Raw genomic sequence first — 144,179 nt, forward strand, 5'->3', positions numbered from 1 at the left:
TTTTTATACCAAAATTCATAATTTTTTTTTTCCTACAAATAGAGACTTGGTTCGTTTGATTTGGACACCGAAATCCTTCTGAAACCATTTATATGGTAGAATGGTTTCAGAGAGTTGTAATCTGAAACCATTTTGCTGGTAGAATGGTTTCAGTAAGTTGATTATTGGTTATTTGATGAGATTAAGGTAGTGAAAAATTGGGTTTTTTTTTTCTGTGTCCAAATCAAACGAACCAAGTCTTTATTTGATGAGAGCTCTATTCTTCCAAAAAATTAAAAAATGGGTATTTTTGTCCAACTCAAAAGGTGCACCTTGCTAATTTAGACCCAACTGGGTCTAAATTAGCAGCCCCCTATATATTTGTCTACAAATAGAGACTTGGTTTGTTTGATTTGGACACCGAAAAAAAAAAACGCAATTTTTCACTACTTTAAACTCGATTATTTCGTCGTAAATTAATTTTTTATTTTTTATTTTTTATACCAAAATTCATAATTTTTTTTTCTCTACAAATAGAGACTTGGTTCGTTTGATTTGGACACAGAAAAAAAAAACCCAATTTTTCACTACCTTAATCTCATCAAATAACTAATAATCAACTTACTGAAACCATTCTACCAGCAAAATGGTTTCAGATTACAACTCTCTGAAACCATTCTACCAGATAAATGGTTTCAGAAGCAAACACAATTAATAAATTACTCACTGAAACCATTCTACCAGTAAAATGGTTTCAGAATACAACTATGTGCAACCATTCTACAAGCTAAATGGTTTCAGAAGCAAATAACTAATAATCAACTTACTGAAACCATTCTACCAGCAAAATGGTTTCAGATTACAACTCTCTGAAACCATTGTACCAGATAAATGGTTTCAGAATACAACTATGTGCAATCATTCTACAAGCTAAATGGTTTCAGAAGCAAATAACTAATAATCAACTTACTGAAACCATTCTACCAGCAAAATGGTTTCAGATTACAACTCTCTGAAACCATTCTACCAGATAAATGGTTTCAGAAGCAAACACAATTAATAAATTACTCACTGAAACCATTCTACCAGTAAAATGGTTTCAGAATACAACTATGTGCAACCATTCTACAAGCTAAATGGTTTCAGAAGCAAATAACCAATAATCAACTTACTGAAACCATTCTACCAGCAAAATGGTTTCAGATTACAACTCTCTGAAACCATTCTACCATATAAATGGTTTCAGAAGGATTTCGGTGTCCAAATCAAACGAACCAAGTCTCTATTTGTAGGAAAAAAAAAATTATGAATTTTGGTATAAAAAATAAAAAATAAAAAATTAATTTACGACGAAATAATCGAGTTTAAAGTAGTGAAAAATTGCGTTTTTTTTTCGGTGTCCAAATCAAACGAACCAAGTCTCTATTTGTAGAGAAAAAAAAATTATGAATTTTGGTATAAAAAATAAAAAATAAAAAATTAATTTACGACGAAATAATCGAGTTTAAAGTATAAAATGAAAAAAATCACGCAGACCCATTCATATGCTGACACGTGGCTGCCTTTTTCAAAAGCAAAATTTTCTCTCTCCAGCTTATAATCTAGTGTGGCGCAGACAGGATGATCTGATAGACCAGGATGATCTGGGCTGTCTGATTGATCAGACAGTCTTAATGAGATCACATCTTGGCTGTCTGATGGAAATCAACGGTCTGTAACCATGGTCCTTCCGTACGCGCGCGACACTGGATCCACGTCTATTAATTGTTTAAGAAGGTGGGGCGCGTGTTGTTATTTTTTTTTTTATGTAAAATTACAGAAATGCCCCTGTTGCTCTATTCTTTCAAAAATTAAAAGAATGGGTATTTTGGTCCAATTGAAAAGGTGCACCTTGCTAACTTAGACCTAACTAGGGTCTAAGTTAGAAAACCCCATATATATATATATATATATATATATATATATATATATATATATATATATATATATACTTACCACACTATGATTTAAATATTTATATTTTATTTTACTTTTGACTAAATTTATGTTTTAATTTACTGTTATACATAATTTTAGTTCTAATAAAATTAAAGAATTTTAGTTTTGGTTCATAATATTAAAATTAAAATGAACATAAATTAGTCATTATGGACTAAAAAAATAACCGAACAAAATTTAGGAATGAAAAACATGAGATTTTTTTATAAGGACGAAAAAATTTGCACCCCCTGACTCAGGGTTCTGGATCCGCCACTGATCATGTCAATCTGTCGTACTGGTCAGGTTCGCTACTTAAGTAGTTGATTATTGTTACTGGAACTAAATTTGTTTTAGTTATAGTTGATCCTAAACCAAGTAAAGAACCTAAGGTTGGTGTGAAGCTGTCTAAGGTTGAAGATAAGGGCGATGAGCAATCGAGCAAAAAATCGATGGTCGTGGATCCCACAGTTGATTTTTGCCTACAATTCCTGACGGATAAAAAGTTTACTACACGACAAGAGATGCAACAATAGGTTTGTCCCGAAGCGGAGAAGTTGAGATTTATTGCAGTGGTTGCGAAGTCCGACAATAGGGGTAACAACATAAAAGCTTATGTTGTAATGGGTTGTTAGAAAGGTGGCGATTATAGGGTGTACGCCAACAAGAAACGAGAAGCCACAACAACATTAAAATGTAATTGTCCGTTTATACTTAGAGTTAATTGTTGAGCTCTAATTAGTGGAGTCTTAAGGTGAAGTCACTATCTCAAACCAATAGCCTAAATCATAATTGTTTGTATCACCACCACCATCTCCAAATTGCAAAACAGAGTTTCCTGAAACAAAACAAAATACTTTAATTTAAACATAGTTGCAAGGATTGCATACAACTTTCAATAAAGCATCAGAAATTTGAGACAGAGTTGTAAATTTGGGATTGGTGAGTTGATCAAATATTCTAACTGTGAAGATGAAGCGCATTTAATGACAAATCAAAAATTATTGAAATGCTTAAATGGATCGGTTATTTTTTTGATTTCTAATAAAAGGTAACTTACTATTTATGTTCCTTAATATGTTTTGTTATTTTAAACAAGAATTGTTAAAGAGATATTTGTGTTTTTAAATAACATGTATGTTTTCAACACATATTTCTATTTTTAACACAATGAAAATTAATTAATATTTTTGTTTAAATGTAGAAATATATGTGTTAACTCCAAAAATATTTTATCCAAAAATAGTCACAAATACTTTACCATGTCGTTAAAGTTGACTCCAAAACAGAAAGGGTGTAAGATAAAAAGTAATTAAAAAAAAATTTGGGGACTAAAAAATTGATTTTTAAAATAATCGATTAAAATTTCAAAATTTAAAAATAGAGAGATCAAAATTGGATTTAAGCCTATTATTTTTACTTCGAAGCTGTGACTAATTCAATATATCTCTTAGTTTTTACTCTAAGTTTCTCAAAACATTATGGAGTTGACTTCACTATTTATCGGATGGCAATAAAACTCATACTTGCCCAAACCCTACCCACTTTGACGGGAAAAACCCGAATTGACTGGGTTTGGGTCCGAGTTTAGATTTTTCCCGATTTCAAAAGACGGGTTGGGGTGGGTAATGGGGACATTGATACCCACCCCGAACCCACCCCACTTATATTAAAATTATATTTTACCTCTTTTAAATTAGAAACCCTTAAACAATCTCTTAAAATACTAAAATATAATCAAAATTCACGTGGAAAGAGGCGTAACGGGATACCGATTATGATTAAGGGTCGTCGAATATGTTTGAAAGAACTATCATCATCTCTGTTGGAATATATTATTTCTAGGAGATTCTAGGAGGTTCTAAATCTATCTATCTATTATTTATATATTTGAGAGTTTCTCTCTCATGACCAAATTCTTATGTGGCATTCTATGATTCATCCCTTTCCTATGTGTCATTCTATGAGTTTCTCATTTTCTATGTGGCAACTTATTAGAGTCTTCTCCTATAATTATCATTTAGTCATACTTTTGATTGACATTTGCCTAATTTAAAAAGTCAACAATTTCTCAATTATTATTTATAAATTATTAAATTATTACTAATTACTAATTCGAAATAGTATTAAAGAATAAAATCAGTTAAAAATATCAATATATTTATTGCAATGAATGCAACCAATCAAGGAAGAAAAAAAATTACCTCTCAAGGCCATTTCAAATTAACAAAAAAAAGAGGCAAATTCAAAATAAATAGACAATTTCAAAATATTATTTAATCCTTAATTCAACTTCAATGTTTTTTTTTGTTTCCTCTTCTTTTTCGTACAGAATTACAAACGATCTTTCTTTTTGGTGATAAAATTATCTTTAATATTGATAAAAACTTGATCGCTACTAATTTTGTGTAAAACGATTATAATTTTTTTTTTGTTGAAGAAAACATATGTATTAAGTTAAAAAATATGCTTTTAGAAAGATAAACTCATTCACAAAACATTCATAATTAATTATCATATCATGTACTAATTATCAAATTGCATCATTATAGTATAAAAATATAGTATAAAAAAATAGTTTCCATATATAGAGTCTTTAAATTTGCTCTTTTTCATATTTGTAGTAATTTTTTCAATTTCAATTATTTTAAGGTTTTTTCTATGATTTTTTTTATTGCTTTTTTCTACGATTTCAAAATTTAATAGTAATAAATTTCTTCACAAAATTTCGGATCTGCACAATTATTTTTCTTTACTGTGTTTTGTGCTATAAATATTGCTTCCACATTCAACATTCCTCACACCATTAGTTTTCCTGCACAATTGTATTTTTATGTTTTTTGTTATAAATTTTATGTGTTTCTTATTTTTGTTTTGACTTATTTTTCATTTGACAGTTTGTAGGGTGCATGTTGTTAACAATTACGTTAAGTATCGTTTTCACGAGCAAAAGAGGTAATATGTATATATCTACATATAAAATAATTATATGTTCCGTTTGGTTTGATAGAGTTATAGATAAAAAAATGCTTATTTCGTCTTCAAAAGACTGATCGTGTTATTCTTATATTTTGTTTGTTTATCAATGATAATGTTTACTTATTAAAATAATAATAATTGTTGTTCATATTATTTTTTATTGGTTTAAATCATATTTAAAAATGGTTTTTACTATTATTTATAAATGTTGTACTCTATTTATTTACTCATCATTTTTGTTTTATTTGTCTAATTTTTCAGGTGATATATTTAACAAAGGTACCTATAAAAGAATAGAAATTCATCTGTATCGACATTTGACAAATGTGGAATTGAGAAATTGAAGGCTTAATAAATTTTAATAATAAAAAGAAATAAAATCAGAATTGAATACCTAGCTAATTGTAATGCATCCTATCCTATTTAATTTTATTACCTTATATTATATAATCATATTATAACAATAATTTTGTAGAAACTTAAAGTGGTGAGTGTTCACTTTGATATTTTCCCTTCACATGTGAGATTTTTTATGTTTTCATCATATTTAGTTTCGTTTTGTCTTATATATATGTTGGTGTGTTCTTTTACCTATTCTCAAACTAGAGTTTTTCCTTCAATTCATTGGGAGATTCTTTTTAAAATATTTTTTATTATATTTTTCTTTGTTTCAATATAGTGCAATATATGGAGAGAAAAAAGTGTGTTATCAATTATATATCGAAGTGTTTGTTCTATATTTGTTATCGAAATATAAACACCCACGATTATTAGTTTCAACATATTTTCTTGATTGCTTCAAAAAAAAATTGTGTTGATATTCAATTTTTTTTTCTACAATGATTTGCGACTTATTTTGAATAATTGTTTTTTTTTCTATTATTAGTAAGTTAAGCTTAGAGTCTACACCTTTTCATTTGGACTAAAAACTCAAACAAAAATAAAAAATTACACGGTGATTTGTACCAAACAAAAAATCACTACACGGGGTAGGACATGTAACATTAAGCAATAATACCATGTATTACTTTGTTTTTATTCTCCATACGTCACTTTAAAATAAACAAATAAAAATCAACAAATATATACATTTTTTAAAATTTGCACCATTAACGAATGACATATAATTGTTTCTTTTAATCAACATAAGTGTGAAAATATGCTAAAAAAATTGAATTTATCAAAACAATAAACACATCTTGATTTACATCAATGTATAATAATATATATAAAAAAAAGTATGTTGACCTTCATCTACAAAATAATATAGATAACATGTGAGTTGTGAACGGGGAGTGGAGTATCACTCTCTATAAAAATGAGTATGAAAAAAAAAAAACATGTGAGTTGTAAACAGGGAGTGGAGTATCACTCTCCATTCCACCCGTTTTCTTTAAAATCTCCAAAATTAATATCATTTTTCATATTTAAATAAATTATTACATTAAATATAAAATTAATTTTACATATTAAAAATTCACAAATATTAAAATTTTAATAATCCGTATTTTTTATTGAACGTTAACCCGTGCAATGCACGGGTAAGTTATCTATTAATTATATATTTAAGAGTTTTCTCTCTCATGTTGATTTCTGATGTGGCATCTCCTAAAGCAACTAAATCTTACGTGGCAATCTTTGAGAAACATTTTGCTCACATGGCAATTTTTTGTGAGCCTATTCAAAATAAACAAGAACAATAAAGCTTCTCATGTATACAAGGCAACTATTATCCAGTTTTAATGATTTTTTTTTGGAGCATTTACTAATTTACTAATATGAAAAGACATCAATTTCTCTATGATTTAATCACTTTTAGACACCTTATTTTGAATTTTTTTACTGAACGGAAATTAAACCAAAATAAATAAAGACGATAAAAAATTCTTACTTTTATATTTGTTTTCAAAATATGAGGATCAACATTGCATTAGAGTCAAAAAATTATGATTGGTACACATAAACGAAGTTTATGGACGAAAAAAATTATTATTTGCAGAGATGGAATCTATGCATTCAATGCCTCTTAATCTCAATATCAATCTCTAAATAAAATAAAATAAAATCAATAATAATATACAACATTCTAAAAGAAAATAGAATTCAAATTGTTACCTTATTTAGAATTCATTAATAGCTGCGAAAAAAACCACAATAATTGAAATTATTACCTTATTTATAATTCAAAATTAAAATATTTTATAATACAATTAAAAAATATTGATATTTTATTAAAGAAAAAATTAAATATACAATCAAATTAAATATTATTTTGCAATTTTACAAATAATAATAAAAAGATTTTTTTTTTGACAAATAATAAAAAGATTTTAATATGCAAAAAATATCATTATTTTGCTAAATTAAATATGGCCGTGCATACACTTCTCCATTGTTTTTTTTTAAAATGTATCATTATAAAAATAAAAATTCCCAATAATAATAAAAAGATTTTAATATTGCAAAAAAAAATTAACATTTTTTTAATCAATTATATTAAAAGTGCATAATCATTCAATTAGTTTTTTTTATTTGTACACGTTCAATTAGCTTGCTTTATACGATAATTTACTCATTTCCCTAGCTAATATATACTTTTTTTTTACTAAAATTTCCCTAATATATACTTAAAGCATATTCTGTCAATTTTAAATTATTTCCATGTTAGGTTCATAGGTTCAATGCAATCAATTGCAATTATTTTCTTTTCAAATTAGTAAACGTAAATAGAAAAAATATTAGGGGGCGTTTGTTTCGGAGATTATAAATATATTCCTGGGAATCTTAAGATGGAAATAATAATTCCCATGTTTGTTACAATGGAAATAAAAATTGTTCCTGGGAAATAATTATACCCGGGAAATCATTTTTGTCTATGGTTCCTTGCTTTCTAATCCCCCTAATTGAGGTGGGAAACTTTTATTCCCAAGTAATTTGAGCAGTTAGTGTAAAAATAGTGGGTACCCCCACTAACTTACACATGATATCACCTTTTAAAAAAATATAACTGTCAAAATATATATTAAAAATAAAATATATTAATTATTTTTAAGAATGTAAAATAAAGATTCCTGGTAACTAACAATTCTACCCAAACACCTTTTAAGGAAATTTATTCCTGGGATAGATATTCCTAGGAAACTTATTCCTGGATTTAACTTTTTATACCGTGAAACAAACGCCCCCTAAGGGTTTGGTTTTCTATATATACTTATTATATTATTCATTATTTTTCACCACTATTGTCCACTTTTCAATTATTTTTCTTACCGTGTTTGTTTTTCTTTTGTTTTTCAGGTTAACTTCTGTCACTCTTTCATAGGTATGTATAATCGTTAAGCTTCTGGATCTTTTATATGTACTTCATATATTTCTTTTTCGCTTCATTACATATTCTTTTACTTATCCAAATCGATTATTTTATATGTTTTTGTTAGATTAATATCAACTTTTTTTCAATCTCTATCATTGATTTATGACTTTTTTGTAATGAGTTTTTATTATTTTTTAGGATTGAAGTTTATAATGTTAATATTATACACATATATCAACGACAATCATATAATTTTACCTGATCAAATAACAAGAAAACAAGATAATGGGCTTTTAATTATTTTCATCATCATATATGAGTAATTTATTTTTATTTTTTTGATAAATCATATATGAGTAATTTATGTATATGGAGAAAATGGCGGAATGTGGCCTTTCATTAATCAATATGTATTATGTGTATCATGTAATGAGATTAAATTCTATGAATGAGTAGTGGCAATGAAAAATGAACGAGTTACTACAATTTTAGTGTAAAAAAATTGTCTAAACAAAGAAATCAATCAACTGGTTGACACCTCTTTCTTTTGTCTATAATTACATCTATAAATTGACTTTTATTTTTATTTTTTGTAATTGTGTCAGTTTGTCTTTTGTTTGTCCGGTTTGAAATATTAGAACAAAATTTAAATCGCAGCTTTCTGTAACTTTTTCTGATGTTTTAGCATCAATTTCATTTACTTCATTATTTTTTTTTTGGTACAGTTTTACTTCATTATTCAAATTGTAAAGCTACATAATTGATATTATAATGAATATATCTATATCTATTTATTTAATATAATAGGAGTAGTTAAGTGGATATTCTTTTCTTTTTTTGATAATTTGATAATCGTGAAAATTCTAATATCAATAATCATCACTAATAATTCATAAAATTCTTTTTTGAGAAAATACCATATCGTTGAGAAAATTCTTTTGTTCTATCACTTTAAAATTCTAAAATTTGAATTATTTTTCATATTTAAATAAAATAAATACAAAATAATTTTCACAACTAATTGAAAAAATAAAAATATCAAATTAAACGACTATGTAATATAAAAATAAAAAACATATATTAATACCGGAGACTTATTTTTTTTAGTTTTAACCGGGACTTATATTTACACTCATATTAATACGAGTACATTTTTTTTATATAATTTACACGGGAGAAATATTTATACTCATATCAATATATACAAGTGTTAATTTTTTTTGCTTCAAAAAAGAAAAAAGTGTTATTTTTTTTGTGATTTATATGAGACCTATATATATTCATATTCATATATCAATACAAGACCCAATTTTTTTTTATAATCTCTACGGGGAGGCGAGACAAAATACCATATCGTTACAAATGACTAATGAGGAGTGGGATATCACTCTCCACCGTGTTCTATCCCTTTAAAATTCATAAATTTGTATTATTTTTCATATTTAAATAAAATAAATAAAATAAATATGAAATAATTTTCATAAGTAATTGGAAAAATAAAAATATCAAAAGAAACGTCTATATAATATGAAAATAAAAACCATTTACTAATACGGAGACCTATTTTTTTTTGTAATTTTTACGATGACATATATTTCTTTCAGGACTTATATTTCTATCCATATAATAATACAAGGACCAATTTTTTAAAAATTTGTAGAGACCTATATTTATACTCATATACAGGGTTTTTTTTTTGTAATTTTTACATAATTATATTTCAACGGATGTTTTTACAGAGTTATATTTCAACGGATGTTTTAATACACGGGGAATAGGGCTTTTTTATTTCTTTCTATTGAAAGCTATATTTATACACATATTAATACGTGATACCTATTTTTTTAATATAATTTTATAGTTTTTATTGGAACTTATATTTACACTCATATTCATATAAGTATCTTTTTATTTTTTTTTTGTAAATTACACTCTATTGTTAGGAACGCGGAGCAAGAGATGACTCTCCACCCTCCTCAATCCATTTAAAATCTCTAAATTTGTACCTTCTTTTTTTTTCATACAGAGACGAGATCTATTGTTTTTGTAAGGATGACATATATTTCTATGAAGACCTATATTTCTACCCATATACTAATACGGGGATGAATGTTTTTGAAATTTGTACATGACCTATATTTATACTCATATACATGTTTTTTTTAATAATTTTTACGGAGGTATATTTTTACGTATGTGTTAATATAGGGTTTATTAAAACGGGACAGAGGGCCTATTTTATTTTTCTTTCTATAGGAATCTATATTTATACACATATAATTAATAATTAATACGGGATACCTATGTTTTTGTAATTTTTACTGAGACTTATGTTTACACTCATATTAATACAAGTGTCTTTTTCTTTTTTGTAATTTATACGAGGGCCCGTATTTATACTCATATTAATACACATGCATAATTTTTTGGTGATTTACATGATACTTATATTTATATTTATATATTAATACATGACCATAATTTTTCCCCGTAATTTATACGGCGATGAGAGAGAAAACACGGGAAGCGGGAGTTCACTCTCCACTCTCTTCAATTCCATACTAATATAATTTTATACAACAGAATAATAATTTTCGTAATTTCTACGGGGATGAGAGAGAAAACACAGTAAACGGAAGATCACTCTCCACCCGATTCAATTCCATATTAATATAATTTTTTACAATACAAGAATAATAAATTTTTAATAATTCATATTTTTACTTGAATATTAACCCGTGCAATGCACGGGTAAGTTATACTAGTACTAGTTATTTATATGTTTGAGAGTTCCTCTCTCATGACTATTTTCCTAGGTGGCATGCTCTCAATGCATTTGCTTACGCGTGGCATGCTCTTAGTCTTTCAATGCTTATGTGTCCTTCTCTGATAGCATTTTATTTTACTTTGTTTAAAATTCAAATTCAAATTCAAATTTAAAAAACGTTAAAATGGAAATAAAATTCGTAATAAATTCTGAATTAAAAATGCATAATTTGAAATTCAAATTTAATTTTTAAAAGGAAATGTATTAATTCCGTTTTACAAATCACAATCATACAATTGAATTCAATGATACACAGTCATTATTAAAAAATAAACAATGCAGAAAATATTGATATTTTATTAAAGAAAAAATTAAATATGCGACCAAATTTTTTTTTAAACAAGCTAAAATGATATATATATATATATATATATATATATATATAAAATCAAGAGATCTCCTCAGCACAAGACGTGTCAAGGGAGATTAAAAGAGTTACATGACCAAATTAAATATTATTTTATAATTTTACAAATATTATTTTTTTTACAGTAAATTTCATAGTAATAAGAATAATAATAATTCACAACTGCGATCGGAAGGGGGCTGGAACCACTACTTGATGCCAGAACTGACCCCCGAACCAGATTAAACTGGTGGTGAAAAGCCAAAAAAAAAAAAAATAATAGTAATTTTATATGTGCGAAAAAATACAATTTGGTTGGGTCAATTATAAACATATATAGAAATTTCTTATTCTTATAAATTAATTTCTTATTTTGTTACAACATATTACTTTTTTAATTAATAGAAATAAGTACTCATGTTCCCAAAAAATACTAATAAGGCATATTCCTTTTTCTATTTTTACGGAAGGTATATTCATTTTCTTTTTTACACAAGGTATATTCATTTTGACTACCGTACTATAATAAATCTCATGATTTTTTTTTTTTTTGACGCAATAAATCTCATGATTAAGGCAATATATATAGTTTAAGGATGAAAATATTCATAAAAGTGTGGATCAAGTCTACAAACATCATCATAATTGTAAGTTTTTTTTAAAAAATTTATAAATATAATACGATTTTTTTCAATTTAAATGACTAATAAATATATGATTTTTTTTTTGTTTCAATTACTTCCTTAAATTAAGGAATACTTGATATGATTAATTGCTTCTTTTTTGCTATAAATATTGCTTTTGAGTATCACAATTTTTACATCACTACGAAATACATTATAAAATTCTTCTCAAAATTGCCTTGTTTTTTATTTTCTTCATTGAAATGAAACAATTTTTTTATTCTCATATATTTTTTCACAACTCCAATTCTAAAATCTTATTTATTTTATTTCGATATTTTCTTATGTAGTATGTTGATATATTTTGATCATATATTTCTATCTTTTTTTTTTTTTAAAACAAACAAACTTTTATTGATAGACAAACTAGGTTACATTTACCATGTCTTTTTGGACAAGGTTAAGCATACAAGGAGGGAAATTGGAAGCCCAATACATATTAGGTTGAGAAATGGCCCAACGAGCTAACCCATGAGCTGTGACGTTTGCTTCTCTTCTAACCCAAACCAGAGTAGCCTCGTGAAGATCTATCAAAACCCTAGCACACTGACGAGCGATTTTGCCCCATTCGTTCCTTGGGAAAACGTTCGAATTCACCGCTTTTACCACATTTCTAGCATCCATTTCAATGATTACTCTGTTGATATTCATAGATCTAAGGAGAACCACGGCTTCGAGAAGACCTTTTGCCTCAGCCAACGTTGCGTCGTTCAAGCATACTCCGATCCTGGTTGCCGCTCCAACGGCGCGGCCATCCGCACCTCTTATTACCATACCTATCCCTAAACGGCTATCATCTAAAAGATGAGAATCCTTATTGCAAAAAATAAAAAAATAAAAGATGAGAATCCACATTTAGCTTTAGGTAGGTTCTAGGAGGGGGATTCCAGCGAATGTTGTTACGGTCAACAGTAGGAGGCAAGGCTTGAGATACAACATCGTCCGAGGTGAGATTTTGCTGATATTCAGCAAGGATCTTCAAAGCAGAGTCAATGATTTGCTGAGCAGGTATGCCTTTGTTAGAAAACACCTTTGAATTTCGCGCAAACCAAATATTGTAGGTAATAGAGGAAATGATTTGCATGCTATTGTTGTCTCATTGCTGATGCATGTATTTAAACCATTCAAAATAGGACCAGTTTGGTAGTCTAGAAATTCTGATAGCTAGGGGAGAGCCAAACCAGACCTCTTGAGCTTTTTCACAATAGAGGAAAGCATGGTCTATGGTTTCCATATCTTTGTTGCACATAGGACAAATGGAGTCACAGAGGATGCCTTTTCTAATAAGGTTAGATTTGACAGGGATACCTGTATGAAAAATCCTCCAAAGGAGGTGAAGCTGCTTAGGAGGAACAGATAACTCCCAGAATTTACTCCATATAGGGTCCTCCATGTTGTAGGAACTAGACTGGGCTTGAGAGGTAGAAGAGAGGTCCCCCAACATTATAGCATGATAGCCAGATTTAACTGAGTAGTTCCCATCTTTTGAACCTTGCCAACAGATAATATCTTCTTCCATAGGATAAGAGAGAGGAATTTGAAGGATCTGATCTGCTTCTATAGGGAAAAAAGTTTGAGAGATAAGTTGAGTGTTCCAACAATTTAATTGGGTATTTATAAGGTCAGCCACCTTAGTAAGGTTTGAAACAGTAGGTTTAGGGGTCCATATAGAGAGACCAGACTAAGGATGCAGCCATCTATCCTCCCAAATGTTAATATTCTGCCCATTGCCCACAAGCCAGAAACATCCTTTCTTGAGGGTACTCAGAGAGTGATGAATACTCTGCCAAGAGAAACTGGATCTATTTCCTTGTTTAGCATGAAGGACCTGAGTATTAGGGAAATATTTAGCTTTAAACAGAGAAGCCACTAAAGAATTAGGGTTAGTGATGAATCTCCATCCCTGTTTGGCAAGGAGAGCTTCATTAAAAGCTCTTAGGTCCCTGAAACCCATACCACCCTGATTTTTCTGCTTACAAACCTTCTTCCAATTAATCCAGTGAATCTTTCTATGATCAACATTGGTTCCCCACCAGAAATTGCATATCATGCTCTCCGTTTGATGGCACAAACCTTTAGGGAGGACATAACTACTCATAAGGTAGGCTGGGATAGCTTGAACCACAGCTTTAATCAAAGTACTCCTACCAGCAAAGGAGAGATGCTTTTCTTTCCACCCTTTGAGCTTTTTCCAAATTCTGTCCTGAATGTAGTTAAAAACCTGATTTTTAGACCTGCCTATGTGAGTAGGAAGACCTAGATATTTTGAGAAATGGGGGACAATCTTCATAGGGAGGTTATGTTGGATAGCCATTTTAGTGGACTGATGAACCATCTTGCTAAAAATCATCTCTTCAATATGATGTTATGAGTTGAAGTTAGTCATTTTGTTACATTTTATGTGCAAATGTTATGAGAATGTTTATTGGTGCAGGTGTTCGGAAAGAATGTGACAAGAAAGTTGTTAAGACAAAGATGAGCAAATGAATTTGATTGTGATGAATTAGTGATACATTATTTGTATTTTAAAAAAATTAATATCTACTTTCTAATTGTAATGTATATCAATTTGTTTCACATTTTCTTAATTTATTCATGAAATTGTGTATAATATAGATCAATTTTGTTTCAAATATATGTAAATAAAATAGTGTAGATCTGTTACATTAGATTATTTAGTTTTCATAATTAGTATTTTGATCTACTATAAACTATAGAATGTCACATGAACGGTTGGTGTTGAAGCAAAGTGAAGAATGTCTTAACTCTAGAAAGAAAGAAAAAATGAGCTAAGAAGACTTTTATTTTGGTTCAATCAAACTAGCGCATCAATTTCTTTTTCTATTTTTAATATTTGATTTTAATAACTTTTTCATTATTTGTAAATATTTGATTGGATGTGCCTAAATATTAATTATTAGATGAATGCTCATTAAAAAATTTCTCATTTTACCAATCAATTTACATAATTACATAATTGTTATTTTTAATAGTGTTTTCTTTGGATCCGGAATGGGTGCAGTCAACACCTTATGACAATTGCTCACTTAATCTTATGATAAAAATCTCAAATAGCATAACAATTGTTCACTTAATTAATCTTATGTGAAGCTTATATTATGTAATCTCCAATTTAGTTTAATCTATATATAATATAAATTTTATTTCTTCTCACTTTAACATTGAAATATACACTAACAGTGAAATCATTCAATTTGAGTCAAATTCAATTTAACTCTCAAATTCAAATATTATTACTACAATTCTCACACAAATTCTTTTTTTTTTTAAAATTACATTCTCATTCAAATTCTAAATCAAGATCTCAAATTGCTATTTATTTTTATGTTGTCTTTGTAATGGACTTTTATTTTTCATTGTTCTTACAATACTATTTCCATCACCCCACATTTTAATTTCTAATTTCTATGGAGTTATATTTATACGGATGTTTTAATATGGTGCCAAGAGTTTTTTTTTTGTGTTTTTTTTTTTTTTCACCACCAGTTTAATCTGGTTCGGGGGTCAGTTCTGATATCAAGTGGTTCTAGCCCCCTCCCGATCGCAGTTTTTTTGTATTTTCTATTAGAACCTATATATATACATTTATGCTAATATTAATACGAGGACTTTTTTTTGTATTTTTTATGAGAACCTATATTTATACTCATATTAATACGGGTGGCCTATTATTTTTGTAATTTTTACTAGGACTTATATTTATGCTCATATTAATACGAGTGCATTTTTTCGTAATTTAAACGGGGCCAATATTTAATACAAGTGCAAAATTGTTTTTTTGTGATTTACATAAAACCCATATTTATATTGATATATCAATTACAAAACTCTATTTTTTTTTTTAATTTCTATGGAGACGGGAGAAAAAATATCATATCGTTGAGAACGGGGAGTGAGAGCTCACTCTCCATTGTGTTCTATTCCTTTAAAGTTAAAAAAATAGAATAAAAAACTAATCGACTAATAGACTTTAGCGTTAAACATATAAGCTAATCTAATTTTGTATAATAGAATAAAAAACTCATATACTAATATAATTTTGTACAATAGAATAAAAAACTTTTAATAATTCATATTTTTCATTGAATATTAACCCGTGCATTGCACGGGTCGGTTATACTAGTATATTATTATTTCCTTTTATTTTTCCTTGTAATTATTTCCTCCATAAATCAAGGAGATTGCTAGTTGTACTTTTATTATAAATACCAACCTTGAGCTAAAGAATAAATTATTACAGTATTCACATATTATTTTCTACATGGTATCGAGAGCTCCCGATTTTGGGGGTCTCGCTTCCGCAAAACCCTAGTCGCCGTCGTGTTTATATTCCGATCACGACAACTAATTGTGTGAGCTAAAGAATAAATTATTACAGTATTCACATATTATTTTCTACATGGTATCGAGAGCTCCCGATTTTGGGGGTCTCGCTTCCGCAAAACCCTAGTCGCCGTCGTGTTTATATTCCGATCACGACAACTAATTGTGTGTGTGGTATTGTTCATCCTGTGAGACTGTTCACACGCATTGTTCATCAAAATTACTGTTCGCACGTGCACTGTTCATCGATGATACTGTTCATCCGAACTGTTCATCACCACTACTGTTCACGAGTACTGTTCATCCTCGGCGACACTGTTCATTTGAAGAAAGAAAAAAAATTGCTGCTTCGAGTACTATTTGGCTGAGTTTATTAATTACGATGTTTTTTTACTCTCGGCGAAGATTATCCACCTTCAAATTTCGTCGTGAATGCAAATATTGTCATCGTTTAGGACATACTATTTTTCAATGTTGGAAATTACACGGTCTTCCACGAACTTCAAATCGGAAGAACAAATGTGGAGGTGAGGGTCATGCATTCCAAGCTAGTAATTCTGGTAAAGGACAATCATCCTCCTCAATTCAGCTTTCTTTCACAACGGAACAACTAGACAGACTGTACAAAATTCTGGAATCTGACACTCTTTCTTGTTCTATTACCCCAAAAGGTAATTCTGCCCTTCTTAATGTCAGTCCCAGTCATACTTGGATAGTAGACTCTGGTGCAAGTGATCACATGACAGGTGTTTCTACTCTGTTTTCTCCATATAGTCCATGTGCAGGTAATCATAAAATAAAAGTTGCAGATGGCTCTCTTTCAGCCATTGCAGGTAAAGGTTCGGTTGTGTTATCTCCAAACCTCACCCTTAAAGATGTCCTGCATGTCCCAAATTTATCTTGTAGTCTCATGTCTGTCAGTAAATTAGCTAAAGATAAAATCTGTCATACTAACTTTTTCGATACTTATTGTGTCTTTCAGGATTTGGACTCGGGGAAGGTAATTGGCAGTGCTAAAGAGAGTGGAGGACTCTACTATCTTGACAGTGGATCTGAATCACAACCACCTTCCAAACCAATAAGTATTAACTTTGAGACCTTTTTTGCTTTAAATAATAATGATGACAACATTATGTTATGGCATTTACGATTAGGTCATCCTAGCTTTCGTTATTTAAAGTACTTGTTTCCTAAGTTATTCCATAACAAAGATTTATCTTCGTTTAATTGTGAAGCATGTGAATTTGCAAAACATCATCGATCTAGTTTTTCAGTACAGCCTTATAAACCATCAAAACCGTTTTCTGTTATTCAAAGTGATGTATGGGGCCCTAACCGTACGAGTACACTTTCTCTCAAAAGATGGTTTATCACGTTCATTGATGACCATTCAAGAGTGTGTTGGGTGTACTTGTTAAAGGGGAAATCCGATGTTTGTCAGGCTGTACAGAATTTTTTTAAAATGGTGCAAAATCAATTTCAAACAAATATTCAAGTGTTTAGAAGTGATAATGACAAAGAATACTTTAATACTAATTTGAGTGATTTCTTCCGTAAAAACGGGACAGTGCATCAAAGTTCATGTCCTAACACTCCCCAACAAAATGGAGTTGCAGAAAGAAAAAATAGACACTTGTTGGAGGTGGCTAGAGCTTTACTTTTCTCAAGTAAAGTACCAAATTATTTGTGGGGTGAAGCAGTTTTAACTGCTCTATATTTAATTAACAGAGTGCCCTCCAAAGTTCTTGATTTTCAAACTCCAATTCATATTTTCAAAGAATATTTTCTTTTTGATCGTGTTTCAAATGATTTGTCTTTAAAAAAATTTGGTTGCACAACCTTTGTTCATGAACATAAGAATGTTGGAAAACTTGAACCACGTGCTATAAAATGTGTTTTTGTTGGATACTCCCCAACCCAAAAAGGATATAAATGTTTTGATCTAAAAAAACAAGAAAATGTTTGTCACTATGGACGTTACATTCTTTGAAAACAAATCCTTTTTTGATGACTCTCATCTTCAGGGGGGGAATTTGAATGAAGACTCGTTTCAAACTGAGGACATGAGTTTTTTTAATATGATACATTTGCCTGAATCACAAATTTCCAAGACTTCTACTTTTGCACCAACAGAAAATGGCTGTGATTCTTTATATGATCCTACTCCTATTATGAGTAAGGAACTTGGTGAATCCGAGCCTACATTTTCTCATAAAGAAAACCATGAGAATTTTAAAAATGGTCATGATTCTTTATCTGATCCTACTTCTGTTATGAGCAAGGAACTTGGTGAATCTGAGCCTACATTTTCTCATGAAGAAAACCATGAGAATTTTGAATTTGATGATAATGATGATCTAATTGAAATGCCACAAAATAACGAGTCATCTAAAGAGAGTAGGTTTGAAGCAGGAAACAAGATTTGGAAAGGAAAGGTTTTTGTGAGAAAGAACCATAAAGAAAGTGATGAGTCCACATCTCAACAGCAACATGAATCTGAACCGGGGAATAATCAACCCCCTAAAAAAAGAAACGGTAAGTCTATCTTTGTTTCTGAGAGTCGTATCTTGTATCCTGATATAGATGATCCTATTGCTGTTAGAAAACCTGTTAGAACTTGCACTAAACATCTCATGTCCAATTTTATATCATATTCAAATCTGTCTTCATCTTTTTCTGCTTTCACCTCAAAATTGTCTAGTGTAGAGATTCCAAAAAATGTACAGGTTGCTCTAGAAGTTCCAAAGTGGAGGGAGGCTGTACTTGAGGAGATGAAAGCTCTTGAAAAGAACAAAACTTGGAGTGTTATGACATTACCGGATGGAAAGAAGACTGTTGGATGCAAATGGGTGTTTACTGTGAAGTATAACTCAGATGGATCAATTGAAAGGTATAAGGCTCGATTGGTGGCAAAGGGTTTTACTCAGACCTACGGTATAGACTACTCAGAGACATTTGCTCCTGTTGCAAAATTGAACACTGTCAGAATTCTCCTATCTGGAGTGCTGCAGTTTAGATTTTTAATTAATTAAAACATTTCCTGTGCACCGTTCTCTCTTTGTCTATTGCATGTTTCTTTTTTGCCGCACTATCTTTGAGTGCTGCCATCACCAAAACCCTTGTCTTTATGCTGCTTTTTTCTATCTCTCTCTCTTAGTAATTATCTTCTCTAGAATCGTATGAGGTAATCCTGTGCTTGTTCCTAGCTCATGATTTTGTGTTCCTAAATGTCATTTTTGGTTCTTTTGACTGAGATTTCTTTTATGTTATGCATATTCATAAGTAGTTAAATAATACCATAACTGTTGTAAGTTAAATAATACCATTAACACAGATGAGGTGACTTTAATGCAATTGTGGGAGCTCACGATCATAGAGGTTCTGCTACTCCTTCCAGAGCTGCAATTGATGATTTCCAAACATGGACTGACACTAATTTACTTCTGCATCTGCCAACTACTGGAGCTCAGTTCACTTGGTCAAATAGAAGAGGTGGTGCCAGACATACTGAGAGGAGATTGGATAGATCAATTTGTAACCAAGATTGGGTGGAGGTTTGTACTTCCATCAGTTGTTCAACCTTGGTAAAAAACAGGTCAGACCATTTTCCCTTGTTACTAGAGTTTCAATGTAGTACTCATAAATATATGTCTAGTTTCAAATTCCTTAGAATGTGGTCCACTCATGATAATTGTAAAGACATCATAGATAATAGTTGGAAAGAGCTTATGGTAGGGTGTCCTATGTATATTCTGACCAACAAATTGAAAAGGCTAAAAGAAAGGCTAAAAGGCTGGAACAAAAATGTTTTTGGGAATATTCATGACTATGTCAAGGAAGCTGAGAGCAAATTACAAGACATACAACTCCAAATTCAATCAAACGGCCATTCTGATCAACTTATGTCTTTGGAGAAAGCGGCTCAATGTGACTTGGATAAAGCTCTGGAGAGACAAGAACTGTTTTGGAAAGAAAAATCAAGGGCTAAATGGCATATGGAAGGAGATAGAAACACCGCTTACTTTCATAGGCTTGCAAAAATAAAAAATGCTACAAAACTTATTTCTTCTCTCAAAAATGGTAATGAAGTTATTACTGAACCTACCCAGTTGGCTGAGCATGTGGTGAACTATTTTCAAAACCTTTTTTGTACTAACCCTCTTGTGCAGGATTCTTTACTCGTTGAAGAAGTTATTCCTTCATTAGTAGATGACAGCGTTAACACTATGTTAACGATGTTACCCTCTAAAGAGGAAATAAAACATGCAGTTTTTGATCTTAACAAAGATAGCGCCCCTGGTCCAGATGGATTTGGTGCATTTTTCTTTCAACATTATTGGGAAATTATTCAAGAAGATGTAGTCAATGCAGTTGTTCAATTCTTCTCTACAGGGTGGATTCTTCCGAACTTCAACTCCAACACCCTCATTTTGATTCCCAAAACTGATAGTGCCGACTCAATTGATCAATTCAGACCCATCGCTATGGCAAATTTCAAATTTAAAATCATTTCCAAAGTGCTAGCGGACAGACTTACTCAAACTTTGCCATCTGTTATTTCTAAAGAACAAAGAGGGTTTATTCATGGTAGAAATATTAAAGACTGTATTGGTCTAGCTTCTGAGGCCATTAATCTTCTTCACAACAAATCTTTTGGTGGTGTTTACACTGAAAAATGGTAAACAACCGCTAGTTTAAGTATTTGAAACTTGCGAGATCAACTAGAAATCTCAGGACAATTTTGTACTCTAAGTTTCCAGAAAAGCTTGAATGTTCATCAAACAAGTCTAACAAACATTTAGGTTTTACGTTTTGCAGAAGGTAAAAAAAAAAAAATACAATGTTCTTTCGAATCGCCTCGAAACAACAAGGTTTTGACAAGAATTTAAAGACTAAATGCAGTAAATTTGCAGGAAAGTAAATTGCATTGAATTGAAAAGCAATTACAAATAAAAAATGGTTCACAAAACATACATTTTCTCTCGAATTCCTTTCGTTCTACGCTTGAGTACTCAGAATTTTACAGAGAAGTTTTGTATAAGATTTTGCGACCCTTATTTCTGAAAACGAAAAGCTATTTATACTTCGAATGGAAATTAACCGCATTCGATGATCTGGACGCTCCAGATTTGCTCCCACGAACCCACGATCCTCAACTTCGAAGACTTCTTTTTCCAACGCGCCAAAGTTCGAAAGCAAGATTTCTGGACTTAATTCTTTGGGCCAAACCTTAAGGCCCATTTCTCGAACAATTTCGATCCAAATAACATTCGAAGCTCACACTTCGATTCCAACTGGAAAGGTCTTGTCGAAGCACAATTATATGTTTCGAAACCTTTCAATAAAATTTGAACAATAACAACAGTGAATATACGTTTTTGGTATTAAATATTGGTTGGACTAACCAAATTAAATAAAAAGAATAAATACCAAATTTATGCCCAACAAATTGCCCCCCAAAAATGCCATTTCGATTTGAGTCTGTCGAAATCAAGAAATTGGCGTTTTTGAAAAGACTTCACATTTATTGTTCGCACGCTTCCCAAAGACGGCGCTGATGTCATAAAAGTAATCATGACCTTTTTCTTCAACAGTCGCCTCTTTTCCCTCAACTATCATTGCCAAATTTTAGCGGGATAAGTGCATTTGACAGTTGGAGAAGGTGAAAAAGTTAATTAACATTTCATTTTGATTTATTTAAATCAAAACACATTGAGGTCTATAAATAGAAGTTCCCCCTTTCTATTTCACTTTTTACGATCTCTTCTTTTTCTACTGCACTTCATCTTCCTCTGTGAACAAACTCTTCATAAACCTTCAAAACTTCTTCAAAGATCCCACAATCTCTTTTGATTCTTTAATCGTTCTTCATTATCGGAACGATTGTAGTGATCGTCTCTTGAATCATTTCCAGATTTTTACAATTTCTGGATCTATTGCTCACATCAAACTCTAACTCCATTTTTTCCAAAAAAAAAAAAAAAAAAAAAAAAAAACTTCAGAACTCAACAATGGCGTCAGGTTCAAACATGCAAGAAGAGCTTCCTCTTTCTGGCAATTGGATGAGGGAAAAACTCCAAGGTTTTGATGCAGACCAAGTTCCAGAACCCGTTCTACGATCTAAGGAACTTTGGGAAAAACAGGTAATCTTCCCCTACTCTCTTGATAATAGGGTACATGCTTTTGGTGGCCCTAGGCCCGATGCTAACAATCGAAACCAGAAAACTATGTCCATCTTTCCTGTCTATAAGAGTTGTAGTCCTAGGATTTCTTTAAAAGAGCCTTATAATTTCAGCTACATCAAACCTTCTAATAAAGTGTTTCGATCAAACCCTTCGCACAATGAGAAATACATTGCTTGGTTAGACAGAGTACAACAAGAATATGGGGGAATCTGGCAAACTGCTGGCATTTTCGACCTTATCCAACTGTCTAGGACTGGTCTCAAGTACGACCAAGAAATGATAATTGCTGCCCTTCATTTCTTTGAGACTTCGACCAACACTTTCCATTTCGAATGCGGAATGATGACCCCTACCCTCTTCGATGTAGCAGCCATTACTGGTCTTTCACCTCTAGGAGATACTTATGACCCTTATAAAACCACTAGTAACATCGAAGTTGTGATGAAAGATAAGACTTACACTAAGTACATCATCGAGCAACACAAAGATACTGAGGAAGTCAGTGATGAAGAACACATTGCTTTTTTAGCCCTGTGGCTTTCGATGTATGTCTTCTGCACTAGATCCTTACAAGTTGCCAAAATGTTTGTCCCTATGGCAACACAACTTCATAAGTGCAACTCATTTGGCTTTGCCAAACTACTGCTTGGGTGTCTGTATGAATCTATGCGAATCATCTGCGAAAATATCAAGAAGACAGGTGATGGCTCCACTTTCTTGGGCTCTGGCCCTTTTTGGTTATTGCAATTGTGGTTAAACGCCACTTTCGCCAGAGAACTCGAACTCATCCTCCCTGAACAGTATTATACTGAGTCGGCTGCACGCCAAATTGAAGGGATGCGTCTAGCTCGAATGATTCCCAAGCCTCGAGGATACACTTATGATCGAGCATTCCTCCAGTATATTAAAGCCTTCTTGAATCTGAAAAAATTTGAAGAAAGCTTCACTCCCTTTCTTGCTTCCAGGCCTGTTGGCCCAGGTTGGTTTGTGCATCCTTTTCCTCCATTGCCAGAATGCAAAGATGAACAAGATGCTATATGGGCTGCTTACCTGACTCCAACACTCCTTTCTTGTCGCTTTGGACTATCTTCGACTGACTTTGGATTAGTTGGATAATTTCCTAATCTTGTCAGCAGACAATTTGGCTTGACACAAATCTTACCAAAGAGCATTTATCTAGACGAAAAGGATATCTGCTTAGGGTTATATGGTATGACTGAGCCCCACTATATCTCCCTTCTCAAAAAGTATGAAAGGTCCCCTTATGAGCTTCGACCTTTCAAATTCGAATTTTCTCATTTCTGCACCAAAGAGTTTACCAATTGGTGGGAACTTCATTATACAAGTTCGGTCTCTAGCGAAGCAATGCTTATTACTGACATCGAACAAGGCTTCAATGTTTCAGCAGTTAGCAAAATCAAATCAACCCTCAGTGTTCGAGGTACCATGTTTATACACCTTACCCTTTACTCGATTCCTGTAGACCGAATTTGACACCTAACTGATTTCCTTTATTTCGACTTCGATTACAGGCAGCAGATCTAAAGTTGGCTCGAATACCTCAAGCAAACCTCCACTTCCCATTGTGAAATCAGAACCAGGGGTAAGAGCATTTATTCGAAACTATCTATTTCGAATTCTGTTTTCTTGTATTTAACTCTATGCCCTTTTCCAGGTTACTACTCGAAAAAGGAACAACGCTACTGAAGCTAGCGCACCTTCGAAGAAACCAAAAACAAACAAACCTCTGAACACCAAATCTGAGGGAGTTGTCAACGTTCCCAGTGACGAAGATGAAAACATGGTTAATACTTAACCATTTTTATTTTTATGCAATTTCGACTTTCGACTCACGTTAATCGAATCTTTGTTTTGTAGGTCAACCCTAAACCAATTCCTGACTCAAAGTCAGATCCTTCTCCATCTGACAAGGAGAAAAGGAGCAAGAAAAAGCATGAGTCAGAGGCTGCCACTTTGGATGGTGTGGGCAAGAAGGTTTCAAAAAAGAAAGACCAAGAAAAGAAAGATACTAAAGATGCCCAACAAGACCAAAATATCGAGAGTGATAAGGGTAAAGAAAAAGAGAAAGAAACAAGAGAAAAGAAAGAAAAGAAAGGGAAGAAAGAAAAGAAAGAAAAAAGAGACAAGAGAGAAAAGGAGTCTAAAGGTGAACACTCTACAGAAAAGAAAAAGAGCAAGAAGAAGAAACACAAGAAAAGTCACCATGACTCTCATCTCTCAACTGCTACTTCTGCTAAGGTGAGGACAGATTCGGAAACTTCACCGAAACCTCATGAGCCTGAAGGCAATGCTGGTTCGATGCAACCAATCACTCAAGCTTCTATTGGTCAAGAAAACCAAGCTCAACAGACATTGCAGGTGATTTCAGAACCTTATATCCTTTAATCTTTCTTATCATGTATTTTTCTAACTTTTTCTCTAAAATATCAGGATACTTTAAAAACAGTTGCTGAGGAGACTTCGCCAGACTCTGCCATCAGAAAAGTTATTAATGACTTAGCTCATGAACTGGGAGTATCAGGGAGCAAGGATGGGGACAAGGTCGAAACTCCAAAAGCAACAACTCCTCCTCCACAAGTCAATGTCGAAGCAACAAAGACTACAACACCACCTGCTGTCGAAAACAATGTCGAAGAACAGGTTCAGCTTCAACCAGATCCAATTGTTAATGTGGTTGCTTCAGCTGCTACACCTTCTGCTGTGGAACAAGTTGTTGTGCAAGAACAACCTCGGGTCGAAGAACAGATAACCCAGCTTAATGACCAGGGGAATCATGCAGTTCCAGTTGCAGCGGGCAACAATGAAGTTGGTGGTAATGAAAGTCAATCAGATGAAGGAGAAAATTCTACAACGAAGGATCGTCAAAAGCCAAATCAAGAAGAACACGATCCAGACTTTCGAGCCATAGATAACTTCACCACTTCGAGCGCTGGGTATTGTCGAACTCCTAGGACTGGGGATTCGAAAGAAGAAGGAGATGAAGGCACATCTGTTTCGAAACCTCCTGCAGATTTCTACTTGCCTCTTCATATGCTACAAAGTATAAAGAACTTGTCAGCTGAGGAGGCTCTTGCAAAACTCTTAACCACCTATGGTGCGGATGTCCCTCTTGCCAATGACAAAGAGCAACAACTCCAGCGTGAGCATGAAGATGCAGAACAGCAGTTTCGAAGACAGATTATCGAAGGAGACATGATAACCCTCTTTGAATCAGATCCCACTCTGTATTATAGCCTCAAGTCTCTTTTCAGCAAACTTCAAACTCACAAATCTGGTGACACTCTTGCTTTTCAAGTTACTCAAGCAGAGAACTTCTTGGACCAATATGCAAAGAATTATCAATATTTTACCAGTGCTGCCGAAGCTTTGAACGTTCAAATAGCCTTGCAAACTAAACATTATGATTTGGCCTCAACTGAGAACGCAGAGGTCAATCGAATGAAAACTGCTTCTGCTAGTGCTTTCCTTGAAATTGCAGCTTGTGAAGACAACATTGCCAAATGGAAGGCAGAAATTCGAGAGCTTGAAGAAAAGATAATCCAAGAGGAAGAAAGAAAAACCTCCTTAGCCGGAAAAACTGTCGAAGTTCCAAAAGAGGTTATCGAAGAAAAAGCTAAGCTAGGACTTCGACATTTCAGCGAAGCTGCAAAGGCGGGTATCGAAGTAGATCGTTTGACCAGTGACACGAATGCTTTGCAAAGGAAGTTAAACCACACCAAAGCCCTTTACGCGCAATTTAGGCAGGCCAATTTATGAAGTTTATTAGCGCTTTACCTTTATTTTGGTATTTCTTTTCGAAACATTTTGGTTGTAATATTCTGGTTACTTGAATCACCCTGACATTTACCTTTTATGCCATTTTATGCTATTCGAAGTAACGGTGAACATTTTGCTACAATTAGTTCTGTGACTTCGCACCTTTATTTTTAATGGCAATTATTTTACCACCTCATTTATGCAATTCGAATTAACTTGCGCTTATGTTTACTTCTTGCAATATTGGCTTATATTTTTTTAAATACTTGCCATTCATATTAACTGAACGTTGTTCAGAAGTTAACTCTTCAATTTCATAAGCACCATTAGAAAGTATTTGAGAAATTTTAAATGGTCCTTCCCAATTTGGAGACCATTTCCCAAAGGCTCTATCTCTTCTATCCATGGGTAAAATAACTTTCCAAACTAAATCTCCTAAGTTAAAGGCTTTAGACTTAACCTTTTTATTATAAGCTTTAGCAACCCTTTCTTTTTGTCTAATCAATACATCTAAAGCTTGTAATCTCTCCTCATCTAATTCTACTAATTCATCTAGCATTAAACTCCAATAATGATCAGTGGGCAACTCCATTTGTCTTTGCAACCTAATTGACTGCATCATAATTTCAACTAGTAACACAGCATCATGACCATAAGTCAATCGAAATGGAGTAGAATTAGTTGACTCCTTAGGAGAATTTCTGCAAGCCCATAAAACTTGGTCTAAAGTTTTGTGCCAATTCCTTGGCTTTTGGGCAATATGCCTCTTAATTAAACCTATAATGGTTTTATTAGCAGCTTCGACTTGACCATTTGCTTGAGCATAATAAGGTGTTGATGTTAACAACTTAAAACCTGCTTGTTCGGCAAACTCTTGCATCTTGCGCCCAACAAACACTGTCCCTTGATCAGTAGTAATGGTCTCAGGTAATCCAAACCTATAAATAATGTGGTTTTGGATGAAACTAATTACAGCTTCTTGATCCACATTTGTCAAAGCAATTGCTTCAATCCATTTTGTAAAATAATCAATACCAACCAAGATATAACGTTGATTTTTTGAGGACGCTGGCCTAATTTCACCAATCAAGTCTAAAGCCCATCCTCTAAAAGGCCAAGGCTTTACAATCGAATGCAATTCACTTGCAGGAACATGTTGAATGCCTGCATGTTTTTGACATTCTTGGCATCCTTTAGCATATTCTATGCAATCTTTAAGCATAGAAGGCCAATACAAGCCTTGTCGAAACAGTAGCCATTTCATTTTATGGCCAGCTTGATGTGCTCCACAAGAACCACTATGCACATTGGAAATAGCTAAATATGCCTCACTTTCACTAAGGCATTTCAATAAAACTCCCTCAGCAGTTTTCTTGAACAACTCATTTCCAATGATAGTATAACTTAAAGCCCTATATTTGACCTTTCTATCAGTGATTCCTGTTGGATCTTCCAAATATTTAACAATTGGCTTTCTCCAATCATTATCAGATAAATTGTCAATGGCAAAAATTTCTGCCACAAAACTATCGAAGTGCAAATTAACATGTTGAAAATTTTCAAAATTGTCAAAATCCTGAAACTCTTCTATGTCACTTGCCCCCAAATGTTTTGGCATTGACAATTCATCACTAATTGGCTCTTTCGAAACTAGTTTGTCTTTTATTTCAATTAGTTCCTCTAGTTTCTCTTTCGAAATCTTATATCCAGAAGCAATTTGAGCCAAATCATTTGCTTCTTGATTCTCAATTCGAGGTACATGCTGAATATCATAAGATTCAAAGTGTTTTAACAAAGAAAATGCAATAACAAAGTATTTCAATAGATTCTCTTGAATGCATTTATATTCTTTAGTTAGCTGTTTAACCACTAATTCAGAATCACCTCTTATTTTAATGTGTCTGGCCCCCAAGTCAGAGAGAATTTCTAATCCTGCAATTAAAGCTTCATATTCTGCTTCATTGTTGGAACAAGACCCATTAATCTTGTATTTAAACTTAGTTGGAATTTTTAATGGTGAAATTATCAAAATTCCAATTCCTGTACCATGTTTATGTCTAGAACCATCGAAATATAAAGTCCAAGGCTCAAGTTCAACATATTCTACCGGGCTTTCGATTACTGAGTGTTCAGTAATAAAATCAGCCACAATTTGACCCTTAACAGCCCTTAAAGGCTTATAGGTCAAAGAATACTCAGTTAAAGCCAAGGCCCACTTTCCAATTCTACTATGCAAAATTGGTTTTAATAACATATGCTTAATAATATCAAAATGGGAATAAACACAAACATCAACTGGCTTTATATAATGCTTCAGTTTGGTACAAGAAAAATACAAGCAAAGACAAAGCTTTTCAATTAAACTATATCTAGTTTCAGCATCATTCAAAACTCTACTTAAATAATAAATAGCTTTTTCTACACCATTTTCATCTTCTTGAGCAAGCATGCTTCCAATGGTCGAATCTGATGCTGCAATATACAACTTCATTGCTTTGTTTCGAATGGGAGGCATCAGCGTTGGAGGATTCGACAAATATGCCTTAATCTCATCAAATGCCTGTTGTTGTTCTGTTCCCCATTTGAAAACATCATCTTTTTTGAGCTTTAACAGTGGAGAAAATGGTTGAGCTTTTCCACTTAGATTCGAAATGAATCTCCTCAAAAAATTTATCTTCCCAAGCAAAGATTGAAGCTGTTTCTTGGTTGCTGGAGATCTAGTCTCCATGATAGCTTTTGTCTTATTTTGGTTTATCTCTATGCCCTTTTTATGCACGACAAAACCAAGGAAATCTCCTGCACGCACACAAAAAGCACATTTTAGTGGATTCATTTTTAATCCACATTTCCTCATTCTTTCGAATGATCTTTTAAGATGGCTTAAATGATCATCGCTAGAAGAAGATTTGACAACAATATCATCAATGTATATTTGCATAAAAACTTCAATGAATCATGAAAAATTGAGTTCATTGCTCTTTGATATGTTGCCCCAGCATTTTTTAGGCCAAAAGGCATTACTACCCATTCATAGGTACCTAAAGCACCAGGACAACGAAAAGCAGTTTTTGGTACATCTTCTTCAGCAATAAAAATTTGATTATAACCAGAATATCCATCTAACATACTTAAATACTCATGGCCTGCTGCTGAATCAACAAGCATTTCTGCTACAGGCATTGAATATTCATCTTTTGGTGTAGCATTATTTAAGTCCCTAAAATCTATGCAAATTCTAAGTGAACCATTCTTTTTAATAACAGGAACTATATTAGCTAACCATTCGACATACCTGGCTGTTCGAATGAACTTGCACTTTAGCAGCCTTTCAATTTCTGACTTGATCTTTGTCATGATTTCTGGAGCAAACCTCCTTGGAAGCTGCTTCACAGGTTTTTTCTCTGGTCGAAGTGGCAATCTGTGTTCCACCAAATCCTTGCTAAGTCCTGGCATCTCATTGTAATCCCAAGCAAAGCAGTCTTTGTATTCTTTGAGTAATTCGACCACTTTTTCCCTTAAACTTGGATCGATATTGGTACTGATGTAAGTTGGCCTTTTGAGAGAGCCATTTCCAATATCAATCTCTTGTAGAGGATCTTGAGCTTGCATTCTATGACTGGAACTCATTGGATCCTTTTCGAAACCCAAGGGCTCATCATCATAAATGCAATCCAACCTTTGCATTTTATCAGTATTCGAATTATTGGCTTTTTCAGCCAAATCTGTTTGTGAATCACTAGTGGCTTCGACAGCCATATTTTCTTCTAATTCAATGGCTTCCATAACCATTTTCATTCTATTCTCGGCTGCATAAGCCGTTATCCTATCCCATGCAGATGACTCAATCATCAGAACCATCAACATCACCCCAACCAGTTGCAGGTGGGAAATCATCCTCTGTCAAGGGCTTCTCAATATCTTCCCTTTCCCAGCAGAAACCATGGGTTGGATGAAGTTTCACTGAATGGTATACATTTTCAGACACCATTTCCTCTGGATCGAATGCAGCATCTTGCTCACCACATGGAGCAATCGAAGCCAGATTTTTGTCAAAATTCTGGAGAGAAACAGTGTTAGTTTCTGTTAAATAAGCACTTTGGTCAGCTTCCACATATTCCACTAAACCATCTTCTCTCCACACAATCAACTTCTGATGCATAGTTGAAGGCACAACACCTACCCCATGTATCCATTCTCTGCCCAGCAACATGTTGTAATTAGGTTTGGCAGCAATGACCATGAACAAGGTCTTTCGAACTGTGCTTCCCACACATACCTCTAACTGAATGGCCCCAAGAGCATGACCAATCTTACCCTCATAATTGGCCAGCACCACATTATGAGTATGCAGATCTGTTTCATATAAACCCAACTTCTTCAGCATGAAGTGAGGTAATATGTTAACCACTGCACCACCATCAACCAAGATCTTGTTTACACCAACTCCATGAACCTTAGCTCTGATGAACAAAGCCTTCAAATGATTTTTCATTCCCAAGTGAGGCTTTTCGAACACAGCATTCTGGTCTTCTACACAACCATTTCCCATGATGTAGTAGCAAACTGGCTTGTTGCTAGCCATTTCGATGGTATTCTGCTCTTCTTCCACTTCATTTACTTCTGTCTGAACATTATATTCAACAGGCAGAATTGAAATCACATTAACCAAGACATCAAAGTCTGGTTCATCATCTAAGAGGTCATCGTCATCCATGTAGTCCTCTTCATTTTCTCCCTCCACTTCTTTTCCTTTCTCAGCTTTCTCCTTTTCAGGTTCAGCCATTTCGACAACTGGAGTGAGCCTTTCTTTAGCTGGTCTCCTGGCAATTTCAACTTTCTGGACCACAGTAGCATTGCCCCCAGCATTCACATTCTGACTTGCAAGTTTCTTTCTGCGCTGGAACCTGCGCCATTGAGTTCGAGTCATAGGGTTCTTTCCCTTGTAGTTATTTCTGTAACCATGTTTATTGGTTTCTGGCACAGACTTAACTTCTTTAGGCACAGCAGGAGCCTTCAAACCACTGGCTTCAGCAACTATCTTCACATTGACATTGCTAGAACTCCCTTTCTCCATCAGTTTCTTGTTATTGAAAGCAACATATTGTCCACTGACCCACTGGTTAGCTGGAGCTTTGTGTGATGGCTTGAAAGTGCGTTGAGGACCAAGCCTTTGATGAATCGAAGGGGTTTGGACAGCAGTTTTTCCCCAATCAATCCTCTTATATGGCCAGTTTTTCTGGTTTGGCCTAGCATTTGGCCATTTTCGTTTGTTCTCAGCAAATGGAAACACATTTCGAAGGCCTTCAGTAGCTTTCTTATCACATACAGCGCTGCATCTTGGACACAGCATGACCTCAGCATTGTTCAGCTTGCACCTGTTCAGATAATCAACCAGCTCCTCCTCAGCATTGGGATACACCTCCCTAACTTTCTTCTCATACTCCTTTTCAGGAATAGCTTTGACAGAAGCAGCAGCATCAACAACATCAATCATGTTGCAATCATAAACTTCCACTAAACTAGCATCAGCAGCAGGTAGTGGATCAGTGTCCACTTTCATCTGAAGCTTAGTTTTTTCAGCGAACTTGAGCCTTCCTTCGTTCAAAGCTTTTTGAACCAGGTCCCTGAAAAGAACACATTGATAAGTTTTGTGGCCCAAATAATTATGATATTTACAATAACCTCTTTTCTTTCTTTGATCTATTGGAGGCATTTTTAAATCTTTTGGCACAATTATTTGGCCATCAGCAGCCAATAAATCAAAGATCTCATCACATTTAGTAATGTCAAATGTGTAGGTTTTTGCAACAAACTTATCATTCTTTGGTTCGACTGGATTTTTCCCATTCGAAGGCCTCAGCAATTTGCATGTATAAGGAGGCCCTGACTTTAATTCAGCCACATTAACTTCACTTTCATCAAAATCAGAATACTCAGTGTCATCATCATAATCACTATCATAGGAATCAACAAAATTAATTTCTTTCTTTTTCTGAAACTTTGAATTCCTAAACTTTTCAGCTTTTAGCTTTTCGAGTTGTCGAACTCTATCAGCCAATTGAGACATATCTCTTAAGTATTGAGTATCTAATTTCTTTCTAATCGAATAATCTAAGCCACCAGCAGCTATTTCGACAAGTTCATGTTCAGGTACTTGAGTAAAACACCTAGCTTTAAGCAATCTAAATCTATTCAAATAATCATCAATAGACTCTTGTGTTTTACGCTTGACACTGGCCAATTCCTTAAGACTTATCTTAGTTTGGCCCATTGTTGGGCATAAATTTGGTATTTATTCTTTTTATTTAATTTGGTTAGTCCAACCAATATTTAATACCAAAAACGTATATTCATTGTTGTTATTGTTCAAATTTTATTGAAAGGTTTCGAAACATATAATTGTGCTTCGACAAGACCTTTCCAGTTGGAATCGAAGTGTGAGCTTCGAATGTTATTTGGATCGAAATTGTTCGAGAAATGGGCCTTAAGGTTTGGCCCAAAGAATTAAGTCCAGAAATCTTGCTTTCGAACTTTGGCGCGTTGGAAAAAGAAGTCTTCGAAGTTGAGGATCGTGGGTTCGTGGGAGCAAATCTGGAGCGTCCAGTTATTTGATACAAACTTAAAACTTAAAAGACTTATCTCATACAAACGTAAAATTTAAATGACCTATCTGATACTTAAAAAACTTGACCTATCTAATACAAACATAAAACTTAAAGGGCTTATGGATGAATTATGCCTTATTTTTATTATAGTTTTAGTCCTATAAAAAATTTCTTGCACATAATTTTAGTCCTACTAAAACTAAATTTGTTTAACTATCATTAAACTCTTCAATTTTTGGATGATTTTTTATAGGCATGTTTAAAATATTATATAAAGTTTATCTACTAAAATTTAGAATTTTTTAACATGATACGAATTAAATATAAATTTTTTAAACAACAATAGCTTAAGATAAAAGTAACGAAAATCCTGACCTAGAATCAAATTTTAAGCTTGTGTTTTTTGGTGGAACTTTTTATGATTATCTAAACATACTTGCGAAAAAAAATCATTCAAAAATATACGATGACTTAACAGTAGAGACCAAAAGTGAGTGCAGGATAATTTGCTGGGGACTAAAAATTTAATAAAACTTAAGTAAGAACTAAACTTAGAAAATCATCATTTTGTAGGGACTAAAAACATATTTAACCCTAAAAATTATAAAATGGTTTTGGTAAAAAAAAGTATAATTTTTTTTTTCTCTTCTAATTAAGGGTATTTTTGTCTTTCTACAAATAATACTCCCTCCGTTTCTTTTTATAAGTGTCGTTTTTTGTCGATGTGCACTATTCAAATAATCTATTTTGACCGTAATTCTTTATTAATAATTAAAACAAATGTTGGCATATAAGATATTGTTCATGAAGAAGATACCAAGGTAACTTCAAATGTGGTGTATAAATAAGTTTTTCTAAATGTATAAACACAAATTTTATATCTATAACACATTTAGATAACTTCTATTGTTACTATTATAGATAACTTCTATTGTTACTATTATTTTGATAATACCTATTGTTTCAATTTTAATTTTACTATCTATACAAATAATTTTTTAACATTATAGTATAAAACAATGCACAAGACCGGTGCATCGCACCAATAAGCATCTTAGTATATTTCCATCACAGCCTTACTCCCTCCATCACTAATCTCATCTTTATACATCCCATATTTCTGTTCTAAGGCCTACCTCCAAAACCCTCCCCTTTTGTCTTCAATCACCATATTTGTGTTCTAAGGTCTACATCCTTGCGAGATGATCTAAATATGTGTTTATAAAGTATAGACAATTTTCATCTTACAAGTCGGTTTTGTAAGATTAAATTAGACCCAACACTCAATTTTAAGATGGTATCAGAGTCTCTCCACCAGTGAGCCAGTCAGAATATTAAGCTACTAGTACCATCCATTTCATCCGTAGCTTTCCTTTTTATGTGAGTTGTTAATCAATTTTTGGAATATATTTTTCCCTACTAAATTTCCCAAAAACTCAGTTTATACTTCCAAACTCAGTTTTGTTGAGTGGAGTATGTGCTACTGCTAGATCATTGGATATGTGTTGTCTGTCCAACCTTAATCATGTGCCAGCTTTGTGTTTTTATTCTTCACTGTGTAGTTACTTGATCCTCTTACCTTTTTGTGTGTTATATACTCATCAAGAATTATGCTAGCAACAAATTTTCGTGTGACTCATTTAAATTTCAAGTTATAAAAGAGACTAGTCTATTAGAATTGTGTTGATAGCCATCCTCTATAGATCATTTGTCCAGGTTTTGAAAATTGCAAATGTGACATACTCCCGCCCTTATTTTAGCGATGGAGAACATGAGGAAAATAGATCATTGGTTTTCGTGATGGAACAAGGTTGATAGATAATCAGGTCTCTTAGTCATATAGTTGAGTCAGGCATTCGTTTTCAGGCTAGTACTTATGAAATCATATGTATTGAGAAATGTAAATGGATTTGAGTATCTCGAGAGATTAGTCTAAGTTCTCAACATCAGAATACCACCTGAGTTTAAAAGTAAAGTGAGAAAATTATATCAATGATCACTTGAACTTGGTTGTAAATAGATTTTAGAACCTCAAGTGATTAGTTTCTAGGCTCTCAAACTTATGTCAATGATCACCTGAACTTGGTTGCAAATTAGATTAAAAGAGGGGAAATAAATGCAGTAGAGTGATCCTAGGCTAAAAATTAACCCAAATTACATCAATCATTTTCACCGCATGACTAAGGTCTTGATTTTGATTAACGAAGCAGTTACATTCATCATTTTAATTCTTGCTTCAGGTGACTCTGCACGACAACTCAAAGCTAAAGCTAAAGCTAAAATTTCATGAAGTTCTTTTTCATGCTGTGAGACAAAAACAAATGTAACAAACATCAAAACCATTCCCCTTAAAATTAGGATGATAGTAGTTTAGATAATTTTGGTAATTTTATGGTGTAAAACAATACAAAATATCCAATAGAACACCACAACAAGACGAAAAATCAAACATCACACCAAGATGACGAACAACACAACGCCGCGCCCATACGACAAAATCACAACACAAAAAAAAAACTTATACAAACCACTTATTTAGATTAAAAAAAGGGGAAATAGACGCAACAAAGTTATTCTAGGCTAAAAAATAACCCAAAACAATGCAGTTACATCTGTCATTTTCACCGCATGACTAAGGTCTTGATTTTGATTAACAATGCAGTTACATCCGTCATTTTAATTCTTGCTTCAGGTGAATCTGCACAACAATTCAAAGCTAAAGCTAAAATTTCATGAAGTTCTTTTTCATGTTGTGAGACTAAATTGTAATCCACAACTTCCATAACTGAATTGACCATTGATTCACTAATCCAAGTTTTCAAAGTTAATTCTTCTGAAAACATTTCATTTGTTGGCTTCTTTCCTGTGAACATTTCCATTAGCATTATCCCATAACTGTACACATCTCCTTTAACTGAAATGACTCCCTTAGATCCATATTCTGTATGTAAATGTTAATCACTGGTTATAAAAAATTCCCAAAAATGTATTAAAACCTTTATTATTTTCTCAAGTGAGTTTGCCTGACTAAACTCAAATTGATAAGATATAATATGACTTAAGAGTTAGGAGTGAAGAAATAACCTGGTGCAACATAACCAAGAGTAGCTAATGTCTGGGTATGAGTTTTAGATTGTCCTTCATCCAAGAACTTGGAAATGCCAAAATCACTAACATGCGCAACCATATCTTCATCTAGTAAAACATTACTAGGCTTCAAATCACAATGAACCACTGGTATTGAAGAACCATGATGTAGATACTCCAATGCAGATGCCACATCTATCATTATATTCAACCTTTGTAAGAAATTCAAACAATAGTTCTCTGAGTATAACCATTTTTCCACACTTCCGTTTGACATAAACTCCATCACCAGAGATTTGAAATCTTCATTTGAACAACTACTGATAACCTGAACAAGATTTCGATGTCGAAGGTTGCGCATTGCATTACATTCTGCATCAAAGCTTCTTGATGTCGCTTCCAAAGTCAAGTCAAGTACTTTAATTGCCACCATCTTCCCACTAGAAAGCATTCCTTGATACACAGATCCAAAGCCACCTCTTCCAAGTAAATTACTATCACTGAATCCATTAGTTGCTTTCACAAGTTCATAGTAGGAAATCCTTCTTGGAACCCCTAAAGTAGCTGACAGATCACTTTTAAGTGGATTTTCAACCTTTTTCTTTTTATGAATTCCAAGTATTATGCATGCAACAACCAAAATGCCTAACCCAACAATTATGGGCAAAACAATTTTGATTAAAAACTTCTTTTTCTTTGACTTTTTCATACATAGATGCACTTGTAAGCGAGGATTGCCACAAAGTGCGTCATTATGCATGAAAGATTGAGCTGTGAAGCTTTTGAAAGGCCCTCCGTCAGGAATCTCTCCTTGCAATCTATTGTATGATAGATTTATGTACTTGAGAGAAGAAAGTGACTCTAATGAATTTGGAATCACACCATTTATAAAATTTTGAGACAAGTCCAAGAAACTCAAACTAAACATTTCACCAAGTGATGTTGGAATAGGACAATTCAATTTGTTATTTGCTAAGGAGAGAGTTTCTAAAGTTCTCAATAAGCTTATGGCTGTTGGAATGTTGCTTGAAATTTGATTTTTGGAGAGATCTAATAGTACAAGAGCTCTTAAATTCTTAATATCAGGTGGAAGATTTCCAATTAAAGCATTAGAGGATAAGTTTACCTCTAAAATATCTTGGAGATTCCAAAAAGAGAAAGGTATCATTGAAGTCAACTTATTTGATCCTATGTGAAGCTTTCTAAGAGAAGTCATGTTTCCCAAGCATGTTGGTAAGACACCAAAGAGCTTATTGCTTGTCAAATACAACTCACTCAAACTGCTGACTTCACAAAGCTCATGAACTATAGATCCTTGCAGTTCATTGTAGCTAAGATCCAAATATTGAAGTTGATTTGACCTTTTAATTGTACTTGGGATTGATCCATTTAAATCATTCTTACTCAGAGATAATTGAATGAGGTTGCTCATGTTTGCGATTTCTGATGGAATATTACCATTAATTCCACAAGAATCTGCCATAAAATTTTCTAATGATAAGTTTCCAATGGACTTGGGAAGTTTTGATAACCTATTCTCTGATACATCAAGATATGCAAGATATGTGCAACTAGTAAGTGAAGTAAGGGAATCCTCAATTAATGTCAAATTATTGCCAGCTATGCTGAGGAATTCGATGACTGTTAAATCTCCAAAAGAATTGGGTATAATTCCAGTAAATTGATTATCACTCAAGTCAAGTTGAACGAGATTTGAAGCATTCGATATACTATCTGGAATTTTTCCAACATAGTTGTTTTCATATATGTATAGCTGTTGTAGGTTAGGAAAACCAAATTCCATATTTGATGGAAGCATGCCTGAGAGATCATTTTGACTAATAATCAAAACTTTCAATGTTGAAATGTTGAGGATTTTTGAAGGAATATGTCCACTCAAACTGTTATTTCCCAATTCAAGATATTGAAGTTGATTGAGATGGCCAATCTCCATAGGTATCGAACCTAACAACACATTTCATAAATAAAAAAGTAAACTCAACACAGGGACAATAGAGTTGTAGTTTTGGATGACAATGGAGTTGTAATTCTCGATGAAAACATGAATCGTGACATCTTATAAGTACATTTTACCTTTTTAGGTTTATTGTATAATTAATGTATCTGAACTAATCCAGATACATTAATTATGCAATAAACATAGAAAGACGAAATTTGCTTATAAAATGTTACTCGTAGGAAGTATATGATTTTGTGGAACCGCTCTCAAATAAGTTTATGAGATTATTGATATTTGAAATGAGTTTCTTTATTTTAGTCACAAAAAAAAAAATTCTTTAGTAAATTGTCAAACTATTCCTCGTATCTAACTTTTTCCTATCTTTATATTTAAACAACTTATTATCAATTTGTTTATATATTAATTTAGACTCTAACTTCTTCTTTTTTATGGACTAATATGAATAAAGTTTGCCAAAATCAGAGACCCTTTTGAGATTCTTTCCAAAAAAAATTATAATCTCATAGACCTATTTGAAAGCGTCCTACGCAAAATTAAGAACAAAATTGATTATTTACTCATTTTCCACCACACTTTAAAACAAACAAACCTATAGATGACATCTACTCTCCCTCGTCTCCCTCCCTTTTACGTTTTTCATTCTTGTCTCTCTTGATTACTACTCATCAACTTCTAATCCTCAAAAATTTGATGAATGTGAAAGTATAAAATTGAGTCATCTATAAAAAAAGTTTTTTGAAAGTATATATTCAATTAATGTTACAAATTTTTATATATATACTATATGGTGCCCCCACTATTAAAATTTTCTAGCTCTAACTGTATTTTACCATATTATTATAATCATTATTAAGGGTAGTCTAATTAGTCCTTTTGCAAACAAGTTTTATATATGAATATGATTCTTATCAGAACCCTAACCTATTTATCATTCATCTCTTATATTTATCTATGAACCTCTGTTGTTTACATTTATAACTAAACATGAAGATAGAAAATTGAAGGTATACCTGTAAAAAAGTTATCTCCTAAAGTTAAATTTTGTAATGATGTGCAGTTTTCAATCGATCGTGGAATAACTCCTCCATAATCATTAGATTGTAGAGCAAACATTTCAAGTTGAGGAAGTTGATGACACATCTTGTGTGGGAGACTTCCGTTTAAATTGTTATTTTCAAGGTTGACCTCTATCAAAGAAGACATGTTGAAGAGGGAAAATGGAATTTCACCTGTATGTAACATTAGATATGAAAGTATTATTAATTTATTAATGCAATGCAAGTATATATGTGACATCAGTACACTTGAATTGTGTAATGTATATATATTGTGTGTATATATTTTTAGAAGGCCCGATGCCACATCACATGTTGCAGATGTGTCTGGGCCGGGCCTTCCAATAAGCCATAGCAAAACCGAATAACATAACAGAATCCCCTGCCCAGCAGTAGCACAACAGTGAGGCAGCAAACACAACAGATATGTAGATCGCACCATTCCCTAGTTTTCTCACCACACTTTGAGCAAACCAATTGGTATTGAGATTGTAACCGATAGAACAAATATCCTTCCACCACAAGGAAGAAAACCAAGGTTTACAATCGTCACCTAGCTTTACTTTTCCCACTGCCAAGTCACCATACTTACTTTTAATCACCTCTTTCCATACAGCGTTATCGTTGGTGAGGAGCCCCATCGCCATTTAGGGAATAAGCTAATATTAACAACTCTAACATCTCTCACTCCCAAACCACCCTTCGGGAAGGCAAACCACATCCCATTTAACCCATGGAATCCAAATCTTACCCCTCCTACCACCCCAAAGGAACTCCCTTTGCAAACTGCGGATCTTATTCCACACTTGAACCGGGATCTTGATATACTTATTCGAAAGGTAAAAGATAGGGATAGCATTAAGAACCGAGTTAAGGAGAACAATTCGTTCCCCAAGACTCACATACTTATTTCCCAAAGCTCCCAACCGCTTCTGAAGCGATTCAAGAAGAGGTTCCCTAGAAGCCCGACGAGGATTCGCTCCCACCGGGAGCCCCAAGTACTTAAAGGGAATTGAACTCACCCTACAGTTAAGAAATGCCGATGCAACCTCAAAAAATCTTGGGATACATTTACCCCTATCAAATTGCTCTTCCAAAAATATAGCTAATAATCAAGTGTTTATATATTGCATTGAATCTAAAATATAGTTTCCTTTTAAACAGATTTTTTTAAAATATTTTTTATATCAATTTTTTGTTTTAGTAAATTCAGCACGAAATTAATTTTTTTCCCGACATAATACAGAACATAATGCAGTATCACTTTAGAAAAAAATAAATAAATAAACTAGTAATTTGTTGGTAAAAATATCATACCCTGCAAGTTGGTTGAAGGAAGATACAAATATTTAAGCTTGGCCAATTTTCCAATGTCAGGTGGCATACGTTCTTTGTCAAAATGAATGCCAGTTAGTTCCAAATCTTCTAACTCTTTGCAATAACGCCAAACTTTTGGCATTTCACCAGAAAAATCATTCAAGTAAAGATATAGTAGTCTAATGTTCTGAAACCCTTTACAAACATTTGATGGAAGAATGCCAGTCAAATTATTATCACCAAGGTATAAGTATTGCAATGATGTGTTGTTGAACATAAGTATGTTGCCTGTGAGCATATTATTTTCAAGGTCCGCAATTCTTAACTGTGCAAGATCACCGATTTCTTTTGGAATTTCTCCTTTAGTTCAATACATATAAGACACAAGAAAGGCATATTAATTAATTAGGATGATTAATTCAAATATATTTATATGAGAATATTTAATTGAAGAAAATGCTGATTAAATGTAAAAACATTCTTTTTAGAATTTGTGTATTCAACTTCTTAAAAATTATATTCTATATATAAAATTTTTATATTTAAATATATTATCTTGTGTTTTTAGAACACAAATTAGCATGACCCATTAATTAATAAATTTTATAAAAATAAAAACAACATTATTTTATCATTATCCTATTATGCAATCTATTAAACACCACTAATTCTGTATATCTAAATGACATATATTTGTATAATTTAGGGTAATGAAAAAGTCTACATACAAACATACACAGATGAGAGATCAACTTATTTTAGAGTAATTCACCAAAAAATATATTAGATTCACAAAAAAAAAAAAAAACATTATTTACTCTGGAGTATCTGCATAAAATTACTCTGCTTAACAATTCGTTATAGGATTATATAAGTTTTTTGTTAGTAAAAATATATTGAATTTTAATTTTAGTCCATAGGAAAACTCCCTTTCCAGAGAAGCACTCATTTTCTTTCTATAAGCTCTGGGTCGATCTATTCTATGGCGAAGCATCCAAAGCATAACTGCACACTCACACGATCAATCCCCACAGTTCCCGCGGAAACCATCAACATTAAAAAATTATCAAATATCTATTATTTTCAATTAAACTAGTTGTAAAAAAAAGTTTAACAGTAAAACAAATAAAAAATTAAGACATTATTGTGAGTTGTGTAAGTTGGGACAATAAAAAAACATTACATAAAAATAAATTTATGCACACGTTGTCTGAAAATAAATATAACATATAACGTACTTAAATATACGTACACAAAGGTTATTTTAATACAGTGTTCGGGGGCAGAGTCTCCGTGAGTCGAGCGATAAAATATCATACCCATCTCCAAATCTCCTTCAATGGGACTTTTTCCTCTATCTTCATCCCCATCCCCAAAAGGAAAAGTTCTCCGTCTTCAAATCCTCAAAGAGAACAATCCCATGGAGATTCTCATTTACAGATCAAATTGACATTTTTAGCGCCCAAGAGTGAACTAAGACCGGATGAAAACTTTATGATAAACATTTTAGGAACCACTTTTTTCCAAACAACCAAACAAATATTTTGAGGTGTACTTTTAAGACTATATAATTTATTAACTTAGCTAATTTTAACAAACACTACATATTCAATCAGCTAATTTTTTTGCTATATTTTATAACTTATAAAAAAGCTATAAATTTGCCAAACCAGGTAAAAAAAAAAATTATAAATTTTCTCTCATAGATCCAAGAACCGTGCAGTTTTGTGCTAAGTTTTGTGCAAATAAGGTCAATAAAAGTCAATCAATGCATGTTGACTGTTGTATTGTAATGGTGTGGTGTGAGTATATCATACCTGATAAGGAGTTTTTTTCTAAGTAGATTTCTTCAAGGGAAGACATGTTGGAAACTGTCTTTGGTATGATTCCAGACAACAACTTAATGTTACTGATATTCAAAATCCTCAACCGACGAAGTTGGCCAATAACATGCGGAATGGTTCCTTTGATGAGATTTGATCTCAAATTTAGATACTCTAACATTGACAAATTGTATATAGATTGAGGAATAAATCCAACAAAATTATTATAGCCAAGATGCAAGTATTGAAGTTTGGATAAGTACCCTATCCTTGATGGAATTTCTCCAACAAAACCATTGTTGCTCAAATTCAACAATTTCAATCTCTTCAAGTGAAGTAACTCATGTGGTAACTCACCATGGAAACTATTGCCATTTAGATCAAGAACAACAAGGAAAGAAAGATTTCCCAATTGAGGAGAAATGGTACCTTTAAGGCCCATGCTACTAAGATTCAATCCTTTTACTCTTCCATGATGCTCATCACAAGTGACACCAAGCCAATTGCATGATGAGAAAGAAGTAAAAGAAGAGGAAATTGACCAATTACTAAGCATATGATAAGGGTCTAAGGTAATAGATGATTTGAATGCAAGAAGTGAAAATTCATCGGTGGTGATGTTCTTTTTACTACTCACAGTTAAGCATGTGAAGAAGCAATAATAGAGTGAGGCAGAGAGAACACAGAGAAAAGAGTATGGTTTGGCCATTTTCAATACAATGTATGTATGAATGAGTCTAAGCACCGAGGAGGATATTTATTTATATTAGAATGGGAAAAATGTGAAAACAATAAGGCTCTCTATTGGAAGACTTATAAACTAGTTTATATCTAATAGCTTATAAGTTCATTTGATTAAAAGAAACCTGTTTGGTAACAATTTTTAAAAAGAGTTTATAGCTTATTTTTCAAATGTTATTTTAATTAGCTTATAGCTTATCATTATTTCTTCCAATTTTACCCTAGTCATCTTACTTGAAAAAATATTAAATATTAAAAATTGCAATTGTGCAATCTATGAGTTTGCGTGAGATAGCAAATTGCTACACAGAGAAAAAGAACAGAGAGCGGGTGACAAAGAGGAAGATTTGTTATTACTAACGAAAGTATCTTCGGCAAATATTTTTTGTTTCGGCTGAAGTTTAAGTATGTTATTTCTGTTTGTCAAAAGAAAGAACAAAAAGTAAGTTATTTCTGTCACTATGTTAGTTAATTAGATATTTTTTTATTAGTTTTGTCTTCTCTTTGTGTCAATTTAAAATATCCAATTGTATGTGAGGCTGTTTGTTCTCTTGTTAGTTTCACTATAGTTGGTGATTAGTATATCATTTGTTAGTTCCTTAGAGAAAGTAGGAAGACACTGGGTGTACTCTATTTAATTATAGTGAAGTTTTGATCTGAACGACTTGTGGTTTTTTACTCTCATATTGAGAGCTTTCTAGGTGTCGTTATTTACAATTTTCACTTCTTTTTTTATTATTATTATTATTATTGGTATTGACAGTGCTGGATAATTTGGTTGTTCAAATTTTACAAGAAAGAGATAATTTAAATGTTTCCGTATATTCTGACGTGCTCATATAGTAGGTTAAAGATGAAAATATGTTGGGGGCAGTGGGCAGGATGGGAATTTGTTGTGGTGTTTCTGAATATGTTTAGGGTGTGCGATAACGTATGGAATCAAATCAAATGATACCGAATCTATATCTATATCTATATCTATATCTATCTATCTATCTATCTATATCTTTCTATATTCTATATAGTAATTAAATTTCTGTACATGTTTAGGGTTAATGGGTTTGGCGGAAATTAATTACCTGGTTGACGTGAACAATTAGTGGTAGACTCTTCAAATTAAAAAACTAATTAGTGGTAGACTCACTGTTATAAGCAGCGGCCAATTGGAGGTGGAATAAAAGTTTTTCGGACAAATAATTAACCTGCAAGATCAAACAAAATAATAACAGAAGATATGAAGTTGAATAAATGTACAATAGAAAAACACTTATTCTTGGACTGCTAAGGAATGTTTTGTACATGTCCACTAAGGCACTAACCTAAGACCAGTTTATTACAAGCATAAAATAAAACATAGTGGCATAAACAAAAATATGTTTCTCATTTGAGTACCAAAGTTTTCTAAATTGGAAGCCACTCAGGGCTCGTTTGGCCGAGCTTTTTTTAGAGCTTATGCAAATAGCTTATGCAATATAAATTAAGTTTTATGCTAATTTATAAGTTCACATTAGTGAAAATTGTAATTTTATAAATTTTTTTATCATAAACTACCTTGACAAACTTATAATAATATAGAAAAATTGCATAAGCTGTTTGCATAAGCTCTAAAAAAGAGCTAAAAAAGTCAGGCCAAACGGACCCTCAGTAAAGGCAATATAGCTTTTTAAAATTTGAATTAAAATACAAAGTAATCAGTTGCAAATAGAAAGAGTGTAAACCTTAAAAAGAAATTTGATAAAGCAAGATTCATATAATCAAATGGTTTCTTAGTCTGCTATATACTTGATAATGATTACCATATGCGCAATTTACACGCCATGCCACTTTATATAGAAAATAAAATCTTAAGAACCACATTAATAAACCACTTCGATGAAAATAAGAAAAGTAAGTAATTTTCTATTCCTCTAATGGAAAGAAATAATTTTCTATTCCTCTAATGGAAAGAAGGGCCCAACAATAAAGAATTTAATCTCACTATATGACTTGAAATAATTTAATGAAAAGTGTGCAATGGCCTAGCTCCTTAATCAAATTCAATTTTGAAAGTGCTCTTAAGGTTGGTACCTTCATATTGCTCTGTATAGGCTAAGCTGAGAAGGAGGAAATTGAATTCTTGCTTGCTTCTGCTCTTGATCTTCTTAGAATTGAAGTAGTGGATGGAATGAAACTTGCAGCTTAAGGCTTAAGCTGCCATATCTGCTCAATTTGTTCTTTGGACAGTTATTCAAAATGTAGAGTCCAAACAAGACCCTTCAAAGGGCCATATATTTTAGGGGACAACTTATCTTAGACCTCCATTGACAGCCAGAAAACAATCATCCTGAGAGAAACAGAAATAGATAATTAAATGGTGAATCTTGAACTGAACTTCTGTTATTTCAATGCAAAGTTCTCTTATTTATACCAAGTTCAATCTTGTTAAACCTTCTACAAGCCTATAACAACTGATAATTTTTCTATGTAAGATTATAACCACTTTAGAGTAGACCATTATACATTACAAACACAAAAAATACGTCACATGCTACCGCACAAGATAAAACTGACGGTAATTAATGGAAGCTAGCACAGAAGCTAAATTAACTAATGTCTGCTATACCCTATCATTCCCCAACAGACTCAGGGTGACTAAAGAAGAAGTTCAAACAGAGATACTCTCATCAGAGTATCAAAATTCCCAAGTTACAATTGAAGGTCATTCAGTAAAGTCAAAAGATCATTCTTACAAGTTACAATGGAAGTGCAAACCACATAAGTATGTAAATAGAAAGAGAGTGAATCTTCAAAATAATATTGATAAAGCAAAATAGGAAATGCGAAACTGACAAGCCACTTAGCATACTAGGTAAAATCCTAAGAATCTCAATAATAGACCTCTTGGGTGAAAACAAACAAAGAAGAAATTAATTATTTATTCCTCTGATAGAAAGAAGGCTTACCTTATAAATTACTATCTGACTCATATCTCCCTTGACACCAAGCTCCTTAATCGTCCGGGTATCCAAATTAAAACAAGCTAGTTCTTCATCCTTTTTTACGAAGAATATGTCACCATTCTTCCCTGCTCCGATGGGATAGTCAACATGAGGCAATGGTCCAACAATGAAGAGTTTAGTCCAAGATTCTTTGACACCAATTTCACCTAAAATTGATATGTGAAGAAAAGTGGTCTCCCCACTATACGAGATCAAAGCAATGGATCCATTTAATATCACCAACTGCCTCTTCACCAATCGAAGATCAAAAGTATCATCAACTTGTGAGGGCATGGGTGTTGTAAAAAACACCTCATTGCTCACGTCAAATGAAACAAAATATGTTTCATCACTACTATCTTTTTCAACATTATCCCACCAATGACACATTCCATCCATGTAGAATTGGGCAATGTCTTCTTTCGTGCTAGGGTTCATCAACATAGACATGTCAACATCAAATTTCTTCCAAGAATTACTTTTTAGACTATATATCTCCCATAAGGGTTCCTTGGATATTGCCAAATCCTCTTCCATAGACAATACACGATCGAACAAGAAATCAAAAGATCGGCCATCAAATTCTACATGGCGAATCACCTTATAGTCATCCCTAAGACGATCATAACCAATTCCATGAATAAAAGGTATAACCTTCGTACAAGGTACAGACTCAACAAGGCTAGGAGGAATGACATTTAATTCGTCGGTGATTGGATTCCACAATACAAGTTTACTCTCAGCATCCCATATATTGGTGAGACAAAGAATGTCATTGATACTAGTAGACCCCACAATATAAATATCTGAGCCAAGGACTTCCAAGGGAAGTGACCAATTTAATTCTACCCTGTTCTCGAATCTCTCCCCAGAAATGAAATACAAAGTGGCCCTGCCCAACTATAATTATCCATCTGCTCACATTCCATGTAAGCAAATCCAACATTAAATGTCATCTCAGTTGACGTGATACCAACAATTTCAAGTAGTGGCTGTCTATATTTGTTGGTTTTGTATGTACTATCCATAATCAAAACAATTGGAAACATGTTCAACAACTTGATTGAATCTGGATGTGCCCAAAATACATCACGTAGTACATCAGAGCCATCATCTCTTCTTCTATTCCAGCTAACATATTTTGCTTCATCTAACATCTGCATCAACTGTTGCATCTCTGTTCTTGGACCTCTTTCTGCTTTTTGTAGAATGCTTCTGTGCTTATATAACTGGGTGACATGAGTAACACAATCTGAATTTTTTTCTTTCAACGATAACAGTATGTGCCTTGGTGCTACATGAAGCTTTGTCAGATCGGCAACATGTTTCTTCTCATCTTCGGTTAAACGACCCACACGAGGATGACCTTCATATTGATCAGGTAGTCCGTGATTGTGAACTCCACATTTAACTTGAACTTTCCATCCTGAACCATCTGTAGAAGGTGTTGCTCTAATTTTAAATGGGTAGCTACACTTTTTTGTCGCAGTTACTTTCGAACTTTCAACGTCATATTTTCCACCTTTGTCACATCCCAGAATCAACTTGTCACTTCTTCCTCTTTTTCCAGTCTTTTTATCTGATCTAGAAATAATTATACTAACTTTGTTGGCAAATCCAACCTCTCGAGCCCACTCGACAACATCATCCCGTGTAGCAAATTTTTTGTCAGTTGTAAAAATATTTGTGGTATCTACCGAAGTTTGACCAGTTTGACCCGTTTGAGAACTTGCCATGTCTGTTTTTTTTATAAAAAAAATGAAAACAAAAAAACTGTGTTAGTACAAACCGGAACACTTTACGAAACTAATCCGGTACAGTTTGTGTTTCGACTCAAACCGGAACACTTATTAAAAGCATTCCGGTATACACTGCGTAAACGTAATCAAACCGGAATACTATTAAAACTATTCCGGTAACAAATATTTTTTTTCTTTCACATAAACGCATACCGGAACAGTTTTAAAGAGTATTCCGGTAACAACTTCTGAATAACAGTCTCCCCGGAACACTATATAAACACTTCCGGTAACATGAATTTCAACACAATGTAAACCGGAACACTTTGGTATAGTGTTCCGGTAATATCGACGAAATATTATCAGAAAATAACACACCGGAAATGATAGATTCTTACCGGAAAACTTAAGTTGTTGCTGCGGCACGGATTCCAAAGATTACCGGAAATCTTAAACAGTGAAAAATTGAAAATATGTAAAAATTAGTATAGTAAAAAAAAGGGTAAAATGGGAATATTTTAAAAAGTGTAGGGGTAAAGGATTAAATGTAGGGGTAGAAGGAAATTTTTTCCAAACTCGAACAATATGGACATATGGTTCAATCGTCCATGATCTTATATAATAGAACCTCCTATTCAACAACTGATGTGCCACTGTTAGAATATTGGATATGTGTTGTCTGTCCTACCTTCATCATATGCCAGCTTTGTGTGTTTTTTCTCCTGAGAATACCACCTGAGTTAAAAAATATACTATCTTGACTTACTATGCAAAAGAGAAAAAAGAAAAAAAATCATTGGCTTGAGTACAGACCTGCCCCATCCTTTTATACAAAGAACATTGTAGTTTATGTTATTTCTTTGAGATCAAATCAAAGTGCGGTCTCTTTTTATAAAAAAGTCATTGCCCCCTTCACTATTTCAACTAGTTTATGGCTGTAGGATAGTCAGACATTTAGAACTGAATACTGATCTCAACAAGCTTTTTATCATGTGCAAGATCTCGATTCTCTAAAGCAATATATTTTTTTTTTTTGCCACACATGACAGTGTTCAATGTGCTTGCGTTTCACTCTTGAAAGTTAGCTCAAAGGATGAAGATGTCCCAACAAATATACCTTGTAGGAAACTTTAATATCTACCTTCAGTTGCAGTGTTGGCCTGGATTCAATTCTTGTACTTGTAGCATGACAAGAGCAAATATATATTGTACGATTCAGGAACCTTACAACTTGAAACCCAAATACAACTTCAATAGATTAGACCATGACATGAGCAATATTTCACAGAAAGTAATGGAATCGATAAGGAATCAGATCTTCTACCTACAACCTTCAAATTATGGAGCATCCTAAGAGATGACCAGGTCAGCTATTGATACTCTGCACTGCAGAATGTATACAAGTTCTCCTTTTTACTAAAAACCTTCAAGGGTCATATACTTTAGGGGACAATTTCTCATTACACCTCCCTCCATTTACAGCCGGATAACATAACAGTAATCTTATTGTACTGGTTTAATTTAGTATTGAACCAATAGTCAAACCCAAATAAACCAATTTGGCTACAATCGGCTAAGAAAATCTCATCCCTAATTAGTAAATGGAAGAGTTTGATATTTGAAGGACACATAAATACTACATCACTAAATGAACTGAATTTCTGTCATTTCATTGTAGACCGTTCACTTACTATTTATGCCAATAGCAATCATGTTAGACAGACTGTTCACTTTCATTGTAGACTGTTCACTTACTCTAGTATATTCTATCATTTCCCGACAAACTCAAGGTGACCAAAGATTTTCTATCATTTCCCGACAAACTCAAGGTGACTAATGGTCCGTCTGGTTGGAAGGATAGAAAGTGGGAAGGAAGGAAAATACGGAAACTGATGAATGAATTTGGACTAAAATCCAGTTTATATGCACCGTCAATTTGTCTCTAAGGGTGCATAATCAATGGAGTGAGTGATCCAAAACTTTTTCTCAGCAAAAAACCTATCTTACTACATATGCTCAGCTCTGGTATAGCAGAACTAGATTGTGACTCAAAGCAAGGCAACAACGCTTTTATTATCAGAAAGAATAAATGAATGGAGTGGGAAAGGCATCTCAAACCTACAATACTTTCTTATTATCATCAGACCACCCAAATTGCCTGACTAGTACTACATATCCTTTTTCTCCCACACACAACACAGTGGCCATATAATTTATAGCTCACCCTGAAAGCTAAGCTACCAATAAATAAACAAAGTGGGATTTATTGGACTGGGTTGTGGCATTGTGCCATGGACAATTTGATGCTGCAGTATAAATCTTGTATGCCATGCATATTCACTGGACTGCATAAAGTTATTTTTGTATATCCACAATTACACAGGTTTTGTATACAATTTAATCACACACACACACACACACACACACACACACACATGTAATAGATTTGGTATCAATGTTTTGAGAAAACACTTATTCTTGGACTGCTAAGGAATGTTTTGTATATGTCCACTAAGGCACTAACACCTAAGACCAGTTTACAAGCACAAAATTAAACATAGTGGCATAAGCAAAAATATGATTCTCATTTGAGTATCAATGTATGCTATACCCTATCATTACAAGCATTACAAGCACAAGCATTAATGTCTGCTATACCCTATCATTCCCCAACAAACTCAGGGTGACTAAAGAAGAAGTTCAAACAGAGATATATTCTCATCATCGGAGTGTCAAAATTCCCAAGTTACAATTGAAGGTAATTTAATAAAGGCAAAAGATCATTCTTACAAGTTACAATGTAAATGCAAACCACATAATTATGCAAATAGAAAGAGAGTAAATCTTCAAGATAAAATTAATGAAGCAAACTTCAGATTATCAAATGGTTTCTTAATTTGTCATGTACTAGATGACAAATAGGATATGCGCAACTGACAAGCCACTTCGTATACAAGGCAAAATCCTAAGAATCTCAGTAATAGACCTCTTGGGTTAAAACAAACCAAACAAAATTAATTATTTATTCCTCTAATAGAAAGAAGGCTTTTCTTATAAATTACTATCTGACACTCGTCTGTGTCAACACCAAACTCCTTAATCATATGGGTATCCAAATTAAAACAGGCTAGTTGTCCATCATTGTTTTCGAAGAATATGTCACCATTCTTCCCTGCTCCGATGGGAAAGTGAACATGAGGCAATGGTCCAACAATGAAGAGTTTGGTCCAGGATTCTTTGACACCGATTTCACCTAAAATTGATATGTGAAGAATAGTGGTCTCCCCACTATATGAGATCAAAGCAATGGATCCATTTAACATCACCAACTGCCTCTTCACCAATCTAAGATCAAAAGTATCATCAACATGTGAGGGCATGGGTGTTGTAAAAAACACCTCATTGCTCATGTCAAATGAAACAAAATATGTTTCATCACTACTATCTTTTTCAACATTATCCCACCAATGACACATTCCATCCATGTAGAATCGGGCAATGTGCTCTGCCTCATTTTGGGACATCACCATAGACATGTCAACATCAAATTTCTTCCAAGAATTACTTCTTAGACTATATATCTCCCATAAGGGTTCCTTGGATATTGCCAAATCCTCTTCCATAGACAATACACGATCGAACAAGAAATCAAAAGATCGGCCATCAAATTCTACATGGCGAATCACCTTATAGTCATCCCTAAGACGATCATAACCAATTCCATGAATAAAAGGTATAACCTTCGTACAAGGTACGGACTCAACAGGGCTAGGAGGAATGACATTTAATTCGTCGGTGATTGGATTCCACAATACAAGTTTACTCTCAGCATCCCATATATTGGTGAGACAAAGAATGTCATTGATACTAGTAGACCCAATTAGTTTCATATCTGAGCCAAGGACTTCCAAGGGAAGTGACCAATTTAATTCTACCCTGTTCTCGAATCTCTCCCCAGAAATGAAATACAAAGTGGCCCTGCCCAAGGGTTCAAATCTGGCTACATGTTCGGGATGATCAACCATTATAGTACGCCGAAAGATGATAGATGCATCATCATAATCGGGATGGTTTCCGTGTATGATATGATTACGGTAGAGTCTCGTGAAATAAGGGTTTTGAAATAACATTGACCATGATTTAGATACGCATTCAAAACGCCTCAAAGATTTTGGAGGGAGTTTAGATAGAATGGAGAATGCAATATCAACAGGTATGTGTTTGCTAACCTTTCCGGTCGTCGGAGTAGCAGATTTCTCTATACCGGACGACGCGCCTGTCTTGCAATTGCAACCATCGGGAAAGAGAAGAGAAGGAGATCGACAAAGGAGCGCCATTACACTTTGGTTCTGGTTCGGTTGCAACCAGCGGCGACAGCGAACTCGATCGATCGAGAGAAAACAAAATTCTTATGATTCGGCTTTACCAGCTTTTTTTAATATGAATCGGATCGGATAGGTTAGTTATTTTTACTAAACGCATAATTTTTAAAAAGAATTTTATTAATTGAATTTTTAATATGAGTCGGTGCTCTAAACGCATGGTTTGAAAAATCCAAAAAAAGAATTTTGTTTAAAATTAAAACATAATTTTTACTAAAATATAATTCAACCATATTTTTATTTATTTATTAATTGAATTTTTTTAAAAAAATTCATTAATTTCTTTCAAACAAATATTGTTTGTCAAAACAAAAATTCATAAATTTAAAAATACTGTTTTTTTAATCAACCAAAAAAATTTAAGAAAGTTGTCTTTTCTGTCTAACCACAATCAGGTGATCTTAATGCGCAAAGGAAAGGCTTATGCTCCGTTTGGTAGGAGAGAAAAAGAGAAGAGAGAAATAAAAACACGAAAACCGAACTAATGTTAGTCCAAGTACATGCATCAATTTTCGTATTTTTATTTCTCTCTTCTCTTTTTTTTTCCTACCAAACACACCCTTAATGTTCACTATTGTGTTCCGCTAGAGAACCCTGTCAAATGAAGCTATATATTACGCTAAAAAGACTCAACATTTGAAGGGGGGAGCCGAAACCCCATCTCATAAGTAAAACTTGACTGGACCAAAGCATAACATAAGGTAAGAATGTGGTAGTGAAAACAAGGGAAACAGAACTTCTTTTACAATCGTGGGCGGATTAGGATTAAGGTCTCACATATTACTCCTTTAACATATAGTAGATTTTTTTAACTCGGATTTTTTTTTTTATGTTATTGCCCTCTCTGTTGGGAAATTCCCTCTGCCTTGAGCACAACGAATGAGCTTCCGCCTGCAACTGTACCTAGTGACAATTAGAAGAAATATGTAGAAGTTGTTGCGGTCATAAAACCCAATAAAAGAGAAGGGAACACCTCCACAGTCACATGCTTGCCAACCTTATCATTTGGAGACAACAACCTTGTCAACGGAGCGCCTAACAGCAAGATCTCGCTCCTGATAAGGGACTTCATTGCCAACCACGACGTTCACAGAGTGCTGGTGGACCATGACAGCTCTTGCAACATAATGTTCACGGGACTTTTCTACGAATTGCAGTTACAAAGACAGAACCTCCTCCCGTACGGTGGTTGTGATCTCCATGGCTTTAACAATGCGATAACCAAGCCATAGGGTCCATAAAGCTCCCAGTTACCAGGGGCAGGAAAGTAATGAAATATTGTCCACTCACAACTCCTTGTTGTAGACTGCAAATTAGCCTACATACAACTAAATCATCAACAGACCCACTATAACAGAGCTAGGAGCCGTCACCTCCAATGTACATCTCAAGATGAAATACCACATAGCTGGCTGATAGTTAGCCACAATGAATGCTGTCTTAAAAAAATTTTGTTCTTGCTTTTTGGCATCGCTCCAAGACTATCAACAGAAGGAAGATAAAATTAGGCCGACGGAGGCAACCATAGTCAATATATCAGATTTCGATGCGTGTCAGGACTCCAAACTGCTAAAGGAAAACAAGATCGCCCAAAGCTAGATACAGAGATGATCTAGAGAAGACAAATGGTAAATCAGCTTCAAACTCTTCATTATTGAATAAACAATCATTTTGAGCTTTCGATCGCATCTATATTGTTTTCAACCAAATAACTTGAAAGTTATATTTATTCTTCAACAAAATAACTTGTAATCTACTAAGTTGATGAACATATGAGAGCGCATTATTATGGAGAGCACTTTGTAAATCTAACCAAACTCAATATGCCACACCACACGTTACGAGAAAGACCACAAACAAAGAAAATAATGTGTGATAAAGATTCATTAAATCTGCAGCCAAGGATGAAATTTTGGGCATCAAATTTCAAAATACCCACCCCTTTTAAAGAGATTATCTCTAATCGAAGCCAAGAAATGGTAATCAAACACATATACTTTTAACGCTACAACTTTATTCCAAACCAATCTATTATGATCCAAAACCAATGAAAGACCTATTTTTAGTACCAAGAATATCTTTCCACCACTCTAAAACCTTTCTCCCTCCATCACCAATCTCACCTTTATTCATCCCATATTTGTGTTCTAAGGCCTACCTCCAAAACCCATTACTCCATTGTTGACTAAGTATTAACTGAACGATAGTTTAAAAGGAGTTAATTGAAAAAAGTTGCAATTACCTTGCTATAGTTTAGCGACCCAATTGCAAAATTTTATAGGTTAGTGATTCAATTAAAAATCGTCAAACAGTTTAGAAACCATGTGAATTAATTACATCATTTTCTAAATAAAAAAGTTATCTCTTTTTATTTCCTTGACCAATATGCTCCAAATAATCATATTTGGAATTTTGTGATGACCACTCTAAAATAGTGCATATGATTGTTGTTTTTTTTACTAATAGTGCACATGAATTTTATCAAAAAGGAAAGTATTGCACAAGAAAGTTTGTGATGTATTGTGAACAAATCATAATCATTCATACAATCTCTCTTCTAAATGTTATAATGTATGTATAGAGAGTTCATATTCTACTAGGCCCTAAAAGATATTTTTCCTTGTCCTTTACAACTACCAAATAGATAAGGACAAGCCATATAAGACTGTGCTAGAGGGTCCAAACACAATTTTATTTCTACCAAAAGATTTCCAACACAAATAAGAGATGGTTGAAAACCTATCTCGCTGAATGCTATGGCATCTCTGATTTCTTTCATTTTGTAAGAACGCCCTGGTGTAATCCCATTCTTCTCCAATATATATGTAAGGTTATACTCCTCCCAAATGTCAATTCCTAATTTAAAATAATCATATTCCTTGAAAGCAGAACACGATCCATGCTTATTCCACTGATGTGACCACATCTTTTCATTGTGAACAAACAAACTTGGCCATGCAATGGAAAGTGTAGAAACCAAGCTACTAATCTGAAGAAAAAACAATTAGAATTTTTTTTCTTTTGATAATGATAGTATCAATTAAAAAGAATATAATATAATATTGAAATATACCTCATTAGGATTAAACAATGGAGGTGTGCACCACATGATGCCTTGTTTGAAGGCCATATACCATGCAAAGTAAAATAAGGTGGGATGGGATATTTGCACGGTTGATGTCCAATCAAGCATGCTGCAGATGGCCATTGGTCGGTCCGTGTTAAATGATGATATGGTGCTGGTGCTGGTGCTACCGAAATCTGACAAATTTTAACGATATTAGTTTATAATTAACTCAATTCACAAAGCAACCATTGCATGCATAAAACATTAACTCAATTCATGAAGCATGCATAAAATATTAACTCAATTCACAAAGCAACAAATCCAATGCAAATTCATCATAAAATTAAAACACGCAATAAGTGATCAGGTCAGCCCCTGCAAAAGCAAATAAGATTTGAAATTATACCTCTTTAGGGGTAAGGTCAAATTGTTTGCCACCAATGGTGTAGGAAACTTTAGGCATGGAAGAAAGCTTGTCACAATCAACAGATGCTTGTCCCAATGGGTTAGGCATTTTATCACAAAACTGCAACATATTCATGAAGCTATTGTTAAGAGGGGAAGCAGGATTTGATAACTCAAATAGCAAAATTAAAACTAAATTACCGATTCAGCGTAGTTTATTATCCGCTCTTCTGTTTGATTCTGCTTCAGCTGGTTCTGCATCCAAACAACAGCCATCCCACATACAGAACAGGTAGCATCTTGACGGCCGCCGGATGATACTCTATTAGTTGGTTGCACCACACTCTCGATACCCATACTAAAGGAAAATTTGATATATTTTGTTGTTACCGGAGTTAAAATTGGTTAAAAAAGATTTTCAGCCACCGAAGATATTACTGGGTTGAGTCGCGGATCAGTACGCTTTCTTTAAGACGTTTCGCGGCACTGCCCAAAATTGTGCAAGCAGACTATCAACCACGAAGTCCCCAGGATAAAACAGTCCAGTTACAACTGTATACCGATTAGCTACTGCACTGTAGAAATCGGTCAAGAATTACACCTTCATGAATGGTGCTACAACACCACTCGAATTGATACTACGATATCAATCTAGGAATCAATGGTACTACGATACCACCCGTATTGATACTACAATATCAATCAATAAATAGTACTACAATACCATTCTCATATGGTGACTCAGACCATTCTTAAATCAAAGGGAATATGGTACTATGACCATTCTTTATTTGAAGGAACTAGTGATACTTTTATCACCTTTAAACCAAATAAGATTTATCTTTATAACCAAACCCATTTACTTGCAACTTTCATATAAAAAGAGTTTAACCATCAATTATAAAACAAAAGTAAAGGTTAGATGCTATCTGCTATAGCATAGCAGTAGAAACGAAACACTATTATATTAAGGGATGAACCAACACTTCCATTGACCAAATCAAATGGCAATATACAGCAAGCACAATTCTATGGACATATCCGTCGGTGGAATTAACTGAACGGTATCTCATTGGCTTTCTAACTAAAATCCTTAAATAAAATATAATAAGATACTTTAATTTACAGAGAAAAACCTTAAAAAGAATCCACCACAAAGAAACTTAAACACAGATAGTTCCATAGAATTGCTCCGAAACTTAAAAGAAAGTTGGATGATATATTATCATTACCTTATAATTATGAGAAGTTTGAGTTCGTCATCCTCGGTGTTAACCAAATTGAAGAATGTAAGGGGTGATTATAACAACAAAAGAAATCTATTCGGCTGCTGCTGCAACCTTGTTTATCTGACCTTGCTTGCAGGTTCATTTTTTTAATTCAGCATTACCTTGTATGTGAGAATCAAAAGTTTAAAGCTTAAGATCATTATTCTCACGGTTAGTCAACTGAAGAATATCTAAGGGTTGATTCCAACAACAACAACCCATGTCTCCTTTCTATTGAAAAAATTGCCAAGCTAGTGGTGCTAAAATAGTGGTGGTACTTAGAGTGGCAAAGCAACAGAGAGACTTGCCGTGTTGTTTCCAACTAAGGCTGCGGTCATCTTATTTCTTTTTTTCGGTTAGAGTTTTAAGCACCATTATAGCCTTAAATAATGAATAATAAAGTGTGTTAAACCTCACTAAGGTGGACTTTATTACCCATTTATTTTTCAGTTACACACTAGTATGCTACAACAACTAGTATGCTCTAGTACCCAAAGTGGGACTCAAATTTTATTTTCAATTCACACACCAATGTGAACATTGTTCCAACATATTTCAATAAAATAGCAATCACAGTATCTATGTAGCAATAACACTTCAAACTAAATGCATGTCCGGGGTTCGACACCACACCATGTGGGTTATATTCAACCACCTATATTATTTCAAATTATTAGTGATGTCTACGTGTTAGTGTCGTATATAGTGTTCTATGTCGGTGTTCAATAGCACTATATATAGTAAGGTCTTTAAGCTAACAACGAAATATTTGTGGCTTACCTAACACCATGAGTCCCAACAAATGTGCACAATCCAATTTGGGGGCAGATTTTCATTGGCTGTGCCTGCAAGCACCAAGTGAAAACCATAAGAAAATTCATTCTGAATAATGAACAAACACTCAACACTCATCACCATGGTCAAAAATATAACCAACCAGTCTATATGACAAGAATAAATGACTTACTTCAGCCAAGAGCAATTGTAAAATTGTTTGTCCATATTGACCAACCACAGTTCTGCATTCTTTACTGTAAACTCCAGATGCTCCAATTTCCTGATTTATCATAGTAACAACAGTCTACACGAGCAAAACCACATATTAGATCATAGAAATAAGCTAGTCAAAAGTTCTACGACAAAAGCACTCTTTGCAGATCATGAAACTCTAGTCAGAAATAAAATTGTAGAGCATCCTACATCTACAAGCATTTGTTCATACCGTTGGACCTGCCAACGAAGATGTCCCTGAATCCGCAACTGCTGAACAATCATTAGCACAATATTCTGGATGACAATATTATGAAAGTCAGTACCAATGAATAAAAAACCATGGAGTATCTAGCAAAGTGCTGTCAATGTCATGTAATAGAAGAAACATTCAAGTATTTACCGGTGGGATTTCCATCAATAAGTACATCTCCCATTGCAAACTGTCCAGATAATACAAATGCACTTAGTAAAAACAAGTATATTTTAAAAAAATGCATTATAAGCATAGCATAATCAACAAACATGTTGACAGACTGCCCAACCTGCCAATATCCTTTTCTTTTCACCGGTACATAAGTATGTTCGCCCTTGAAGTGAGCAGGATCGACACCACTCAAATCAAGCTCACCTCCTTCCTCCGCTTTCGGATTACGATTGAGCCAAAAGGAAAATACAGGATCCTTAACAAGACCTTGTTCGACCATCTTGTACCTGTGGTAGGAAAATATGTCCTAATGACATGGGAGATAAAAAAAATAATTAACAAAATGATAAATGTATGCTTAAATATTGAGACAGAATTTCCAACTGATATCTCATGAAATCCAAGTCCTAGTAAACCATCAAATTTAGCCAACACAAATGTAGATCCAGGTTCACTAGCTTCTTCGATAAATTCCTGAAAGGAATAAAACCAATTCTCATATCAATTGATTGATCAAAATATTATCTGTGTAAAAGAAACCAAATATGGAATGAAAAACAACATTACCTGGTCCTTCACGACTATATCACCAACTTTCATATTATCATAGCTAAAGAAACCAGAAATTGATCCAGTACCATACTGAATTGCAGCAGGAGTCCCTAAATAACAAGACAAACTCTGGTGTTAAAAAAAACCACTTCTAACAAGAAACAATGAAATAAACAAATATGATTTCTTAAATCACTAATTATGTTATACTAAACCAAATTACAAAATGTCAGAAACAAAATTATTGGTATTCACAATGGCTTTTTAAATTCTGTTATACTATGTAGTAGTTCTATAGGGTGAAAGCAAGGCAAAATAAGTCTCAAACTTCAGACCCTTCATATAATATAGAATAATAGATGCATGTAATGAAACAAACAAAGGCAGATCCTCAAAAGACAATAAGAAGAAGACATACCATTGGGCTTGTAGTACTTGATTGGCTTGACCTGTACTTGGCATGCAAGTAGAATCCAATCTGCACCAACATGCAGAAAACACAACCAACATAGCAAAAATTAGAATATAAATACATAAAACCAGATACATATTCATCATATGGATTAAAAAAAGAAAAACTCACCGTGAAATAACATTTAACTGATGGAACCCAAGTATTAGAGCTACCAGTGTAAGAAATTACAGTAAACTTATGAGGAGGAGTACCAATCTCAGTTTCACCATAATACTGAGTATCCAACTTATCTAAGTAATTCTTCAATGCAATAACATCGGTTTCCCCATTTCCTCCAAGGATGTCTTTGAGATGAGACTCCAAAACGGAAGAACATGAGGATTCACCAGAATCACCACCCTTTAACTCCAACAAGTTTTTGGGTCCCAATTTGACCTTTTCCAAACCAATCCTACGCAACCCTTCATTTGGTACACAAGAAACCAAACAAAACAATAGCGTCCACACACACAAACATAACACCACCACACCACCACATTCAACATTTTGGCCATTTTCACCTGTTCATAAAAAATTCCAAAACAAAATCAAATTGACTCCAATTCAACTCAAGAACAACTAAACATGTCAAAATCCATTCTACAGATCTAGAATCAAATCAATATTTCCTCCTCCAAAATGGAACCAAAATAATTTGAAATGTGACATAAGGTGATTAAACGATTTATCTAGCAATAAGTAAATAAACCATAAGCCCAACCTCACATACATTAAAATTTAAAACCCACAGAATGCATGAAATTAAACCAAGGTACAGAAAAATAATCAAGTAATGCAAGCATCATGATCAAAATTGAAAACTAAAAGAGGAACAAGATGAAGAAAAAAGAGGTTACCAAGAATTAGAATATGAAGAGGATTGAATTAAACAAGGTGATTAAGCGATTTATCTAGCAACAATTAAACAAACCATAAACCCAAACCTCACATACATTAAAAATTAAAAATCCACAAAATGCATGAAATTAAAACAAGGTACAGAAAAATAATCAAGTAATGCAAGCATTATTATGATCAAAATTGAAATTAAAAGAGGAACAAGATGAAGAAAAAATAGGTTACCAAGAATTACACTATGAAAGAGGATTGAATCTGAGAATGGAATTGAGAAGAATGAAGTGAGGGTTTCTCGTGAAGCCTTGTTTGGGATGTAAATCTAACTGAAATATGGTTACGTTGGTTGATAAGTGTGAAAGAGGATTGAATTTGAGAAGAATGAAGTGGGGGTTTTCTCGTGAAGCATTGTTTGGGACTAACAAGTCCTAAAAAGGCGCTAACGGCATGGGACTCTACGCGGGTAATAAGAAGCTGCCAAGCTAATGCATATTTTTTTGAATTTTTCGATATCTCAAATTAGTCTGCGTCTCAGTCAAATATTTTTTGATATGGTCTCTAGGTTGATATTGGTTTTCTAACAACGTTAAATTCGTTTAATTTAAGTGTTATTTGTCCGTTTAAAACAATGAATATTTGATAAAAATTGAAAAAGTTATGAATTAATTTGGTGGTATGTTGAAATCGTCAGGAACTATTTTGATTCTAAGTGGATGAAGACAAAGATTTATTTGACAGTAAACAAAACAAATATTTACGGAGGAACTAAATTGAGAAACATTTCTAGAGACGAGGACTAATGTGAGATATTAAAAGAGTTAGAGACCTTTTGTCAAGTCCTCGTGAGCTTAGCTCAGTTGGTAGGGACATCAACATTTTATATGCAGGAGTCGGGGTTCGAACACCGGATACTGTATTTATTCACCTTTAAAAGATGAAATTTCTAGCTACTAGGCTACTTGACAACAAAAAAAAAAAAGACCTTTTGTCAAAAAAAGAAAGAGTTAAGAGACCTAATTGAGAGCGAATTACATATAGGGATCAATTTGTTTTTTGAAATCTTAAAACTACACAATTGAGAACCAAGTTATAGGAAAAAACTCCAAGTGTCAATCTCTAAGGCATGACACATAGGAATTAAGCTTTCATAAAATTCCAAAAACTTAACCTCATTTAGCCACAATTTGAATTCAATCAATGAGAAGCAAACATTTTGAAATTGACCAATGAGAGACAAGTGTTGTAATGAATCAGTTGTGATGGGTTGCAAATGACAAGGCCCAATCCGAAAAATAAGAAAAAAGCCCAAACTGAGGACAAACAACACAAATTTGCTTATAAGCAACAAACTGATTCAAGTATGTCGTTTTCACAGCATGTGAGGGGTTTTCTTCAATTGGTAACAAACATGGTATCCCTTTCACTGCTGCACTCTCCAATTCCTAATCTAGGTTTCAAATTCAAATTTCAAATTCCCTTCAAAATCTCTCTATTTGCACGCATAATCTCTCTCTCCCTCTTCTTTCACCTTCATTCAACATTCTTTTCTTCCTCTTCTGTTTCTCTGTTTCATCTCCGACCAGGTAACAATTTGTTTCTCTCTTTGTTTTCACTTTGTTATGTTACAGATTAACTTTCATCGTTAATTTCATTTTCATTTTTCATTTTTGAATTTTGAGTTTTGATTATGGTTTTTCTTGGCTTTGGGTTTCACCGTGTAAATACAAATATTTGTTTTTATCATTAATTTTTGTTCTGTTTAATGAGTTCTGCATTTTCTTTGGCAGATTGATGTTGATATGCAGTTATTTTCATAAAGGAATGTTCAATGGTGAGTATTCTTTCATTGTTTGTTCAATTTATGCTTCCAACTTAAGAGATTATTTGAACCCTATCTCATTTTCATTTCAATTACAGGGTTTTATTTCAACTAGATGACAGATTGGTTCCGCTGTGTTTCAAGGAATATGATCCCTTTAAGGATAGAAAGTTCTTAGAATTCATAAAGGTCTCAAACTTTTGGTCATTTTGTTTTATTTCGTTGCTTTTTGTGTTTCAGTAACTATATAGTTTTGTATTGTACAGGAAACGTGCTTTTTAAAATCGTATTTATTTTATTTTTTTGCATCAATTCATTTCTCACTTGGTGCTTGAAATATGCAGGAGCTAAAAGTAATGGAAAGAAGAAAAATTGTAGCTTCAGGAATTTTGGTCATCAAGCATTTCACAAAGGTTGTTTCAGGTAACATAAAGCATATGTAATTTTAGGTGACACATGATTGAATGTTTAAGAAACATGAGATTAATTGCTTTTGTGAACTTCTCAATACTTTAGTAATACTTATTTATTTGCGCTGTGTTCATTTTTTCCTGCATCTTCTACTTTCTCTATATCTTAGGAATATATGGTTTTATTATTTCTATGATTAATTTTGTTGATTTTATGAAATTATTATATGATTATAACCGAGTTTTGAACTGAAGTTAAAAGTGATTTATGTTTGAATAATTTTCATCAAATTGAAATTGTGAGTGAAATCAATTATGACACGAAAGAAATCAAATACTGGAGTCAAAATCAATTATGATATAGTTTATCATGAAATTAAACATACTAGGATCCTTTGTTGTTGTTCTTTTAGAGGGTGTACAAGTAGTTTTATTGTGTTGATTCTTTTCTTTGTCTTGAATAGATATTCACAATCTGTTTCACAAGGATACATATTTGAAGCAAGTATTCATTATTTTGCAAGTCAAGTGAATGGTTGAAGTGACTTGGAGACATAAGTGTAAATGAGGCCCTTCATTTATTTAGAAATAATAAGAAAGTTACTTGGAGTCATAAGTGTTAATAAGGCCCTGAAAATAGTATAATATTACACTTAATGACATAATCTTTGTTTTGTTTTCTAATTAATCAAGCTTTGATGAGTTAAATTTTGCTTAGTCATTGTTTTAATGGTCTCTAAAACTTTACTAGACATATAATGAGAACTATCCTTATTAGATGTCCATTCTCCCAGACACATCAATGAACCCACTAAATATGTTCATTGCTCTTCTACAATTTGATTTTTTCAGGGCAAAGTACAATTTTATAAGTTGGTTTCAAATATTTGGGAAGATATATGGCATGGTACAATTTTGATTTTCGGTTTTAGATCTGTCATTTGAGAGTGGAAACATAAGGTAAAGGTCATTTCTAGATTATAGTGGATGGATATGACATAAATCTAGAAAGCATGATTTTAATCTCCCATTTTATATTCTCTAATTAGCTTTGCTAACAACCTGAATTTTAGTGGATGAAGATAACATGAATCTAGAAAACACCTTTTGCTAGAGCCTACACCAGTTAATATCTCTGTTTGATTATTTATGCAGAGTAAAGATTATTGGTTTATAATGCTTTATATTTGATAGACTTGTGCCTTGCCATTTATAAGGCTTTGCATATGATATTATTCCCAAGTCTTATGCTATGTTGCTGCTTAGTTTGTGGCAAGGAAAAACTCAAAACTATGGTAGCATGACTAACAAGAACTTTTTTGGTAATTTGCTCTTTTACTTTTCATATATTAGTTGCTCAGATTTTAAAAGCATAATCAAGAGTTTGGATAGAGCTTAAGTTAAGGCTATATTAATCTCACAACAGTTTTTTTAAAGATTTGATATAACATGACAAGATATGGGTTGCTATGGTGTCATGAAACATGTCTAAAGACATCTAAAGAAAGCTAAATGAATTCAAAGACTTAGTGAAAACCGATAATTTGTTAGCTTATATCTAGAAAGGCAGTTTGAGTTCGTTTACATGAAATTTAATCCCCCCACATCATTTTGCATTTTCCTAAAGCTCCGGTTTTGTTTTATACTACATAAGTCTTGCAAATGTTAATAATTTATATAATTTATATTAATTTATTTATTTAGTTAATATAAATGAAAAAACAAGTATGATTAGTGAACCGTGCGACAGCACGGGTAAAAAAACTAGTAGAAGTACAAAAACATATTTAACAGTTGATTTTTACTAAAATAATCTAAAAATGTGTATCAATTCAACATATAGTGCCCAAAACACACGAGCTGGAAAACGTGTGGGACTTCACACAATGCTGTTAGTTAGTCATTAAAAAACCTAATTTCTTTTCGGAATAAAGTCATTGCTAATTTTGTTCTATATAGTAGGAATTAATTGCCAAATTATTGATAAATCATGCCAAACAAATATGAGCCTCTAATTATTATTTATTGATTGTTATACATCATATAGTTTGGTAATGAGCTCATTATATATACAACCATTTTAGAACGTGAAATTCACTCTAGTTACCAGAAATGATAATTAATAGTGTGAAAGAGATTACTCTTATAATGACTCAATAGTGTGTAAGAGAAGAAAATAAAGATGTGTTTTATGGAATAAGAATGGCGCAAGAAATCATATAAGTTGAACACAAGTAAGAATAAAGTACATTAATGGTGTCAAACAAGAGCTCAAATTATAGCAAAAAAATACTATTAAGGAATAATAATAATAATGTCATCACCAAAATGTGAATGCAAAAGCTTTCAAAATCCAAATTTGAGTCTTCTTGTTAGGTAATTGACTTGGACTTGAATTAGTGGCTCCCCTCTTTTTCGTAAAGTTGATTTGTCCTCTCTTAGCATGTGAAATTGTGAATGCATTTTCTCCTATACTACAAGGCTACAACTCACATGAGAGAATGATAGAAAAAAGGACAAAAAATATGTGAATATTTTTGTATGGACTAATTTCAAATATAGTCAAATAAGACTGCTATTGTTTTTTTGTATTAACCTTTTTATTTCTAGGTCTGGTAATTTAAAATTCGGTTGTACGGTAAATAAAATCTAAAATTATTTTGAAAAGGGTTAAAATTTTAAATTCTTTTCACTAATTTAATAAAGTCTTTGTCCAATATGTGCATAAGTAAATATAAGTTTTACGTTAAGATATAGTGGTTAATAAACTCTTCTTTGGATAAATTAGTTGGGAGAATTGAAATACGATTTCTAATAAAAATAATTATTGGTTAAATTTTACTTACCTCGCGACTGAAGTCTGCATTACCGAAAGATTAACAAGAAAACAACTTTTACACCAAACATAAATTTGTCTTTTACCATGGAATCAATATATTTCATCACATCTTACTTAATTTAACGAAAATACTAACCAATACCCTTAAAATAATCTTGAAATTTATGTAATTGACCTTTTAAAAATATAAAGAACACTATTTTTAATATAAAAGTAACTTGTTTTAGTATCTTAACTAGTGTTCGGGCACTAGTTAGCATCATCCTTAATTTAATAAGTAAGACTTATTAATTTCATGGTAAAAACAAGCTTATAGTTTAAAAAAACGTCAGCCCTGTATATATTATTATTATATATATCCTCATTGTTGCTTAGACTTGGTCATATATCACATTTTCAATGGCCAAACTATACTATAGTGATTCTAATTTGCTCTGTATTCTCTCTGTCTTACTCTATTATTACTTCTTCACATGCTTAGCTAAAAGTACTAAAAACATCACCACTGATGAATTTTCACTTATTGAATTCAAATCCTCTATAACATTAGACCCTTATCATATACTTAGTAATTGGTCAATTTCCACTAATTCTTCTTCTTTCTCTTCATCATGCAATTGGGTTGGTGTTACTTGTGATGAACATCATGGAAGAGTAAATGCATTGAATCTTAGTAACATGGGCCTTGAAGGTACCATTTCTCCTCAACTAGGAAATCTCTCTTTTCTTGTTTTTCTTGATCTACAAGGCAATAGTTTCCATGGTGAGTTACCACATGAGTTACTTCAATTGCATAGATTGAAATGGTTGGATTTGAGTTACAATGATTTTGTTGGAGAAATCCCTTTAAGGATAGGGGACTTATCAAAACTTCAATATTTGAATCTTGGTTATAATAATATTGTTGGATTTATTCCTCAATCTATATCCAATTTGTCAATGTTAGAGTATCTAAATTTGAACTCAAATCTCATCAAAGGAACAATTCCACATGTTATCGGTCAACTTCATCGGTTGAGGATGTTGCATATCAGTAACATTAAGCTGTTGTCTGGAATCATACCATCAACAATTTCCAACATGTCTTCACTTGAAGAAATTTATTTATCAAATAATTCCTTATCAGGTATGATATACTCACTCCACTGTATCATAATATGTGATTGAGTTTAATTAACTTTACTTGTTAGTTTAAGTTTTGTGTAGATACTTTGTACAACTGCATTATGCAATGTGTAAACTATAACTTTTTTTTTTTTTGACAAAAGTGTAAACTATAACTTGTGACATTCAAAAGCTGAGATTAGTACAGAAATTGGATCCCCTCATACTTTTTTATCTCATGTTATCTCTTTAGTTTTAATCTAACGGTTGATATTCACGTAAAAGAAAATTAATAAAAAAAGAGTCCAAAAGAGAGAAAAAAATGTGACATTCAAAAGCTGAGATTAGTACAGAACTAAATGTTGGGTCAACAACGAGGGGGCAGCCAGGAAGATCATCCACATTGGGCCTAAGAACAACTTCACAAGTGAGTTGGACACCACACTTTAATCCAAAACCTTAAGGTGTTAGATTTATGGGTCCTCTCACTTACAAACTGTTCAGCCTCCACTGTTCTAAGCAATGTGAGACTTAACTCACTCACACTTGCCACAACAATCTCCCCCTCAAGTGTGAGTCCTACAACAATTCATGCTTCCCCTCGAGCGGAAGCTTCTTCAGCTACACTACACTTGCACTGCCGTTGTGGTAGCTCAACGGGACACGCCGCCTGACCACTGTTGTCAGGAAGACTTTCGATACAAGGAGCCGTTCAAACCCTTCGTCGAACCACCGGCTCTGATACCACTGTTGGGTCAACAACGAGAGGGCAGCCAAGGAGATCATCCACATTGGGCTCAAGAACAAGTCTACAAGTGAGGTGGACACCACACTTTAACCCAAAACCTTAAGGTGTTAGGTTTATGGGTCCTCTTACTTACAAACTGTTCAACCTCCACTGTTCTAAGCAATGTGAGACTTAACTCACTCACACTTGCCACAACACTAAAGGCATGAGACAATTAGGATCCCAAAAAGGTTATGGCAAAAAGTCCAAGCATCAATATGTCACTTACTTAGAACAAACGAAAATGGATTAGGTGCAATTGATTTTTTAATGCAGTCGTTTTATAGTCGTTCGATTACGATCAGACGGTTTAAACAAATGTAATCAATAAATACGTTTTTAAATCATGACCGTCTGATCTTGATCAGACAACTATAAATAGAACGACTGCACGACTACATCGATAAAGTGACTGCATCAAATCCAGGTCACAACAAACTTGTTTGGGAGAAACTTACCCTATATACCGACATGACTTTGGAGACACATCCTTAAAAGATACGTATCATTAAATTTGAATGAGATTTTTGTCCACCTATTTTATAAGTTTTAGGATTTTTTCTCCCTACAATCTAATTTGAGGCTTATTTTCATATGACATGTCATGTTCATATGAAATATGTTTACACTTGATGGTTTGACATTGCTTATTTTTTAGACTATAAACGATTTTCAAAAGAATAAGTTTACACTTAATAAATAAAATTGGAAGAACAAAAAAAAGAGATTTTCTTTTGCCATTCTACTTCATTTTTCGCGCCTCTACGAATTTACCAAAATACGCTCGTTCGCTACTTAGGTAGTGGATATCCCAAAAACACTATCAAATTTGTTTTTTATAACGTCTGCTACTTAAGTAGTAGACGACATTTTTCTAAAATATCTCATTTTTATAACGTCTGCTACTTAAAGTATGTAGGGCGGCAAAAGAATATCTCCAAAAAAATTTGTAAAGGAGTTTCCAATCCAAATTAGCAATGTCACATCATCAAATTTGAACTCCTAATTCTATTGTTTTCTTATTGATCTTTTTTATGATCTAAATGCTAACTAATATACGAATCATCTTTATTGAACTATAGGAGAAATTCCAAAAGGAATTGGTGATCTTACACAACTGAGAATATTGAACCTTGAAAATAATATTCTCTTTGGCAACATATCATCAACAATATTAATGTTGAACAACTCATCATTGCAAAAATTGGCACTTGGTTTAAACAAACTCAGTGGCATTCTTCCATCAAATGTTTGTGAAGGACTTCCAAACCTTAGATTACTATATCTTTATGCTAATGATTTTTCTGGTAAGATGCCAAATATTTGGCGTTTTTGCAAAGAGTTAGAAGATTTGGAGCTATCCTTCAATAATTTTGACAAAGGACATATGCCAGCTGACATTGGAAACTTGACCAAGCTTCAATATTTGTATCTTAGAAGCATCAACTTGGAGGGTAAGATACTTTTGCCGACAAATTGTTTATTTCTTTAAAGTCACTTACCTTTTACTAATTATAAAATGTTACCACATCTATAAATGATTATAAGTTCTTTTTTAAAAACATTTGTCAATTAAATGTAAGTCTCTACGTCACTTGTTAACATAGAAAATATTTCATCTGTCTCTTACTATAAGAATTTCTATAAAAAAAATTACGGGTATTAAAACAAGCTGTTGCAGTAATAAGTTTATTTATAGAAGTTGTGTTAGTTTTAAGCTAAATTGTACTTTTGACCTCTAAGTTTCATAAATTTGCAATTTTAGCCCCCTATGTTTATCTCTTTTTGCAAAAGGTCAATTTTGACCAAGTCAACGCTGATGCCACGTCGGCTTCTTTTTGAACTTTTTGCGTGGTTAATGTTGTTATTTACAATTTCAATAGATGGGAGTATTCTTTAGACATTGTAGTTTATTTTTGTATGTTACATACAGGTGAAATTCCACTCTCGCTCTTCAACATCTCTTCTTTAATAGAGATCGACCTTGAGGAAAACAATTTAAATGGAACACTTCCACATGAGATGTGTAATCAACTTCTTCAACTTGAAATATTTACCATAATCGGTAATCATTTTGAAGGAGCCATTCCACGATCAATTGGCAATTGCACATTATTGCAAATATTAACTTTACAGAATAACTTTTTTTCAGGTATACCCTCAATTTTCTATCGTCGTTTTATACTTCAAATTAATTTTCAATGGAGATTATACATGTGGTTTTGTTTATTTGTTTTTTCTCCTTGATATATATGTGACTTTAGGTTCAATACCAATGGAGATTGGAAATCTCAATCAACTTCATCTTTTACAAATGGGAAATAATAGCTTGAGTGGAACTATTCCTTCACAAGTGTTCAACATTTCAACATTAGAATATTTGCATCTTGAACAAAATTCTTTCTCAGGCATGCTTCCATCAAACATGGGATTTGGCCTTCCTAACCTACAACAAATACACATATATGGAAACAAACTTGTTGGAAAAATTCCAAATAGTATATCCAATGCTTCAAAACTTGTCATAATTGACTTGAGTTTGAATGAATTTAGTGGAAATATACCAAACTCATTTGGAAATTTAAGAGTCCTTGAATCACTCATCATAGGTGGCAATAATTTGACAATAGATGATTCTCTTGAATTCAACTTCTTAACTTCACTAACAAGTTGCAGAAATTTGAAACGTCTTGAAGTATCTATGATAAGTTTACAATCAAAACTTCCTAAGTCCATTGGAAACTTATCATTAGAACATTTTGAGGCAATTTCTTGTGGAATTAATGGAAATATTCCACTAGAAATCGGAAACATGAGCAACCTGATTCGCTTATCTCTGAGTAGAAATGACTTACACGGATCAATCCCAAGTACAATTAAAGGGTTACATAAACTTCAATCTTTGGATCTTAGCTACAATGGACTCCAAGGATCTATAGTTCATGAGCTTTGTGAAATTAGGAGTTTGAGTGAGTTGAATTTAACAAACAATAAGCTTTTTGGAGTGTTACCAACATGTTTGGGAAATTTGACTTCTCTTAGAAAGTTTGACTTAGGATCCAATAGGTTAACCTCTACAATACCTTCCTCATTTTGGACTCTCAAAGATGTTTTAGAGGTAAACTTATCCTCCAATGCTATAATTGGAAATCTTCCATCTGATATTAAGAATTTGAGAGCTCTTGTATCATTAGATTTGTCAAGAAATCAAATTTCAAGCAACATTCCTTCAACCATAAGTTTCTTGACAACTTTAGAAACTTTGTCCTTAGCATATAACAAAATCAAAGGGCCTATTCCAAAATCACTTGGTGAAATGGTAGGTTTGAGTTTCTTGGACTTGTCTCAAAATCTTATAACAGGTGTGATTCCAAAATCTTTAGAGTCACTTTCTTATCTTAAATACATTAATCTTTCATACAATAGATTGCAAGGAGAAATTCCTAATGGAGGACCTTTCAAAAAATTCACATCTCAATCTTTCATGCATAATGAAGCACTTTGTGGTAGTCCTTACCTAGTCCAGGTTCCTGGCAACGCCACTGAAGTACCTCCATGTGATAAACAAATTAGGAAAAAATCAAAGACAAAGATGATATTAATCATTTGCATATCATCTATAATTGTTGTGTTGGGAATTTTGGCTATTGCATGGATAATACTTCAAATGCATAAAAGGAAAAAAGTTGAAAAACCACTTGAAAAGGATTTATCAACTAATTTAGGGCAATTAAGAAGACTTTCCTATTATGAACTTGTGCAAGCAACTAATGGATTCAATGAGAGTAATTTACTTGGAAGAGGTGGCTTTGGATCTGTGTATCAAGGAATGCTTTCTAGTGGAAAGATGGTAGCAATTAAAGTACTTGATTTGAAATTGGAAGCAACATCAAAAAGCTTTGATGCAGAATGCAATGCTATGCGTAATCTTCGACATCGAAATCTTGTTGAGATTATTACTAGTTGTTCAAATGTTAATTTCAAGTCTTTGGTGATGGAGTTTATGTCAAATGGAAGCTTGGAAAAATGGTTATACTCAAATAACCATTGTTTAGGTTTCTTGCAAAGGTTGAATATAATGATAGATGTGGCATCTGCATTGGAGTATCTTCATCATGGTTCATCAATACCAGTGGTTCATTGTGATTTGAAGCCTAGTAATGTGTTACTAGATGAAAATATGGTTGCACATGTCGGTGATTTCGGAATTTCCAAGCTCTTGGATGATGAACATTCTAAACTTCATACTCAAACTTTAGCTACTATTGGCTATGTTGCACCAGGTAGTTTCTTTTCTATCAATCTGAGATTAGTTAGTTTAACTCACTTGAGAAAGTGCCTATAATGCTAGATATATATATATATATATATATATATATATATATATATTTAATTATTAATTATGAGCTTAAACTATTGTAACTAGTGATTAATGTTGACATGCAGAGTATGGATCTAAAGGAGTTGTTTCTGTTAAGGGAGATGTGTATAGCTATGGAATAATGCTAATGGAAATGTTCACAGGAAAGAAGCCAACAAATGAAATGTTTTCAGAAGAATTAACCTTGAAAATTTGGATTAGTGAATCAATGGATAATTCAATAATGGAAGTTGTGGATTGCAATTTAGTCTCACAACATGGAAAACAAATTGAAGATATTTTAGTTCATTTATCGTCTATTTTGGCTTTGGCATTGAAATGTTGCGAAGATTTACCTGAGGCACGAGTTAGTATGACACATGTAACTGCATCATTGATCAGGATCAAGACCTTATTCATATAATGAAAAAGGAAATCAAGAAATCAAATTACATATATAGTGAATTATATCATCCTTATTCTACTTGGTCAATGCTTGGTCACTAAGTCAATGGTGACATGGCTAGTTAGTTTGCATATGCTGATGTGGTATTAAGTGGTTACAGGATTAGTTGTAAACACTAAACAGACACAGATTTTAACTCTGAATCTGTTGTATTAGCTTATCTATTTAAGCATCATCTTGTGTAAAAATCAATTAAGATAATTAGAATTTAGAATGAAAAATTTATGGAATTGATGCTACTCTCTCTAGGTTCAGAATCTTAACTGAACTGAATACTCAATGGTCTAAAATAAATTTTCTTGCAATATCATGTATGCTCAAAGGTATATGAGAAAGTATGTTCAATAAAACTTTATGTATTTCATCTAAATTGGAACAAAATATATAAAAAAAATTGTAAATAGAACAAATGACAATAGCTATTGGAAATTCATCACACACATAAATTAGAGGACTTGAGGCTTGAAGTATGGTTATAACATCTAATCTAACAAATTCAGCATTCTTTTCGATTGAACTAAAATTTATGTACAAATATATCAATGTTTTTAATGATCCAATTTTTGAACAAATACATCAAACTTTTCATAACTCAACTCTCTCTTATATTTGTGGACCACATAGAGTAACAAAATAGAGGATTACTAATTCAAATTCCATCACATTGAGATTGTTGGGTATCACGAGAGGGGCAGTCAGAGAATCATCCATATTAGACTCAAAAACAACTCTACAAGTGAGTTAGACACCACACTTTAATCCAAAACCTTAAAATATTAGTTTATGGGGTCCTCTCACTTATAAATTGTTCAGCCTCCACTGTTCTAAACAATATACCACAGTAGAAATAATCATGAATGAATGACTGACTGATAAGATATTTTACACAAAGCCATCTTCCAAATTTGTTTTGTGAGTATACATAATGGAAGATGTCTTATAGGGTGGGTCCCACAAGATTTTTCTTCCGGACATGTGTTCATCTTCTACAAACAAAACCATGGAAAAATCACTTTTACTCTTGACTTAATAGTCTCCTTTGTCACTACCAAAAAAAAATAATAGTCTCCTTTCGTATTCGTCTTTTTTCCGCTAAAAAAACAAATTCGAGATATCATATCCAGGAAACACAAGTCATTTGTCACATGTTTTATGTTTGCAACATGAAGATAGAGCATCCACAATCACATAAAATTTTCAATTATTAAATATGCATAGCTTTTTTAATAATATGAGTTTAAAAGTTAATTATACTCTAAAAAATTTGTCTTGTGAAACAAACCTTAAATATTAATTCCTCTTTAAATTTTAGGGATTATTACACTTAATACAAAATCCAAAATGAAAATATATTTAACCCTTTTTTAATCTACAGATTATGAACCAATATCTTAATTTTCCATGTCATTGGAGTAATATCTTAGAGTAAAATTGGTTGTTTAAGAATTGTACAATTCGTTCGTCAAAAAATTAATTGTTATCGCCGTAAAGATATAATTAATTGTAAAAGTCATACGTTGATAATCAATGTCATCGTCATACAAGTATAATTTAATTGAATTTTGATTGGAACACAAAAATATAAGAATATTTTCATATAAATGTCAAAAAAAATTCGAAAAATATAAAACTAAAATGAATAATTTACTTTTATAGCATGCTTAAAAAAACTAAAGGTAGACAAATATAACATTAATTAGTTATTTTATAAAGAATTTTAAAATGTTTCATATAAAAACTGATTGAATTTTTATAAGCAATGAAACAAATTGAATTTATAGTATAAAAAGAAAAATTGAGGATATGATAAAAAAAATTGCAATGCCACAAAAAATTTCAAAAATAAGAAAAAAAAGGAAATACAACATCATTCGTCACAACCAAAATATTTAAAAAATTGTAGTTCATGTACATCAAACAACAATAATTGGATTAAAAAAAAAAGATTGAAAGTGCGATGAAAAATAAATGTAGTTGATGCATTGAAAGTCATAGTTATTAGGTGGTGTTACCAACATATTTTAAATGAATTCAAGTGGCTTAGTGGTTAAATAATAAAATTGTATAGAGAGGTCATGAGTTCAAATCCAACCGAAACAACTTTTTAATATTATTTAAAGTTTTGACTAAGCAATTTCCTCTAAAATAGCAAATGTGATTAGGGTTTTATTAGTAGCATTTTATTCTTATTAGATACTCCCTCATTTTATTCTTATTAGATACTCCCTCCGTTTTAAAATACTTGTCGTTTTAGGAAAAAAAAAATTGTTTCAAATTACATGTCGTTTTGATAATTTAAGGTTATATTTTGTCTATTATATCTTCCTTTTTTTTTTTGGTAAGGAAGCTAAGAAAAACAAAAAGAAAGACTATTCTGGAAGGATGAAAGTTTCCATTGCATCGTTTCGAAGAAGATCACGAATGCCTTCTAGAGGAGAAGCATGAGTCAAGAAGTCAACATCTGAGGAGGCTCCAAGTTTAGCGAAGAAATCTGCACATTGATTCCCCTCTCTAAGTGTGTGATAAAGGGAGACATTGGTTTGGACGAGTAACTCTTTTATATCTTGGATCAACACAGCGTGAATATGATATATGACCTGAGGATCTTTGATGAGATTGACACAGTGTAAAGAGTCAGAGTAGCAGACCAGTTCACCAGTACTCATATCTTTGGCCAACAAGAGGCCCTTGTAGATAGCATATAGTTCAGCAAGCAAAATGTCAGATGACCCTTGGATGAAGCCTGAGAAGCCTGCAAGATAGTGGCCGAAGGTGTTTCTAATAATGCCGTCAAATCCAGATCGAATGGGAGAATAATTAATGCTATATATTTGAAAAACTAAAAAAAAAATTAAATTTTTTTTTTAGTTACATAACGTATTAAATTTGTTTTTTTTTTACATAATATATTAAATTTATGGGAAAGAGAAAGTGTGTGCAAAAAAAAAAAGAATTTATTGGTGGATTAAAATTAAGGTATAATAGAAAGATAGGATGCAAAAACACACTTTCTTAATTTTTTTTTTTTTCCTCAAACGACAAGTATTTTGAAACGGATGGAGTATAAGTAAGATAAGATTAGTAAATAAAAGGGTATAAAGGGCCATTTTTTATTTTGGTAGGTCAAAAAACCACTTTTAATATTTGCATACAGTTTCTAAAAACTCGGATACGGCCCTGCTCATTTACAAAATAATTCTCAAACAAATGTATCCTATTTCTTAAAAAAATATATATATATTTATATTTTAATCAAGCTCTAAACTATTAGGACCGTTTCATGGGAAAGAAAGAAGGGTTAACAAAATAAATAATTGTGTCAAAAAAACAAAATAAATAATTGTATCTGTTGGATAAATAGTGTGTGGTATATGAAATGACCTGAGGTTCAAGTTGAAACAGATGAGACAATTGATTACAACAATGACTTCAGTGGACCAACTTTTCAACACTACTGACTGAGTCTGGACTATGCAACAATGAACATTTCAAACACAAAAATTGACTCGGTAAATATATTCTAAATTCATTTTTTTAGAATTTTTAAAATAAAATAAAAAATACTACATTAAAAAAGCAGATGTAGAAATTATTTCTTGAAATTTGTATATTTTTACTTTTAAAAAGAAATAATCTATTAAAATCAGTAGAAAACATATCCATGCAATAATACATAAAATAAGAAAAATTTAGACTGAGGAAATGGTATCCTGTTCTAAAGTAAAAAAGAAAAAAACATGGCTCAAAACATTTAGAAAAATATGGCTCAAAACATTTAGAAAAATATTTACATATCTTGCTTCAAATAAAATATTCAATATCTGACCATTTGGCATGTACAGAGAAATTTATAGAAGAACTTTGGAGTTATAAAAATAAGAATATTAAATTTAATATACACAACTAAATAAAATAAGAATATGATTCATATCATGCTTAGAAAAATATTGAATATCTAATAATTTGACAGCATCATTTTCTTAATATCTTTCACGAGTTACAAAGAATTTTGCAATATATATAGAAGTATATATATTATAATAGCTTAAGCATAACTATTTTTTTTACTAAACCCTAAGCAAAACTATAGCATCCCCATCTAAATTAAGCTAAATATTTTAAGAAAAATGCTAAATATAATATAAGCATATTGAAATTTGTATAGTCAATTTCTTTTTGTATAAAAGATGGTGTTTCGGTGATACTAGTTAACATGACCTATATTTTAAATATCCTTTAGAGTTTTATATTGGATGTGAGGTGACAATAAACATAATTTTATAAGTAGAGACAATTCTCGTCTTACAAACCGGTTTTATAGAGTTTAATTTGGTTAAGCCCAACTCAAAATTCTAATATAGTATCAAAATTTCCTCCAAAGTATTTTGGGACATTTAATTTGTTATCAAGTTTTTGTTATTGGGTTACCCACCATTTATATCCACATATTAAGTCTAATAGTGTTGGATGTGAAGAGGTGTGTTAATCAAGCTGGCATTGGAAATGTGAGATAGTTGAACATAAGTTTATATGTAGATGTAATCTTCAGTCCTCACCATACATACCGATTTTTGTAGAGTGAGTTAGTTTCATCCCAAAATTCTAAAAAAAATTAAAAAGTTATTTTATTTTATAAGAAATATAGAAATACATGTTTGAAAACCCTTATAAATAGTCCCCAAACACTTGACTCCATATCTATCCATTTCCATGCATGTTAAAGAAAATGGCCAAACTATGCTCTCTCTTCTTTTTTCTCTCACTCTCACTAAACTACTACTTCTTCACATGCTTAGCTATTAGTAGAAAAAACATAACCACAGATGAACTTTCACTTCTTGCATTCAAATCATCCATTACTTTAGACCCTCATCTCATGGTTCAAAACTGGTCAACCTCTTCTTCTTTATGTACTTGGGTTGGTATCACATGTGATGAACAACATGGTAGAGTCCATAGTTTGGATCTTAGTGGTATGGAACTTGAAGGTACTATTTCCCCACATCTTGGGAATCTCTCTTTCCTTGTTTACCTTAAATTTCAAGGCAATAGTTTCACTGGTGAATTGCCACAATCTTTGTTTGGATTGCATAGATTGAGGTTGCTTGATTTGAGTAATAACAAGATGAATGGAACTATACCTCGAACAATTTCCAAGTTGTCTTCACTTGAAGAAATTCATTTAGATAATAACTCCTTTTCAGGTATGTGTACGTGGTTGAGTTTTGATTAACTTTATTGCAATATAGGTAGGGAACTTCACGAGTTTGTTTAGTTTCCAAAAGAAAGACATAAAAGAAAAGTAAGAGTTTGTTTTGGAGACTTAAAATTATTAGTTATATAAAAAATATTAAAAGAATAACATGATAAATTATTCTAGGTTTATATATGAAAATGGTCCACGCAAATATCAAGAGTTTTGATTTTAATTAATTCTTGTAAAAAAAATTATTTTAGTCCTTGCAATATATAACATTTTATTTTTTGTCTTTGATATGTTTTGTTTTAGTCTTGCAAAATTTAAGTTTTATTTTAAATGACTAAAATTAAATATTTTATAGGGTTAAATATGTTTTTCATCGATCCTTATAAAATTAGCAAATTTTAATTTTCGTTCATATAAAATAAAATCACATATTTTCATCTCTAAAAAAAATTTCGTTTTGCTAGAATTAAACCTAGAATATGTTGATGAAATTTCCTGGTAAGGTTTTTGAGCTTGTTGTTTTTTTTTTTTTGACAGAGAGCTTGTTGTTTCTATCCATCTAAGATTCTTTTTTTGAAACATATGATTCTATTTAGCTTGATCCACAATTGTACGTCCGTTCCACGAATACGCCGCCTTGGCCCATAAGCTATGGATCTGACTCTTACTGTAAAAAGTAGGGACAAACAACCACAAATCATTCGTCATGTCCTATTAGTTAATTAATTTGTGAGGACATGAGATTTTATTTTTACCTCACATTTGACGATATATATGTTGTTTTATTGAGTTTATCACTTTTATCTTTGTGAAGTTACTCTTAGTACATGCTTAAAAAAAAAGTTACTCTTAGTACAATGTGATAACTTCTGAACTTCTTGTGATATAATAGCGATATTAGAATCAATGTGATGCCAAGTTTTCCTTGTGTCCATTGTTCTTTGTCCAACTATGATGATTCATTGGACGTTCCCCATGACCAACACAATTTAAGTATAAAATATCTAGATTTACTTATGTCATTCTACCGGTCACTCGCGCGCTCTACGTCTTTTTCATTTTACTTTTCCGCTACTTAAGTAGCGGACATTATAAAAATAAGAATTTTTTTAAAAATGCCGTCCGCTACATTAAGTGACCGGTAGAATGATTTTAAAATACTTTTGTGAAGGTGTATTTTAGCATGGTTCACCTTTTTAAATAGACAAAAATACCCACTTTCCCTTTTACAAAAGTTGTTTTAATTAGTGAACCCTAATTTGTAGTTATTGCCTACAAATAATATGATAAAATTAAAGTCACCGGAATGTTCATGCTTTCGAATATGCAACATTGACTTTATCTATGTGAAAATTATTTATTTTAATAAAAAAAAACAAGGAAAAAAACATGCAGATGAATGATTTTAGGTCAAAAATAACGTAAAATCACCCTTGCCGGTAGACAAAAAATGAAACTCAGTGAGAAAAAATAAAAAATAGGGCCTCAGCTAGCTTACATAGAGAGAGCTTGCTGGCAGGAGTTAAAGTACTTCATTTGAGGTCACTTTAAAACTATTTTATATTAACAATGTATCTTCTATTTTCTTTTATCTCTATCAAACAGGTATTTTTTTTAAAGAAAGATGCTAAATAGATGTTTTTTATTGTATGCTTTTAAAATTTAACTATTTAATTCAAGTAATAGGGAGTTTTTGTCCCTTAAATAAATGATTAGAAGTTTGATATTCAACTTTTGTGTGTTGAAAATTTAATGTTTGCTATATATATTCTCCAAAAGAGTTTAGTCACTGACTAAACAACATGAAAGCATATTAGCAAACAATTTTTTTTTGTTAAGTAGCTTAATAATTAAAAATAAGATGAATAAATAGAGGTTTGGTGTTAGAACTTCGAACCTATATATAAAATATAATATGACTCTACTAATTGATTTATGCAGCCCAGATCCCGATGTGGGTGCAGAGTAAGCGATGACATCGAATCTCAAAATTTTGGAGGCCTTAACTTAAGTGTTTATAAAATATCATATATACTCAATAGATTAATTTTGAGACCCTATAATATTTTACGTATTGAAATGCTCACTTTTTATACTTTTATAAAGTTGACTATACAAGTTTCAAAACAGTTTTACTATACTTGGCTTCTTTAACTGGTGTTCAGGGACACTGTTTAGCATTTTCTCGCCTCCTAAAACCGAATTTTATACCGAATTTTCTTCATACGCATGAGTCATTGATTCAAACTCCTGAACACGGGTCAATACTCTTACTACTTAGATCAATTCATTATTTGTATTTTTTATATTACTTATAATTTAGATATAAGATATTTTTTTTATTAGAAATCCATTTTTAATATTTAAATCGAATTTCTGAATAGTCGGAGTCGGCCTTGGATCTACAATCCTTGTAAATCCACTTCATGCACCCTCCTTAAAAGCGAGACAACTTTTCATTATTAACTTTGAGACTAATACACTACACACAATTCTTCATCGGCGGCGCATTTAGGTCTTACCGGCGAAATCAAAACTTTGAGGCTAATAATCTAGAATCTCTAATGTCGGTATCAAGCTCAATGTCCTGCACACAGTACGTAGATCATCTTCATCTTCATTTCTCACAATAAATAAAGGTTCTTTTACTTAGGTTTTAAATGCATGCATCACCTAAAATTAAAGTAATAAAGGGTTCTCAACTTCTTTTAAAAAATTGAGAGCATCCTTACTCAAATTAATGTCACACTTAAGCCACTAAATTTGGTCTAGTGGTGAGGAGTTTGTGTATTATGCATGAGGTCATGGTTCGATCATCTGCTTCGTTGTAAAAAAAAATGTCACTTTACCAAGGTGTAGTTATAAAATTATCCATTTTTTATTTTGAAAAAATTAATAAAACCAAACTTAAATCTAGAATTTTAAGTGCACAAACACGTTGTTACAACTCAAATTTTACAACATTGGAAGGAGAAGGCATGACACTTCGTGATGCGGTTCATTTTGCTATTAGTCAATGGTGGGATTATGTTATTTTTGAAAGTGATTCCCAATCTTTAGTTAATGCTATTACCTCTAATAATGGTGGGATATCTGAATTTTGCTCCCTTGTTTCTAGCATTAGAGCTAGTTTATCTTGTTTGTCTAACTTTGAGGTTAAGTTTGTACGGAGACAAGTGAATATGGTTGATCACTCTCTTGCGAGAGCGGCCATTTCTTGGACTAGTCACCGATCTTTTGATTTTGTACCTCCTTGTGTTGAATCTTTGATTAATAATGAAATGAGCGCATGTGGGTGTAAATTAGCAACCCCACCCACTCACTTTTGTGAAGGTGTATTTTAGCATGGTTCACCTTTTTAAATAGACAAAAATACCCACTTTCCCTTTTACAAAAGTTGTTTTAATTAATGGCCAGAAATGTAATTTAATGGGCTATGATGCGGAGGCGGAAAAGTGTGATTTTGGAAACGCCATGCGATAACTTAGGTTGTGGACTTTCGTAAAGTTAATCTAAGTCGTTACTCTCGCTGTAGTTTCGAGGACGAAACTTCTTTTTGGTGGGTAGTAATGTAAGACCCCTAAATTCCACTTTTAATTTATATGAGTTTATGGAGTAAATTAAGTGTGGAAAGGATGTTGAGTTTGGAAATGAAAAACAAGGTTTTGGTTGTTTTGTTGAAGTCTGAACAAACTCGTGCCATTTTGACCCCTTTGCGTTTTGATTTGGTTTTTATGGTCAACATGAAAGTTGTAGATCTCTTCGTTAGCTTTCGAACGAATATTGGTGTGTCTCAATTGGACAATCAGAGCTCAAGTTATGATCGTTTCCGTAATAGGCGGATTCGCAGAAATTTTCCCACACTCCCTAGCACTTGAGCCAGGCACATTGGAGGCCCATTTTAGGCCAAATCTGACCCTGGGAGCTGAGCCTAGGCGCAGGGTATTGTTCACAGGTGGACTTTTGTAACTTTTAGTTGACTTTTAGGGTTTTTGCACCCGGGACCTATGTTTCTTAGTTTTTCGCGTAGATTTCATTTCCGAGGTTTGTTTGTTGAGCTAAGGAATGCCTTCTAGGTTTGTCTTATGAAAGACCATGGGTTGTGGATAGGTTGGTTAGGGTTCGAAAGTTATTAGTTCGTGTAACGTCGTCTTAACGACATATTTTGCAGGGATCGTGCCTGTTTTGTGCTCGAGTGTCAGAATAGCACGAGGTGTATTTTCTTAGTCTTTTTTTATGGATGAGGATGATCTTGTGCTTTTAGAATTTTAAGTTTCGCGTTATTCTAGGTTTTGAGAAAACGGGCAATAGTTTACCCGCTGTTCCGAATTTTTGTTAACTCCGAATCCGTTTATATTTTAGTTGGGAACTTTATATATCGGCTTGAGTTAGGATATGACTTTAGAATATTTTTAAGAGTTAGGGATGAAAAATACAGTCGAGGAAAAATGTTTCGCGATAATTTTTGGAAATCGTCTAAGGCGAACATTTAGTTTCTAAATTTTCTAGTTTCGAGATTTTGGCCCGTAAGCGTAACGCGACTCGTCGATGAGGCGTGAGTTTCTCATGAGAGCAAGAAATATCTTGGTAAGAAAAGTCAAACAAGATCAAAGGGCTAGGGTTTAACATGGCAAAAGTGCACTTTTGATCCAAGGGTGGATAATGGCTAAGACAAGTGTATAGTAAGGAGGTTTGGTCTTTTAGTGGACATAGAAAAATCAGAAAATTTCACTCTCCTTCTCCTTCTCTTGGCCGTGCTTCTTCATTGCCATAGCCTAGCTTCACAAAAATTTCTATTCCACCATTTTGGTTCCATTTCAAGCTTGGAAGCTTTAAGGAAAAGTGTAGAGAATCACTTGCTTGAGGTAACTAACTTCTTCCTTTCCTTATTTTGTTCAAACACATGGATTTTAGGATTTTCATAGTTTATGTTCTTGAGCAAAATTTCTTAGAACTTGGTTTTAATTAGTTGTTGTTCAATAGAAAGTGTTCATGAGTGGTAGACTAGCTTGTTTAAGCTTAGCATGTGTTGATTTCCATGGTGATTAAAGTTTTCACAAAATCTTTTGTTAGGGTTTGGAAAAGTTATTTGAAATGATCATAACTTTGAAATATTGTTTTGTGCTTTTATTTTTGGTGTTGTTTATGAGCTTTGTAGAGAAATGGATGTTAGAAAATGGATTTTGTTTTGTGAAACAAGAAAAATTTATTTTTGTGTGTGTTCTTGAGGTTTTCATGAACAAATTTTGGAAACTCTTGCTTTGACCCTCAAAATTATTTGGTTGATCAATTTCATGGACTTGTGAACTAATAGATGCTTGCTAGGATTTGGCATTGGAAAAATTTTGAGTGTTGTCATTATTTTCAAAATTTTGGCCATGAGAAAAATTGTGAAAAGTGTGGGAGAGGTTTCAAATTTTGTTAAGGCTTTGTGGGAGGCACAATCATGGCCTAGGGCGAATTACCAATCAAAGAGTTTTGGGTAAAAATGGATTTTGTGTTGTTGTTGCTTTGAAAAACAAAAATTGATTTTGTCGTAATTAGAGGCTTTGCCTGAAATGTTTTTGGGTGCTTGGATTAGTGACTCGGGGGTATTATGGGATATTACCATGCTCTCGGAAGTGAAAAATTTTGAGCGGAAGTGTGTTTTTCATTTTTTGGGCAGCATCAAAAGAAGGAAAATGGGGAGATTTCCAAAAAATTTCTAAGTCCACAATTGAAAAAAAATGATCATGCTTTTGATGAATGATCATAGGTGGGTAAAAGTATGATTATAGGATTGTGTTTGGAAAGAAAAACTTGTAACTTGCGACGCAAGAAAATCTCGATTATTTTGTCGAGATATTTTTGAAAAGTTTTTAGGTTGTTTTCAAATGCTTTTGTGGTATGAAAATGTTTTCTTTGAGGTTGAAAACCATAATGGTTAATGGTATGCTTTGGAAACAAAATGTATTTTGTTTTAGAAAAAAATAGTGCATTTAACTTCATGAATTTTAATCACTATGGGGAGGACTCGAAAACACAATCCGAGAGTGTTAGGAAGTGCCTTAGACACCTCTAGACCTTTGTTGATAGGTTTAGTTTCGTTGAGGCATTTTGGGAAAAACTTATGGATTGTACGCTCCTTATTTTAGGGCGCGCGAAATTGTAGAATTGTTCGAAGAGGTTTGTAATGGGAGCTTTGCCGAGGTAAGGGCACCTTTTTATTTCCGTCGTTAGCATTAGGGTATGCTTGTGTTGTGTTTGGTTGGTTGTGCACTATATGTGAGTGCTTGGTGTGTTTGTTTTATGTATTCTCGAGATGAGTACTTGAGGTTGTTTGTCTTACATATGATTTGTTGAAATATATGTGTTGACGTGTTTTGTGCAATTACATATGCTAGTGTGCTATGTAAATGTTGCAGGTGTGTACGAGAACGTGTATGTCTGATGAGACTACACGGGGTAAGTCAGGTGAGACTGCCCTATGTGTTTTGTTGTTGCATTAGTATATGTAGGGAAGACGTATACTCATGCACTCATAGTTGGTATTTGATCTAGGTGGTTGTACCAGGTGATATCCCGCCATTAAATGAACCGGTATTCGATCTAGGTGGTTGTACCGTTAATGGAGCTGGTATTTGATCTAGGTGGTTGTACTCGTGATATCCACCAAATTGAGTCGGCATTTGATCTAGGTGGTTGTGCCCGGGGTATCCCCCCGTAATATTTCAGAATTCATGTATGTGGCATTCGATCTAGGTGGTTGTGCCACACTCATTCATTAGAGGTCTTGCATTAGGCTATGTGCGCAGTTTATTTATTATGCGTGTTGATGAGGAAAATGATAAGTGTTCAGTCGCTTTCTATTGTGGTATTTGGTATGTGTATTTGGTATTTTTATACTTGTTTCCAGTTGGTGACCCTTGCTTTGTTTGTCGATACGTGAACGGGTTATCCCCCACCTTAGATGATGGAGTGCCACATGAGGCTGTGGGTCGTGTGGATGGCGAGGACTTCGTAGATTATGCTGGAGAGTAGATGATAGCTTTGGTTAGGCTACTTTTGATTAGGCTTAGGGCCTAGTTCTTTTGGATGACTGTTGTCTTTTATTTATGAACGCGATGTATCTTGGTTTGTAAATTATTCAGGTGCACACTTTGCTTCGCAGAAGCCCTGTGATATAATATTTTGGTATTATATTTATATTCCATTGTATGATGAAATGTCGAGAGAGCTATGGGCGTTCACGCGCGCCCATTTTATTTAGCGTGTTATTTAAAAAAAAAAATAATACCCCTTTTTCGGCTTTAAAAATCGGGGTGTTACAGCTGGAAAATGCTTCCTTTGATTCCGGAGTATCTTTCCATCCTTTAAATTCCTTGACTAGAAAACTAAATACCCAGTATGTGACTAAGGATCCAATTTGAGGCATAGTTGCTATAACTTCTAGTGGTAAGGTTGAAATGTATTTGAATGCATTTCCCCTAGTCCTATAATGTAGGTAATGGAAAATATCCATTGGTCCTAAATTTCTAAGTTCTTCATTTAATTGGATTAATACATTATTTGTATTGTACCAATCTCTAATGTCTTTTGCAGTATCTATACTACAATCTATATCCAAAATTCCTTGTCCTTGGAAGGGACTTTGTGAAGGTTTGTAATACTGAGGTATTTTTTGGAATTTTTGTTTGGTGAATTCTCTTTCGAAATCTGCAGGTCTTTTCGTTCCTGAAGTTTCACCATGTTCTTCTATTTTTACGAAGTGAGGATTCTCATTTTCGCTTTCACTAGCTTCTTCTGTGTTATCCATTAAAAGAAACTAGCTGGTGGTCTAATTGTCAATTGTTTGGATTCAGAAGTTTTTTCTTTGGGTTGAGTTTCTGGGATAGCTACTTCTTTTCCCTTATCCTCCCCTCTCTGAAGATTTTGAGATAACTCATCAAGAGTTACCCGTTTGGTTTCTAAGAGTTCTAAAAGGTTTTCTATCCTAGTGGATATCCTTTCTTGATTCTCTTGACTCCTTTTTTGTCCTATCAAAGCTTCGTCAGTTTTCTGATAGAAGTCTGCTAGTTTTTCTACAAACTGCAGTGTTTCCAAATAGGATGTTTGTTTTTCTATCCTACTTTGAAGGTCAGAAAAGTTATCTAAAACTTTTTGTAGTTTAACTGTTATGGTTTCAACAGTCATCTTGCTATAGACTTAAGTCTTTCCTTAAGTTCTCTAACCATTTCTCCATATTCCTCAGATAATTCTTTATCTGTTTTTTCATAGAATTTTTCTACGTCTCTAAGCCATCTAATCTGTATCTTATAGTGACTAAGACTAGATAGGTTTGGGTAAAAACTAATTGTTCCATTAATTAGTTTGTTTTTTGGATTTCTAATGAAATTCATGTTTTTGACTTACTAAATCAGTTGTTGTAAGAACTGGTTTAGAAGGTAATGTTGTCCAATGTTGTCGATATTTCTGTGTACATATATCATTTCTCTTTTTAAGAAACTCAATCTTGCAACTATTGGAGATTCTTATAAATTACCAAGAAAAGATTTTATACTTGAAAAAATTAAAGGATGTAATTTCTTTTCATCCTTTGATGCAAAATCTGGTTACTATCAGCTAAGACTTGCTGAAGAAACCAAATCTTTAACAGCTTTTTCGTGTCCTCCGCAAAAGCATTATGAATGGAATGTTTTACCATTTGGATTAAAACAAGCACCATCAATATATCAAAGATTTATGGATCAGTCCCTACAAGGATTAGATCATATATGTCTTGCATATATAGATGATATTTTGATATTTACAAAAGGAACAAAAGAACAGCATATCAATGATGTTGAAACTGTTCTCTTGAGAATCAAAGAAAAAGGGATTGTTATTTCAAAAAAGAAATCCCAACTTTGTAAAACAGAAATTGAGTATCTTGGCATTATTTTTAAAGAAAATGGAGAACTCAATTTAGCTCCTCATACTCAAGAAAAGATTTTAGCTTTTCCTGATGAATTGAGTGACAAAAAACAAATTCAAAGATTTTTAGGATGTTTGAATTATATTGCAAACGAAGGATTTTTCAAAGATCTTGCAAAAGAAAGAAAACATCTTCAAAAGAAAATTTCTGAAAAAATTCTTTGGTCTTGGTCAAAACAGGACTCAGAGGTTGTTAAACAAATCAAAGAAAGAACAAAAGTTCTTCCTACCTTGTACAATCCAACCAATATGGATTTTTTGATAGTCGAAATCGATGCGTCAAAAGATACATGGGCAGGATGTATGAGAGCTTACCCTAACGGTAAAGCAACACTAAAACTCAATGAGTTTGGTGATATTCTAGGCGCAACCCTAGATGTACAATCTGATCCAAATCCGAAAGGAAGGACAGATATTCAAGATTCAACTCTTGAAAGTCTACGTGACTTTAAACTTATTCAGGGCGCAACCCCTGATGTACAGTCTGATCTACCTCCGAAAGGAAAGACAGATATAAAATTAGCAACAGATTACTCTGCAGCTAATATAAAAATAAAAGATTCAGAACTTCTATTGTGTAAATATGTTTCAGGATCATTTACTGATACTGAAAAAAGATACCCAATAGCAGAACTTGAAACTTTGGCATGTGTTCGAGTTCTTGAAAAATGGAAAATTGATCTATTACAGACAAGATTCTTATTACGCACAGATTCAAAATACTTGACAGGTTTTTGGAGATACAACATCAAAGCAGATTACAAAAGTGGTCGTTTGATAAGATGGCAAATGAAGTTACAACAATTTCATCCATACATACAGTACATCAAATCTGAAAACAACAGCTTTGCTGATACATTGACTAGAGAATGGAAGCAGCAATAAAAGTCTTGCAGCACAATCTCCAGCAGAAAGAAGAACAGATTGAAGCCACAGAAGCTCGCCTTCAAAAACTCTTGCAAGAGAGGGGGGAGATAGTGACAACAATCAAAAATTTGCAGCAATTCACTTCTGCAACAACAACAACAACAACAAGCTCAAATGAAAACTGGGACTTGCTTGGACAAGACTCTGGAAAATACAACTACAAAGTAAAGTATTCAGCTCCAGAAAGCTCAAAGATTCCAATCGAATCAGTAGTACAAAACGGTTGGAAGACAACTGAAGAAACAACAACTATCAAACCTAAATCATGGGCAGATATTTGTGAAGAAGAAACTCAAAAGAGAAAAACAGATGACAAAGCATTAGAAGAAGAAATTAATGCAAAAAAGTCAGAAGAACCAAAGACAGATGCCATAGATGAAGAATTTGGCAAAAACTTCCATGTAATCTTCGATGGACCAATGGCTGGTGTTTACCAAAAATGGAGCATCGCCAAACATCATATAATAGGGAAAAATGTTCGCCACAAAGCTTACCCAACCCTAGAAATTGCAAAGGAAAAGTTTGCAAATAGATTCAAAGAAATCACATCAACAAAGGTTCAAACCTCAGCAAAATTTGAATCAAAAAGGAAAACTTCCATAGACAAGATCCGAAGTCTAGGAAAAGCAGACAAGGTTGACAACACCGCAACCTATTCAACATTCATTCTCAGATGGAAATGGCTAACCAACTATGAGGAAGAATTCACAACAGAATGCTTTTATCCATTCAACTACAACGGATGTGCAAAGGCAATTCTACTTCCAGGAGTTGGAAAAGAACTAGCTCTATCATTTTACCAACAAGGAATGATTGCAGCCATGTACCTTAAAGAAAAACCTGGAAAAAGGTTTGAAGAAATAAGCCTTCTCCCAAGGGCTTTACAAGAAATTGCAAACAAGTTCAATACATTATTTGCAAAAGGAAAAGAGATTTTCCTGCAGTTCGAATCAACATACCCATGGTATGAAGAAGAAAAACTGGTAACAACAGGAAAACACTTGATCAAAATAGGTATCAGTAATGAAACCTATCCAAATATGTCAAATGCATGTTTTGAAAAACCAGCAGATGCATATGAAAGACAAGTTCAACAGCTCTTTCAAAAGCTTTCAAAGCTTGGAAGAATTCAGAAGAACTTCAAAGTTACAGTCGAAGCAGAAGACTTTTTAGTTTTCAGCGACAACAAGAAAAAGGCAAAGGAACAGGACATCAACGCCATCCAAGCCTTTGAAGATAGACTCACACAGTCAAAAGGAGATCTACAGAACCTCCCAACAAAATTACAGATTAACCTCTGTAAAAATATTTACACCAGTAACAAGGGACACGTGTGCGGTCATTGCTACTCAAAAATGTCGGCAGAAGACGACAAAACCACAGTAGTGTCGGCAGAGGAATCTTATGACTCAGCCATGTGAACACTAAAAAGAAGAAAAGGACAGCTCAGCCACAAGCACTAAAAAATGAAGTGGTAGACAAAGAAAAAGACAGCCACCTACTATGTAGAGTCGGATAGTGATAAGCCTTATCAGAAGGCATCTACTTTATGTATTATTGTATCTTTTTCTTTTTCTTTGCGTGTTTATTGCTTTCTTAGTTGTCATGGACAAAGACATCTTACCTATCTTGTAAGTCTTTGTGCCTATAAATAACGAGCTCTTGCTCATTGTAATATTCAGAGTTTAATGAAATGAAATGAAATTGAAGTATTTCAATCTCTCCTAAAACTGACAAGTTTTAGTGCGCTTGTTGAGGTAATACTCTGGAGCAAGCAGAACGTTGAAAGGGAGAGCCTTTCTGAATAGCGTTCACTTACACAGTCGTTGTGGACTGACATACAAAGACGAAAGTCGAAAACACAAGAAATCAAATTCAAAAACACCAAATCAGGTATAAATACGTCATGTTAAATTTATTTAACATCTCTCAATATCATAGAACAATGAAATTTTATGTTTCATATATTTTATATAATTTTAACTTATTGTTAAAATATTTCAAAAATGTCTGAAGTATCTTTTTACGAAGGACCATCAGGCTATCATGCTGATAGTATTTTTGATCATAAAATAGAACATGCAGATTTATCTTTAACTGCAGAAGAAAATTTTAAACGAAAGTTTAGTAAAATAAAAGAGTTTTTCTCAAGAGAAAATATCTTAAAATTTGGAATAATGACAGGAGAAGTACCTATTCCAATAGATTCCACACATGGAAATATAGCTGTATCTACTATAGATAAAGAGCAAATTTCCAAAAGAATGGAAAAACTTTCTCAGAAAGAAAGAGATAGAATTGGTTATATTCACATATCAACCATTCAAATCTTAATCAAAAGTACCTTCATGAAAGGTATTGATGCACCCTTAGAAATCTCTCTAAGAGATTCTAGGATCTTAGATAAAAACCAAGCTATAATTGCACAAGGAATGTGTAATTTAAAGTACGGCAAGATCAAGTTTGACGTACACTTACAACTAGGACTATCCCTACAGGATATAGATCTTAGTAAATCTATAATTTTCCAATATGGTTTGGAAAACCCAAAACTCATGAAAGAAGGTAACCATCCCTTTACTATTTACTATAGAATCAATTATGCCTTGAGTAATTCACATCATAGCATAGATTTCATAGGAAAAGATAGAATTCATATAGATGAATTATTCAAACCTATGGTGACTTTAGAATCACCCATATTCAACAACCTAGCCAGGAAAAGATGTTCCCTGATAAAAGTTGACAAAGATCAGTTTGAAGAAACTGAGACAAAACCGCTATTCAAAAGCCAAAGCTTTAGACTAGCACCACCAAAAAGAGATTTTGAAATCTCAAAACTACAAAGATCTGTAGAAGATCTATCTTTACGCCTCCAAATCATAGATAAGAAAATCTAAGATATGCCTGGAGTAACCTGGATATATCTCTTGGAACAAGAGGTAGAAGAATATAGGAAAACCAAAAGGTTAGCCTTAGAAAAGGATCCCGAAAACTTCTTTGGATTCCATACTGTTATACAGTATAACATAGAATGCATAGAAGGAACTATAAACTGGGCGAAACAGATCCAAGAAGAAAACCAAAAATATGACAAGGAAGACATTGAAAGTTTTCAAAAATGTCTCCGAAGAGATTTAAATCTCACAGCAATTCAAAAGATTTGCAATAAAGGACGAGCCTTTGGATTTAATATTCCATTGCCATCCCAAGTATATGGATTTAATACTCCAACATTATCTCGAGAGTATCTCGATGATACAAATGATCTATTTTAGATCAGAATTCAGCATTAGAAAACTCTGGTATCAGAGCATGATAACAATCCAAGGATTGAAAACAAAGAGAAAAAACCTTTTAAGATCAGGATTAGTGTTCACCCGATCTAAAAAGTATGGTTGTCAATTTATTGTCAACACTGTTTGTTGTACAAATAACACATCTCTATGAAAAAAGTGTTCCGGTAAAAACACAACAATTCCATATTTTGTAAACCGGTACACTAACACTTGACAACTTTACCGGAACAGTGTTTGAGGGGTATATAATTTTCCAAATAGTTTATCGGAAGAGTACAATGAGAATATTTTAAAATATGTTGGGATAGAGGGATAAATGTTGGGGTAGAAAAATAATTTTTCCCAAAAGAGATCTCGATGGAGCTCACAAAATCATATCTGCATCATCATCATCATCATCCCTTCCTTTTACTTTCAAAAATATTATATATAACTATTTTTCCTCATCTCTCTCTCTCTCTCTCTCTCTCTCTCTCTCTCTCTCTCACTCTCTTTCTCCTCAGCAAAAAAAAAAAAAAAAAAAGAGAGAGAGAGCATTTCGAGTGCACCCTAGATTTCCTCTTCATAGCTCCGGAAAAAAGAGGAACAAACCAACGCAATGGCTTTCGCTTCTTTTCTCGGAAGAGTTCTCTTCGCTTCCATTTTCATTCTATCTGCTTACCAAGAGTAGTTCCTCTCTTTCTTATCTTTATTTTTCATTCCTTTTTTTATTGTTGTTGTTGATTCCTATTTTTAGCGTATATTTTTCCTTTTTTGATTTCTATTTATATAATTAGAGTTAGTTTCTGAATTCTGATTAAGTTTATTTCCGTAGATTTGGTTGTTGACTTGTTGCTGTTGTTGGATCCGTTGTTACCTAATTGATTAGATCTATGTTTGTGTTTTGTTTTTGTTCCTGTTTTGTTCAGTGATGTTTCATATAAAATTTTATTTGGTGCAACTTTTAACATGAACAACTTGTGCTGTCACTCAGTCAAAGTACAAGAAACAAGATTCATGTTTTTTCTTCTTTTTTGGAAACATCAACTATTCAGAAGAATCTCTGTCTATTGCTTTTGTAGTAACACAGAATAGAGTGATTATGTTGCTTTTCTAGGTTGCTGATTTTTGTTTTGTTTTGCATGATTTCATTCTTTGGTGTCAGTGGTTAGTGATTCTTCCATGATTAATGCATGCTGTTAAGCATAATTAGTATTAGGCTTAATTGCATGTTTGGTCTCTTACGTTTAATTTAGGTTTTAAGTTGTCCTCTTATGTTTAAAATTTGTTAAATTGGTCCCTTACGTTACTGGTGCCAATATAAGTTCGTTCTTTCTGTCAAATTTTGAGTTAATTATGTCTCAAACTTCCATGTGGCACCCTCCTATGTTATCCACGTATGCGACCCTGATAGCCACGAGGACGATTTAAATAGAAATTTGACTAAAATGTCTAACTCATTGTAACACTGGACCAACTTAAAACCTTTTAAACCTAGGAGACCAAATTAAAACCTAGAATAAACATAAAGGATCAAACATTCAATTTAACATAATATTATGTTTGGAGCTGGACAAATTACAGTTTCCATGCTAATAAGAAAATCATTTTGATGTTAAAAAAGGGTGGAATTTGGTGTTATGAAACTCCCTTTATTGCAGGAATGAATTAACCTGTTGCAAATCTTTTTGTAGGATATATAGCCTGTGTATTTTAATTATTGACTATTGAATTATAATAATCTGGCTTCAGTGGTTATCTTGTTTGAATATGGTATGTGGTTTGTTGCATTGATTATATGTTGTCATTAGCAACTAATATGTTAGATTTGCGGTGCGGACTGTGATAACACCATACATTTTACTTAATACATATGATAAAACAATGAGTGACATTGAATTCAAGGATGGTTGTTTAAATTCATGATTCCTCTGTGATAAGTTCTTAAGGGTCATTATGTTACTGTGCATGAACATTTTTTAGGAGATTCAATATTATGTGAATTGTAAATGCGTGGATATGATGGACAGAAAACTCCTCAGTTCGTAATAACAAAGCTAGTTTGCTGCTCGCTGCCACTAAATCACCGCCCAATGCACCAGTTGTAGTACAGTAGGATTTGTAATTCACTGGTTATTCATTGGAAACCTCCGCCTACATCACATAAACTCATTCGATACTTCTGCCCTGCTAGGTCCAAACACTGTTTCCGAACATTTTACATAAATTGTTTTTAAATAGTATACAGGCTTTTAGCATAAACTTAAAGGATTCAGAGCACTAATTGTGGAAACAAAGTAGAAATTGCTATTTATTTAATGAAAAGGAAACATTTATTATATGGACACACAAACATATTAAATACTTGCTATTGCTATTTTAAGTGTTTTCAAACATTATTTTAAGAAGCACGACTTTTGCCTGGTTATTTGTTTCTGCTGTTGAATTTCTGAGCTTGAGTGTTTGTCATTATGTGGATTACTACTGCATCCATTCTCTGTAATATACTATTATACATTAACTTGGCCAGGTTTTCATTCGTACTGAATTAGATTACTTTGAATTTCTCTGTATCTTCATGATGACAATAGTTTCTATTGTATTTGATTTAAGAATCATTCTTTGTGTTTGCAAAAATTGATGATGTTTATTAGTGTTCTTATTTATACACTGAATAATAGGCTATAAGCTAATAGTTATTTCCATTTGACATTATAGTTGTGCAAACACTCCTTAGTTAATAATAATCCTGACCATTTCTTTTTCTTTTTTCCTTCATCCCCTATTTTTGTGCTATATGAAGTTTCTTGCTCATGTCTCTTCTGTTCTTTATTATATAGATATAACGAATTTGGAGTTGATGGGGGACCTTCTGCAAAAGCACTTAAACCGAAGATTGATACCTTTGCACATCTAATCCATTCTCAAGTTGGATTTCAACTTCCAGAGATCGATGTTAGTCTTTCTCTCCCTCTCTCTACTGTCTCTCATTGTGTATGTACGAATCTTTATGTTTTGTGTTAATCTTGTAAGGAAAACAAGATTAGTCCTTTGGATAACACTGGATTGATTTTTATATTGAAAATTCATTAAATTTTGAACGCCAGCGTTTCCTGATATAACTGATGTGATGAGCAGATTAAACTTGTAATTGCTGGGGCAATTGCTCTGAAGGGCCTTGGAGGCGTTCTTTTCATATTCGGAAGCTCCTTCGGCGCTTTGCTACTGGTTTGTAATCAGATTCTCTATTGGATTCCACATTCATATCATATGCTCACTTTTTTAAGTTATTGTTCTTTTTTTCCTTTTGCTGTAGCTTCTACATCAGTTGATTGCTACTCCAATTCGTTATGATTTTTACAATTATGACAGCGAGGACAAAGAATTTACTCAACTTTTCGTCAAATTTACCCAGGTCAGAGCAGTGAATTGTATTTTAGTTGAAAAATAGTTTAAGCCCGTGTGCCAAATCCAAACTCTTGTTACAATTTTATTTGATGTGTTGTTGGAATTTCTTATTAAATGCAATACAATCACTCGTTGCAGAACATGGCTCTTTTTGGTGCTCTGTTGTTTTTCATCGGGATGAAAAACTCCATTCCTAGAAGGCAACCAAAGAAGGCTCCGAAAACAAAAACCTATTAGATGCAGCATTGGAGGACCTCTCTTCAAAGAGTGTCTCGGATTCTTTCCTGGTTCTTCATTGTATCTGTTCTTCAAGCAGCCAGGTTTCGGCTTGGTACTTTGGTTTAGAAATGATCCCTCTCTGTTTGTGTTTTGTAATTTTGTCTTCACTTTCAGATTAAACTATTGGCTAGTAAGTATTACTGTTATTTATTTATTTTTGTATGAATGTTAGCACGTCTTTAGGAACGATCTTTAAATTTCCAAACTTGTCTGTCAAGTGGATCAGAAACTTCGCGCTTAAACTTCGGAGAGCCAATTTCGTTACATTCTAGTGATCACGATGTAAGGCTTGTCTGACAACATGAAGTTACCATTTAATTTGATTGACGTAGACCTTGGCCCGCGTGGATCTTTGTTCCCTTTTGATTATTTTGTATGAGTAGATGAATACCCTTATCTGTATTATGGCTTTATTGAAAATGGCTGCATTCCAAGATGCACACATGATGTGAGATTCAGGCTTACCTTCTATAGAGGATACACTCATTATAGTAAGGAGACTAGACCCTGTACCCATGCACTAGTGAATTATGCGTTTGAAAAACAATGAAAAAAGGCATGACAATATGAATTTTTATAATGAGAGAATCAGTAGTTGGAGAATGTGTTATTAATTTGTGATTTTCTATGAAGCTCCGATACTTCAAAAATGATGAAGTATCGTGTCCGATACTTATAGTGTACAACACTCATGTCATCGCCTTTTCAAAAAAAAAAACACTCATGTCATCAAGGGTTTTAAGTATAGAGAATTACTCCCTCCGGTCACTTATATAAGAAAAAAAACAAATAAAACTTTGGTCACTAATATAAGAAAAAATTAACAACTTTTAAATTAATTAATACTACTATTTCTAATATATTCTTATTTAATATTACCTTTTTTCATCATTTATTTCACTTTTACAAAAGCATGTGATTTTTAAGGAGAATAAAAAGAGCAATATAGTAAACTTAACTATATTTTACACTAAATCAAGAAAATTAACTACACTTAACTAACTTTCTTAAACATCGCGTAAACAATTTTTTTTTTCTTATATATGTGACCGGAGAGAGTAATAGAGTAAGAAAATGTGATCTTTCATCGAGGGTGAATGTCTTTATACTGGAATGCAAAACGTTTATGCAGTTGTGAGTAATTTGGCGTGAATTACATCACATATTATAATAAGAGGACTATGATTTTTTTGACTAAAAATTAGATTCATTCAAATTGATAGAATACATTGAATAATACAATTCAAAATTGTTAAAAATTAAAAATGATAAATCTACGAAAAAACTCACATCATACACGTTAATAGCATACAAAGACAAAATGCCTACAAATATGACAAAATTGAAGTGTTCGGAATACCCATGTCTCCGAGTCTGCAACATTGACGACGCCAAAATCATTGATTGAATATGCATGAGTCAAATCTAATCTGTCAATCTGAACCGAGCAAACACCGCATAACACGAGACAACAAAATAACACCGCAACAAGACGACGACCAATACAGTGGCGGATTCAGGAATTTTCTTTGCTGGGGGCTAGAAATATTACAAAAATGGAAATATTTTTTAGATGATATAGTTTTTTTTTGTTACAAATGATATAGTTTTTTTGTTACCATGATATAGATACGAAATTTTCACTATTGTATAACAGTGATTAATCATCGTCGGAGAACTTATTGGCTACACAAGATGATTTCTGCTCTTCCATTCGAATTTTATCTATACCTAAGAGTTGGTGATCAAACCTCACACAACTTGCATAAAGAGTCCAAATCTCTTATCCCTTATACAAATAAATTAGGAAGTAGAAATTGGACCAAAGAAGAGTTTTTTTTTTTTTTACAATGGAGTAATGAAAATTTGGATGGTTGTGATAAATAATTCCTCCGTTCCAAAATATAAGCAAAAATGAGTCAAAAAAATTGATGTATTTCGTTAAAGATTTGGATCAAATATATTACTTTGTTGACAAACTTTTACTTATATTTTGAAACAAATAGAGTATATAAGTATAAGTTAGTGGCCTAATTAATTTTATGGAGCTTGAAAAGATATAAATAGTTTTTAGTTTGTAGAAAAATCATATATAATAGTATTACTATATAAATTTGTTGCTACTTTGTGGGGGCTTGAGCCCCCAATATACTACACTTGGATCCGCCATTGGACCAATATAACATCGCACTAAGACAACAAAATCATAAAGAGAAAAACGAAATATATGTGAAAATCACTTATTTGAATGAAAAGAAAAGGAAAAACAATTTAGAGGGGTGATTTTGGAGTAAAAAATGACCGTAAAACCACCACTCCTTGGTAGATGAAAAAAAAAAAAGAATAATCTAGGGTAAGGGGGCAGGTGGCGGCTCGCAGAAGACAATGATATGATTACAAAATTTTGTACATGGATGCCACTCTTCTTCTTGTTTGGTCGTGTTTCTAGAGATGATTAAACCCTAATTAACCTAGTTCGAAATATTAGACTCTTACAATGTGATGAACAAATATTTAAATCTTAGCTAAACATTTATATTTAGGGTCTATTTGGACCAGTTTATTTTGATTTTATCTTGAATCTACCGACATAAACATGTTTGAGACGTATTAAAAGAGCTTATGAAAATAGCTTTACGACATGTTCATAAGCTGTTTTTGATTTATTTTCATAATTTTTTTAGACTAACTTATGAAAATGGCTTATAACTTATATAAAATTAGTTTGACATTACTTTTAATTTTGTTCTGAAAATAGCTTATGCATAAACACTTATATGATATATGTTTATGCTATAAGCACTTAATTAAACAAGCCCTTAATGTTTGACGCCTCTTAAATAAAAGTTGTTTCTGCTAAAGCGACGATAAAGAACAACTATATATAAAATGAAATTGAATACATAAGATCATCTCCATTGACGAGTACATATTTTTTAAGAAACTTTGTAAGAGGTATCGAGTTGGAGTGATGTGCTCCAATATGTGGACAAGAGAACTGTTAAATACTTAAAATGAGAGAGCTCTATTGTGAATGTTGATGCTCCAATGAAACATACATCCTGCAATAGTTCTAGACTCAAGTCGTGATCAGGCCCGGCTATCAGGGAGTGCAAGGTGTGCTACTGAGCCGGGCCTCTATTTTTCGGGGGTCTCTTAAAAAAATATATATAAAGTAGTATGTCTTTAAAAATATATGAAAATAATAACTATTTTTTATATTATTAATATTAATATTTTGGTCTCGTGAACATAGTCCAGTTGATAAGGACACTGTATTATATATGCAGGATTCGGAGTACGAACTCAGATTTTTCAATTTATTCACTTCAAGGGTGAATTTTTAGTCACTAAACAACTTAATAAAAAATATATATTTTGTACGTTTTTTATTTATTTACGAAAGAATATTCTTTATGTTAGTTATATAAATGACTATTTTTCATGTTATTTATAATTTAAATAAGATTATTCCTTTTTAATTTTTTTTACGTTTTTTACTAAAGAGTTAATTTTTAATATTCGAGCCGGACCTCGAAATAGTCGGGACCGGTACTGGTCGTGATCAGTTGAACGATCATTCACGTGGGTACGAATTGAATCAATCCAAAATAATTTAATGCATGATAATTGATTCAATTGATGAATGAATGGATAACATTTGATATTGCTCATACATTGAACATTAAAGTACGTTAAGATTCCAGTTGTTGAAAGTGATCATGGCATACTGCCCATTTTGTAGCTTTGAATAATACAAAAACACAAAACCAGCAAAATCTTTTTAAACTTTAAAGCATATCCCTACAATTTAATGCTTAGATTTACTCCCTACGTACCAAAATGTAAGTCGTTTTAGCCATTTCACACAAATTAAGAAAGACAATCATTGTTGTATGGAAAAGAGAGATTATGAGTTACTTTACAAAATAGTCCCTCATTAATGATATGAGAGAGATAAATTGAAGAATTGAAATAAGAAAGAGAAATAAATAGTTAAGGGTAAAATAGAAAAAAGAGCATTAAATGATTCATGGAAAATGTAAAACGACTTACATTTTGGTACAAACTTTTGGTCAAAAGTGACTTACAATTTGGTACGGAGGAGTATTAGTATATTGTAGTTGTAATGTTATGGTTGGATATTGGCCAAAAGTGGGTATCTCTTAATATTGGCCTCTTACAGCTTTAATGTACATTCTCATAATATAATCTTTTAATTCACAATCATAGTAGTATTTAATTCATGCACACCTTGAAAGTAACACAGTTTTAAATTATGATCCTCAAATTATTAAATATGTTTATTTTTGTTCTTATCAAACTCAGATTATGAAAGAAATCGAAAGAATTTTGCAGTGACGGTGGATTGATGGAAGAAAATTATCCGAAAAATATGGCCAAAGACATACGTAGGTTCTTTAAGTTTTGAGTTTATATCATATAGGTCTTTTAAGTCTTTTTGTATTAAATAGGTCATTTGAGTTCATACTTTATGATTTTTTCTTCGTTTTATTACTAAATAACATCTCTCCTAAGTTGAGAGGACCGCAAACAGATTGATTACAACTTGCGAGCTAATTTTATCCCTATTTTATTCTTAAAAACCGCACTCCTCTGGATTTATCAATCCATACAGAAAAAATACAATTTTTTTCTACCGTCTTGATGAGTAAATTCGGAAAGAATGGTGTATTTTTCCTCTAGATTGACAAATATGGAGGTGTAATTTTTAAGAACCTCTCGAGAGATTTATATAGCCAAAAGGGAGGTGGTATTGGACTTGGGTCAACCCAAAAGTGTAATGCGAAACATATTTTAACGAGTATTTCTTTTTTTGGTTAAGTAGCCCAGTGGTTAGATTTTTACTTTTTAAGGTGAAATAGTGGGAGTACCAGGGTTCGAACCCCGGACCATACATTTTACATGTAATGTCCCAACCAAGTGAGCTATGCTCACATGACTTAACGAGTACTTTTTTAAGTCATAACTATAATTAGTTGTGATTTGTTGATAGTATTATACACCGACAATATATCAAAATTAAATTCATAATAATATAAAAGAATCTTGGTCTAACGTTTTCTTTTGATTTGTTTTTTGGTACATTCAAGGTTTGGCATCTTGTACCATTTTCTATTTAATGGTCTCAAAGTCTCAATTTTAAAGCAAACCATTTCTCAATAACTATATATCTAAAATAAAAGACTCTACATGTCTAGAATTATGGAAGAAGAAGTGTCACTCTTTGGTGAAGATGTTAACTATGATAGAGCCAAAGAAGTGAAAAAATTTGATGAAACCAAAGCAGGAGTGAAAGGACTATTAGACTCTGGTATTGTCAAAGCTTCCAAGAATCTTTATCCATCCAAAAGAGTCTCTTCCAAAGTATGATCAAACTTCTTCATGCTTATTTCATGTTCCTGTAATAGATTTCACAGGATATGAAAACTATAGGAGGTTAGAGATAATTAGTGAGATTAAGGAAGCATCAGAAACATGGGGTTTTTTCCAAATGGTTAATCATGGTGTTCCAGTTTGTGTTATGGATGAAATGTTAAAGGTTGTAAAAGTGTTTCATGAGCAACCTAGGGAAGTGAAGAAAGAGTGGTATTCACGTGATCATAAATTGAAAGTTAGATACTTTTGTAATGGTGATCTACTTGTTGCTAAAGCAGCTAATTGGAGGGATACTATAATGTTTGATTTCCAAGATGGTCCTCTTGATCCACAAGCATATCCCTTAGTGTGCAGGTAGGAAGCATTTTATTATGTTATTGACTTATATATTGTTGCATAGTATTAGTGATAGAATTTCAACACCAAAACCACCACTTACAAAAACCCATGTTCAAAAACTTCTTAAAGAGATGAATGATTCAAAGTTTCACCTCAAGAGTTTAATGTAGTTGGAATTATACTTGCTGCAGAGAGTGAAAGAAATAGAAAGTGTTTGTTGTAAAATGGTGTGCCGAAATCAATGATTATGTTCTTAGTTGATTGCTATAAAAATGGTGAGTTCTGAAGGTATTGAAGAAGCACTTAGTTTTTTAGGAGAAAAAAATTCAGAAAAATAGGGAGGAGAGAACTAGAGAAGTTAACGTGAAAAGAAAAAATTAGGAGAGAAAATAGGGGGGAGAGAGAGAAAAAAAATTGATTCATAATGAGGAGAGAAAAAATAGAGGAGAGAGAGAAAACAAAAATTGATTCATTAATGAGTTTTGAAAAACCTACAAAATTAGCATTAATTATTTAGGATTATCCTGTATCCTGTCCAAAGTTGCACAGGTTAAAAAAATTCATAATTGATTTGTTAAACTTAGTTCATTAATTAAATGAGTCGAACTTAAACTGCAAATTAATTAAGTTCCTTAATTAAATGAATTGGATCTGGATCCTCTCCAATGTTTGTCTGTCCTGTTGCCTCTCCTGTGCAGTTTAAAACCATTGGATTGATCTAACGGCCGAGTAATAAATAATAATTACGTAATAAATTTGTATTACAATTTACAGAGAGAGAGAGAGAGGTTGTGACGATTGCCAAAGACGACCGCTTCATGTGTATTGACGGCAACGGCATGGCGGGCAACCGTGTTTATCGGCGGCGGTGGCCAGAAGCACCGACCAGTCTACTGCTTCTGCTATCTTTTTTCCCTTTCTATTTTCTTGTGACAGATCTCATATGTTAAATCAAAATTAAACTAAACCCAATGAGAATCTATGAAAAAGGGTCACAGCTAGAATGCAAAAATGAGTGAAAAAGATACAAAACAGCCATGAATTGTTGAACATTGTGTTGTGGTGACTTCGTAGATGATGATACTGTGAGAAGAAAAATTTGCAGAAATTTTACTTCAAGAAAGATAAAAATCAGATCTTTGAAGAAACTAGTTGCTTTGCTAAAATGGGTTGGTGGCAAAATCTTGAGATTTTTAATAGAGAATGAGTTTGGTGTTTGAGATTCAAGGAAGAAGATGATGGTAAATTGGGAAGAATTAAAGCAGAACAGAGAATGAGGGAGCGAAATTACTGTATGAAATTGGGAATGGAAGACACAGGCAGAAATGGTGGGCGGTGGATGTATATAACTGTAGTGCAGAAATACTTAGAAAACCGAAGAAGATGAAGTTTCTCTCTCTTTAATTACTTTTTGTCAATCTGCCGTTAGATCAATTCAATGGTATAAAACTGTACAGGAGAGGGTCCAAATCCAAATAGTTCGACTTGTTTGATTCACGAACTAGTTCGACTATATATATAACACTTTATAACTATTCTTACTTTTACTTATTTAATTATGTAATTGATTTTATACATTTAAATAATTTATTATATATAATACTTTAAGAAGTTAAGGCAAACATTTAACAATAACAATATAAAAAAGAGTAATATTAACAAGTGTTCTGAGAAACTGTTTAGCATGACCTTTAATTATTTTGCGCAATATCCTTTATCTAGTTTCTTATTAAAAATTGGTATAAATTCCAATTTGTTTATGGATCTAATTTTCTTTTCTTTTCTTTTCTTTTGAATTTTGAGTTATGTGGTTTTACTGTTAGCTAACGAGTCGAACCGAATTTTCAAAAACTCAAATGAGTCGAGTTCGAGCTAGAAAATCATTCGTGTCGAACTTTGTAATTGAGTTTCAAGCTAAAAACAAACTAAATCTGACGAGGCAAACCAAACAGTTCATGAATTTTAAATGAGCTGAACTCGAACTGAAAAAAAAAATTATGTCAAACTCAAATCGAGTGTCGATCGATCTGAACCCAGACGGATTCAACTCGACTCGACTCATTTCCGATCATACCTAATACCAAAGTTTCAATTCGCTAGCTTGAGTCACAATCATTGATATTACATAGAATCGTTGTGGAATACATGTACAATCTCAGCTACAAACGTTTTTTTAAAATGTCGTGATGTTTGTTTTAATCGGTGTTTTAAAAATAAGATTTAATTTGTGGGTTGGTTTAATTTCAGTTATATTATAATATGGTTTAATTATATTGAACTAAAGTTGAATTGTACTTCAATTGCAGTCGGTTCAATTGGTTTAACCAATTAAACTACGACTTCAAGGTCTTAATTATTCGACCTCAAGTCTGATTTTTAAAACATTGATTTTCATATTTAAACTAGCTTAGAGACCCGTGCATTCGCACGGGTCATTAATGTTAATTCGATATTTAAGTTTATTATTATATTTAGTTAAAAAAATTATTTAAAATAAAATATTTAAAAATTTGTTAAAAAATATTATTAGAATATATGTGAAATTATTGTGCTATCGTAAAACTTGTTAAATCAATAAATTTAATTTATTAAACTCATAGTCCCGTGTGTATTTTTAAATAAATCATATTATTATTTTGGGTCAAGTAATCTAATTTTACATTTTTCAATATAAAAAAATTACGTGTTCAAGATTCGAACCCGAATTTCACTTTATGCATAGATTTGCTCAACTTTGTTGATGTTATTAGTAACTTGGAATGTGGTTAAACCTACTGAGTGGAACAAAAAGAGGATTATGATCATTAGATGATAAATTTTATTAGGATTGTTTACGGTAATTTAGTAAATTCGAAAATAATTGACCTTTATTATATTTTTACTTGATCATTATTTAATTATATTATTAGTATTAATATTATTTATGTTTCTATATGTTTATATTTTTATGTGTATGTTTTTTATTTTTCTATATTCTATTTCTATATTTTACGTTTTAAATGTGTACAGATTGTTCCATTTCGTTTCTATCTATAATTTATTTTTTTCTATTTTTTAGCATGTCATATTTTTATTGTACTTATCTTCTTTTTATGTTTTATTCCTATTTTTAAGCATATAATCTTTTTTTTTTGTATCTTTCTATATTTTTTTATATATATATTTTTAGTGAAATTACAATGAAAGATATAAATCGTGGAACGTGGTTAAACCTACTGATGATAAATTTGTAACTTTGGTGGTAATCGATTTTTATATATTAGTATAGATTTTTTATTTGATTTTTTTTTTTTGGATTTTGTTCTACCTTATTAATTTGTGGAATTGGTAACCACAATAAAATCGTTGAAATTGAGTACAATATCAAATTGCACCCACTAGCAACTAGATCTAACGGCTCTGCAACAACTCTATATACTAATTTGTGTGTGGATTAAACTTTGTTACCAAACACTTGTTAAAGATCTTTGTTTTATGATGTAGGGAAGTAGTGATCAAGTACATGGAACATATTCTAAAACTAAAAGAATTATTATCAGAATTAATGTCTGAGGCATTGGGGCTAAAGAAGGACTATCTTAAAAATATAGAATGCATGAAAAGTGAAACAGTGGTGTGTCACTATTACCCTGTTTGTCCAGAACCAGATCTCACATTTGGTACCACAAAACATTCAGATCCATCATCCCTCACAATTCTCCTCCAAGATACCATTGGTGGCCTCCAAGTTCTCCATCAAAATCATTGGGTTAATGTTAATCCAATACATGAAGCATTTGTGGCTAACATAGGTGACTTCATGCAGGTACTAACATTTTATCATATTTCTTTATACATACCTATTTATTCTCCTCTGGTTGAATTATGAGCACACAAAAAATTCATAGTTTTTAGGATAAATTGTAATTTTGGCTCCAAAAATTTTCACAAATTTGTAATTTTGGCCGTTAACTTTCATAATAACACTTCTGGTCCTTTAACTTCAACCTATTTTGTAAAATGTTAATTTTAACTAGGTCAATGCACACATGAATGGTCACTTAAATAATTCGTATGTCATGTTAACATGTCTTACCACGTGGAGAGACACTTGGAAAAATTTAATTTGTTTTTTTTTTTAAAATCAATTAATTTTTTTTAGTTTTAATTTTTTTTAATAATTGCATATGCGGCAAGACATGATAACATGACATCTGAGTTGTGAGTCACTTAATTAACGGTTTACATGTGTGTTGAATTAGTCAAAATTAGCAATTCATAGAAGGTGCTAAAATTTAAAATACAAAAAATACTAATATAAAATTAAAAGTGCAATTTACCTTAATTTTATTTAAAAATTCAAGCATTTATTTTTAACTTCATTGTGTTGAATGCTATTATTTTTAAGAATACTCTTATCTTACAACCTTTGTTGTCATTTTCTTGTGTAGCTTATTAGTAATGACCTATGAAGCACGGACACCTCTATGATTAGGCGTGTTGCGATGTCTGACACGTGTCAGTGTCCGACACTTGTGCGACACTCGTACGACACCGTGTCGGATAGCTCAGAGCGGTGTCTAAAAAAATTCCATTTTTTCTTTACTTTGACACTCCTTTGAGCGGTGTCCGACACCTGTAAGACACTCGTACGACACGTGTCGGATAAATGTCCCCAAAAAAAATTATTTTTTCTTTGATTATACTCTCCTTAGGCACATATCAGACATATCTATAAGAGTTAAAAAGTGTCAAAATAACACTATTGATCAAAGAGACGTTGAAAAACGTTACATTTTGATTAAAATATTTTTAGCTTTTTCGATAGTAGACGGATAAATAAAGGTAAAATATTATCATATCTTGTTTTAAAACTTTTTCTAAGAAATAACTTCCTCAAATTAGATTTACATGTATATATTTTGATTCTCAATTTATATAATTTATAAATATGTAACGGTGTCGATGTCCCACTTTTTTACATTAGCGGTGTCGCGGTGTCCATATCGTGTCGTGTCGCAGTGTCCGTGTCAGAGTCTGTGCTTCATAGGTAATGACAAGTTCAAAAGTGTTGAGCATAGAGTACTTGCGGGAAGTGTTGGACCAAGGGCATCAGTTGCTTGCCACGTGTACCCAAACGCGTGTCTAAAATATAGGCCTATAGAGGAGTTTACATTCAATGAAAATCCACCAAAATATCGAGAAACAAATATTACTTTTTTTTTTTTGATAAGCACAAATATTACTGAATATCTTGCTCACTTCAGGTCCAAAGGGCTTGATGGATATAAAGCCCTCCCTTATTTTCGACTATGACATTGATAGGAATGAAATTTTATTTTAGTTTGTTATGTTAAAGTAATCATAAGAAATTTAGTTTTATATTATCTTAGTTTATTATGTTAGAGTAATTATAGGCAAGTTAGTGTTTTATTTTGTGTATAAATAAATTTTTAGAGATTTAGAAATATATAAGAAAATCAAGAAGTATTTAATGGATGAACTTTGAACTTTGATACTGACTCAAAAAGTGCTCTGTATCTTTTTTAAGAATTTCACACCGACTCAAAGAGTACTCTTTATCTTTACATATCAATTGTAGTTTGACACTGACTGGAAGAGTGATCTTTACCATTGACATGAATGCCAAATCTACAATAAAAGACTTTGATAAGTTTTTTACCGTGCATAATTCATGAATATTATTAAAACAAATATGAATTTTACAAAATATATAGTTGGATTAAAATTTTATATCATATAAATGAACCATAATTTTTATTTTGAAAAAATTGAAAATCATTTTATATGTTACTAAGACCCATCAAAATTAACAATTTATGGAATTGAATTTTATTCAATATCGTTTAATCTTGACGAGTCTCAATAACATATAAAATGATTTTCAATTTTTTTAAAAAATTAATTATATATGTTCTATATGATATAAACTTTTCAAACCAGTAGTGAATTTTGTAAAATTCGTATTTATTATAATGTTAATTACGATTGATGTACCTTAAAAGACTTGATGAGATCTTTTATGTTAAACAAAGGATGACAGATGACAAAAAATGATATATTAGTATGCATATGTATACTAAGGAATTATATTTTCCATAAATACTGAAAAATAAAAAATTCCTCATATTTTCATGTATGCAGTAGGTTCAAACTGTACAAATTAAATTATCCCGAGTGTGGATCCAAGCCGTACAAACTTTTTTTTTTTTTTTTGATAATCCAAGCCGTACAAACTTGATAGTTATCTATATCTATAGTATATATATTTGTCTTGCTCAAAGTAAAAAGTACACTTGGCATGCTCATGTTGCTTCTCAATGAATAAATTCATATGTGGCATCTTTTTAATAATTTAATCTAACGTGGCGTCTACGTGTCTTATTTTTATTTTATTTTATTTTTTTACGTTACTTTTTTATATCTTTTATTGAATCTAAGAATACATTATAACAAAAATTATATTATAACAAAAAAAGTGTTAGATTAGCATATAACAGTATTTTTTTTTATCTTATATTGAATCTATGAATTTATTATAAAAAAAACTACGAATCTATTATAACAAAAAAAGATTAGATCAGTTCATAACAAAACAAATTTGTTCTTATCTGGGATTAGCCTAAAAAAAAAGTATCAGACTTAAATAATTAGGATTATAATGAACTAGTTTAGAGACCCGTGCATTCGCACGGGTCATTAATATTTGATATTTAAGTTTATTATTTAGTTAGAAAATTTATTTAAAATAAAATATTTAAAATTTTGTTAAAAAATATTGTTATAATATATGTGAAATTATTGTGCTCTCGTAAAACTTGTTAAATCAATAAATTTAATTTATAATGTCATAGTCCCGTGTATATTTTTAAATAAATCATATTATTATTTTGGGTCAAGTAATCTAATTTTACATTTTTTCAATATAAAAAAATTATGTGTTCAAGATTCGAGCCCGGATTTCACTTATGCATAGATTTGCTCAACTTTGTTGATGTTATTAGTAACTTGGAATGTGGTTAAACCTACCGAGTGGAACAAAAAGACGATTATGATCATTAGATGATAAATTTTATTATGATTGTTTACGGCAATTTAGTGAATTCAGAATAATTAACTTTATTATATTTTGACTTGTTCATTACTTAATTATATTATTAGTAGTAATATTGTTTATGTTTCTATATGTTTATATTTTAATGTGTATGTATTTTATTTTTCTATATTCTATTTCTATATTTTACGTTTTAAATGTGTACAGATTGTTCTATTTCGTTCCTATCTATAATTTATTTTTTCCTATTTGTAAGCATGTCATATTTTTATTGTACTTATCTTCTTTTTTTGTTTTATTCCTATTTTTAAGCATTAAATCTTTTTTTTGTATCTTTCTACTTTTTTATATTTTTTTAGTGAAATTACAATGAAAGATATAAATCGTGGAACGTGGTTAAACCTACTGAGGATAAATTTGTAACTTTGGTGGTAATTGATTTTTATTTTTATTTTTATTTTTTTTTGATAATGTGGTAATTGATTTTTATATATTAGTATAGATGATTGATACTTATATTAGGGTTAGAATAACAAAATAAATAATTCAAATTTGTTACATATCTTAGATTTTTGAGTTTTTTCCCTCTATATATAGATGTTGAGTTTATTTGTCTAATCATCCCATACAAATTTATTTCTTCCGTCTGAAATCAAACCCAAAAAAGAGTGATGGAGTAGAGTGTTGAGAATTCAAGTGAGATTTAGTCCCACATCGATTATGTATGGGAAGAATGTTGGGTTTATAAGAGAGGTGACCCATTAACCTAATACCTTAGGGTTTTGGGTTAAAGTGTGGTGTCTCCCTCTCTTGTGGAAAATCCAGGAGAGCATTGTACCCATTGTAACTCTCGAGCTTCCCCCGGATCTAACCCCAACAGTGGTATGGGATGCCGTGGAAAATGGTCCATTTATTCCCACTCGTTTAGTTAATAATGTAGTGGTGAATAAACCAAGAAATCTTTGGACCAAAAAGGAAAAAGAAAAGGTACAATACAATTTGAAGGCTAAAACAATCATAAGTATTGCTTTAAGCATGGATGAGTTTTACCGAGTTTCAAATTGTACTACCGCCAAGGAAATGTGGGACACCCTTCAAGTGACCCATGAGGGAACTCCCGAGGTCAAGAGGGCAAGAATGAACACATTAACTCGTGACTATGAACTATTTATGATGAAATCGGAAGAAAGCATAAAAGATATGCAAACAAGATTCATCCACATAGTTAATCATCTGCGAGCACTTGGAAAAACTTTCGATAATGAGGATTTGATTAATAAAGTTCTTAGATGTCTAAATCGGAGTTGGCAACCCAAAGTGACTGCCATTTTAGAATCTAGAGATTTAACGTCTATGGATTTGGCTACTCTTTTTGGAAAATTGCAGGAACACGAGATGGAACTAAATCGACTCATAGAAAGTGAAGAAGGAGAAAAGAAAAAGAAAGGTTTTGCCTTACCTGCAACTAGCAAAGATAGTCACTTAGAAGATGGTGTTAGTTCATATGAAAGTGATGACGACATGGCTTTAACATTTCAACAGTTCAAAAAGTTCATGCGATATATAGGTAAACCAAAACAATTCCAAAATTCTGAAAAGAAAAGTGATGAAGGAACCTCTTTCAATCCAACATGCTATAAGTGTGGTAAGAAAGGTCATATAAAATCTGAATGTCCGCTATATCAAAAGAAACATGAGAAATTAGAAAGAAGACCACAAATAGAATCTAAAGGGAAGAGAGCTTACATTGCTTGGGATGACAATGACATGGATTCATCCGACGAATCGGATAATGAGGAAGCAAATCTATGTCTCATGGCTCATCATGAAGATAACGAGGTAAATTGTTTTGAAACCAAACCCAATTTTAGTTATGATGAGTTGCTCTTTATTTGTGAAGAATTAAATAATGAGTCTAGTAAGTTTAAAAAAATGTTTCTTCTGCTAAGAAAACTATTTCCACTCTTGAATCAAAAATTAATGTTTTAACTAAGGAAATAGAGATTCTTAAAGAGAAACAAATTTTTGTAAGCGAGGTATCTACTTACACCCCTTGTGCAAGCAAGAAAGAAAATATTGAATGTGATGAATGCAATATTTTGAAAGATAAAGTTGAAGATTTGAATAATGTTCTTGCTAAGTTTACAATGGGTAGAGATAAATTAGACATTATTTTGGGCAATCAAAAGGGAAGCTATAATAAAGCTGGTTTGGGTTATCATCTAAAAAGTCACAAATTAGATTTTAAAAGAAATATTAGCCCAAACAAGACTTCTAATAGACCTTTTGTTAAATGCTTCTATTGCAATAAAAATGGTCATACTTCTTCTATTTATAATTTGAGAAAGAACCAATATTTAAATAATAGATGGGAAGGTATCTCAAATGGCACTTTGCCTAAAGCTAACTTTCAAGGACCCAAAATGATTTGGGTACCAAAAGTCAAAACTTGATTTTGTGTTGTAGGTGTGCTTGAAGCCCAAGTAACTCAAATTGGCATATTTAAAATGGCTAATCAAAGCACATGACATGGGAGAAAAAGGAGTTGCCCTTCTTATCACAAAAAAAGTGGCGATGTATTATGTGGTGATGTTATTAAAAGTTTTTCTCCAAAAAGAAACCGAACTTTCAAGTCAAGCAAAAATGGTTTACTCTTTTAACTTTACTCTCTTTGTTAATACTTTTTTTTCTGAATATATGCCTTGCCATGATTGTTCTTTCCCGCTTTTTGATAATGCCAAAAGGGGGAGAGTTATGTGATTTGCATGTTTCAGGGGGAGCAGTTTGTAAATGTTGGCATATAGAAAGGGGGAGAATAATCTGCGCGTATCTCTGACATATATTTTATTATTGATTATTATTATCCTAACCCTTCATTGAGCAAATCCCATCATGAGATATTTGTCATCATCAAAAAGGGGGAGACTGTGAAAATAAGCTTTGACAGGAACATTGTTGTTTTGATGATTGACAAAAGAAGTCTAAGAATGACAATGGTGCAAAAAGCGGAAAAGATGATCAAACTTTGAAAACTTGAGTTATAGACTTATTGAGTTGTATAATTCATATATTATTAGGATTCATTTGTGAGTAGTTAAAAAAGCTCTCTTGAAAATATATCACACACTCACAATGATTTTTATTTAAAATATAATTTTACATAAAAATATCTTGACATAATTTATTTTCAAAATTGCATAATTTGATTATGATTTTAAATATTATTTTCAGCATGTTTCATCTCATAAAATAGTTGTCGTGTTTTTCATTCCATAAAGAGATGAGTTAAGGCTAATTGATTTATTTGATTACAAATTGATATGCATTTAAGTGCAACGGCCATCTTTCTATTGAAGCATCAAACGGCTATTTTATTTAATTATGGTTCAACGGCAACATTATTTTTTCATTGCAACTCACTCATACTTTGTCTTATAAATAGCTGCCTTGCATTAGGTCCTTTCAAGAACTGAATTTAGCATACAAATCGTATTAAGAATAATACTCATCACTCTCATTATTTTTACACTTGCTAATATATTTTCTTGAGAGCTCTTTTATACTACATAGTTTATTTTGTAGTACTTGTGCTTCAATTTGTTATATACACATTTGGTGTAATCTTTCAATCATTGTAATTTCTTTTGTATTGGGTGTGATCCCAAAGTTTTCAAGAGAGGTGATATCTCTTGGTTTAGAGGCTCTTATACAAGGGAGGTGATATCCCATTGTTTGTGTTGAGAGTTATTGGTTGTAAAAGGTTATTAGCTTATCCTGTTATAAAAGCTTGGTTTAGTGAATCTCAAGGTGCTTTCCTTGGGGACTGGAGTAGGCCCTTTGTTTTTGGCCGAACCAGGATAATTCTCTTGTGTCTTTTTCTATCCCTTTTCTCTCTATTTTATTTATTCGTTTTCTATCTTATTTTAATTAAATTTATTTTAAGAGCTTATTTTTAATCGATTTTTTGAGTACTCAATTCACCCCCACTCTAGTGTGTTTGGAGTCACTTGTTCAACAGTACGATGGAGCGTGGGAATTAAGCAACTGCGCAGATTTGTTTTAAAACAATATTTTAAACAAATCTTCATCGTACCACGATGGAATTGTTGGATATGCCTTGAAATCTCGGTAACAAGAAGTCAGAAAAAACAGGTCTGCATGATGGCTGCTGCGCTAGGCGCAGGGGAGTTGGCGCCAGGCGCTGGTTGATGCTTCTGAAGTGGATTTTGGCTCGGGTGCTGGCGCCAGGCGCAGCCTGGGTGGCGCCAGGCGCAGGTGCGGCCAGCAGGATGCAGTCTGGCTGTTTTTGTGGAAAAAATAGTTTTTTTCTAAAAGATATTTTTTTCTTGGAGTGCACTCTGACTTGGATTTGTTTTATTTATAAAATAGATTTGTTACTAATTTTTAGGCATGTATACGATGGCGCGCAGGAAATCTCCCTTTTTTGCCCTTTTTTTGGTATTTTCTTCTAGTTTCTTCATTTCTTCGTCTTGTGGCGCAAGTAACTTCATTTCTGATTGCTGTCGTACGCGGTCAAAAATAAGTGTTTTATAAAATATGTAGTACAAGGTAGTTAACCTTGGTCGTCTCTCAAGGACTCGTGTAATCAATGTTTAGCAATATTAATTAAAGCGGTAAATTTTGGGGGTTTGATTGGGTTTCAATATTTAGAAACAAGGAAATTAAATTGATTTGAAACAGTTATGAAGAACGGGTTAATCTACTGCTTGGAAATTTCAGACTTATCATCGATTATTATATTATCAGTCCCTAAGCGGATTTAATTCTCTTTCGATCACGGAAACGATTGTCAAGCGCATTCGATTCCGTATGAATTATATTCCTTTTTTTAGATTACCGAATTAAGCAAACGACATACCGAATTAAGCAAACGGTTAAGAACACGTGTATTAACGAATAAGCTAAGTTAAAACACGAATACCTTAAGAAATATAAATCAAACGAAATTAACAACTATATTCTATGAAACTTGAATTAAGCAAACAAATAAACAAAGAACATAATTGAAAAGAATTAAATAAAACTGAATAATATAAATAACCTCAATGTCTTGGAGAAATTCCCCTACAACAGATCACCCCTAGTGCTTTAGCAAGCCATGAAACTCTAATGAATACAATAGGTTTCGTTGGAAACTGAATGAATAAAATATGGGAGCTTAAGGCACTATTTATAGATGTTTTTGGCTTGTTTTCTACGCACCATCGTACCACGATGGGTTCCCATCGTGGTACGATAGGGCCGGCTACTTGGTGCACAAGATTTCAGCTTCTACGCAGATTTTTCTGCATTCCATCGTGGTACGATGTAAACCATCGTGGTACGATGACAACTTCGGATTTTGCTCTTGGTCCCAACATGAAAGTTGTAGATATTTGTCTTAGCTTTCCAACGCATGGTCACGGGACTCGATCCGATACTCGTAGCTCTAGTTATGGCCCACAGAGTGAGAGGAGGTTAAACTGCTGTTTATTCCTGAAATAAGTAGTGAAAACAAATAAAAAGCAAAACTATCCTAAACTTAGAAAACACATTTAAAACACTAGAATTAGTGGGAGAAATCGATTTATTGATATAGAATAAGATTAAAGAAAGTGCATATGAAATGCACTGATCAAATTCCCCCACACTTGTTCTTTTGCTCTCCTGAGCAAAACTCATGAATAAAGCATGCTACAATCATCACAAGCAATCAGCACATTCCAGGATTCAAGCTTCCAACCGTGGACTGTATTTCAAAGATTGACATAACTCTTGTATATCAACCATCAATGATAACCATGTGTGTGTGTACTACCTATTACTGTCAACCAGAGTCATGACATGATCCTTCTCGAAAATACACAGTCAGGATACTAAGCTACCTTTCCTTTCTTACAATTCAGAGTCTGGGTCCGAATTTCCGGAAGCTGCACTTTTCATGTTCTCACAGGCTTTTTGATTTATTTATGCGCAGGGACACCACTTAAGTTCATTTTAGTTATGCTTTAGGTGCTACTCTACCTTTTCACCTGACGGGATCTCACTTGTAATGAGTCCAACCTGTTACTCCGAGTAGAGCACCCTACACAGCATTTGTTCCTCCGGTTTTAGGCACAGGAACTTCACATATATCTTGTTGTTCCTCCAATTTTAGGTACAGGAACTTTATATTATTTTTTTATTTTTTTTATTTTTTATTTTTAGATAAGCCATGTAGTGTCCCATCATTTAATTTAGCCATGATCCTGCAATCAAGTAATCTAGTTTTTCCCCCAAACTTAGTCTTAGTCAAACTTCTTCATCAAATTCAGTACTCAAATAACTCAGGCAAATGGCTGTGTATTTTAAAGATTTATCAAGCCACTACTAAGTTTGCAAGTTTTTCAGCAGTTGTGCATTAAGGTGCAAAGATCATCATATCTAGCATGAAAACAAGAATTTCCAAAAATTTCACCAATCCAACAGCTATCTGCTTTAGCCCTAGAACATGTAACTACTCATAACAATTGCATGCATGCTAAAACTTTTTTTTTTTTGTATATATGATTTTTTTATTTATTTTAAAGGTAAAATTAAAGACAGAAATGTAAAAACTAACTACTGAAATGTTCCCCCCCACACTGAAATCAGACATTGTCCGCAATGTAACAATAAACATAAAGTGAGAATAAGGAAGGAACACACCCGAGGGTTAAGGCGTAGCGTCTGGAGGGTAGGAAGGCTCTTCTAAGGAGAACTCTTCAATAGTTTCTTCTCCAGGAGTCAGATTTTCATGAAACAGCTTCAGCCGCTGTCCATTGACTTTGAATACTTTGTCAGTACCTTCACTTTTGATTTCTACTGCGCCATAAGGAAAAACATTGGTAATAACAAAAGGTCCAATCCATTTGGACCGAAGCTTGCCACCCATAATTCTAAGGCACGAGTTGAATAGTAAAACTTTCTGACCAACAGAGAATTCCTTTCTAGAAATCATCTTATCATGAAAGTACTTTGTTTTCTCTTTGTAAATTCTAGAGTTCTCATAGGCCTCTCGCCTAAGCTCTTCAAGCTGCTGTAGTTGGAGCTTTCTCTCGACACCTGATGTTTGCATCTCCAAGTTACAGCTCTTGACCGCCCAATAAGCACGGTGCTCAACTTCCACGGGAAGATGACAAGCCTTACCAAACACTAGTCGATACGGAGACATCCCTATAGGTGTCTTGTAGGCTGTCCTTTGTGCCCAAAGTGCTTCATCTAGTCTGCGGCTCCAGTCCTTTCTATTCGGCTGCACTATCTTTTCCAGAATTTGTTTGATCTCTCTATTTGAAATTTCAGCCTGCCCATTGGTTTGGGGGTGGTATGTTGTAGAAACTCTATGCACAACCCCATACTTTTTAAGCAAGGCTTCCATGGTGTGGTTACAGAAATGTGTGCCTTGGTCACTTATGATGGCTCGAGGAATCCCAAACCTACAAAAAATATTACACCTGACAAAATCTGCAACAACTCTGGAATCATTAGTGCGAGTGGGGATTGCTTCGACCCACTTGGAGACATAATCAACAGCAAGCAAAATATAAAGATAGCCAAAAGAAACAGGGAATGGGCCCATGAAATCAATACCCCAGACATCAAAAACCTCGCAGAAAAGCATTGGTTTTTGAGGCATTTCACTCCTACGAGTGATGTTTGTACCAACTCTTTGGCATTGTTCACAAGTGCGGTAAGTCTCAAAAGCATCCTTGAAAAGGGTGGGCCAGAAGAAGCCTGAGTCCAACACTTTTCTAGCTGTGCGTTGTGGTCCGAAATGTCCTCCTACCTGTGAAGCATGACAAAAATGGAGAACAGATGCAATTTCATGGTCAGGAATACATCTCCTAATTACCTGGTCACTACAGAATTTCCATAGGTATGGGTCATCCCACATATAGTGTTTGGCATCACTTTTCAATTTATCAATTTGTGCTCGTGATGCATTTGTGGGTACAGCTCCCGCAACTAGATAATTTACCAAATCAGCAAACCAAGGAGTAAGGTATTGCAACTGTAAAAGCTGCTCATCAGGGAAATCATCTTTGATAGGGAGAGGTTCTTCATCCCTTTCTATCCTACTCAAGTGGTCTGCCACCAGGTTTTCAGCTCCACTTTTATCTTTAATCTCCAAATCAAATTCTTGGAGTAACAACATCCACCGAATCAATCTCGGTTTGGCATCTGGTTTCTTTAGTAAATACTTCAAAGTTGCATGGTCAGTGAAAACAACTACCTTGGAACCTAGCAAATATGATCTTAATTTATCAAGAGCAAACACAATAGCTAGCAGTTCCTTTTCGGTGGTAGTGTAATTGGATTGTGCAGTGTCTAAAGTCCTAGAAGCATAATAGATCACATGGGCTGCTTTGTCAACCCTTTGTGCAAGGATTGCTCCCACTGCATAATTCGATGCATCACACATAATCTCAAAGGGGAGAGTCCAGTCCGGTGGCTGAATGATAGGAGTGGAAGTTAGCGCCTTCTTTAGGCAATCAAATGCCTTCTTGCACTTATCATCAAAATTGAAACTGACATCCTTTTGCAGTAAGTTGGACAATGGAATGGCTATCTTGCTGAAGTCCTTGATAAAGCGCCTGTAGAAACCTGCATGACCAAGAAAAGAACGAATCTCGCGAATGCAAGATGGGTAAGGCAGACTAGAAATAACATCAATTTTGGCAGGATCCACCTCTATCCCTTTTAGAGAGATCACGTGTCCTAGCACGATGCCATGTTCAACCATAAAATGACATTTTTCATAATTCAAAACAAGGTTAGAATCAATGCATCTTTGAAGGACTTTGCCCAAACTTCTCAGACAGTCGTCAAAAGAAGAACCGTAGACAGTGAAATCATCCATAAAAACCTCTATGCAATTTTCAATAAAATTAGAGAAAATACTAATCATACACCGTTGGAAAGTTCCAGGTGCATTGCATAGGCCAAAGGGCATCCTTCGATATGCAAATGTGCCAAAGGGGCACGTGAAGGTAGTTTTTTCTTGGTCTTCCGGTGCTATGTGTATCTGAAAGTATCCGGAAAAACCATCAAGAAAGCAATAGTGTGATTTGCCTGCCAACCGTTCCAGCATCTGGTCAATGAATGGCAAGGGAAAATGGTCCTTTCGGGACGCTTGATTTAGTCTCCTATAGTCTATACACACTCTCCAGCTGTTTTGCACTATAGTTGGGATAAGCTCATTGTTCTCGTTCTTAACCACGGTAATGCTAGTCTTCTTAGGGACGACTTGCACAGGACTCACCCATTGACTATCAGAGATGGGATAAATTATCACAGCTTGTAGAAGCTTGGTCACCTCTTTCTTCACTACATCTAAGATCACCGGGTTGAGCCTTCTCTGTGGTTGCCTCACTGGTTTTGCTCCATCTTCTAGTAAGATCCTATGCATACACGTGGTCGGGCTAATCCCAGGGATATCAGCTAACGTCCAACCTATGGCCTTCTTGTGAACACTCAGTACCTCCAACAATTTTCTCTCTTGTTCATCTTCAAGACTAGAGGAGATAATAACAGGTAAGTTCTCACTCTCTCCTAAATAGGCATATTTCAGGTTTGGAGGTAGTGGTTTAAGCTCTAGGTTGGGTGGTTGCTCGATGGAGGGTAGTGGCATTGTGGATGTCCTTGCAAGAATGTCAACGTTTGCAACCGGAACGATGTCAAAGGTGTCAATGTCTATGTCGCCTTGGCTTTCATTACACTCAACACACAAAGAGCATATCTCATTATTGGTGCAATACTCACACGTGTATGTGTCATTAAGATCAGCGATAGAAGGGAAGTCATCAATGAACTCATCAGTACATGCATCATCAATCAAACTATCAAGTAGCTCTAGTGCAAAGACAGGGTGTTCTTCATGCGGGTGCTGCATCGCATCAAATACGTTGAATTTAATAACATGATTTCCAAATGCCATCGAAAGTGTACCTGAATAGACATCAACATGGGTTCTAGTGGTTCTCATGAATGGTCTACCTAGAATGAGGGTTCCTTCTTTGGGGTTTGTTTCTCTCTGCATGTCGAGGACGTAGAAATCTGTAGGAAAGATTAGATCATTGGCTTTAACAAGTACATCCTCGACAATACCCCTAGGGCGGGTGATGCTCCTATTTGCAAGCTGAATAACAAGACCTGTAGGTTGCAAAAGACCAATAGAGAGAGTTATAAATAGAGGTGGGCATAACATTAATGGAAGAGCCCAAATCCAACATGCAACTACCGAATTCGGTGTTGCCTATGGTGCAAGGGACAGTAAAGACTCTGAGGTCTTCACATTTTTCGGGTAACCCTTTCTGCTCTATGATTCAAGAGACATTTCTACTCATATTGACTCTAGAGTTCCCTTTCAATTTCCTCTTGTTGGTGCACATCTCCTTGAGGAATTTAGCATATTTTGGGACTTGTTTGATAGCCTCAATGAGAGGGATGTTCACTTCAACTTTCTTAAAAACATCCAAAATGTCTCTTTCTTCGTTTGATTGGCATGTCACTTTACTCTTGACAGCTCTTTGAGGAAATGGAAGTGGTATGGAATACTCCTTATCAGGTTCAGGTGTAGGTGCAAGTATATTAGGTGTAGGTGCAGGTGCAGGAGGAGTTGACTTATTTTTTTCAAAGTTTTTATCTTTTTCGTCACTCGTTTTTGCACTTGTACCCACTACCGCTTCAACTTCCTTGCCAGACCTAAGGGTGATTGCACTAACATTGGGGTTAGGTATTGTTTGGGAAGGTAGGGAAGTAGAGCCTTGAGTTTGCAATTGGTTCACAGTTGTTCTAGCTGTCCGACCTGTGTTTTCAGATCGTTGATGGACGCAGCCATCTGTTGTTGGGCTTGCAAGTTCTGTGCAGCCCACTGTTGTTGGGCTTGCATGTTCTGTGCAGCCATTTGTTTGAAAATGTCCTCCAGTGAAGGTCCAGAAGTAGCCACTAGTGGTGGTGGCGTGGTTTGAGCAGGCTGGGGAAATGGTACTTGTAACTGTTGTTGCAACTGTTGTGCGGTTGGATTCCCATACCGCAAAAGTTGGTGGTTTCTCCAGCTTGGGTGATACTTGTTTGTTGACAGGTCGGGAGCATTGTATCTATTTTGGTTATTGCCTTGATTGTACACATTTGTTGCGTATGCTTGAGGCAACTCAGTTATCGACTCATCGTGCAAGATTGGACAAGTATCTGTCGGGTGCTCAGAAGAGGTACAAATACCACACACCTTTCCTATTTGAGCATGTCCTACAGCCAGTTGTGAAAGACCCCTAAATTCCACTTTTAATTTATATGAGTTTATGGAATAAATTAAGTGTGGAAAGGATGTTGAGTTTGGAAATGAAAAACAAGGTTTTGGTTATTTTGTTGAAGTCTGAACAAAATCGTGCCATTTTGACCCCTTTAAGTTTTGATTTGGTTCTTATGGTCAACATGAAAGTTGTAGATCTCGTCGTTAGCTTTCCAACGAATATTGGTGCGTCTCAATTGGACAATCGGAACTCAAGTTATGATCGTTTCCGTAAGAGGCGGATTCGCGGAAATCGTTTCCGTAAGAGGCGGATTCGCAGAAATCGTTTCCGTAATGTAAGACCCGCAATTCCACAATACTTTTGTGTGAGAAAAATAAATATCGGATAAGAGATTTTAGGGTTTTCGTCAAGCGTTTTGTGAGTATCGTCGCATTAATGGGATTTTTGCTGAGATAGCGTCTGTTTCGTGCTCGAGTGTTGGAATAGCATGAAGTTGGTTTCTTTAGTCTTCTTTTATGGATGAGGTTGTTCCTGCGACTATAGAAATCCATTTTTCGAGTTGTTCTAGTTTTTTTTAGAAAACGGACAATATTTTACCCGCTGTCGTAAAATTTTACGGTTTCGGAATTCAGTAAAATTTTGGGTGGAAGTTTTATATATCTGCGCGAGTTAGGATATGTCCTGAGAATAATTTTCGAGAGTGTGGAAGAAAATTACAGTCGCGGAAAAAGATTCGGCGATAAGTTTTGGAAATATTTCAAGACGGACTTCCGTTCCGTAAGTTTTCTGTTTTTACGATTTTTGCTCGTCGCGGCGCGCGAGAGTTGTGGGGCGCGAAGAGGAAATATCTAGATATTATTAAAGTGAATTGGAGGGCTAGGATTGGCCTAGAGTTTTGGTCATTTGATCAAGTGGCCATGATGGAAGGAGACTTTTGATATATGGATTGTTTGGTAGACTTTTGGTCAAAGAAAAAAAATTGTGAAAATCCTTCCTCTCTTCTCTCACAAACCGCCCCCTCCATCTTCTCACCTTCAACTTGCAAAATTTTCAATCCTCCACCATTTTAGCTCATTTCAAGCTTGGAAGCTTTGAGGAAAAGTGTAGAGAATCACTTGCTTAAGGTAACTAACCTTCTCCTTTCTTTTGGTTGGTTAAAATTCATGATTCTAGGAAAATTTTGGATTATGTTCTTGAGAATTATTTTTCTAGAATTTTGATTTGGTTGTTTGTGGTTCTAGGGAAGTGTTTAGGAGTAGTATTTAAGCTTGTTTAAGCTTGGCATGTTGTGATTCTCATGGTGATTGAAAGTTTCACAAAATTTTTGTTAGGTTTTGAAGAAATAATTTTGAAATGGTCATAACTTTGTGAAATTTGGTTGTGCTTTTATTTTTGAGGTTGTGTTTGAGCTTTGTGGCAAAATGGATGTTAGATTATTGAATTTGTTTTGAAAAACAAGAAATTTGTTCTTGGTGTGTTCTTGAGGAAAATTTGTCAAGCTTTTATTTCCTTGCTCTTTTCCTTTGAGAAAATTGTTGTGTGAGTTTAGGTGATAATATATCCAAAAGAAATTTAATGGTTTTGAGCACTTGAAAAGTTTAGAGATTTTATGAAAAGTTCATAAGACTTTTGTGAGAAAAACTTTATGATTTTGGATTGCATTTTGGAAAATGTTTTGATAGTTCAAATAAATGATTTTGGGAACTAAAAGATCAAGGCCATGGTTTGAAAATGAAAAATTGTGTGGCTAGACTTGTTTTCCTCATTCTGGCTGAACAGTGCAGGGGCATTTTCGTCCCTTTAAAATTGTTTTCGTATCCTAGAAACTTAACCATTTGATCCGTCTTTTCGAGACGAAGAGTTTGGCGTATGGCTCGTCTCGATTGGATGAGAATTGAACGAGTTATGTCAATTTTAGTTTGAAAACTATTTTGTCGAGGATTGTGTTTAAAAGAGTTAAACAATTGTGAGAAACGTTTTAGTTACGTACGCGCGAAAAGTATTTTGTTATAAGTCGGACGAGAAAGGGTTTAGTTCGGACTTGTGGGTTTTAAAAAGGCTTTGCTTTGTGAAAAATCTTTGGAGAGTTTTCAAATTTTGTTAAGGCTTTGTGGGAGGCACGATTGTGGCCTAGGGCGAATTACCAAGCGAAAAGTTTTGGGTAAAAATGGGTTATGTGTTGTTTTGGCCTTAAAGAACCAAAAATTGAAAATGTCGTAATTAGAGGCTTCGCCTGAAATGTTTTTGGGGGTTTGGATTACTGACTCGGGGGTATTATGGGATATTACCATGCCCTCGGAAGCGAAAATTTTTGAGCGGAAGTGTGTTTTCCATTTTGGGGGCAGCACCTAAACTAAGGGAATGGGAAAATTTGCAAAAATTTTCTAAGTCCACAATTTTGGGAAAAATGATCATGCTTTGGTGAAATGATCATAGGTGGGTCAAAGTATGATTATAGGATGGTATTTGGAAAGGAAAACTTGAAACTTATGACGCAAGAAAAACTCGATTATTTTGTCGAGATATTTTCGTAAAATTTTTAGGTTGTTTTCAAGTGTTTTGGTGTTGTGTGAATGTGTTCTTTGGAGTTTAAAACCATGGAGATCAATGGTATGCTTTGAAAACAAAAATGTGGTTGTTTTGTGAAAAATAGTGTATTTAACTTCGGGAATTTTTAATCACTATGGAGAGGACTCGAAAACAATATCCGAGAGTGTTAGGAAGTGCCCTAGACACCTCTAGACCTTGGTTGATAGGTTTGGTTTCGTTAAAAATACTTTGGGAGTAACTTATGGATTGTACGCTCCATTATTTTAGGGCGCGCGAAAGTGTAGAATTGTTCGAAGTTGTTGTAATTGGAAGCTTTGCCGAGGTAAGGGCACCGTTTTTACTTCCGCATTAAATTATGTCGTTAGCATAGTTGTAATGCTTGTTGTTGTACTTGGTTGTTTGTGCTTGTGAGTGTTTGGCATGATTGCGTGATGTATTCTCGGTATGAGTTCGTGATGAATACATGTTGTTAATCGTCTTACATATGATTTGGTTAAATATATGTATCGACAGGTTGTTGTGGAAATTACATAATGTATGATTATGTAAGTTGTTTGCATTAGTGGATTCGTGGCACGGGGTTGCATGAGTGGACCACGGGGGTGAGAGCTGCGGGGTGTGATGATCCAGCGATTGGGTGTCCACTCTATTTTCTTTGGGAGCTATTTATGCTAGTAAGCGTGACGATCCAGTGATTGGGTGTTACGGGTGCGACGATCCAGTGATTGGGTGTTGCGATCTTTATGGAGTTTAGTAGGCGTGACGATCCAGTGATTGGGTGTTACGGACGTGACGATCCAGTGATTGGGTGTTACGGGTGCGACGATCCAGTGATTGGGTGTTGCGACTTAGTTGAGTCCAGTAGGCGTGACGATCCAGTGATTGGGTGTTACGGGCGTGACGATCCAGTGATTGGGTGTTACGGGTGCGACGATCCAGTGATTGGGTGTTGCGACTTAGTTGAGTCCAGTAGGCGTGACGATCCAGTGATTGGGTGTTACGGGCGTGACGATCCAGTGATTGGGTGTTACGGGTGCGACGATCCAGTGATTGGGTGTTGCGACTTAGTTGAGTCCGGTAGACGTGACGATCCAGTGATTGGGTGTTGCGGAGTGCGATGATCCAGTGATTGGGTATTGCGAGTTGTGCCGATTCCAGTGATTGGGTGTCACCGTGGCGATCCAGTGATTGGGTGCCATTCTTGTTCATTTGATGTTAGTGAGACCGGTGGCGGTTGTCGCATTTGGTTGCTTTAGGGGGTTGTGAAACCAGAGGGGTTGTCACATTCATTGCATTAGAGGTTTGCATTAGGAATATGTGTGCACTTTATTTATTATTCTTGGTGTTGAGAATGTGTTAAATGATTACTCGCTTTCCGTTTTGTTACTTGGTATATTTGGTATTTTTATACTTGTTTCCAGTTGGTGACCCTTGCTTTGTCTGTCGATTGTGATGAACGGGTTACCCCCTAGGCGCTGATTTTCCTTCTGAGACTGTGGGTCGTGTGGACGGCGAGGACTTTGTGGATTATGCGGGAGAATAGAGAGTAGCACTTTGTTAGGCTACATTTTGGTAGGCTTAGGGCCTAGTTTATATTTTGGGATGACTGTATGTCTTATACATTATACTCAGACATGTTTAGTGCCGTTTGGCCTTGTGATATATTCAGTTCATGACTCATGACTTTTGGTTGATGAACTCGATATATCCGATGTTGTAAATTATTCAGGTACACACTTTGCTTCGCGGAAGCCCTGTGATATAATATGTTGATATTATATTTATATTCCATTGAATGATGAATTGTCGAGATAGCTAAGGGCGTTCACGCGCGCCATTTTTATTTAGCGTGTTGTTTTTTTAAAAAAATAAATAATAATACCCCTTTTTCGGCTTTAAAAATCGGGGTGTTACAAGTTGCTTCACTAAAGAAGTAAGCTCATCAATTCTTGTTTCAAGAGCTTTGTTGGGGGGGGGGGGGGGGAGTTTGAATTTCATTCACCCCTCTTGTGTGAGCTACAGAATTGTTCCTAGTGGTGAACTGTTGGGAATTGAGGGACATATTTTCAATAAGGGCTCTTGCTGCAGCTGGAGTCTTATCGACAAGTGCTCCGCCACTAGCGGCATCTAGGATATTCCTATCCATAGGCAACAGTCCTTCGTAGAAGTACTAGATAAGTAACTGCTCAGAGATCTGGTGTTGGGGGCAGCTGGACACTAAGTGTTTGAATCTCTCCCAGTATTCAGCAAGTGACTCGGTGTCACGTTGTCTGATGCCGCATATCTCCTTCCTAATTGATGCGGCTCGGGAGGCAGGGAAGTATTTTTCCAAGAATAGCTTCTTTAGATCGGTCCAGCTCGCAACAGTGTGCGGCTGGAGGTAGTATAACCAGTCCTTCGCAGCTCCTTGGAGTGAGAAAGGAAAGGCTCTTAGCTTGACATGGTCTTCAGTGATCCCCTCAGGTCTTAAAGATGTAGAGCACACAACCTGGAATTCTTTCAGATGTTTATGGGGATCCTCACCTGCAAGACCGCTAAACTTGGGCAGCAAGTGTATTAGGCCAGACTTTAACTCAAAGGGTGTAGCGACTGTAGGATAGTCGATACACAGAGAGTTATAGGTAACATCTGGTGCAGCAAACTGCCTTAAAGTTTGTTCAGCCATGTTAAGGATGTCAAGGTCAGAATCAGAATCAACAGAGTTATGAATTGAGATAGAGTCAGAATCACTATTTGAATTTGTATCAGAATGGTTATCACTAGAATTACTCTGACTAGCTTGGTTAACTCTGCGAAGTGAGTGAAAAGTTCTATCTATTTCATGATCGGGAGGGATTAAGTTAGCACCACCAGACGACCTAGTCATGCACTAAGCATACTACAGGGGTTCCCAGGAAAGGGAGGCGGATCGAGGATCGCTTAAATACGGTAATACCAAGCCTTTCCTAGCCAGAATCCCCGTAGGCACACGAGTGCAGGACTAGAACGCAAGAACTGCTAAACTTATGTGTCTAATATTGGCTAAAATTAATAAAGAGTCCCCGGCAACGGCGCCAATTTGATCGCTGTCGTACGCGGTCAAAAATAAGTGTTTTATAAAATATGTAGTACAAGGTAGTTAACCTTGGTCGTCTCTCAAGGACTCGTGTAATCAATGTTTAGCAATATTATAATCAATTAAAGCGGTAAATTTTGGGGGTTTGATTGGGTTTCAATATTTAGAAACAAGGAAATTAAATTGATTTGAAACAGTTATGAAGAACGGGTTAATCTACTGCTTGGAAATTTCAGACTTATCATCGATTATTATATTATCGGTCCCTAAGCGGATTCAATTCTCTTTCGATCACGGAAATGATTGTCAAGCGCATTCGATTCCATATGAATTATATTCCTTTTTTTTAGATTACCGAATTAAGCAAACGGCATACCAAATTAAGCAAACGGTTAAGAACACGTGTATTAACGAATAAGCTAAGTTAAAACACGAATACCTTAAGAAATATAAATCAAACGAAATTAACAACTATATTCTATGAAACTTGAATTAAGCAAACAAATAAACAAAGAACATAATTGAAAAGAATTAAATAAAACTGAATAATATAAATAACCTCAAGGTCTTGGAGAAATTTCCCTACATCAGATCACCCCTAGTGCTTTAGCAAGCCATGAAACTCTAATGAATACAATAGGTTTCGTTGGAAACTGAATGAATAAAATATGGGAGCTTAAGGCACTATTTATAGATGTTTTTGGCTTGTTTTCTACGCACCATCATACCACGATGGGTTCCCATCGTGGTACGATAGGGCCGGCTACTTGGTGCACAAGATTTCAGCTTCTACGCAGATTTTTCTGCATTCCATCGTGGTACGATGACAACTTCGGATTTTGCTCTTGGTCCCAACATGAAAGTTGTAGATATTTGTCTTAGCTTTCCAACGCATGATCACGGGACTCGATCCGATACTCGTAGCTCCAGTTATGGCCCACAGAGTGAGAGGAGGTTAAACTGCTGTTTATTCCTGAAATAAGTAGTGAAAACAAATTAAAAGCAAAACTATCCTAAACTTAGAAAACACATTTAAAACACTAGAATTAGTGGGAGAAATCGATTTATTGATATAGAATAAGATTAAAGAAAGTGCATATGAAATGCACTGATCAATTTCTTCAGGTTCTTGGCTTGTTTTCACTGCTTTTGCTACTAATTTTATACTAAAACTACGCTGGAAATGCGTACAAAATTCCTGTCATAAGTCATAAACTTTATTTGATTTAAAGTGAGAAGTCTCTTGCTTAGTGCTTGAGCATAGGAAGTCTCTTACTTGGTGTTTGAGCATTGTTGTAATCATGGTGATTATAGTGAAAATCCTTTGGAAGTGCAAAGGGACTGGAGTACTCTCGATTTGTGAGGGGAACCAGTATAAATCTTTGTGTCTCTCTTCTCTCTCTCGTTACTTCTTATTGCTTTGTGTTTTAAATTTCTATCCGCTGCTATTCATACTCTGATCTGATTCACTTCTGGTAGAAATACCAAAGAGTTTTAGAAAAGAATTTTTTAAAACACAATTCAACCCCTCTTCTTGTGTTTTTCACACCTTCATATTGTAATTTAATGCATCCCAATTCAGTTATGTATACTCTTGTCGATATTCTAGATAAATCGATATGGGGTGTTATAGTTGTTCTCGCCATTTCTTGGTAACATCGTTTTCATCTAGTTTGCTCTCGCTGTGTTATATCGGTAACATATCGTGTTATGGTCTAGCTCATTGTCGCCGCGCTCTCGATAACTTTGTTTTGTTTTTTCCTGTTGCCGTTCATTCTTATGGTCGATAGATGCCTCTTTTTTTTGAACAATGGTCGATACTTTTATTTGCTCTATTTTCTTTTTTGTGTTCATGTTTAGAAGGTATTTAACAAAAACATAATAAAAACCTATATTTTCTCTTTTTGTGTTCATGGTTCATTTTATGTCTAGCACAAAGTTAGAAGGTATTTAACAAATTAACGGTGTTAAGTTGATAAGGGAGATTTTTTACTATTTTAAAATACTTTAGGAGAGGTTAATGTCTACTTTAAAAATAGAGAGAGTGTGTGTCGTTTAAAGAAACCTTAGGGGAGGTGAATGTAATTTTCCCTTAGATTAATGAATGACGAATGCTAAACCCAAAAAAAAAAAAATGAATGAGGAATGCATGTTTATGTTTTATAATTTTCTCCATTATTTTGATAAGCTGAATTTTTTTATAACCTGTGGAGCCCTGAATTTTTGTTTCTCTTAATAAGCTGCACATCTTGTTTTGGCTTATTTTGATAAATCTAGTGCAAATGCAGTTACTTGCCACGCAAACTAACTTTGTTAAGGAAGTTAGAAGCAGTTAGCACAATATGTATAAATAAGTGTCAATTCACACATTGTAAATCAGATTTATGAACAATGAAATTTCCTTCTTTCTGCACTGTTTGATAATTTTCCTTTCGTGTTTGATAATTTTCCTTTCGTGTTTGAGCTTGCATTGCGCCCATTTTCTTGGTGCAGAACTTGAGTTTTCCCATATTTAATGAATTTTTTGCCTTTTCAAATAAAAATAAGGCTTAAATGTAGTTTTACCCCCTGTTTTGAAAAAATCAAAAATTTACCCCCCCTATTTTAAAATTTGGAATTTTGCCCCTCCTATTTTAAAATCCAGAATTTTACCCCCTATTTTATAATTTTCAAATTCGTATATTACCTAGCAGCTATAATTCAAAATTCAACTGATTTTCATATTGTCTTGTAAACTTTTATGTATAACTGAGATCAATATGGAAAACATTATGAAGGAGTAAAACAAATATAATATTTACACAATACGGTTGGAACTTGGAACATAATAAGTATTTTCAATTTCAAGAACTTACAGATGATAAAAAACATCCACAATACACAATCCAACCTGAACACAAGAATGACAAAATAATGGAGAACTCTCACAAAGCCTCCATAAAATTGGTATCAAAATGTTAAGGATTGTTTCCTTCTCCCGACACTTCTTTGCCCGGGAAAAGAAGCATCGAACTTTCCAAGTACCAACATTTATCATGAATGCACTGTGCTCTTGGACTGCAATAATTGAACAAGCAGTCAAGCAGCCACAAGATATCCAGCCTATGTAAATTTCTGTTGTTTTGTCCCTGTGACGGACAATTCACTGATTAATATCAATCGCTCATAGAGCATGTTGCCGTTAATTCTACGTTATTGCAAAAACAATAACCATGCAATAAGCTTGTTTAACTGTATAAGAAATGAATCTGTCTTCTGATCCTACCACAACAACAAAACGTATGCATGTCTTCTCACCACGAGGTTCAGTTGCACCGTTCAAAATCGTCAATCCCAAGCTTCTTATGGCTTCTGCTATCTCAAGTGTTGTGAATCCGATTAAAATCACACCAATAACCTTAGTGTGCGGAGCAAACAAATAAACAACCAAAATCAACTAATGGAATGGGCAATAAAACAACCAGCAAAAGCTATAAAGAAAACAATAAAGAACACAATGAATTTGTTTACCCAATTCGGTTATAACAACCTACTCTGGGGGAGAGAGCAGCTCTCCGTTCCACTATCAAACTTTGTTCTTGGTTACAAAAGATTCTCCTCAAAGAGTTACAAGAAATTAGTGATTCCCTAATTCTACCATTTTCCCAAATCTATTCCCGTGACCAAGAGATTTCAATGATAAGTGATTACAAGATGAAAGAATAAGTTCCCAAACCCCTAGAGATAACCCAAGAGTAACCCTCTTAAACACTATTCTTTACGATGGTTAAGAACCCTAAAAATTCCCTTTCAAATCACTGTTGCGGCTGAAGCACAAACTGATCCATATATATACCTGCTCGACCGCACGCCGCACAATGGGGAGGCTGCGCCTCGCGCCGGACACAGGGAAAACAACCCTGTTTCTTCTCAAACATTGCGCGCTACTCAAGCCCTCCGCCCCTCATGCAAATGCATCACAGGATCATGTTTCTTCATGCTTCAATCAATTTCCAAGGCAAATCTAACATCAAGAAAATGGTTGCACTCCTCACAAAGCATCTGCAGCATGAGTCATAATAATTAGCATAAGAGTTAAGTTCTCTGTATCCTCAAAAAGAAGAGTATCTAATATCAAATGACTTTCTATATATAAAGGTTGTAATTTACAACACCTATACGTACCTCAACAAGCATCTGCCCATTCTTACCATGACTTTCTACTAATATCAAATGAACCTTCAGATGGCTTCCAACTTCCATTGCCCAACTTGAACCCTGTTGACAACCAGAGGGTCCGTGAATGTGTTTATCCATGTGATCACGTGACTGCACAATTGCAGGGAGTATTTAAAAATTGAGATAATATAATGTTCAATGTAAAATTGTTATGTTTAATACTCCGATCAACGTAATATATACAAACATTATTTAATTGTTTTTTAATAGATCCCGATATTATATTCTTGGGAAGACATTCATGATGTGTTAGCCTTAATAAGAATCCGGTTTTTTGTAGTTAAGAAAAACCATGTAAGCAGGCATATCTTCAAGTTCAATCATCGATAACTATTTATGGCACATGAACAAGGGAACATAACCTTGTCAACTCCAAAATAAGACCTTACCTTTGTCTCTGTTAAAAGATAAAATATAACCTTAAGGCCTCAACCACGTGAATTCGAACTACAAGTCTACAGCCATTACAAAACTACAACCTACAGAAACAATATTAGAAAGTAAATATTCGAGCAATATACCTTTGCTCCATTTGGCACAAGTTCTCGTAACTCCTTAATACGGTCTTGGATCAGCTGTCTGTCCCTTGGTCTAGGCCTACAACTTTCCCCTGGCCTTGCCCTCTTTTTGTTGTTTTTAGACGGTTCAGAAGACCTCTCAAACTGGTTACTACACGAACTAGGACACGTAGAAGAAAAACTTTTAGGGGATATTAGACCGCATATTCCTGACAAACTCAAATTATGATTCTTGTCCTCTTTAACATGAGATGGTTGGTCAATTGAATAGCCGTCAGAATTAATAGTGCGGACGGTATGAACAGAAACTCCAGGATTTCTTCCAGAGGCCATTGAATCCTGCACTGATGTAGAAAACGATAACTCGTTATCAAGCTTATTATTATTACTATGGAAAACTTTGGTCACCACTGCTTCCAAAAGATGCTCCGGAAGTCAATTGACTGCAGGTTATTTCATCCGACATCTCAGCAGCTTTACTGTCTTGATTTTCTGGTACTGCCCAATCATAATATTTACCCTCTTTCAGAAAACCTGGTCCAAGTTCTTCATGTAGCTCATAGCCAGCAAGGAACTTCAACCGGTGCAAGGTATCCTCGTAACAAGACATGCTCTGAAACTTTAACATCTCAGTAGTATCAGCTCTGACGTTTTCTGATGGACTTATTAAATCATTGGAACTAATATTATAGATAACTGAATAGGGTAATAACGATGAGATGTTTTTGTCTGATTTCAAACTAGTATCTTTGCAGCTATTACTGTTCCCTTCAGACTTCCTTTCATTTGCAGGCTTCGTCCCTACTTCTCCGCAGTCATCATATTTGACATTGACTGAAGCAAGATGGAACTTTGATCACTGTTAGTTTCAAGCCCTTCATGGAAGGGCATTTTCTGATAAACAGCAGGAAGTGAATAGTTTCCCACTTTGGATTTGACTAGGAAGGTAACCTAATGTGTGATCATGAGACAACAAAAAGAGACATCTGATATGAGTTACAACCCTCATGTCTTCACAAACCTGAACTCATGGATGACAGAAAAAGGAGAGAATCATTAAAACTTTGCTAACAAACGGACTTCTGCATAATAGATTATCCGTTAAACTTATAGAACTAAATTTTAAACAGAAACTTGATCTCAATTCCTACACAAATTAATAATTAAACTTTTGCATGACAACATGTTAGGCTATGTAAATCATGGTTATAATCATGCGAGAAATTGGATTTGCATACTAAGCACTAAAAATTATGCCTTTTTATTTTACGTCAAACATTCTAGTTTTGGCGACTGATTTAGTAAATTAAAATTAATATACAAGCCATACATTGACTATTAAGTTCTCATAGCTTTCTCTTGAAGATTTTTTATTTTCCTGTTCTGTACAATTAGGACCGACAAGGATTTAATTTAACCAATGTCTCAATCACCACTAACTAATTACTGAAATTAGATGGAGAGTATATACATGATAAGTCATATTATCTGAACATATTACAGTAGCAAAAGAGTGAAAACAGAATAATGAGCTACGGCCTTTCAATCGCTAGGTAATGTGTCATATAGTAACACAATTACTATATTAATTACACTTATTCAAATATATTGTTCAAATTAAATTATCGATCATCTTATAATATTAGTCAGGCAATTCCAATATCTGAATAAATATAAAAAAAATCTCTAGCAGATTTTTCTTAAAGTGTCTTTTGTAATGTTAGAAATTAACTTACCCTAATGCCAGAAGAAAACTGAGATTGCCATCCATCAGCAAACTATAAATCAACACAAAGAAGGGGAATGGAATGAGAAAAGTTAAAAGATTAGGTATATAAATTATACATCATACTGCCTGTATGCATATCCAATACTAATTACACGCCTTCAAATCTTTCTGTGCAGTGAGAAAAATGCAAGCGGTATCAATGAAGAAGAAGGATCCTCACCTTAAGAGATGGGCCAGAACTTGTAATTTGATTATCTGCACAGATCCACTGATGCTCTCCAGTAACAGCTACTTCTCCAACAATACTGTAAAAATAGAACATTAGGCTATGAGTTATACAAAAGATAAACTTTAATGTTGAACTTCATCCATGTTCCTTGGTTTATTCTTACCCTTCCCCTAACGAATATGCATGATACGACATCTTTGCCACAGATAATCCTAGCAGGTCATCTGAAAAGTTGCCACCACTTTGGGAAGAATCACAATTATCAGGATTGTCATAGTAAGCATCCTCCCATGTCAAGATCCTGCAAGCAATTGTCACACCAACAAATTTAACTCATTGGGCTAAGTACATGTGAAACAACTTAACAAATACGCCTTTGCAAATTTATGTCCAAGACATGACATCTAAAGCGTGACTCGAATGACCTAATAGTGAGTGGCTGAATGGATCTTAGATAGACTTTGATACCATCTTAAAATTTGGACTAGACCTAACTCAATCCTACAAAACCAACAGTAACATATTGCACTTACCTAGACAAAAAGATTATAGTTCGTCAAACTAGATGCTTGTAGAACAAAGTAATTTTCCTTAATCTATAATGGATTCTAGATACACAAGCCATGCCCCTTCTTAATTTAAAATCTAAAATAGATTATTGAAATACCATCATAAATATGCTCTAATCTAATCCAATCACCAAGAAACCACTGTAAACATGAAATCAATACTAAGAAAGACAAATAAGAAAATGAAAACACAAACCCTACATCCTAGCACAGTGTTGTTGTAGCTTCCAAAAGATAGCATACTTCCAATCAGTCTCCAAACAAAGGCTTCTTAACAGTTGATGCAAGTAAGTACTCATCTTCTTCTTCCACAAAAACCAAAACTTTCGTACCCTTTGAATAAAGGGTTATTATTAATCACTCTCTAATTTCTCCCACCACCCCCCAAAAAATAGAAACCAACAACAAAAAAAGCAACAAAAACCCTTCAATTTCCACAACACCACCTTTGCTTTAGCTTCCTTTATAAGACCCTCTTCCAGCTTGTTTCCTCCTCAACCCTGCTCGCCGTATTAATGGCGGTCCGACCGTGGCCAATAGCAACCGATCACTACCCATCACAGCTCTCACTTCCACCCAACCTTCCAACCTCAATGCTTCAAAAGATTCTATAAGGATTCACAGTTACCCCAGCCTTTAACCTCATCCTCAACATCAAGAGTAATCCCCTCTTCAAAGAAACCGGAAGCCGCTCTTTGTGCTTCCATGTGCTTTTCATCGACTTTTGTCATCAGTTTTTTAAATAATTCATCCGGCGGGTGTTGGCTAAGTATTTCACGAGCACCCTCTTTAAAATCCTCTGCAGCAACTTCAGTACTTCTTATAGACTCCTTAAATAATTTATCAAGTTGCTTCAAAGATTCATTATAATGTACCAACCGTAGATCAGGTTGTTCCTCAACAGGTTTAACTGGAATTGACGAAATTGAATAATCCTGAAAGCTTTTGCTGAATTGAATCTTAATAAAAACCATTTGGAACACCAAGCAACTCATCCTTTTGAGATCATTCACAATGTGCGGTATAGCTTTATCATCGTACTCCTTCTCACTTTCCAGCACTATAGGTGAGTATTCTTGACTAGCAGCTTTCCTTAATACTTTACTAACAGCACCATTCAAATTTAATGTATTATCCTTAGCTATGATCAAATGACATATCTCATTATGTAGGATAACATCATCTTCAATTATTAATTGATAACCACTTCTTAGAATATCTAGAAGCAAAGGGTGATTATTAAAGTGTTCCACCAAAAAAATTGTTCCAAAGCTAGATCGTTCTATTGAAAAATCTGCCTTCTTTGTGTATCTGCAAATATAATAGTAAAATTATATTAATACTTACATTTGAATTTGAAAATGAATATTGACATAGCCATCTTGGTCCATAAATCCCTTCCCAGCTTCACAGACACTTTTATGCTCACATATGAACGTATCATCATCATTATCCTGAGGATTCCTAGAGAAAAGGATTTTCTCTTGTTGACTGGGGTGAATGGCGACAATTAACATCTCTAAAATATTAGTCTCACGAGAATCAATCTTTAATGTCAACTTCGTTCCATCTTTCACAACTTCGCAAACCCTGCATTAGCATAATATTTAATTTGATGCCTAAAAATGCAAACCAAAATTTGAAAAAAATCAGAAAATATAATTTATCATATCAGTTAACATGTAACTAAGACTGTAGTAGAAGTGATACAATGTAGAATTTTTTATTTCAATGGGAAAATGAGGTTTGTGAAAATTGATCTTGAACTCTTTTTGCACATAGAATTCTGATGCAGAATTATCATCCATACGAATATCCTTCAACACATTCCGAAAACTAATTCTACCCAGGTGCCCTGAAATTTGAGAGAGAGTAAAATAAGTATGAGTATTTAAGGAGATATTGTTTATTGGAGATATTAGCTAAGCTAGCTTTCTATGTTAATCATGTAACAGTTGTACACGGTTGTATAGTGTAATTAGTAAGATTGACAAACAAGGCCTAAGAATTGTAACTAACCATTTTCTTCCTCTGCAGCCATCTTTCTTCCAAAATCTGAAACCAAACCAACAAACCATTATAACCCATCTACATAGAGTAATATAGCTTAAATAATTATATAAATTTCATGCCTAAAAATGCAAACCAAAATTCGAAAAAATTCAGAAAATATAAATTGTCATATCAGTAACTAAGAGTGTAGTAGAAGTGATAGCTAGCTAACAAATACTTAAATGCTGACCATATTCAGTGGGTATAACCATAAAAAAAAAATGGGTATACTTAAACTTAATCATTCTTTGCATTCATACCTGTGATTTCCTAATAGTGTGTTTTCAGATCTGGTCTTGAGGTGGAAGAAGGTGCAGGACAGTCATCAAGTTTGACGAATGAAAATCGTGAGACAAGAAAATAAAGGGAAGAGAAAAAGGTAGCTGGATAAATTGCCGCGAAAAAGAAGGGTAAAATCAGAATCAGACAATAGAACAGTGCATTTCTTCTCTGTTTCTTTGCTGAGGGATTTTTCAACTTTAGGGTTGTAACTTATAAATGGGCTTTTGGATCAATAAAATTTGCTTATCTTTATCTTTATAGTGTAATATATAATATATAACGAGAAGGGATCGAATTACACCGGTGTAACATTTGAGTAATGTTACACCGCTTAATAACGCTTTAACGAATACATATTTTACAAAATCTACCGTTGGATTGAAAGATTATATCATATAGATCATCCATGTTAAATTTTACAAAAATCTGAAATCGTTTGATATATTATTGAGAGCGATCAAAATTAACGGTTTTTGCGTTTTTATTGAATACCGTTAATTTTGATCGCTCTCAATAATATATCAAACGATTTTAGATTTTTGTAAAATTTAACATGGATGATCTATATGATATAATCTTTCAATCCAACGGTAGATTTTGTAAAATATGTATTTGTTAAAGCGTTATTAAGCGGTGTAACATTACTCAAATGTTACACCGGTGTAATTTGATCCCTCCTCACATATAATATTATACTCCCTCCGTTTTCGTTTAAGTGTCTAGTCTCGTCAGATTTAGCATTTTTAATTAACTGTCCATTTTCTATTTTAAGGATATGATTAGTCAATTGTACCCTTTGTCAATTAACTGTCCATAATATATAATCTATAATCTATATATAGTTTCTCTCTCATGATCAAATTATTAGGTGACACTCTCTCAAGGACCAATTCACGCGTGGCAATCTCTCAATGAGCCAAATCCTAGATGTCGTCTCTTTAGCTTTAGTGAATGCAATGCTGTTCGACTCCCACCAAAGCCAAAAGTGAACAATTTTTATGATATTTTATTCTATAAATAAATCTCTTATATTATAAGCTTGCTCCGAAAAGCTAATTTTAACCTAAAACATATTTCCCTCTTTTTTTTATGTGGTCCCCTTAGTATTCTTTTAATCTCAACCGTTTAACAAAATAAATCATGTTCGTCCATTTTAAATATATTATATTCGAATCATATTAAAAAAAACAAAAAAAGGGTTGTTATCTCTTATATTATAAACTTGCTCCGAAAAGCTAACTTTAACCTAAAACATATTTTCCTCTCTTTTTTTATGTGGTCCCCTTAGTATTCTTTTAATCTCAACCGTTTAATAAAATAAATCATGTTCGTCCATTTTAATATATTATATTTGAATCATATTAAAAAAACAAAAAAAGGGTTGTTATCTCTTATCTCTTATATATTATAAGCTTGCTCCGAAAAGCTAACTTTAACCTAAAACATATTTCCCTCTCTTTTTTTATGTGGTCCCCTTAGTATTCTTTTAATCTCAACCGTTTAATAAAATAAATCATGTTCGTCCATTTTAAATATATTATATTCGAATCATATTAAAAAAACAAAAAAAGGGTTGTTATCTCTTATCTCTTATATATTATAAGCTTGCTCCGAAAAGCTAACTTTAACCTAAAACATATTTCCCTCTCTTTTTTTATGTGGTCCCTTTAGTATTATTTTAATCTCAACCGTTTAACAAAATAAATCATGTTCGTCCATTTTAAATATATTATATTCGAATCATATTAAAAAAACAAAAAAAGGGTTGTTATCTCTTATAATATAAGCTTGCTCCGAAAAGCTAACTTTAACCTAAAACATATTTCCCTCTCTTTTTTTATGTGGTCCTCTTAGTATTCTTTTAATCTCAACCGTTTAACAAAATAAATCATGTTCGTCCATTTTAAATATATTATATTCGAATCATATTAAAAAAACAAAAAAGGGTTGTTATCTCTTATATTATAAGCTTGCACATAGAATTCTGATGCAGAATTATCATCCATACGAATATCCTTCAACACATTCCGAAAACTAATTCTACCCAGGTGCCCTGAAATTTGAGAGAGTAAAATAAGTATGAGTATTTAAGGAGATATTGTTTATTGGAGATATTAGCTAAGCTAGCTTTCAATGTTAGTCATGTAACAGTTGTACACGGTTGTATAGTGTAATTAGTAAGATTGACAAACAAGGCCTAAGAGTTGTAACTAACCATTTTCTTCCTCTGCAGCCATCTTTCTTCCAAAATCTGAAACCAAACCAACAAACCATTATAACCCATCTACATAGAGTAATATAGCTTAAATAATTATATAAATTTCATGCCTAAAAATGCAAACCAAAATTCGAAAAAATTCAGAAAATATAAATTGTCATATCAGTAACTAAGAGTGTAGTAGAAGTGATAGCTAGCTAACAAATACTTAAATGCTGACCATATTCAGTGGGTATAACCATAAAAAAAAATGGGTATACTTAAACTTAATCATTCTTTGCATTCAAACCTGTGATTTCCTAATAGTGTGTTTTCAGATCTGGTCTTGAGGTGGAAGAAGGTGCAGGACAGTCATCAAGTTTGACGAATGAAAATCGTGAGACAAGAAAATAAAGGGAAGAGAAAAAGGTAGCTGGATAAATTGCCGCGAAAAAGAAGGGTAAAATCAGAATCAGACAATAGAACAGTGCATTTCTTCTCTGTTTCTTCGCTGAGGGATTTTTCAACTTTAGGGTTGTAACTTATAAATGGGCTTTTGGATCAATAAAATTTGGTTATCTTTATCTTTATAGTGTAATATATAATATATAACGAGGAGGGATCAAATTACACCGGTGTAACATTTGAGTAATGTTACACCGCTTAATAACGCTTTAACGAATACATATTTTACAAAATTTACCGTTGGATTGAAAGATTATATCATATAGATCATCCATGTTAAATTTTACAAAAATCTAAAATCGTTTGATATATTATTGAGAGCGATCAAAATTAACGGTTTTTGCGTTTTTATTGAATACCGTTAATCTTGATTTGTCTCAATAACATATCAAACGATTTTAGATTTTTGTAAAATTTAACATGAATGATCTATATGATATAATCTTTCAATCCAACGGTAGATTTTGTAAAATATGTATTCGTTAAAGCGTTATTAAGCGGTGTAACATTACTCAAATGTTACACCGGTGTAATTTGATCCCTCCTCACATATAATATTATACTCCCTCCGTTTTCGTTTAAGTGTCTAGTCTCGTCAGATTTAGCATTTTTAATTAACTGTCCATTTTCTATTTTAAGGATATGATTAGTCAATTGTACCATTTGTCAATTAACTGTCCATAATATATAATCTATAATCTATATATAGTTTCTCTCTCATGATCAAATTATTAGGTGACACTCTCTCAAGGAACAATTCACGCGTGGCAATCTCTCAATGAGCCAAATCCTAGATGTCGTCTCTTTAGCTTTAGTGAATGCAATGCTGTTCGACTCCCACCAAAGCCAAAAGTGAACAATTTTTATGATATTTTATTCTATAAATAAATCTCTTATATTATAAGCTTGCTCCGAAAAGCTAATTTTAACCTAAAACATATTTCCCTCTTTTTTTTTTATGTGGTCCCCTTAGTATTCTTTTAATCTCAACCGTTTAACAAAATAAATCATGTCCGTCCATTTTAAATATATTATAATCGAATCATATTAAAAAAAAAACAAAAAAAGGGTTGTTATCTCTTATATTATAAACTTGCTCCGAAAAGCTAACTTTAACCTAAAACATATTTTCCTCTCTTTTTTTATGTGGTCCCCTTAGTATTCTTTTAATCTCAACCGTTTAACAAAATAAATCATGTTTGTCCATTTTAATATATTATATTCGAATCATATTAAAAAAACAAAAAAAGGGTTGTTATCTCTTATCTCTTATATATTATAAGCTTGCTCCGAAAAGCTAACTTTAACCTAAAACATATTTCCCTCTCTTTTTTATGTGGTCCCTTTAGTATTATTTTAATCTCAACCGTTTAACAAAATAAATCATGTTCGTCCATTTTAAATATATTATATTCGAATCATATTAAAAAAACAAAAAAAGGGTTGTTATCTCTTATATTATAAGCTTGCTCCGAAAAGCTAACTTTAACCTAAAACATATTTCCCTCTCTTTTTTTATGTGGTCCTCTTAGTATTCTTTTAATCTCAACCGTTTAACAAAATAAATCATGTTCGTCCATTTTAAATATATTATATTCGAATCATATTAAAAAAACAAAAAAAGGGTTGTTATCTCTTATATTATAAGCTTGCACATAGAATTCTGATGCAGAATTATCATCCATACGAATATCCTTCAACACATTCCGAAAACTAATTCTACCCAGGTGCCCTGAAATTTGAGAGAGAGTAAAATAAGTATGAGTATTTAAGGAGATATTGTTTATTGGAGATATTAGCTAAGCTAGCTTTCTATGTTAGTCATGTAACAGTTGTACACGGTTGTATAGTGTAATTAGTAAGATTGACAAAGAAGGCCTAAGAGTTGTAACTAACCATTTTCTTCCTCTGCAGCCATCTTTCTTCCAAAATCTGAAACCAAACCAACAAACCATTATAACCCATCTACATAGAGTAATATAGCTTAAATAATTATTTAAATTTCATGCCTAAAAATGCAAACCAAAATTCGAAAAAATTCAGAAAATATAAATTGTCATATCAGTAACTAAGAGTGTAGTAGAAGTGATAGCTAGCTAACAAATACTTAAATGCTGACCATATTCAGTGGGTATAACCATAAAAAAAATGGGTATACTTAAACTTAATCATTCTTTGCATTTAAACCTGTGATTTCCTAATAGTGTGTTTTCAGATCTGGTCTTGAGGTGGAAGAAGGTGCAGGACAGTCATCAAGTTTGACGAATGAAAATCGTGAGACAAGAAAATAAAGGGAAGAGAAAAAGGTAGCTGGATAAATTGCCGCGAAAAAGAAGGGTAAAATCAGAATCAGACAATAGAACAGTGCATTTCTTCTCTGTTTCTTCGCTGAGGGATTTTTCAACTTTAGGGTTGTAACTTATAAATGGGCTTTTGGATCAATAAAATTTGGTTATCTTTATCTTTATAGTGTAATATATAATATATAACGAGGAGGGATCAAATTACACCGGTGTAACATTTGAGTAATGTTACACCGCTTAATAACGCTTTAACGAATACATATTTTACAAAATTTACCGTTGGATTGAAAGATTATATCATATAGATCATCCATGTTAAATTTTACAAAAATCTAAAATCGTTTGATATATTATTGAGAACGATCAAAATTAACGGTTTTTGCGTTTTTATTGAATACCGTTAATCTTGATTTGTCTCAATAACATATCAAACGATTTTAGATTTTTGTAAAATTTAACATGAATGATCTATATGATATAATCTTTCAATCCAACGGTAGATTTTGTAAAATATGTATTCGTTAAAGCGTTATTAAGCGGTGTAACATTACTCAAATGTTACACCGGTGTAATTTGATCCCTCCTCACATATAATATTATACTCCCTCCGTTTTCGTTTTCGTTTAAGTGTCTAGTCTCGTCAGATTTAGCATTTTTAATTAACTGTCCATTTTCTATTTTAAGGATATGATTAGTCAATTGTACCATTTGTCAATTAACTGTCCATAATATATAATCTATAATCTATATATAGTTTCTCTCTCATGATCAAATTATTAGGTGACACTCTCTCAAGGAACAATTCACGCGTGGCAATCTCTCAATGAGCCAAATCCTAGATGTCGTCTCTTTAGCTTTAGTGAATGCAATGCTGTTCGACTCCCACCAAAGCCAAAAGTGAACAATTTTTATGATATTTTATTCTATAAATAAATCTCTTATATTATAAGCTTGCTCCGAAAAGCTAATTTTAACCTAAAACATATTTCCCTCTTTTTTTTATGTGGTCCCCTTAGTATTCTTTTAATCTCAACCGTTTAACAAAATAAATCATGTTCGTCCATTTTAAATATATTATATTCGAATCATATTAAAAAAAACAAAAAAAGGGTTGTTATCTCTTATATTATAAACTTGCTCTGAAAAGCTAACTTTAACCTAAAACATATTTTCCTCTCTTTTTTTATGTGGTCCCCTTAGTATTCTTTTAATCTCAACCGTTTAATAAAATAAATCATGTACTTCCATTTTAATATATTATATTCGAATCATATTAAAAAAACAAAAAAAGGGTTGTTATCTCTTATCTCTTATATATTATAAGCTTGCTCCGAAAAGCTAACTTTAACCTAAAACATATTTCCCTCTCTTTTATTATGTGGTCCCTTTAGTATTATTTTAATCTCAACCGTTTAACAAAATAAATCATGTTCGTCCATTTTAAATATATTATATTCGAATCATATTAAAAAAACAAAAAAAGGGTTGTTATCTCTTATATTATAAGCTTGCTCCGAAAAGCTAACTTTAACCTAAAACATATTTCCCTCTCTTTTTTTATGTGGTCCTCTTAGTATTCTTTTAATCTCAACCGTTTAACAAAATAAATCATGTTCGTCCATTTTAAATATATTATATTCGAATCATATTAAAAAAACAAAAAAAGGGTTGTTATCTCTTATATTATAAGCTTGCACATAGAATTCTGATGCAGAATTATCATCCATACGAATATCCTTCAACACATTCCGAAAACTAATTCTACCCAGGTGCCCTGAAATTTGAGAGAGAGTAAAATAAGTATGAGTATTTAAGGAGATATTGTTTATTGGAGATATTAGCTAAGCTAGCTTTCTATGTTAGTCATGTAACAGTTGTACACGGTTGTATAGTGTAATTAGTAAGATTGACAAACAAGGCCTAAGAGTTGTAACTAACCATTTTCTTCCTCTCCAGCCATCTTTCTTCCAAAATCTGAAACCAAACCAACAAACCATTATAACCCATCTACATAGAGTAATATAGCTTAAATAATTATATAAATTTCATGCCTAAAAATGCAAACCAAAATTCGAAAAAATTCAGAAAATATAAATTGTCATATCAGTAACTAAGAGTGTAGTAGAAGTGATAGCTAGCTAACAAATACTTAAATGCTGACCATATTCAGTGGGTATAACCATAAAAAAAATGGGTATACTTAAACTTAATCATTCTTTGCATTTAAACCTGTGATTTCCTAATAGTGTGTTTTCAGATCTGGTCTTGAGGTGGAAGAAGGTGCAGGACAGTCATCAAGTTTGACGAATGAAAATCGTGAGACAAGAAAATAAAGGGAAGAGAAAAAGGTAGCTGGATAAATTGCCGCGAAAAAGAAGGGTAAAATCAGAATCAGACAATAGAACAGTGCATTTCTTCTCTGTTTCTTCGCTGAGGGATTTTTCAACTTTAGGGTTGTAACTTATAAATGGGCTTTTGGATCAATAAAATTTGGTTATCTTTATCTTTATAGTGTAATATATAATATATAACGAGGAGGGATCAAATTACACCGGTGTAACATTTGAGTAATGTTACACCGCTTAATAACGCTTTAACGAATACATATTTTACAAAATTTACCGTTGGATTGAAATATTATATCATATAGATCATCCATGTTAAATTTTACAAAAATCTAAAATCGTTTGATATATTATTGAGAGCGATCAAAATTAACGGTTTTTGCGTTTTTATTGAATACCGTTAATCTTGATTTGTCTCAATAACATATCAAACGATTTTAGATTTTTGTAAAATTTAACATGAATGATCTATATGATATAATCTTTCAATCCAACGGTAGATTTTGTAAAATATGTATTCGTTAAAGCGTTATTAAGCGGTGTAACATTACTCAAATGTTACACCGGTGTAATTTGATCCCTCCTCACATATAATATTATACTCCCTCCGTTTTCGTTTAAGTGTCTAGTCTCGTCAGATTTAGCATTTTTAATTAACTGTCCATTTTCTATTTTAAGGATATGATTAGTCAATTGTACCATTTGTCAATTAACTGTCCATAATATATAATCTATAATCTATATATAGTTTCTCTCTCATGATCAAATTATTAGGTGACACTCTCTCAAGGAACAATTCACGCGTGGCAATCTCTCAATGAGCCAAATCCTAGATGTCGTCTCTTTAGCTTTAGTGAATGCAATGCTGTTCGACTCCCACCAAAGCCAAAAGTGAACAATTTTTATGATATTTTATTCTATAAATAAATCTCTTATATTATAAGCTTGCTCCGAAAAGCTAATTTTAACCTAAAACATATTTCCCTCTTTTTTTTTATGTGGTCCCCTTAGTATTCTTTTAATCTCAACCGTTTAACAAAATAAATCATGTTCGTCCATTTTAAATATATTATATTCGAATCATATTAAATAAAACAAAAAAAGGGTTGTTATCTCTTATATTATAAACTTGCTCTGAAAAGCTAACTTTAACCTAAAACATATTTTCCTCTCTTTTTTTATGTGGTCCCCTTAGTATTCTTTTAATCTCAACCGTTTAATAAAATAAATCATGTACTTCCATTTTAATATATTATATTCGAATCATATTAAAAAAACAAAAAAAGGGTTGTTATCTCTTATCTCTTATATATTATAAGCTTGCTCCGAAAAGCTAACTTTAACCTAAAACATATTTCCCTCTCTTTTATTATGTGGTCCCTTTAGTATTATTTTAATCTCAACCGTTTAACAAAATAAATCATGTTCGTCCATTTTAAATATATTATATTCGAATCATATTAAAAAAACAAAAAAAGGGTTGTTATCTCTTATATTATAAGCTTGCTCCGAAAAGCTAACTTTAACCTAAAACATATTTCCCTCTCTTTTTTTATGTGGTCCTCTTAGTATTCTTTTAATCTCAACCGTTTAACAAAATAAATCATGTTCGTCCATTTTAAATATATTATATTCGAATCATATTAAAAAAACAAAAAAACGGTTGTTATCTCTTATATTATAAGCTTGCACATAGAATTCTGATGCAGAATTATCATCCATACGAATATCCTTCAACACATTCCGAAAACTAATTCTACCCAGGTGCCCTGAAATTTGAGAGAGAGTAAAATAAGTATGAGTATTTAAGGAGATATTGTTTATTGGAGATATTAGCTAAGCTAGCTTTCTATGTTAGTCATGTAACAGTTGTACACGGTTGTATAGTGTAATTAGTAAGATTGACAAACAAGGCCTAAGAGTTGTAACTAACCATTTTCTTCCTCTCCAGCCATCTTTCTTCCAAAATCTGAAACCAAACCAACAAACCATTATAACCCATCTACATAGAGTAATATAGCTTAAATAATTATATAAATTTCATGCCTAAAAATGCAAACCAAAATTCGAAAAAATTCAGAAAATATAAATTGTCATATCAGTAACTAAGAGTGTAGTAGAAGTGATAGCTAGCTAACAAATACTTAAATGCTGACCATATTCAGTGGGTATAACCATAAAAAAAATGGGTATACTTAAACTTAATCATTCTTTGCATTTAAACCTGTGATTTCCTAATAGTGTGTTTTCAGATCTGGTCTTGAGGTGGAAGAAGGTGCAGGACAGTCATCAAGTTTGACGAATGAAAATCGTGAGACAAGAAAATAAAGGGAAGAGAAAAAGGTAGCTGGATAAATTGCCGCGAAAAAGAAGGGTAAAATCAGAATCAGACAATAGAACAGTGCATTTCTTCTCTGTTTCTTCGCTGAGGGATTTTTCAACTTTAGGGTTGTAACTTATAAATGGGCTTTTGGATCAATAAAATTTGGTTATCTTTATCTTTATAGTGTAATATATAATATATAACGAGGAGGGATCAAATTACACCGGTGTAACATTTGAGTAATGTTACACCGCTTAATAACGCTTTAACGAATACATATTTTACAAAATTTACCGTTGGATTGAAAGATTATATCATATAGATCATCCATGTTAAATTTTACAAAAATCTAAAATCGTTTGATATATTATTGAGAGCGATCAAAATTAACGGTTTTTGCGTTTTTATTGAATACCGTTAATCTTGATTTGTCTCAATAACATATCAAACGATTTTAGATTTTTGTAAAATTTAACATGAATGATCTATATGATATAATCTTTCAATCCAACGGTAGATTTTGTAAAATATGTATTCGTTAAAGCGTTATTAAGCGGTGTAACATTACTCAAATGTTACACCGGTGTAATTTGATCCCTCCTCACATATAATATTATACTCCCTCCGTTTTCGTTTTCGTTTAAGTGTCTAGTCTCGTCAGATTTAGCATTTTTAATTAACTGTCCATTTTCTATTTTAAGGATATGATTAGTCAATTGTACCATTTGTCAATTAACTGTCCATAATATATAATCTATAATCTATATATAGTTTCTCTCTCATGATCAAATTATTAGGTGACACTCTCTCAAGGAACAATTCACGCGTGGCAATCTCTCAATGAGCCAAATCCTAGATGTCGTCTCTTTAGCTTTAGTGAATGCAATGCTGTTCGACTCCCACCAAAGCCAAAAGTGAACAATTTTTATGATATTTTATTCTATAAATAAATCTCTTATATTATAAGCTTGCTCCGAAAAGCTAATTTTAACCTAAAACATATTTCCCTCTTTTTTTTATGTGGTCCCCTTAGTATTCTTTTAATCTCAACCGTTTAACAAAATAAATCATGTTCGTCCATTTTAAATATATTATATTCGAATCATATTAAAAAAAACAAAAAAAGGGTTGTTATCTCTTATATTATAAACTTGCTCTGAAAAGCTAACTTTAACCTAAAACATATTTTCCTCTCTTTTTTTATGTGGTCCCCTTAGTATTCTTTTAATCTCAACCGTTTAATAAAATAAATCATGTACTTCCATTTTAATATATTATATTCGAATCATATTAAAAAAACAAAAAAAGGG

At 33.1% G+C, this 144,179-nt stretch overlaps 11 protein-coding genes and 2 pseudogenes across 14 annotated transcripts; 6 read left to right on the forward strand and 7 right to left on the reverse strand.

The window, feature by feature from the left end:
• The first annotated feature begins 22,459 nt into the window (after positions 1-22,459).
• Positions 22,460-26,555, forward strand: LOC123901477 (myb-like protein X). The gene is made up of 3 exons (XM_045951633.1): positions 22,460-22,591; positions 24,512-25,012; positions 25,085-26,555. Exons 1-3 carry the CDS (start codon positions 22,460-22,462, stop codon positions 26,408-26,410), a joined length of 1,959 nt encoding a protein of 652 aa, XP_045807589.1. The 3' UTR covers positions 26,411-26,555.
• A 66-nt stretch (positions 26,556-26,621) lies between these two features.
• LOC123901478 lies at positions 26,622-30,199 on the reverse strand. The gene is made up of 2 exons (XM_045951636.1): positions 29,449-30,199; positions 26,622-29,206 (listed from the first exon to the last, which is right to left on the reverse strand). The coding sequence occupies exons 1-2, from the start codon at positions 30,197-30,199 to the stop codon at positions 26,622-26,624; spliced, it is 3,336 nt and encodes a 1,111-aa protein (XP_045807592.1).
• Positions 30,200-30,251: 52 nt separating this feature from the next.
• On the reverse strand, positions 30,252-32,681 carry LOC123901479. The gene has a single exon (XM_045951637.1). The coding sequence runs from the start codon at positions 32,679-32,681 to the stop codon at positions 30,252-30,254; it is 2,430 nt and encodes an 809-aa protein (XP_045807593.1).
• Positions 32,682-35,181: 2,500 nt separating this feature from the next.
• LOC123901485 (probable LRR receptor-like serine/threonine-protein kinase At3g47570) lies at positions 35,182-45,293 on the reverse strand. Its single transcript, XM_045951645.1, has 5 exons — positions 45,087-45,293; positions 40,456-40,815; positions 39,094-39,312; positions 36,100-38,067; positions 35,182-35,956 (listed from the first exon to the last, which is right to left on the reverse strand). The coding sequence occupies exons 2-5, from the start codon at positions 40,751-40,753 to the stop codon at positions 35,637-35,639; spliced, it is 2,805 nt and encodes a 934-aa protein (XP_045807601.1). The 5' UTR covers positions 40,754-40,815; positions 45,087-45,293; the 3' UTR covers positions 35,182-35,636.
• Positions 41,978-43,118, reverse strand: LOC123901486 (receptor-like protein 43). Its single transcript, XM_045951646.1, has one exon. It carries the CDS (start codon positions 42,985-42,987, stop codon positions 42,217-42,219), a length of 771 nt encoding a protein of 256 aa, XP_045807602.1. The 5' UTR covers positions 42,988-43,118; the 3' UTR covers positions 41,978-42,216.
• Positions 45,294-45,303: 10 nt separating the features above from the next.
• On the reverse strand, positions 45,304-47,733 carry LOC123901480. The gene is made up of 3 exons (XM_045951638.1): positions 46,975-47,733; positions 45,962-46,897; positions 45,304-45,342 (listed from the first exon to the last, which is right to left on the reverse strand). The coding sequence occupies exons 1-3, from the start codon at positions 47,731-47,733 to the stop codon at positions 45,304-45,306; spliced, it is 1,734 nt and encodes a 577-aa protein (XP_045807594.1).
• A 2,487-nt stretch (positions 47,734-50,220) lies between these two features.
• Positions 50,221-52,208, reverse strand: LOC123901487 (F-box/kelch-repeat protein At3g06240-like). The gene has a single exon (XM_045951647.1). It carries the CDS (start codon positions 52,071-52,073, stop codon positions 50,751-50,753), a length of 1,323 nt encoding a protein of 440 aa, XP_045807603.1. The 5' UTR covers positions 52,074-52,208; the 3' UTR covers positions 50,221-50,750.
• Positions 52,209-61,501: 9,293 nt separating this feature from the next.
• Positions 61,502-72,315, forward strand: LOC123901484 (probable LRR receptor-like serine/threonine-protein kinase At3g47570). 4 transcript variants are annotated; one of them, XM_045951644.1, is made up of 9 exons: positions 61,502-61,719; positions 61,924-61,967; positions 62,054-62,144; positions 62,300-62,378; positions 66,184-66,330; positions 68,178-68,549; positions 69,029-69,247; positions 69,360-71,378; positions 71,542-72,315. In XM_045951644.1, the coding sequence occupies exons 4-9, from the start codon at positions 62,312-62,314 to the stop codon at positions 71,877-71,879; spliced, it is 3,162 nt and encodes a 1,053-aa protein (XP_045807600.1). In that variant the 5' UTR covers positions 61,502-61,719; positions 61,924-61,967; positions 62,054-62,144; positions 62,300-62,311; the 3' UTR covers positions 71,880-72,315. The 4 variants fall into 4 exon arrangements, with proteins under 4 accessions (XP_045807600.1, XP_045807597.1, XP_045807598.1 ...); XM_045951641.1 differs by lacking the exons at positions 61,502-61,719; positions 61,924-61,967; positions 62,054-62,144 and having other exon boundaries at positions 62,323-62,378; positions 63,218-66,330; XM_045951642.1 differs by lacking the exons at positions 61,502-61,719; positions 61,924-61,967; positions 62,054-62,144; positions 62,300-62,378 and adding an exon at positions 62,404-65,967.
• Positions 72,316-76,647: 4,332 nt separating this feature from the next.
• On the forward strand, positions 76,648-77,196 carry LOC123901481 (putative receptor-like protein kinase At3g47110). Its single transcript, XM_045951639.1, has 2 exons — positions 76,648-77,125; positions 77,171-77,196. Exons 1-2 carry the CDS (start codon positions 76,648-76,650, stop codon positions 77,194-77,196), a joined length of 504 nt encoding a protein of 167 aa, XP_045807595.1.
• An 11,816-nt stretch (positions 77,197-89,012) lies between these two features.
• LOC123901488 lies at positions 89,013-90,203 on the forward strand. Its single transcript, XM_045951648.1, has one exon. The coding sequence runs from the start codon at positions 89,013-89,015 to the stop codon at positions 89,904-89,906; it is 894 nt and encodes a 297-aa protein (XP_045807604.1). The 3' UTR covers positions 89,907-90,203.
• A 504-nt stretch (positions 90,204-90,707) lies between these two features.
• On the forward strand, positions 90,708-94,316 carry LOC123901490. Its single transcript, XM_045951649.1, has 5 exons — positions 90,708-90,971; positions 93,125-93,239; positions 93,423-93,512; positions 93,601-93,699; positions 93,831-94,316. The coding sequence occupies exons 1-5, from the start codon at positions 90,904-90,906 to the stop codon at positions 93,927-93,929; spliced, it is 471 nt and encodes a 156-aa protein (XP_045807605.1). The 5' UTR covers positions 90,708-90,903; the 3' UTR covers positions 93,930-94,316.
• Positions 94,317-99,197: 4,881 nt separating this feature from the next.
• LOC123901482 lies at positions 99,198-105,005 on the forward strand (annotated as a pseudogene).
• A 21,667-nt stretch (positions 105,006-126,672) lies between these two features.
• LOC123901483 lies at positions 126,673-131,201 on the reverse strand (annotated as a pseudogene).
• Between the last annotated feature and the right edge of the window lie 12,978 nt (positions 131,202-144,179).

This window comes from Trifolium pratense, unplaced genomic scaffold (assembly GCF_020283565.1).
Source record: "Trifolium pratense cultivar HEN17-A07 unplaced genomic scaffold, ARS_RC_1.1 scaffold_66, whole genome shotgun sequence".
NCBI lineage: Eukaryota > Viridiplantae > Streptophyta > Magnoliopsida > Fabales > Fabaceae > Trifolium > Trifolium pratense.

Bases quoted from the DNA above. Each gene is read 5' to 3' on its own strand.
- LOC123901477 (XM_045951633.1), top strand. From the start codon at position 22,460: ATGGCGTCAGGTTCAAACATGCAAGAAGAGCTTCCTCTTTCTGGCAAT. The intron at 22,592-24,511 runs GTAATCTTCCCC...TTTGTTTTGTAG, and splicing joins AGGAACTTTGGGAAAAACAG to GTCAACCCTAAACCAATTCC. The intron at 25,013-25,084 runs GTGATTTCAGAA...CTAAAATATCAG, and splicing joins AAGCTCAACAGACATTGCAG to GATACTTTAAAAACAGTTGC.
- LOC123901478 (XM_045951636.1), bottom strand. From the start codon at position 30,199: ATGGTTATGGAAGCCATTGAATTAGAAGAAAATATGGCTGTCGAAGCC. The intron at 29,207-29,448 runs GTACCTATGAAT...GTGTGCGTGCAG, and splicing joins TCGTTGTCCTGGTGCTTTAG to GAGATTTCCTTGGTTTTGTC.
- LOC123901479 (XM_045951637.1), bottom strand. From the start codon at position 32,681: ATGGGCCAAACTAAGATAAGTCTTAAGGAATTGGCCAGTGTCAAGCGT.
- LOC123901485 (XM_045951645.1), bottom strand. From the start codon at position 40,753: ATGCTCACAGGCAACATACTTATGTTCAACAACACATCATTGCAATAC. The intron at 38,068-39,093 runs GTATACCTTCAA...ATGTGTTGTTAG, and splicing joins AGGAGATAACTTTTTTACAG to GTTCGATACCTATGGAGATT. The intron at 35,957-36,099 runs GTTATTTCTTCA...ATTTACATACAG, and splicing joins TCTTGGTTATGTTGCACCAG to AATATGGATCTAAGGGAGTC.
- LOC123901486 (XM_045951646.1), bottom strand. From the start codon at position 42,987: ATGGCCAAACCATACTCTTTTCTCTGTGTTCTCTCTGCCTCACTCTAT.
- LOC123901480 (XM_045951638.1), bottom strand. From the start codon at position 47,733: ATGGCAAGTTCTCAAACGGGTCAAACTGGTCAAACTTCGGTAGATACC. The intron at 46,898-46,974 runs GTTGGTATCACG...GGATAATTATAG, and splicing joins GACAGCCACTACTTGAAATT to TTGGGCAGGGCCACTTTGTA. The intron at 45,343-45,961 runs GTAAGCCTTCTT...TGTTTCTCTCAG, and splicing joins GTCAGATAGTAATTTATAAG to GATGATTGTTTTCTGGCTGT.
- LOC123901487 (XM_045951647.1), bottom strand. From the start codon at position 52,073: ATGGCGCTCCTTTGTCGATCTCCTTCTCTTCTCTTTCCCGATGGTTGC.
- LOC123901484 (XM_045951641.1), top strand. From the start codon at position 65,604: ATGGCCAAACTATACTATAGTGATTCTAATTTGCTCTGTATTCTCTCT. The intron at 68,550-69,028 runs GTAAGATACTTT...TGTTACATACAG, and splicing joins TAGAAGCATCAACTTGGAGG to GTGAAATTCCACTCTCGCTC. The intron at 69,248-69,359 runs GTATACCCTCAA...ATGTGACTTTAG, and splicing joins ACAGAATAACTTTTTTTCAG to GTTCAATACCAATGGAGATT.
- LOC123901481 (XM_045951639.1), top strand. From the start codon at position 76,648: ATGGCCAAACTATGCTCTCTCTTCTTTTTTCTCTCACTCTCACTAAAC. The intron at 77,126-77,170 runs GTATGTGTACGT...ATTGCAATATAG, and splicing joins AGATAATAACTCCTTTTCAG to GTAGGGAACTTCACGAGTTT.
- LOC123901488 (XM_045951648.1), top strand. From the start codon at position 89,013: ATGTCTGAAGTATCTTTTTACGAAGGACCATCAGGCTATCATGCTGAT.
- LOC123901490 (XM_045951649.1), top strand. From the start codon at position 90,904: ATGGCTTTCGCTTCTTTTCTCGGAAGAGTTCTCTTCGCTTCCATTTTC. The intron at 90,972-93,124 runs GTAGTTCCTCTC...TTTATTATATAG, and splicing joins ATTCTATCTGCTTACCAAGA to ATATAACGAATTTGGAGTTG. The intron at 93,240-93,422 runs GTTAGTCTTTCT...TGTGATGAGCAG, and splicing joins TTCAACTTCCAGAGATCGAT to ATTAAACTTGTAATTGCTGG.